The 121,896-nt window shown below is 34.1% G+C and overlaps 4 protein-coding genes across 6 annotated transcripts in view; 3 read left to right on the forward strand and 1 right to left on the reverse strand.

Moving 5' to 3' along the window:
* LOC149794824 (exocyst complex component 4-like) overlaps positions 1-15,529 on the forward strand; it is a 76,810-nt gene extending 61,281 nt beyond the window's left edge. The window contains exons 12-15 of the mRNA XM_089964481.1: positions 3,208-3,326; positions 7,505-7,600; positions 10,907-11,018; positions 12,908-15,529. Coding sequence (XP_089820607.1) covers positions 3,208-3,326; positions 7,505-7,600; positions 10,907-11,018; positions 12,908-13,075 — 495 coding nt within the window. The 3' untranslated portion in view covers positions 13,076-15,529. The remainder of the gene's footprint in view (positions 1-3,207; positions 3,327-7,504; positions 7,601-10,906; positions 11,019-12,907) is intronic.
* Positions 15,530-36,657: 21,128 nt separating this feature from the next.
* On the reverse strand, positions 36,658-92,025 carry LOC149794825 (LRP2-binding protein-like). Of its 2 annotated transcripts, none has more exons than XM_089964482.1 (8): positions 91,884-92,025; positions 81,372-81,589; positions 71,146-71,259; positions 54,314-54,459; positions 51,682-51,839; positions 49,064-49,235; positions 46,816-46,981; positions 36,658-43,377 (listed from the first exon to the last, which is right to left on the reverse strand). In XM_089964482.1, the coding sequence occupies exons 2-8, from the start codon at positions 81,585-81,587 to the stop codon at positions 43,312-43,314; spliced, it is 1,038 nt and encodes a 345-aa protein (XP_089820608.1). In that variant the 5' UTR covers positions 81,588-81,589; positions 91,884-92,025; the 3' UTR covers positions 36,658-43,311. The 2 variants fall into 2 exon arrangements, with proteins under 2 accessions (XP_089820608.1, XP_089820609.1); XM_089964483.1 differs by having other exon boundaries at positions 91,898-92,017.
* LOC149794826 (uncharacterized) lies at positions 89,587-89,919 on the forward strand. The gene has a single exon (XM_089963717.1). The coding sequence runs from the start codon at positions 89,587-89,589 to the stop codon at positions 89,917-89,919; it is 333 nt and encodes a 110-aa protein (XP_089819843.1).
* A 108-nt stretch (positions 92,026-92,133) lies between the features above and the next one.
* Positions 92,134-117,844, forward strand: LOC149794827 (uncharacterized). Of its 2 annotated transcripts, none has more exons than XM_089964484.1 (6): positions 92,134-92,257; positions 99,226-99,971; positions 100,420-100,593; positions 103,437-103,622; positions 108,738-108,792; positions 115,414-117,844. In XM_089964484.1, exons 2-6 carry the CDS (start codon positions 99,279-99,281, stop codon positions 115,554-115,556), a joined length of 1,251 nt encoding a protein of 416 aa, XP_089820610.1. In that variant the 5' UTR covers positions 92,134-92,257; positions 99,226-99,278; the 3' UTR covers positions 115,557-117,844. The 2 variants fall into 2 exon arrangements, with proteins under 2 accessions (XP_089820610.1, XP_089820611.1); XM_089964485.1 differs by lacking the exon at positions 92,134-92,257 and adding an exon at positions 98,276-98,368.
* Positions 117,845-121,896: the final 4,052 nt, after the last annotated feature.

Below are 121,896 nucleotides of genomic sequence, written 5' to 3' on the forward strand. Positions count from 1 at the left end.
AATGTCAACATGGGATATCGCCACCTGAAATGTTGAAAACAAAAGTTATACATTTGCTCAATTACAGCATAAATGTCTTTGTTTCTCTTATAAAAAAAATAAAACATGAAACTGGTGAACTGCAGATTATACACCAGCACTGTAGTTCAAAGTCCTACTTGTTAACACTAATTGGGCATACATGAATCTGGATATGACTGAGCAACAGGTCTGAATAATCTGGACTTTTTGTCTGAATAATCTGGGCTTTTGGTCTGAATGATCTGGACCTTTGGTCTGAATAATCTGGACCTTTGGTCTGAATAATCTGGACTTTTGGTCTGAATGATCTGGACCTTTGGTCTGAATAATCTGGACCTTTTGTTTGAAAAATCTGGACTTTTGGTCTGAATGATCTTGACCATTGGTATAAATAATCTGGCCATTTAGTGTACATGTGTGATTTGAATTTTAATGTAGCGTTAACAATTTTTCAGTCATACTGCTACAATATCTGCAGATTGGCACTTTTTAGGGATGTCTAGCACTGAGGCATTATGCTGCAGACATGTAATAATAATAATAATAATGATAATAATAATACTTTATTTAAAGAGGGTAACACAATTAGCTAAGAACATGTAGCATCATGTCCCACCCAGTCACATTTTCCTGACACCAGGCCGACCAGTCTTAATACTAACCTCATAATGCTGAGCACCTAGCAAGGCAGCTGTTAGTACCATTTTTATAAGTCTATGGTATGGCTTGGCCAGGGTTCAAACCTGTGACCTCCTGCATCCGAGGCAGACTCTAATCACCAGGCCACCAGAGCAGTCTAGGTCATTTAGTCTGAATAATCTGGACCTTTGGTTTAAATGATCTGGTCCTTTGGTTTGAATAAATCTGGACCATTGGTCTGAATAATCTGGGCCTTTGGTCTGAATAATCTGGCCATTTAGTGTACATGTGTGATTTGAATTTTTAATGTAGCTTTAACAATTTTTCAGTCATACTGCTACAATATCTGCAGTATGGCAGTTTATAGTGAGGCTAGCACTGAGGCATCATACTGCAGACATGTAGTAATAATAATAATAATAATTGTTGTTGTTGTTGTTGTAGGGTTTAATGCCATTTTCCAGCACACGATAGGCTATACATGGCAGCCAGTATTAATGGTGGAGGAAGAACCCAGGAATACCCTGGAAAGAACCACCAACCCACAAGAAGCTACTGGCAAGCTTTCTCACATACCCACATTAGCCAAATCCGAGACTTGGACCCACGCAGACAGAGGTGAGATGGCAGTGATCCATAACGGAGAGCGCTTTAGACCACTCAGTCACTCGGGGCCCCAATAATAATAATAATAATGACTTTAATTAAAGAGTGTAACACAGTTAGCTAAGAACATGTAGCATCATGTCCCACCCAGTCATATTATCCTGACACCAGTAAGTCCAGTCCTTACACTAACCTCTTAATGCTGAGTGCCAAGCAAGGCACCTGCTAGTACCAGTTTTATAAGTGTTTGGTATGACTCTGCCAGGTTTTGAACCATGACCTCCTGCATCTGAGGCAGACACTTTAACCAATTAGGCCACCAGAGTATTCACTAAGAAGGGTGTAAAGCAGAGGCAAGGACATTGGATGCCATGTAAATAAGATATGGTGTATAAAGCAGAGACAAGGATATTGGATGCCTTGTAAATAAGATATGGTGTATAAAGCAGAGACAAGGATATTGGATGCCATGTAAATAAGATATTGTGTACAAAACAGAGACAAGGATATTGGATGCCTTGTAAATAAGATGTTGTGTATAAAGCAGAGACAAGGATATTGGATGCCTTGTAAATAAGATATTGTGTGTAAAGCAGAGACAAGGATATTGGATGCCTTGTAAATAAGATATTGTGTATAAAGCAGAGACAAGGACATTGGATGCCTTGTAAATAAGATAATATGTATAAAGCAGAGGAAAGGACATTAGATGCCATGTACATAAGGTATTGTGTATTTTGGATGCCTTGTAAATAAGATATTGTGTAAAAAGCAGTCAAGGACACTGGAGGTCATGTAAATAAGATATTGTGTATTTTGTATGCCATGTAAATAAGATATTGTGTATTTTGGATATTGTGTATAAAGCAGAGGCAAAGACACTGGAAGGCATGTAAATAAGATATTGTGTATAAAGCAGAGGCAAGGACACTGGATGGCATGTAAATAAGATATTATGTATTTGGGATATTGTGTATAAAGCAGAGGCAAGGACACTGGATGGCATGTAAATAAGATATTATGTATTTTGGATATTGTGTATAAAGCAGAGGCAAGGACACTGGAAGGCATGTAAATAAGATATTATGTATTTTGGATGCCATGTAAATAAGATATTGTGTATAAAGCAGAGGCATTGACACTGGAAGGCATGTAAAAAAGATATTGTGTATTTTGGATATTGTGTATAAAGCAGAGGCAAGGACACTGGATAGCATCTAAATAAGATATTGTGTATTTTGGATGCCATGTAAATAAGATATTGTGTATAAAGCAGAGGCAAGGACACTGGATGGCATGTAAATAAGATATTGTGTATTTTGGATATTGTGTATAAAGCAGAGGCAAGGACACTGGATGGCATGTAAATAAGATATGTATTTTGGATGCCATGCAAATAAGATATTGTGTATAAAGCAGAGGCATGGACACTGGATGGCATGTAAATAAGATATTGTGTATAAAGCAAAGTCATGGACACTGGATGGCATGTAAATAAGATATTATGTATTTTGGATGCCATGTAAATAAGATATTGTGTGTAAAGCAGAGGCAAGGACACTGGATGGCATATAAAAAAGATATTGTGTATTTTGGATGCCATATAAATAAGATATTTTGTATAAAGCAGAGACATGGACACTGGATGGCATGTAAATAAGATATTATGTATTTTGGATGCCATGTAAATAAGATATTGTGTATAAAGCAGAGTCAAGGACACTGGATGGCATGTAAATAAGATATTGTTCTTATTGGATGCCATGTAAGTAAGATTTGTGTAAAAGCAGAGGCAAAGACACTGGGTACCAAGTAAAAAAGATATTGTTTATAAAGTGGAGGAGAGAAGATTGGGTAAATAATATATCATATAATTGTATATATGTATTTATTGTAATGAAGTTGATGAATTTCCTATAAGATTATCTTCCTTTTATTTAGGCCAACTTTGCAGGACCAATCGATGACCTTGATCCCGATTCCAATGTTCTGAAGTTGAACAAAGATCTAAGCAGCATGGAGGAAGTTTTGTCACAAAGCTTACAACCCAAGAGATTCAAGTAATTATTTCCTTTATTCTTTGAAACACTTCTGCAATATTCAGTCAAGGGACAAAATCATTTTGTTACTTAGACACACACACACTTATACACACACACACAAAACCAGGAGGGTTTTCCTCCCAAGATGATGGGTGTCTCCCATCCCCCTCATCAGTCTTTAAGTCTCACGCCTTGCTTTCAGTGTAGTATATTTACAGTCATACTACCTCACAAAAGGATTAAAGACAATAATGGAATATAGTTGGATTACTAAAGAGCTCAGATAGCATTAGATTACATGATTAACATTACATTGATTCTCTCTGCAGGGTAGGTTCTGCTCAATGCTTAAAGTTGTCGAGATGGATGAGAGTATATACTATATGTGATAAAGTAGTTTGGACAGGATTAAAGATGTTAATTGATTATGGTTGGATTACTAAGGAGTTTAATTGGTACTGAAAAAGGGGTCAGTTTAACTCTGATGTTTAAAATTTTGTTGAGAGGTCTAAGGATGCGTTATCTTCCAATGTTAAAATGCCAAAATCTAAGCAACTGAAATATCATGTGAAACTAACTGATGGATGGAAATGGGATTTTCAATACGTCAAAAAGTACATGAACATTCATCCTGCTCATGCCGTAATTATGTCATGTTGTCTGCTTCTCTTTTTTTCTTTTTTCCTGACCTGACTGGTGGCACCAGTCTTGTTAGGAATAGAAAAAGGATAAAAAGGTGGAAAACAACTTTTTGGTCTAGCAGAAACCCCATCTCATGTTTGCAAATTAAATGTGACAAGAAATATACTATCCCTGAAATCGATGTTTGTGGAATCAGCATGAAATGTATAATAATATGATAGAAATACATGCTGAGACACTGTCTGAAACATTATAGCTGAACATAATATTCCATTTATGGTAATATATCATTTTTCAGATCAAGTGTAAATAATATTTCCCACAAAAATTCTCAAACAAATGGACAACTCAATTAGTGACCCAAACTTTGGGTCCTCATTTGGATAAGAATGTCAAATGATTTGCCATTGTCATTGAAAATCATTTCTCTTTTGAAATCAAAACTCCTTCATTTTTCAAAGTCCTAGGCTGACTACTTGTTCTGTCAGTGTACCATATATACCTTCTTGTAAGTCAAGTTCAAATGGAAACTGCACAATCTCAGATCTGATGTCATAAAATGCACCAGCAGGTCTGGGTCTGTGCAGTTTCTTGGGAGTAATCAGTAGAACAAACAAAATATATCCTGGTCTGCAGGACTGGTGTATTATGCTCTGGCAGATCAGAATCATTGATGTTTGCAGTTTGACTTGACTTATAAGTGAGTATGATTGCAAAAAAAACTTGTAACAAACAAAATCATTCTTTATGTAGAAAAAAAACCTTGTATATTGATATTTGCATACGTGCTTTGCATATGTGCAGTAATGTACCTTGTATATTGATATTTGCATATATGTGCAATAATGTACCTTGTATATTGATATTTGCATATGTGCAGTAATGTACCTTGTATATTGATATTTGCATATGTGCAGTAATGTACCTTGTATATTGATATTTGCATATGTGCAATAATGTACCTTGTATATTGATATTTGCATATGTGCAGTAATGTACCTTGTATATTGATATTTGCATATGTGCAATAATGTACCTTGTATATTGATATTTGCATATGTGCAATAATGTACCTTGTATATTGATATTTGCATATATGTGCAATAATGTACCTTGTATATTGATATTTGCATATGTGCAGTAATGTACCTTGTATATTGATATTTGCATATATGTGCAATAATGTACCTTGTATATTGATATTTGCATATATGTGCAATAATGTACCTTGTATATTGATATTTGCATATGTGCAGTAATGTACCTTGTATATTGATATTTGCATATGTGCAGTAATGTACCTTGTATATTGATATTTGCATATGTGCAATAATGTACCTTGTATATTGATATTTGCATATGTGCAATAATGTACCTTGTATATTGATATTTGCATATATGTGCAATAATGTACCTTGTATATTGATATTTGCATATGTGCAGTAATGTACCTTGTATATTGATATTTGCATATATGTGCAATAATGTACCTTGTATATTGATATTTGCATATATGTGCAATAATGTACCTTGTATATTGATATTTGCATATATGTGCAATAATGTACATCAATATGATAGACTCATAAGGATTGATGTGAATCCTGAATGGAGCCATACAGATGTGGATACTTGTGATGGCATCCATCTTCTTCTTTTTCTTCAGAAATAACAAAAACATTATTTTAAGATTTTAAAGTACATACAAATTCCCGTTCATAGTTTTTGTATGCCTTTAGAAATTATGAAGCCTGGATATTAAGTACTTCCCACCATGATCTTGGTGCTTTCCAGTAAGTCCATATAATCACAAAAATGAAGTCCTGCTACAGTGAGCTTGGTACACTCCAAAAAGTCCAAACAGCCATCCAAAGTCCATTTGCTGTCCTTTATTTCCCAATTACATATTAGCTCTGGCTTATATTGGTAATTGATTTTTGAAAGTTTTTTTTTTTTTAAACCCATGTTTTAAATTTTACTGCCTATATTTCCCCTTCTGTTTGTTATTTTTTTTTTTTTAACAAAGAGGGTCTCATCAGAGAAATGTTAATGTACTATGTATAAATAAGGCATTATTATTATTCCAGTTAGTCTGTGTATCTGACATCAATACTTACATAAGGATTTATGCTTAGCTCAGGATATTGTATACTTTTGCCAGCCGGGTTATGTAAATTAAAAAGTAGCCACCATGAATAGTAACCTCAGGATATTGTATAATTTTGCCAGCTGGTATATATCAATTTAAAAGCAGCTGTCATGAGAAGTAACCTTTTGAGGACTTTATATGTGTTATCTTTATTTGATACCTTTAACAGAGTTTTAACTTCTTTAATTTTTAAATTTCACCATGTTGTCGTTCATGTACCACATGCTAACATTTCTCAGAAAGGGTTTATCTTCCTAAAGTTTTCACAAAGGGTTTGTCTTCCTAAAGTTTTCACAAAGGGTTTATCTTCCTAAAGTTTTCACAAAGGGTTTATCTTCCTAAAGTTTTCACAAAGGGTTTATCTTCCTAAAGTTTTCACAAAGGGTTTATCTTCCTAAAGTTTTCACAAAGGGTTTGTCTTCCTAAAGTTTTCACAAAGGGTTTATCTTCCTAAAGTTTTCACAAAGGGTTTATCTTCCTAAAGTTTTCACAAAGGGTTTGTCTTCCTAAAGTTTTCACAAAGGGTTTATCTTCCAAAAGTTTTCACAAAGAGTTTATCTTCCAAAAGTTTTCACAAAGGGTTTATATTCCTAAAGTTTTCAGTAATTCTTAATTTTACATGTATCCATTTAATTGGCACCTTACACTCATTTTTGTGCCATGGTGTCGTTAAATGCTAATACATAAGTACTGGTGCATGAGAAGTAATGTGTTATGACTCGATGGTCATAAACTAAGTAACAGAAGAAGCAAAACCAACAAGATTTGTAAAATTGAACAGATAATTTAATTATCAAAGTTAACGTGGAAGGAACAAATAATTTAATTATCAAAGTTAATGTGGGAGGAACATACGGTATTATGAAGTGAATCCAAAAGTTATCCTGAAAAAAAGTTCTGTTAAAGTTCAAAACTGTCAACACATACATAAGCACCTATTTATAGATCCTATGCAATTTTACATTCTTTAATATCTTAAAATAGACCCTTTGCACTTATGAAGTCCAGCTGTTGATAATCACTTCAATTTACAACCATAAATAAAAATTAGAAAAATCAGACAAAAATCATGTAATAGTTGCAAAAATGTAGATATATTTAATGATTGAACTAACTATTCAAAGTTAGATCTTTGTGAGGTATTTTGTACATTCATGTTGATTTGTTTTAAGTTTTGCATTTAGCTCATTGTCTAAAAGTATTGACTACAGGCTATGTTACTTGATATGTTGATACATTATGAGAAGTACTATACCATTCAAGTAAAATTAGGTCACTTTCACCTATATTTCATGCTGCATTGATTTGTGTAACGTGTTGTAACTAGCCCAGTTGATCTACTTAATTTCCAGAGTCCAGCAATACAGCCATTGTTGGTTTTTAACATTGCATTGTATATTTACAGGTATATATTTGAAAGCCTTGGTTTCCTGGTTTCTTCCATTTTAGTGAACAGTATGCAGTATATAAAAAAGATAAATGAAAATGGAATCAAAAAGATGTAAGTACAAAGATTAGGTACATGCTGTAAATACTTATTAGTTGGGTCCAACTGCAGACAAAATAGACCCTGATTTGTTTTCAGATTATGCACTGGCAGGTCAGGATCTGTGTTGTTTTGTTCTACAGATTACTGCAAACTACATAGACCCAGACCTATTGGTATGGCCTGCACTGGCAGATCTGGGTCTATAAAGTTTGTAGTTAGACCCATCTTATGGGCAAGTATATATGGAATAGTAATTTTCATCAGTTCTCTAGTCATCGTCTTTAGTTCATTGTACAGTAATTGTTGAATCTGTTGATGTTTTATTTTTCAAAATAGTTCTATATCTACTTATTACTATGAATTAGGGAAATTTATTAAGAAGTATCAGGGTTGGGCCTGAGTTTGAAAACAAACAAAAAATTGCATCTGATTTTTGGCAGAATTATGAGCCACTTGACATTGTATTGTTTTTGTATATATTTTTTTTGTGCCATAGTCATATCAGCTTTGTTTTCACAAAGAATTGGCTTAAGATTAAATAGCACCACTCTCCATTTTTACAGAGGTCAGTGACTTTAATATAAAAGAATATATGGTTTAAAAAAATTAATACAGGTATGTTTGTACATTTATATGTGTAGATATAATCACAAAGGGCGTTATTTTATGTGAGTATGTATGGTCTTGCACTTGCTCAGCTGTTAATTCGTAAATAAATGATTTTGACATTTTTTGTAGACACTTGGTACACAGGCAGATTTTTAAGGTGGCGATCAATAGGCCAACATGGGGCATGAAAGTTTTGGAGTTCAGCATCATTAGAGATTATGTTGATTCAAAACAAAGGGGGTCTTATTCTTATGGGCATTGTCATGGTGTTGAAAGTTAATGTCATTTTCCTTTTCTCTGTGTAATTTTGACAAAATGAAATTTGGTCACATACCTTATCAGGGGTCTTACTTTCAAGGTCTAAGGTGATAGGTCATTAGTTTATCTGTCACTTTTTTCCACCTACTTTAACTCGATCTGTTTAAGATAAATGGTTGAAGCTTGGTATACTTATGAATTGTCAGCTTTTTAGGTGTCTTACCAGCAGGAACAAGGTCACAAGTCATTACTTGTTTGGTGTTGTTGTTTTCTTTCTGCTTTATATCATAAAAGCTTTTTGGTGTACAGCAATGTAAATTTAAGCATCATAGTTAGATGATGTCTCTTGTCTCAGAGTCAAGATTTTTATATTCAAAATCAAGGTAACTGATAGATTTTGTTCACATTTTTTTTTCTAAATGCCTTTAGACAGGATCATGAAACTTGGTTACTTTACATATCTGCCCAGTCCTTTACAGTTCTCTCTTAAAGGTCATTGTCAGATTTCATTATTGTGAATTTTTATGACCTCAACATGGTAGCCTCGGGACAAAGAATTCATTAAATTCAGCATACTTAGACAACATCCTTCAGAAATACTTGGTTAGTTCAGTTTGTTTAATGATATGCTCAACCTTTGTCTCATTCAGAATTTTAGGTGCACAGTAAATGTGGACAAGTAAATTCTTGTTTCTTCCCAACATTTCATGCATTTGGATATAAAGGTCTTCACCTCTATGAACCTAATCTGTCATCCTATATGAACCTAGTCTGTCATCCTGTATGAACCTAGTCATCCTATATGAACCTTGTCTGTCATCCTGTATGAACCTAGTCATCCTATATGAACCTAGTCTGTCATCCTGTATGAACCTAGTCATCCTATATGAACCTAGTCTGTCATCCTGTATGAACCTAGTCTGTCATCCTGTATGAACCTAGTCATCCTATATGAACCTAGTCTGTCATCCTATATGAACCTAGTCTGTCATCCTGTATGAACCTAGTCATCCTATATGAACCAAGTCTGTCATCCTGTATGAACCTAGTCATCCTATATGAACCTAGTCTGTCATCCTGTATGAACCTAGTCATCCTATATGAACCTAGTTTGTCATCCTGTATGAACCTAGTCATCTTATGTGTACCAAGTCTGTCATCCTTCCAAACACATAGACTGCATTGTCCAGCATCATTGAAATAAGGTGGAATGAAGTAAACATGACTATGCCTATTGTTATGGGACGACCTTCTTTGGTGTTCTGAACATGACATAAGCATTCAATTACGACATTCTGGACAGGCTGAATGTTTTGGTCAATTCTTTGGCAAGGAGGGGATAGCTACTGCACAGAGTGGTCCCTTCATGTCATCTTCCATCACTGTGCAACCTGTGTAGTCAACTGATGGTCAGTGGTCGACCTGTTTGTGTTAAGGTGGAACAACAAGCTGCCCACCTTTGTCTCCCCATTTCTATATTTAAATGTGGAGCTGTCTACTCCCTTTGAATCAACTGGGAGGGACTTTGGGCCTATGCCTTCCCTCCATCAGTTCTGATTCTGAAGTTAATCCATAAAATGAGTGGTACAGATTGCAAAATAAACCTGTCTTCTGTCCTGCTGAATCATCTATCCTACAAGACATGCAGCTATCATACAAGACATGCTTCCTGATTCAAGAAGAGCAAGTAAGCTTCATGCTGTGTCCACAGATCCTAACTACCAACTGTTTTGTTCTGATGGTTTAGTTGTTTTAATGGCCCAATCAGGTTTCATGGCTAATTACAGGCCTCCATCTACTGGCAACCAGAAAATAAATTTATGGCTGTTTTTACTTGATCGATACTTACAGAGATGCAATGCTACAGGACCTTGTTGAGGTTGTCCAAATTTATCTTAAGTGAAAATAGTTTCTTCACCAGCATTCCACATTTATTGAGTTATATCCAAGTGCTTTTTTTGTCTTTGGTTTCAATGGCATTGCTTTACCAAGGATTATTTTAACCAAGTTAGGCATCCAGATTTGTAATGATGAAACATTGAAGTAGTTTAATTTCTAGCTATCCACAATATCATTTAGAAGAATTATGTTCCCTGATAACATGTCCTCTTTATGTTTGTGTCTGCAGCATTACTTTATGATGGGCCCTGTGTTCATTGGAATTATATTTCCAGTTTTCCAATCCTTATCAAGAGGAGTTATGTCCCCTTAATTACTTTTTCCACCCAGGTTTCACCAGCACAAATTCCTGTTACAAGCCCAGCCAAGAAAATGACAGTTTGACTCGGTTACTGATAGTTCTAGTTATCATAAATGTTGCCATTTCATTCTTCTTCCCAGGAAAGCATGTTTTAATGTATACAGGCTTAGATAAAGTGATTTACAAGACATTTTTACAGACTTATCGATCTGAAAATGCATCTCAAAATATGTAATTAAATAATTTTTTAGGTGCCGAAACATTTTTGCCATTCAGCAGAATTTGACAAACATTACAATGTCAAGAGAGTCAGATCTGGACCATGCTAGACAGTATTACGAACTTCTGTACATAAATCCTGATGTAAGTAACAGTGTAGTATTTCTCAGTTAATAAGGAACCCGGAAACTTTGTAAAGAGTTTATGTACACACACACGCACGCACGCACGCATGCACGCACACACACACACACACACACACACACACACACAAAAAAACATGCAAAAAAAGAACATTGCAGAACAAGAACAGATTTTAGCTTGCAACGCTAGTTACAAATTTGTTTTCCACTGTTTGTGGTCAGTGTTAGCCAAATATATTAATTAAACCCTGACAAACGTAATTCCTTGCTGGATCCCGTGCAGACATAACATGATCCCAGAATTTAATAGCTCTTGCTGGATATTTTTTCATGAATCTTTGCAATTTAAGCTTTTCTGTTCCACTCACATGACAGCCATTGTTTTTATTCTTGTTATCAATGATTGTGCAGACCAGCAACAAGCTTATTGGCATGAATCTATTAGATTTGTTCATTTTTAATTCCCACCATGCTTGAAGTAGAGTACACCTAGATCTAGTTTCACATAGTACTATTTGCAGTGTTTGCTTTTAAAGTACAAGTCACACAGGTCATGAAGGCATTCAGCACCAACTATTTCAGTAATGGGTGTCATTCTTTTACATTTACCCAGTTTAATAGGATCCTTGACAAGAACCACATTATGAAATGGATAGTGGTATACTGAAGGACTTATTAGAAGGGAATTGGTATATTGAGGGGCTTTAGAAGAGGGACTGGTATATTGACTCGCTTTATAAGAGGGACTGGTGTATTGACTGACTTTATAAAAGGGACTGGTATATTGAGGGGCTTTATAAGAGGGACTGATATATTGAGGGGCTTTATAAGAGGGACTGTTATATTGACTGGCTTTATAAGAGGGACTGGTAAATTGACTGGCTTTATAAGAAGGACTGGTATATTGAGGGACTTTATAAGAGGGACTGCTATATTGATGGGCTTTATAAGAGGGACTGGTATACAGACAAGGTTTATAAGAGGGACTGATATATTAAAGGGGCTTTGTAAAAGGGACTGGTATATTGAGGGGCTTTATAAAAGGGACTGGTATATTGAGAGGCTTTATAAGAGGGACTGCTATATTGATGGGCTTTATAAGAGGGACTGGTATACAGACAAGGTTTATAAGAGGGACTGATATATTAAAGGGGCTTTGTAAAAGGGACTGGTATATTGAGGAGCTTTATAAAAGGGACTGGTATACTGAGATGCTTTATAAGAGGGACTGGTATATTGTGGAGCTTTATAAGAGGGACTTGTATATTGGCTGGCTTTATTAGAAGAACTGGTATATTGAGGGGCTTTATAAGAGAGGCTGGTATACTGAGGGACTTTTTGAGAGGGACTGGTATATTGAGGGACTTTATAAGAGGGACTGCTATATTGATGGGCTTTATAAGAGTGACTGGTATATGGACAAGGTTTATAAGAGGGTCTGATATATTAAGGGGCTTTGTAAATATTTAGTGGCTGTATAATAGGGACTGGTATATTGAGGGGCTTTTTAAGAGGGACTGGTAAATTGAGGGGAATTTTAGGAGAGACTGGTATATTGATGGACTTTTTAAGAAAGACTGGTATAATGAGGGGCTTTATAATGGGGAAGTGGTATATTGAGGAGCTTTATAAGAGGGACTGGTATATTGAGGGGCTTTATGGTGATAGATTAGTGTACATGGTTAGATTCAGTATGCAGTCAAAATTGTTTCAAACCACCTAGTATGTGAACACAGTCTTTTTTATAAAACAGATATTATATTAGATTGACATTACTGATATATCTTAAAACATGTCTAACAATTTGGTCTTCCTGTCTCTCACCTCTTTTAGCAGCATGTAATATTGATAAATATATTTTTTTGTGAAAAATTGTTTGTATAATTTCAGGATATTCTCACATCAATTGCTGAGAAGGGACCACAGTTTACAGAGAATGAGTATGCACAACTTCTGCTGCTACATCATCGTAGTCATGGCGACTCGACCCAGTTAGACCAAAGAATGCAGAGGCTGAATGAGGTCATTGATAAATGGCAGGATGAGGCTAGGAGTTAAATGAGCATAATTACCTGGCATTTCTCTTGTCTTCAAGGAACTAGTTGAGCTGATATATTTATATGCTAAGAGATGATTTAGCTATACTGACCTTAAGTGTGACCAAGTCTCCCAGAAAAAAGTCTGCTACCTAAATTACCATATTTATTTTAGTTTAGGTCCCTTTTCAGCCAGTTTCTACTTTGAGAGTGCCTGTATTAAGTTCATTTTTCAAAGGTTCAGTTCACCAACCTTAGAGGGTTTCAGCTTTAAGTGTTCAGTGCTGTCACATTAGGAATGTTATTTGGTATTCAGTGCTGTCACATTAAGAATGTCATTTGATATTACTGTCACATTAAGAATGTCAGTTGGTATCGCTGTCACATTAAGAATGTCATTTGATATTCAGAGATGTCACATAAGACTACGGTATTCAGTATTGTCACATTAAGAATACCATTTGGTATTGATGTCACATTAAGAATGTCATTTGATATTCAGAGATGTCGCATAAGACTCATACAGTATTCAGTATTGTCACATTAAGAATGTCATTTGGTATTGCTGTCACATTAAGAATGTCATTTGATATTCAGAGATATTGATATTCTGTGCTGTCACATTATGATTATCTTTGATGATTAAATTTTATTCAAATGGTTACAGCACAAGTGCTTAGTAAGGAATGTTGATGTCAAAAGTATAGTTCATAAGTAATTTTTCAGAAATTACTATAATATATTGTCACATCTGGATTTCTCTGTTAGAGTATCCATCATTTTTTGACAACGGATACACTTCCTTAAACTATACACTGTTTATGAAGTTAACAGTAATTTCAGTGACTGTGTAATGGAATTTGCTTGTAAAAATACTTTTGAAGACTTGATTTAGTCTTTTATTACATATAGTATGATGTTCTGTAATTATATGATTCTTGGATTACTCATTTCTTGCATTTTCTATATAAAATCTCTCCAGTTTACATTATAAGTTCTATCTCTCTTTATTTTATGGAGTTTACTGAGTTTGTATTTTGTTGTTTATGCATAACTTTCATGGTATAAGTGTTTAAATACAAAAAGGTTTGTTACAGTGATATACATTGATGCTATCTCTTGCAATTACTAGTACATTGCTAATATATTTCTGTCAGTATTTGATAAAAATTATTCCTGTATACTTTTTTTCTTGTTTGCTAGCAATTAGTATTATTCACACTCAACATAATGTCGTTGTTTGATTTCAGTGGGTTCATTCATTGAGCAATTTCAGATTTTATTTGGGGCCCCCAGTGGCCGAGTGGTCTAAAGCCCTCACCATTCTGGATCACTGCCATCTCACCTCTGTCTGCGTGGGTTCGAGTCCAAGGCTTGGCTAGTGTGGGTATGTGGGAAAGCCTGCCAGTAGCTTCTCATGGGTTGGTGGTTCTTCCCTGGGTTTTCCAGGGTTCTTTCTCTACCAGTTATACTGGCCACCATGTATAGCCTATCTTGTGCTGAAAAATGGCGTTAAACCCTAGAACAACAACAACAACAGATTTTATTGAAGTTCTATATTGCCCACCTGAAATTTTTTTTCATATTTTGTAACATGTATATTATCTTTATGATATAGATTCCTTGTGGAGGCAAGGAGCTGTGCTTCTGAGCGCTTTCATTAGAAATACTGGTGGTAACGATACTAAACTGTGTTTTCTGTTGATGGCTGTGTTCAGTGGCAGTTCTTGTCCAGGGAGAGTCACACTATGTTCAGGCAATAGATCCCTCCTGTTTTATTTAAAAATGAGTAAGTGCCTGAGGACATCATGGAGGATCTCACTGGATCCTGAAGTGTGCATAACTGCACCTGCCCATAATACTTGATATAGAAGGGTGTGGCAGTAATTGGAAGAAAGAATGAAAAGCATATTAGAAAATGAGAAATTTGGTTATAAGTAGGAAGTGGTCACATTTTGAGGGTTAACTGCTGTAAAGGTGTTTCCAAACAGTGCCATTAACAATATTGACAGTTACAATGCCAAACAGTGTGCCTTCCATCGAATGGGGATGTTAAATGGCAGTCCCCTGAAAAACTATCCAACTGATGAACACTTTAGCATCGTACCCGCCAATAATGCTAATGGGAGTATATTGGGAAATAAAGGTTCTTGCTCCCACAGGGATTCAGGTAATAAAATGAGCCAGGATGCCTGGGTAGATTTTGTTTTGTAACTCTTGCCATTATCTTAAATATTGGTCACAGATTTTCTTTTAAGGTCTAACTATTAAGGATTCTTTAAGTTTGTATGAAAACAGCAGAGCACAAATATCGCTTTTTTGAATAATCAGAACTCATCTGTTGATGTTGATGTATTTTTATTCATGTGCAATACATGAATGATCATTGTTAGGTTTATTCTTGTAACACGCTTTCATTATAATGGAATTGTTTACAAATTATTATTTATGAACAAAAATAAAGAAAAGTAATTAGTGATGTCTTATTTTCTTTCAGTTTAAATTTATTGTTTTCAAACTATTAATAATTATGATGAAATATATACTAAACTTCACCAGCTGTTTTTTCTTGACTGTTTATTGATGATTTCCAGACTGTTATGACACTGTGGTCACAAACTTAGTAACAGAAAGAAGCAAAACCAAAAAGTTTTGTTAACTAAACAAATAATTTAATTATCAAAATTATATGTGAAAATGTGAGCAACTTATAGAATTATGAAGTGAATCCAAAATAATCCTCACAAAGTTCTTTGAAAGCCCAAATAAATGAAAAGTTCTGTATGAATTTAAAACTGGAAATGTGCGGGTACTCCATTAATCATAACATTGTTAAGATTCAGGGAGTACAGACCTCCTTTGACTTGTTCAAGACAGTTCCAGAATAAAATTATAGTCCAAATAATGAGCACTTTCTACTTCCATGGTACAGTCCAAACAAATGATTTTGCTCTTGAATAATATCAGTAAGTACAACATAAAATATATCTGCAGACTTAAAACAGGAACACAAGAAATGAGAATGACTCCAAAATCAGAATGAATCTGATTGCTCATTTCTCATATACACCTTCTATTGCTCCTAAATTTCACAATATACCCCACAATATACTCCATGTGACAGATCTTGCTACTCATTTTGCCTCGAATGTACTATTCGTGTGACCCAGTACAACCAATGGAAAGTTAATGAAATCTTCTAGAAACATTGAACTCCTATCAGTCAATGAAAAATTAATAGTTGTTAAAACACAAAAGTAAATATCTGTTTATAGATGCTGTGTAATTTTTGCACTCAACAGTCTCGGGTCACATAGACAAAATCTAAAAAAAGATATTCTGTACAATTTCCAACCATGAATACAAATTTCAAGTGGAATCTGTCAGAATCTTTTTAATAGGTCTAGCTTGGTGACATATTTTGCATTTCCAGTTCTGTCAATACAGTCATTAATTCTTGGAATTGGAAATGAGTATGTTTTGATGACACAGATTGCTTTTCTGTAGTCGGTGCACATACAGAAAGAATTATCTGGTTTCAGCAAGAAAATGCACAGCGAACACTAGTTACTTTTGCTTGGTTGAAAAAAGTCATTCTCCAGTAAAATATTCAACTTTATTTTTCAAACATTCCTGCTTCAGAGGACTTGTCCTGTATGGATGCTGTTTTACAGTCTTGGAATCTACTATTTCAACATTATGGTGGACTTTTTGTTCAAGTTGGAACATCTGGGAACAAGTGCTCATATTCACATATTGACTGCTGTAACTCTTTCTTTAATATTTCAGAATTTTGAAGACTGGTTGAATCAAAATCACCACAATCTGGTTGTACGTCATCATTTAAATTTTCACTGTGTGGGACAGGAACAGCTAAATTTATTGAATTATTTACAGAGCTATCTCAATCAACCTGCTCCTTTAACATATTGATATGGCAGAATTGTTTCTGTTTCCACCTTCCAGGAGTGTTAAGTTATTTACATTCTTTTTAGCAGTATAGGGACCATAACACCATGCCTGAAGAGGACTTTGAGGTATGGGCAAGAGAGCTAGAACTTTATCACTAGGTTGAAAAGTTCTTTTCTTTGTAGTACTGCCATACCTTAATTTCATTTGTGATTGGGTAGACTGAAGATTATTTCTTGCCATTTCACAAGCTTTAGATGGGACATAATCAAGCAAATTAATCTCGGATTCTTCTGTTGAAAGTTTTTCTGTCAACAACTGCAATGGTCCACGAACATTGTGTCCAAATATTAGTTTAAAAGAATTAAATCTAAGAGAGTCTTGAACCAGCTCCCTAACAGGGAACAACAATAAATGAACACCTTCATCTGAATCTTTTCTGGTGTCAGAGCAATATGACCTTATATTCTTTAAAGTCAGATGAAATCTTTTCAAAGCCCCCATGCATTCAGGGTGATATGCAGAGGATTTGAACTGTTGAACACCTAATTCATACATTGTTGGAAGATCCCTGATATGAAATTAGAACCTTGTTCAGATCGGACAGACTTAGGAAGGCCAAAAAAGTGTTAAGAACTTTATTAGGGCTTTGACTATAGTTTTGGTCTTAATAGTCCATAAAAGAATTGGCTTTGAAAATCTTGTTGACATACACATTATCATTAACAAATATTGTTTGCCTGACTTGGAACCTCAACAACCTACCTTCATTCTACTAAATGGTTCATGAATTGCTGGAATGAGTTGTAAATGAACTTTAGGTATCTTTTGTTTAGGTTTTACTACCATTTGACAAGCGTGATATCATTCTTAATTTTTGGCCAATAAAAATTATGTAAGATTTTGTGGTTGATTTTATTGACTCCTAAATGACCAACAAAGGGTGTTTCTTGGGCTTGATTAACAATTTACTATCGAAATGACTTGGGCACCACACTTTTAAATTGATAGCTCACTAAGCATTTGTCACTTCATGTAGTCTCCATTTTGTCATTTAAAAAAAATAGCAAGCTGATACCGTAACAGAATCAGCTTCACTAATAGCCCACTGAAATGGGAAATCTCAGGCTCTTTTTCCTGTTTGATGACAAGTGATTATTGTTTGTCACCCTGATTAGAAATAGGAGAATGAGTACTTGAAAGGGGATCACAAAGATCAATATCTTTTGACTATAAGTAACTGGAGCAAAAGTGACATCGTCAAAAACCAAACCAACATGTTTGTCAGCCAAAGGAATTATTTCCTGATAATATTCATTTTCAAGAGCTCTTTTTGCCATGCCTCTAGTAACTGCACAATCGGGGTAAAAATCAGGGATTTCATTTTCAAAAGGATCAAGTTTTTTTCATCCAAACAAGACTTGTCAGTTACAAGTTGATTAACAATGACCTGATCTCCAACTAAGTCACTGCCTTGCAATAAACACCCACAATGGGCAAAGAATTCACAACACCAATAGTTACTGGTCCTGAAACTAAGTCTGATGTTAAATTAACATTATGAAGAGTAATTTGGATAAAACCACACTCTACTCCCTGAAAAAGATCACTATCAGAAGAAGACTTCTCAGACAAAGGCAAATTACCTGATACTAAAAGACTCTGAGAAGATTTTGTGTCCATTAATAGTTTAATAGGGTTAGGATTGGTCAAATCACCAATAAGTGATATAAAAGTCTTCAACATGAATGGTTCATAATTCTCCATAATAGAGTCAGAGTGGGGTTTGTTTGACTATACAAATTTATTGTTTATAATACATGACCATGACCATAACCTATGAGCATTTGGAACTGCTCTGTCCTTAATATGTTGCTATTTTTTAAAAACTTAAAGCACTCAGAAAAAATGTGCCCTATTTTCTTGCAATAAGTGCACATAGGAAGAGATAAGGATTTCTGATCAGTCTTATCAGACATTGGAGTCTTATTACTTATACCAGACTGAAATTTTTAAATACTCACTTGAGACTGGTTCCCAACCAACCATCTGCTGAGAGGAAAACTTATTGACAAATGAAACTTTGTGAACCAAAGAATATTCATCAAATGTAACAGCAACACTTTCTAAAGTATCTATCATGTGTTCAAGATAAATTCTGACATCACTATGGATGCATTTCTTGAATTCTCCAGCCAATATGAGTTGTCATTTTGTTATAATCTTTATTAATCTGTTTATAATAGTTGTTCTTTTTCCCATGCAAACACAACATGGGTTTGGTAATTTTTTTTTGGCAATTCTGAAACCTCTGTTGATATGTGTCAGGTACCAACACTTCAAGATACATTCCTTGGCCAAACCATAATCAGCACTTCATGAGCTTTGCCAATAAGTACACACTGTAATAACAAAGTCCAGTGCTCTCTTGGCCATTTTAAATTCTCTGCTATATTTTGAAATGTGAAAAATATTGATCTATGTCTTACTAATTTAATATGTTTTGTAACATTAAAAGGCTTACTAATTTAATATGTTTTGTAACATTAAAAGGCTTACTAATTTAATATGTTTTGTAACATTAAAAGGCTTACTAATTTAACATGTTTTGTAACATTAAAAGCTGAACTTTCATGAGTGGAGTGCTTTCTGCTTGCCAGTACTATTTCTTTATCTTTTAATTGCATCTGCATCTCTCTTTCTTCTCTTGTACTTGCAATATCATTTGCCTTTCTTTTTCTTCTCTTTGCTGCATTTTCCTCTCTTTGTCTCTTTTCTTCCTTTTACATTTGCATCTCTTTTTTTCCCCTGGATGTGCACGTTCATTTCTATTTCTTGTTCTTCTTTTTTGATTTTTCTTTCTTCATTTTGAATCTCTCTCCCTCTCTCATCCTTTTGAATTTGTAAGCTCCATCTCATTATTGTATTTTAATTTAAATTCTGTAACTTGCATGTTAGAGCCAGATGAAGACTTACTCATCAAACCCAAATCACTGTTATCCAAACTATTCTTTTCTACCAAATATTTGAACAAAAATATTTGTTATATCTTGTTTTAACAAAGATGGTCTTGCCTCAGAAAGATCATACTGGAACAATTCATTCTCAAACTATTCCTGGGTAGGATTTGAAATAAAGTTCTCCACTTTAGATGACATTCTGAAAGCTTGTTGGTTTCACTAAGTAAAATCAAAAATTCATGGACTAATAAAATTTCAAAATAAAATAAATTTCAATTTTGATAAAGAACACTTCAATTTATTTTAGATATTCTGAAATTTGTATCCCAGATGAACCCCAAATTTTTGTAAGCAAAACCAACAAGATTTGTGTGTGTGTGTGTGTGTGTGTGATTAGGATTTTTAACATAGCTGTAACAATTGCTTAGTCATATCGCAATGATGTCTGCAGTGTGCCAGTTTATAGTGATGTCTAGCACTGGGACATCATGCCACAGACATGTAGTATGATATCCCACCCAGTCACATTATCCTGACACCAGGCTGACCAGTCCTAACACTGACCTCTTATCGATGAGCGCCTAGCAAGGCAGCTGTTAGTACCATTTTTGTAACTCTTTGGTATGACTTGGCCGGGGATTGAACCCACGACCTCCCGCTTCCAAGGCGGACGCTCTAACCACTAGGCCACCGGAGCAGTCCGAACAAGTTTTATAAAACTTAAATAATTTGATTATCAAAGTTATAAATGTAAATGTGAGAGGAACTTACAGTATTATGAAGTGATTCTAAAATAATCCTGACATTGTTCTATGAAAGCCCAAATAAATAAAAAGTTCTGTATAAATTTCAAAACCAAAAATGTGCTGGCCCATTTAGAATTGTGACATCCAGATGGTGACGTCCAGAACTCCTTCAAATAATTTGCAACAGTTCCAGAATAATATTATAGTCCAAATAATGACCACTCTCTACTCTTGCTGAACAGTCCAAACAAATGTTTTCCCTCCTGAATAATATCTAAGTACAACATAAAATATATCTGCAGACTTACAATAGAACACAAGAAAAGAAGATGACTCCAAAATTGGAATGAGTCTGATTGTTTTTTGTCATTTAAAAAAAATAGCAAGCTGATACCGTAACAGAATCAGCTTCACTAATAGCCCACTGAAATGGGAAATCTCAGGCTCTTTTTCCTGTTTGATGACAAGTGATTATTGTTTGTCACCCTGATTAGAAATAGGAGAATGAGTACTTGAAAGGGGATCACAAAGATCAATATCTTTTGACTATAAGTAACTGGAGCAAAAGTGACATCGTCAAAAACCAAACCAACATGTTTGTCAGCCAAAGGAATTATTTCCTGATAATATTCATTTTCAAGAGCTCTTTTTGCCATGCCTCTAGTAACTGCACAATCGGGGTAAAAATCAGGGATTTCATTTTCAATAGGATCAAGTTTTTTTCATCCAAACAAGACTTGTCAGTTACAAGTTGATTAACAATGACCTGATCTCCAACTAAGTCACTGCCTTGCAATAAACACCCACAATGGGCAAAGAATTCACAACACCAATAGTTACTGGTCCTGAAACTAAGTCTGATGTTAAATTAACATTATGAAGAGTAATTTGGATAAAACCACACTCTACTCCCTGAAAAAGATCACTATCAGAAGAAGACTTCTCAGACAAAGGCAAATTACCTGATACTAAAAGACTCTGAGAAGATTTTGTGTCCATTAATAGTTTAATAGGGTTAGGATTGGTCAAATCACCAATAAGTGATATAAAAGTCTTCAACATGAATGGTTCATAATTCTCCATAATAGAGTCAGAGTGGGGTTTGTTTGACTATACAAATTTATTGTTTATAATACATGACCATGACCATAACCTATGAGCATTTGGAACTGCTCTGTCCTTAATATGTTGCTATTTTTTAAAAACTTAAAGCACTCAGAAAAAATGTGCCCTATTTTCTTGCAATAAGTGCACATAGGAAGAGATAAGGATTTCTGATCAGTCTTATCAGACATTGGAGTCTTATTACTTATACCAGACTGAAATTTTTAAATACTCACTTGAGACTGGTTCCCAACCAACCATCTGCTGAGAGGAAAACTTATTGACAAATGAAACTTTGTGAACCAAAGAATATTCATCAAATGTAACAGCAACACTTTCTAAAGTATCTATCATGTGTTCAAGATAAATTCTGACATCACTATGGATGCATTTCTTGAATTCTCCAGCCAATATGAGTTGTCATTTTGTTATAATCTTTATTAATCTGTTTATAATAGTTGTTCTTTTTCCCATGCAAACACAACATGGGTTTGGTTATTTTTTTTGGCAATTCTGAAACCTCTGTTGATATGTGTCAGGTACCAACGCTTCAAGATACATTCCTTGGCCAAACCATAATCAGCACTTCATGAGCTTTGCCAATAAGTACACACTGTAATAACAAAGTCCAGTGCTCTCTTGGCCATTTTAAATTCTCTGCTATATTTTGAAATGTGAAAAATATTGATCTATGTCTTACTAATTTAATATGTTTTGTAACATTAAAAGGCTTACTAATTTAATATGTTTTGTAACATTAAAAGGCTTACTAATTTAATATGTTTTGTAACATTAAAAGGCTTACTAATTTAACATGTTTTGTAACATTAAAAGCTGAACTTTCATGAGTGGAGTGCTTTCTGCTTGCCAGTACTATTTCTTTATCTTTTAATTGCATCTGCATCTCTCTTTCTTCTCTTGTACTTGCAATATCATTTGCCTTTCTTTTTCTTCTCTTTGCTGCATTTTCCTCTCTTTGTCTCTTTTCTTCCTTTTACATTTGCATCTCTTTTTTTCCCCTGGATGTGCACGTTCATTTCTATTTCTTGTTCTTCTTTTTTGATTTTTCTTTCTTCATTTTGAATCTCTCTCCCTCTCTCATCCTTTTGAATTTGTAAGCTCCATCTCATTATTGTATTTTAATTTAAATTCTGTAACTTGCATGTTAGAGCCAGATGAAGACTTACTCATCAAACCCAAATCACTGTTATCCAAACTATTCTTTTCTACCAAATATTTGAACAAAAATATTTGTTATATCTTGTTTTAACAAAGATGGTCTTGCCTCAGAAAGATCATACTGGAACAATTCATTCTCAAACTATTCCTGGGTAGGATTTGAAATAAAGTTCTCCACTTTAGATGACATTCTGAAAGCTTGTTGGTTTCACTAAGTAAAATCAAAAATTCATGGACTAATAAAATTTCAAAATAAAATAAATTTCAATTTTGATAAAGAACACTTCAATTTATTTTAGATATTCTGAAATTTGTATCCCAGATGAACCCCAAATTTTTGTAAGCAAAACCAACAAGATTTGTGTGTGTGTGTGTGTGTGTGTGATTAGGATTTTTAACATAGCTGTAACAATTGCTTAGTCATATCGCAATGATGTCTGCAGTGTGCCAGTTTATAGTGATGTCTAGCACTGGGACATCATGCCACAGACATGTAGTATGATATCCCACCCAGTCACATTATCCTGACACCAGGCTGACCAGTCCTAACACTGACCTCTTATCGATGAGCGCCTAGCAAGGCAGCTGTTAGTACCATTTTTGTAACTCTTTGGTATGACTTGGCCGGGGATTGAACCCACGACCTCCCGCTTCCAAGGCGGACGCTCTAACCACTAGGCCACCGGAGCAGTCCGAACAAGTTTTATAAAACTTAAATAATTTGATTATCAAAGTTATAAATGTAAATGTGAGAGGAACTTACAGTATTATGAAGTGATTCTAAAATAATCCTGACATTGTTCTATGAAAGCCCAAATAAATAAAAAGTTCTGTATAAATTTCAAAACCAAAAATGTGCTGGCCCATTTAGAATTGTGACATCCAGATGGTGACGTCCAGAACTCCTTCAAATAATTTGCAACAGTTCCAGAATAATATTATAGTCCAAATAATGACCACTCTCTACTCTTGCTGAACAGTCCAAACAAATGTTTTCCCTCCTGAATAATATCTAAGTACAACATAAAATATATCTGCAGACTTACAATAGAACACAAGAAAAGAAGATGACTCCAAAATTGGAATGAGTCTGATTGTTTTTTGTCATTTAAAAAAAATAGCAAGCTGATACCGTAACAGAATCAGCTTCACTAATAGCCCACTGAAATGGGAAATCTCAGGCTCTTTTTCCTGTTTGATGACAAGTGATTATTGTTTGTCACCCTGATTAGAAATAGGAGAATGAGTACTTGAAAGGGGATCACAAAGATCAATATCTTTTGACTATAAGTAACTGGAGCAAAAGTGACATCGTCAAAAACCAAACCAACATGTTTGTCAGCCAAAGGAATTATTTCCTGATAATATTCATTTTCAAGAGCTCTTTTTGCCATGCCTCTAGTAACTGCACAATCGGGGTAAAAATCAGGGATTTCATTTTCAATAGGATCAAGTTTTTTTCATCCAAACAAGACTTGTCAGTTACAAGTTGATTAACAATGACCTGATCTCCAACTAAGTCACTGCCTTGCAATAAACACCCACAATGGGCAAAGAATTCACAACACCAATAGTTACTGGTCCTGAAACTAAGTCTGATGTTAAATTAACATTATGAAGAGTAATTTGGATAAAACCACACTCTACTCCCTGAAAAAGATCACTATCAGAAGAAGACTTCTCAGACAAAGGCAAATTACCTGATACTAAAAGACTCTGAGAAGATTTTGTGTCCATTAATAGTTTAATAGGGTTAGGATTGGTCAAATCACCAATAAGTGATATAAAAGTCTTCAACATGAATGGTTCATAATTCTCCATAATAGAGTCAGAGTGGGGTTTGTTTGACTATACAAATTTATTGTTTATAATACATGACCATGACCATAACCTATGAGCATTTGGAACTGCTCTGTCCTTAATATGTTGCTATTTTTTAAAAACTTAAAGCACTCAGAAAAAATGTGCCCTATTTTCTTGCAATAAGTGCACATAGGAAGAGATAAGGATTTCTGATCAGTCTTATCAGACATTGGAGTCTTATTACTTATACCAGACTGAAATTTTTAAATACTCACTTGAGACTGGTTCCCAACCAACCATCTGCTGAGAGGAAAACTTATTGACAAATGAAACTTTGTGAACCAAAGAATATTCATCAAATGTAACAGCAACACTTTCTAAAGTATCTATCATGTGTTCAAGATAAATTCTGACATCACTATGGATGCATTTCTTGAATTCTCCAGCCAATATGAGTTGTCATTTTGTTATAATCTTTATTAATCTGTTTATAATAGTTGTTCTTTTTCCCATGCAAACACAACATGGGTTTGGTTATTTTTTTTGGCAATTCTGAAACCTCTGTTGATATGTGTCAGGTACCAACGCTTCAAGATACATTCCTTGGCCAAACCATAATCAGCACTTCATGAGCTTTGCCAATAAGTACACACTGTAATAACAAAGTCCAGTGCTCTCTTGGCCATTTTAAATTCTCTGCTATATTTTGAAATGTGAAAAATATTGATCTATGTCTTACTAATTTAATATGTTTTGTAACATTAAAAGGCTTACTAATTTAATATGTTTTGTAACATTAAAAGGCTTACTAATTTAATATGTTTTGTAACATTAAAAGGCTTACTAATTTAACATGTTTTGTAACATTAAAAGCTGAACTTTCATGAGTGGAGTGCTTTCTGCTTGCCAGTACTATTTCTTTATCTTTTAATTGCATCTGCATCTCTCTTTCTTCTCTTGTACTTGCAATATCATTTGCCTTTCTTTTTCTTCTCTTTGCTGCATTTTCCTCTCTTTGTCTCTTTTCTTCCTTTTACATTTGCATCTCTTTTTTTCCCCTGGATGTGCACGTTCATTTCTATTTCTTGTTCTTCTTTTTTGATTTTTCTTTCTTCATTTTGAATCTCTCTCCCTCTCTCATCCTTTTGAATTTGTAAGCTCCATCTCATTATTGTATTTTAATTTAAATTCTGTAACTTGCATGTTAGAGCCAGATGAAGACTTACTCATCAAACCCAAATCACTGTTATCCAAACTATTCTTTTCTACCAAATATTTGAACAAAAATATTTGTTATATCTTGTTTTAACAAAGATGGTCTTGCCTCAGAAAGATCATACTGGAACAATTCATTCTCAAACTATTCCTGGGTAGGATTTGAAATAAAGTTCTCCACTTTAGATGACATTCTGAAAGCTTGTTGGTTTCACTAAGTAAAATCAAAAATTCATGGACTAATAAAATTTCAAAATAAAATAAATTTCAATTTTGATAAAGAACACTTCAATTTATTTTAGATATTCTGAAATTTGTATCCCAGATGAACCCCAAATTTTTGTAAGCAAAACCAACAAGATTTGTGTGTGTGTGTGTGTGTGTGTGATTAGGATTTTTAACATAGCTGTAACAATTGCTTAGTCATATCGCAATGATGTCTGCAGTGTGCCAGTTTATAGTGATGTCTAGCACTGGGACATCATGCCACAGACATGTAGTATGATATCCCACCCAGTCACATTATCCTGACACCAGGCTGACCAGTCCTAACACTGACCTCTTATCGATGAGCGCCTAGCAAGGCAGCTGTTAGTACCATTTTTGTAACTCTTTGGTATGACTTGGCCGGGGATTGAACCCACGACCTCCCGCTTCCAAGGCGGACGCTCTAACCACTAGGCCACCGGAGCAGTCCGAACAAGTTTTATAAAACTTAAATAATTTGATTATCAAAGTTATAAATGTAAATGTGAGAGGAACTTACAGTATTATGAAGTGATTCTAAAATAATCCTGACATTGTTCTATGAAAGCCCAAATAAATAAAAAGTTCTGTATAAATTTCAAAACCAAAAATGTGCTGGCCCATTTAGAATTGTGACATCCAGATGGTGACGTCCAGAACTCCTTCAAATAATTTGCAACAGTTCCAGAATAATATTATAGTCCAAATAATGACCACTCTCTACTCTTGCTGAACAGTCCAAACAAATGTTTTCCCTCCTGAATAATATCTAAGTACAACATAAAATATATCTGCAGACTTACAATAGAACACAAGAAAAGAAGATGACTCCAAAATTGGAATGAGTCTGATTGTTTTTTGTCATTTAAAAAAAATAGCAAGCTGATACCGTAACAGAATCAGCTTCACTAATAGCCCACTGAAATGGGAAATCTCAGGCTCTTTTTCCTGTTTGATGACAAGTGATTATTGTTTGTCACCCTGATTAGAAATAGGAGAATGAGTACTTGAAAGGGGATCACAAAGATCAATATCTTTTGACTATAAGTAACTGGAGCAAAAGTGACATCGTCAAAAACCAAACCAACATGTTTGTCAGCCAAAGGAATTATTTCCTGATAATATTCATTTTCAAGAGCTCTTTTTGCCATGCCTCTAGTAACTGCACAATCGGGGTAAAAATCAGGGATTTCATTTTCAATAGGATCAAGTTTTTTTCATCCAAACAAGACTTGTCAGTTACAAGTTGATTAACAATGACCTGATCTCCAACTAAGTCACTGCCTTGCAATAAACACCCACAATGGGCAAAGAATTCACAACACCAATAGTTACTGGTCCTGAAACTAAGTCTGATGTTAAATTAACATTATGAAGAGTAATTTGGATAAAACCACACTCTACTCCCTGAAAAAGATCACTATCAGAAGAAGACTTCTCAGACAAAGGCAAATTACCTGATAATAAAAGACTCTGAGAAGATTTTGTGTCCATTAATAGTTTAATAGGGTTAGGATTGGTCAAATCACCAATAAGTGATATAAAAGTCTTCAACATGAATGGTTCATAATTCTCCATAATAGAGTCAGAGTGGGGTTTGTTTGACTATACAAATTTATTGTTTATAATACATGACCATGACCATAACCTATGAGCATTTGGAACTGCTCTGTCCTTAATATGTTGCTATTTTTTAAAAACTTAAAGCACTCAGAAAAAATGTGCCCTATTTTCTTGCAATAAGTGCACATAGGAAGAGATAAGGATTTCTGATCAGTCTTATCAGACATTGGAGTCTTATTACTTATACCAGACTGAAATTTTTAAATACTCACTTGAGACTGGTTCCCAACCAACCATCTGCTGAGAGGAAAACTTATTGACAAATGAAACTTTGTGAACCAAAGAATATTCATCAAATGTAACAGCAACACTTTCTAAAGTATCTATCATGTGTTCAAGATAAATTCTGACATCACTATGGATGCATTTCTTGAATTCTCCAGCCAATATGAGTTGTCAGTTTGTTATAATCTTTATTAATCTGTTTATAATAGTTGTTCTTTTTCCCATGCAAACACAACATGGGTTTGGTTATTTTTTTTGGCAATTCTGAAACCTCTGTTGATATGTGTCAGGTACCAACGCTTCAAGATACATTCCTTGGCCAAACCATAATCAGCACTTCATGAGCTTTGCCAATAAGTACACACTGTAATAACAAAGTCCAGTGCTCTCTTGGCCATTTTAAATTCTCTGCTATATTTTGAAATGTGAAAAATATTGATCTATGTCTTACTAATTTAATATGTTTTGTAACATTAAAAGGCTTACTAATTTAATATGTTTTGTAACATTAAAAGGCTTACTAATTTAATATGTTTTGTAACATTAAAAGGCTTACTAATTTAACATGTTTTGTAACATTAAAAGCTGAACTTTCATGAGTGGAGTGCTTTCTGCTTGCCAGTACTATTTCTTTATCTTTTAATTGCATCTGCATCTCTCTTTCTTCTCTTGTACTTGCAATATCATTTGCCTTTCTTTTTCTTCTCTTTGCTGCATTTTCCTCTCTTTGTCTCTTTTCTTCCTTTTACATTTGCATCTCTTTTTTTCCCCTGGATGTGCACGTTCATTTCTATTTCTTGTTCTTCTTTTTTGATTTTTCTTTCTTCATTTTGAATCTCTCTCCCTCTCTCATCCTTTTGAATTTGTAAGCTCCATCTCATTATTGTATTTTAATTTAAATTCTGTAACTTGCATGTTAGAGCCAGATGAAGACTTACTCATCAAACCCAAATCACTGTTATCCAAACTATTCTTTTCTACCAAATATTTGAACAAAAATATTTGTTATATCTTGTTTTAACAAAGATGGTCTTGCCTCAGAAAGATCATACTGGAACAATTCATTCTCAAACTATTCCTGGGTAGGATTTGAAATAAAGTTCTCCACTTTAGATGACATTCTGAAAGCTTGTTGGTTTCACTAAGTAAAATCAAAAATTCATGGACTAATAAAATTTCAAAATAAAATAAATTTCAATTTTGATAAAGAACACTTCAATTTATTTTAGATATTCTGAAATTTGTATCCCAGATGAACCCCAAATTTTTGTAAGCAAAACCAACAAGATTTGTGTGTGTGTGTGTGTGTGTGTGATTAGGATTTTTAACATAGCTGTAACAATTGCTTAGTCATATCGCAATGATGTCTGCAGTGTGCCAGTTTATAGTGATGTCTAGCACTGGGACATCATGCCACAGACATGTAGTATGATATCCCACCCAGTCACATTATCCTGACACCAGGCTGACCAGTCCTAACACTGACCTCTTATCGATGAGCGCCTAGCAAGGCAGCTGTTAGTACCATTTTTGTAACTCTTTGGTATGACTTGGCCGGGGATTGAACCCACGACCTCCCGCTTCCAAGGCGGACGCTCTAACCACTAGGCCACCGGAGCAGTCCGAACAAGTTTTATAAAACTTAAATAATTTGATTATCAAAGTTATAAATGTAAATGTGAGAGGAACTTACAGTATTATGAAGTGATTCTAAAATAATCCTGACATTGTTCTATGAAAGCCCAAATAAATAAAAAGTTCTGTATAAATTTCAAAACCAAAAATGTGCTGGCCCATTTAGAATTGTGACATCCAGATGGTGACGTCCAGAACTCCTTCAAATAATTTGCAACAGTTCCAGAATAATATTATAGTCCAAATAATGACCACTCTCTACTCTTGCTGAACAGTCCAAACAAATGTTTTCCCTCCTGAATAATATCTAAGTACAACATAAAATATATCTGCAGACTTACAATAGAACACAAGAAAAGAAGATGACTCCAAAATTGGAATGAGTCTGATTGTTTTTTGTCATTTAAAAAAAATAGCAAGCTGATACCGTAACAGAATCAGCTTCACTAATAGCCCACTGAAATGGGAAATCTCAGGCTCTTTTTCCTGTTTGATGACAAGTGATTATTGTTTGTCACCCTGATTAGAAATAGGAGAATGAGTACTTGAAAGGGGATCACAAAGATCAATATCTTTTGACTATAAGTAACTGGAGCAAAAGTGACATCGTCAAAAACCAAACCAACATGTTTGTCAGCCAAAGGAATTATTTCCTGATAATATTCATTTTCAAGAGCTCTTTTTGCCATGCCTCTAGTAACTGCACAATCGGGGTAAAAATCAGGGATTTCATTTTCAATAGGATCAAGTTTTTTTCATCCAAACAAGACTTGTCAGTTACAAGTTGATTAACAATGACCTGATCTCCAACTAAGTCACTGCCTTGCAATAAACACCCACAATGGGCAAAGAATTCACAACACCAATAGTTACTGGTCCTGAAACTAAGTCTGATGTTAAATTAACATTATGAAGAGTAATTTGGATAAAACCACACTCTACTCCCTGAAAAAGATCACTATCAGAAGAAGACTTCTCAGACAAAGGCAAATTACCTGATAATAAAAGACTCTGAGAAGATTTTGTGTCCATTAATAGTTTAATAGGGTTAGGATTGGTCAAATCACCAATAAGTGATATAAAAGTCTTCAACATGAATGGTTCATAATTCTCCATAATAGAGTCAGAGTGGGGTTTGTTTGACTATACAAATTTATTGTTTATAATACATGACCATGACCATAACCTATGAGCATTTGGAACTGCTCTGTCCTTAATATGTTGCTATTTTTTAAAAACTTAAAGCACTCAGAAAAAATGTGCCCTATTTTCTTGCAATAAGTGCACATAGGAAGAGATAAGGATTTCTGATCAGTCTTATCAGACATTGGAGTCTTATTACTTATACCAGACTGAAATTTTTAAATACTCACTTGAGACTGGTTCCCAACCAACCATCTGCTGAGAGGAAAACTTATTGACAAATGAAACTTTGTGAACCAAAGAATATTCATCAAATGTAACAGCAACACTTTCTAAAGTATCTATCATGTGTTCAAGATAAATTCTGACATCACTATGGATGCATTTCTTGAATTCTCCAGCCAATATGAGTTGTCAGTTTGTTATAATCTTTATTAATCTGTTTATAATAGTTGTTCTTTTTCCCATGCAAACACAACATGGGTTTGGTTATTTTTTTTGGCAATTCTGAAACCTCTGTTGATATGTGTCAGGTACCAACGCTTCAAGATACATTCCTTGGCCAAACCATAATCAGCACTTCATGAGCTTTGCCAATAAGTACACACTGTAATAACAAAGTCCAGTGCTCTCTTGGCCATTTTAAATTCTCTGCTATATTTTGAAATGTGAAAAATATTGATCTATGTCTTACTAATTTAATATGTTTTGTAACATTAAAAGGCTTACTAATTTAATATGTTTTGTAACATTAAAAGGCTTACTAATTTAATATGTTTTGTAACATTAAAAGGCTTACTAATTTAACATGTTTTGTAACATTAAAAGCTGAACTTTCATGAGTGGAGTGCTTTCTGCTTGCCAGTACTATTTCTTTATCTTTTAATTGCATCTGCATCTCTCTTTCTTCTCTTGTACTTGCAATATCATTTGCCTTTCTTTTTCTTCTCTTTGCTGCATTTTCCTCTCTTTGTCTCTTTTCTTCCTTTTACATTTGCATCTCTTTTTTTCCCCTGGATGTGCACGTTCATTTCTATTTCTTGTTCTTCTTTTTTGATTTTTCTTTCTTCATTTTGAATCTCTCTCCCTCTCTCATCCTTTTGAATTTGTAAGCTCCATCTCATTATTGTATTTTAATTTAAATTCTGTAACTTGCATGTTAGAGCCAGATGAAGACTTACTCATCAAACCCAAATCACTGTTATCCAAACTATTCTTTTCTACCAAATATTTGAACAAAAATATTTGTTATATCTTGTTTTAACAAAGATGGTCTTGCCTCAGAAAGATCATACTGGAACAATTCATTCTCAAACTATTCCTGGGTAGGATTTGAAATAAAGTTCTCCACTTTAGATGACATTCTGAAAGCTTGTTGGTTTCACTAAGTAAAATCAAAAATTCATGGACTAATAAAATTTCAAAATAAAATAAATTTCAATTTTGATAAAGAACACTTCAATTTATTTTAGATATTCTGAAATTTGTATCCCAGATGAACCCCAAATTTTTGTAAGCAAAACCAACAAGATTTGTGTGTGTGTGTGTGTGTGTGTGATTAGGATTTTTAACATAGCTGTAACAATTGCTTAGTCATATCGCAATGATGTCTGCAGTGTGCCAGTTTATAGTGATGTCTAGCACTGGGACATCATGCCACAGACATGTAGTATGATATCCCACCCAGTCACATTATCCTGACACCAGGCTGACCAGTCCTAACACTGACCTCTTATCGATGAGCGCCTAGCAAGGCAGCTGTTAGTACCATTTTTGTAACTCTTTGGTATGACTTGGCCGGGGATTGAACCCACGACCTCCCGCTTCCAAGGCGGACGCTCTAACCACTAGGCCACCGGAGCAGTCCGAACAAGTTTTATAAAACTTAAATAATTTGATTATCAAAGTTATAAATGTAAATGTGAGAGGAACTTACAGTATTATGAAGTGATTCTAAAATAATCCTGACATTGTTCTATGAAAGCCCAAATAAATAAAAAGTTCTGTATAAATTTCAAAACCAAAAATGTGCTGGCCCATTTAGAATTGTGACATCCAGATGGTGACGTCCAGAACTCCTTCAAATAATTTGCAACAGTTCCAGAATAATATTATAGTCCAAATAATGACCACTCTCTACTCTTGCTGAACAGTCCAAACAAATGTTTTCCCTCCTGAATAATATCTAAGTACAACATAAAATATATCTGCAGACTTACAATAGAACACAAGAAAAGAAGATGACTCCAAAATTGGAATGAGTCTGATTGTTTTTTGTCATTTAAAAAAAATAGCAAGCTGATACCGTAACAGAATCAGCTTCACTAATAGCCCACTGAAATGGGAAATCTCAGGCTCTTTTTCCTGTTTGATGACAAGTGATTATTGTTTGTCACCCTGATTAGAAATAGGAGAATGAGTACTTGAAAGGGGATCACAAAGATCAATATCTTTTGACTATAAGTAACTGGAGCAAAAGTGACATCGTCAAAAACCAAACCAACATGTTTGTCAGCCAAAGGAATTATTTCCTGATAATATTCATTTTCAAGAGCTCTTTTTGCCATGCCTCTAGTAACTGCACAATCGGGGTAAAAATCAGGGATTTCATTTTCAATAGGATCAAGTTTTTTTCATCCAAACAAGACTTGTCAGTTACAAGTTGATTAACAATGACCTGATCTCCAACTAAGTCACTGCCTTGCAATAAACACCCACAATGGGCAAAGAATTCACAACACCAATAGTTACTGGTCCTGAAACTAAGTCTGATGTTAAATTAACATTATGAAGAGTAATTTGGATAAAACCACACTCTACTCCCTGAAAAAGATCACTATCAGAAGAAGACTTCTCAGACAAAGGCAAATTACCTGATACTAAAAGACTCTGAGAAGATTTTGTGTCCATTAATAGTTTAATAGGGTTAGGATTGGTCAAATCACCAATAAGTGATATAAAAGTCTTCAACATGAATGGTTCATAATTCTCCATAATAGAGTCAGAGTGGGGTTTGTTTGACTATACAAATTTATTGTTTATAATACATGACCATGACCATAACCTATGAGCATTTGGAACTGCTCTGTCCTTAATATGTTGCTATTTTTTAAAAACTTAAAGCACTCAGAAAAAATGTGCCCTATTTTCTTGCAATAAGTGCACATAGGAAGAGATAAGGATTTCTGATCAGTCTTATCAGACATTGGAGTCTTATTACTTATACCAGACTGAAATTTTTAAATACTCACTTGAGACTGGTTCCCAACCAACCATCTGCTGAGAGGAAAACTTATTGACAAATGAAACTTTGTGAACCAAAGAATATTCATCAAATGTAACAGCAACACTTTCTAAAGTATCTATCATGTGTTCAAGATAAATTCTGACATCACTATGGATGCATTTCTTGAATTCTCCAGCCAATATGAGTTGTCAGTTTGTTATAATCTTTATTAATCTGTTTATAATAGTTGTTCTTTTTCCCATGCAAACACAACATGGGTTTGGTTATTTTTTTTGGCAATTCTGAAACCTCTGTTGATATGTGTCAGGTACCAACGCTTCAAGATACATTCCTTGGCCAAACCATAATCAGCACTTCATGAGCTTTGCCAATAAGTACACACTGTAATAACAAAGTCCAGTGCTCTCTTGGCCATTTTAAATTCTCTGCTATATTTTGAAATGTGAAAAATATTGATCTATGTCTTACTAATTTAATATGTTTTGTAACATTAAAAGGCTTACTAATTTAATATGTTTTGTAACATTAAAAGGCTTACTAATTTAATATGTTTTGTAACATTAAAAGGCTTACTAATTTAACATGTTTTGTAACATTAAAAGCTGAACTTTCATGAGTGGAGTGCTTTCTGCTTGCCAGTACTATTTCTTTATCTTTTAATTGCATCTGCATCTCTCTTTCTTCTCTTGTACTTGCAATATCATTTGCCTTTCTTTTTCTTCTCTTTGCTGCATTTTCCTCTCTTTGTCTCTTTTCTTCCTTTTACATTTGCATCTCTTTTTTTCCCCTGGATGTGCACGTTCATTTCTATTTCTTGTTCTTCTTTTTTGATTTTTCTTTCTTCATTTTGAATCTCTCTCCCTCTCTCATCCTTTTGAATTTGTAAGCTCCATCTCATTATTGTATTTTAATTTAAATTCTGTAACTTGCATGTTAGAGCCAGATGAAGACTTACTCATCAAACCCAAATCACTGTTATCCAAACTATTCTTTTCTACCAAATATTTGAACAAAAATATTTGTTATATCTTGTTTTAACAAAGATGGTCTTGCCTCAGAAAGATCATACTGGAACAATTCATTCTCAAACTATTCCTGGGTAGGATTTGAAATAAAGTTCTCCACTTTAGATGACATTCTGAAAGCTTGTTGGTTTCACTAAGTAAAATCAAAAATTCATGGACTAATAAAATTTCAAAATAAAATAAATTTCAATTTTGATAAAGAACACTTCAATTTATTTTAGATATTCTGAAATTTGTATCCCAGATGAACCCCAAATTTTTGTAAGCAAAACCAACAAGATTTGTGTGTGTGTGTGTGTGTGTGTGATTAGGATTTTTAACATAGCTGTAACAATTGCTTAGTCATATCGCAATGATGTCTGCAGTGTGCCAGTTTATAGTGATGTCTAGCACTGGGACATCATGCCACAGACATGTAGTATGATATCCCACCCAGTCACATTATCCTGACACCAGGCTGACCAGTCCTAACACTGACCTCTTATCGATGAGCGCCTAGCAAGGCAGCTGTTAGTACCATTTTTGTAACTCTTTGGTATGACTTGGCCGGGGATTGAACCCACGACCTCCCGCTTCCAAGGCGGACGCTCTAACCACTAGGCCACTGGAGCAGTCCGAACAAGTTTTATAAAACTTAAATAATTTGATTATCAAAGTTATAAATGTAAATGTGAGAGGAACTTACAGTATTATGAAGTGATTCTAAAATAATCCTGACATTGTTCTATGAAAGCCCAAATAAATAAAAAGTTCTGTATAAATTTCAAAACCAAAAATGTGCTGGCCCATTTAGAATTGTGACATCCAGATGGTGACGTCCAGAACTCCTTCGAATAATTTGCAACAGTTCCAGAATAATATTATAGTCCAAATAATGACCACTCTCTACTCTTGCTGAACAGTCCAAACAAATGTTTTCCCTCCTGAATAATATCTAAGTACAACATAAAATATATCTGCAGACTTACAAAAGAACACAAGAAAAGAAGATGACTCCAAAATTGGAATGAGTCTGATTGTTCAGTTCTTTCCTAATATACACCTATTGCGACTAAATTTCACGACACACCCCACTTAATGGATTTTACTACTCGATTTATCTCAAACTTACCTAATCATGTGACCCAGACCAACAAATGGGAAGATGCTGAATTATAGAAATGTCAAAGCCCCATCAGCCACGATGAATTAATCCAAAGGCACCATTAAGTCTTATTATTAAGAATATTAATAATTGTCAACACATACTAAACATGTATTTATAGATCCTATGTCAATTTTACTCGAGTCGCATAGGCAACATCTAACTCGAGATGTTCTGTACAATTTACAACCATGAATAAAAATTACAAAAATTAAATAAAACCATGTACTGAGTTATATAAAATATGCATGACACAGACAATTTAAAATATTACTAACAGTAATGTTCTCTTGTGTGTGTATATATATATATATATATATATATATATATATATATATATATATATATTAAGGTCCCCTTGGTAGATCATTAGACTTTTAATCAAATAAATTATGACAAATCAATTTTCCCAAACCATTTTATTTGTTCTCATTCTTACCTCATTAATGTCTTATATAATAAACATGCATGTACATTAATAATCAGTCATGTCAGTATATATGAATAATTATGATTTTACCTTATCACAAGTAAATTCTTTTTACTGAAATTACTTTATCACAGCCATTAAATACTTCAAAATAAATTACAGCAAAGTAAATACATAATCAAACAGTTACCAAGCATCCTTTTGAATTCAGCTAGTTAAATATTTTTGGCATGGACAGGGATATTTCAATGAAATAAGTATCCTTACTTTACAGAAAATGCAAACCCTTATTTATTCAGTTTATCATAACAGCAAAAATAAAAATATTTTAAACTGCACTGAGTGCTTTTTTAAATGTTCTACTTTGAACTAATTTGCTGAGTTTGAAAGACCCCAGGACTTTTCAAATTCACAAATTTTGCATGATTTGTGTACTGGCACAATTCTGCCAGCTTCTTTGATTTAGGGTGTGGATTCATGTAGGGTTAACAAAGTAATGACAGAATGATAGCTTTCCTGAATTTCTGCCATAGTGGAATTGACAATAAAGAACACCATAAGCTGATCTGCCATAATAGAATTGACAATAAAGAACACCATAGACTGATCTGTCATGGTGGGATTGACAATAATGAATATCATAAGCTGATCTGCCATGGTGGGATTGACAATAATAAAATACCATAAGCTGATCTGCCATGGTGGGATTGACAATAATAAATACCTTAAGCTGATCTGCCATGGTGGGATTGACAATAATGAACACCATAGGCTGATCTGCCATGGTGGGATTGACAATAATAAATACCATAAACTGATCTGCCATGGTGGGATTGACAATAATAAATACCTTAAGCTGATCTGCCATGGTGGGATTGACAATAATGAACACCATAGGCTGATCTGCCATGGTGGGATTGACAATAATAAATACCATAAGCTGATCTGCCATGGTGGGATTGACAATAATAAATACCATAAGCTGATCTGCCATGGTGGGATTGATAAGAATGAATACCATAAGCTTATCTGCCATGGTGGGATTGACAATAATGAACACCATAGGCTGATCTATAAGACCACAAAAAACTGACCTGAAGACTTAATGTTTACTTCCTTAATTATTGCTAGCACATTTTTGTTTTGTAATTTCAATGTGTTTGTTTTTTTAAATCTTGTCACTGAATATGATTTTATGTATTACCTAATAATGCACTTAAAACTTCTAAAGATTAGCTGCTGTACTAATCCACATTATTATTATTATTATTATTATTATTTATTATTTATTATTATTATTATCATCATCATCATGGCAGGATTGAAAATAATGAACACTGTAGATTAATCTGACATGGTGGGATTGACAATAATAAACACCATAAGCTGATCTGATATGCAGGATTTAAAACCATGAACACCATAGGCTGATCTGCCATGGTGTTATCCAGCAAATGATCTGGGTCTATCTACAACTGAATCTGTGTTCTGACCAAAAGATGTCAACCATGATGATTTAACCAACTTATACTTGCCAAAGTTTGGTGCTCCTTGATGTGCAGGTAAAAAAATGAGATCTGATCTAAATATGACCTAAAAACTTTATTTGGTTTTCAGACTGGAAAGATTCAGTTATTTGTACAAGTTATCTGGCAATGGTACACTTGTGGAGAATCACATTTAAATTCATACACAGAATGGTGCAGTTTATCATATGATCAGTTTTGGTGTTCAATCCTACAATCTATGGATTTTAAGAGAAATGATATCAAAATTAATTATGATTGCCATGTAGATAAAAAAAGTCACTGACTGCAGATTTCACAAAATGAAAGCAAATAGATTTATATGGTAGTGTCTCAGATGGTAATGACCAAAGTTTTAGTAAAATAGAATCATAATAGCCCTGCCAAAATATACTGAAAAGTGGTCAGTTTCAATTATGTTACTGTTAAATATTTAATTCCTATTGTGTGCTTGACTTTTGTCCATGATTGAGGGCAAAGCTTTGCCTACCCAAATTTTATCAGAATTTTGTAAAAAACTTTTACTAACAAAATCAAGACCTAACTTTGTTTATTAGCTTAGGAGGTTCTGGAAGTGAACTTGTTTACAATTAAGTGTCATTTTCCATTAGGATGATTGGATTTTCCAGAACATTCTATTTTGACACAGGTCAAGTGAAATGTATATATAAAGGATTGGTGAACAATTATTTATTCCTGTTTCATATTAGTCTTTCAGAATCTATTATTTGAGTTTGCAGTTGTGTTCAGATACAATTTAAGAATATTATTTATTTAAATTATTCATTGGAATTCTAGGGTGCTCATTGACTTTTTGGACTAAAACACTATTAGGGACTATTGGGAATTCATTTAAAGACATTCTGGATTATATCACGGTGGCACATAAGGATACTCAAGATTTGGTACACCAGGACAGTCAAGATTCTTGGTACATCAGGGCATTCAAGATTACTTGACTTGATTCAGAACAATCTATAATTTTGGACTTGTGATAGAAAAGTTAAGATTATTTGGAATTTAATTCACACTGGTGCGTCTTGTACTCATATAACTTTTTTAATATGGGGCCTGGTCTTGTGCTAAGACAGCTTTGTAACTATGGGGCCTGCCCTTTGTGCTTAGACAGCTTTGTGGCAATGGGCCTGCCCTTATGTTCAGACAGCTTTGCAACTATGGGTCCTGCCTTGTACTCAAACAGCTTTGTTATTATGGGACCTGCTCTTGTGCTAAGCCAACTTTGTGACTATGGAGCCTGCCTTTGTGTTCATACAGCTTTGCGACTATGAGGCCTGCCCTTCTGTTCAGACAGCTTTGTGACTATGGAACCTGGACTGATTTGCTAACTCCTATGCATATAATTTGAATGCTGCTACCATGGAAAAGTACTATAATGTTTCACCATTTGTTGAACAAAATCCATCAACATTTGTATAAACCAGCTCCACATTTAATATTTCACAGACAACAAAACTACATTTCTGGGAGGAAAACAAAACAAAAATAAAGTTTCCCAAAAACTATTTTAAATTTTCAGGTTTGTCCAGATGAAATTACTGGTCACCAGTATAAAAATATCACATAATGTACATGTTACAATATAATCTTACTATATATATATATGGCTGATCATAATTAAATAAACTTAACCAAATATTCATAAATGATTCTGTACATGAGTTCTGCTATGTCATGTATGAAACAATTTAATCTATAGTGATACAAATATGTCCTTGGAACAGATTACAAGAAAAATTTACTCAGATGAGACTGGTACACAGTAAAAGACAAATCTACTCAGATGAGACTGGTACACAGTAAAAGACGAGACAAAAATAAATTCATTATCAAGGACGCTCTTACCTCATAATAGTTATGGATATAGGTCCAAAACAAAGTTTTGTTGTGTTTTTGGTTTTCCCTCTTAATATTAATATTATTAGCCACTGTGTTTTGACTAGTCTTTTTGAATGGCTCTTTGGTTAGCTTGAGGGGAATAACTTATTTATTCTAAAGAATACAATGTTAGAATCTCTTGCAGAAATATTTCATTTTCATTGTGTTATGCATATCTAACTGCAAACAGTACAGACCCAGACCTGCTGCAGCTTAATGCACTGACAGATTAGGGTCAAAGAGTACAGACCCACACCCATTGTGCTGGCTGATCATGATCAACTCTGTTGGAAATCAACAAGCAGCACATTTACATATTTTATACAAATGACTAAAAATGCCAAAACAAATTTGTTCCTTCGTTAAAATCACGCAAAACAATTTCATCTGAAGCATTTAGTCCCAAGATGTAAACTTAGTGCAGTAAGGAAATACCATGCTGTATAATGGCAACATGAAATCAATATGATTGGGTCAAGCTCCAGATATTCTATGTTTCCAATGACAACCATGAAAACATTCAAATAGAAGCATATAATAAAATGCATTTTAAATTGGTCTTGGTTACTGACCCCGTTTTAGGCGTTCTAAATTGGTCTTGGTTACTAAGCTTATTTTAGGCATTCTAAATTAGCCTTGGTTACCAAGTTTATTTTAGGCATTCTAAATTAGCCTTGGTTACTAAGCCTGTTTAAGGCATTCTAAATTAGCCTTGGTTACTAACCTTATTTTAGGCATTCTAAATTAGCCTTGGTTACTAAGGTTATTTTAGGCATTCTAAATTAGCCTTGGTTACTAAGCTTATTTTAGGCATTCTAAATTAGCCTTGGTTACTAAGCCTGTTTAAGGCATTCTATATTAGGCTTGGTTACTAATCCCATTTTAGGTATTTTAAATTAGTCTTGGTTACTAAGCCTATTTTAGGCATTCTAAATTAGTCTTAGTTACTGAGTCTGTCTTAGGCATTTAAAAGGCCTGATTAAAGTTTGCATGATTAAGACTCTGTCAAGTAGTGTAGTAGTGTATGTTGTATTTTGCATTGTTCATAATATACCTGATCAAATTTTTAAAAATGCAATTAGTTCCACAACTGGATGAAAAACATTAAATTATTAGGTTCTAATATTGAGCTCTTAATAAACCTAGACCAGATACCTTAAGAGTAGCAGATTTTTTTGTGACTGATGTCTACCTTTAATACATACTTAACCAAAGGCTGCATACATTGACAAAAAAATTGTCAAGGACTAGAAATTAAGTGTTTTGGTATGGGCAGTATAATACAGGTTAAGGCCATAATAAAAATGAACCCTGTACAAATTTTCTGAACCATTAATGAAAACTTTTATAAACCAAACAAGGCAGCATAGAGATTGACCAAAATGATCTACCATTTTAAATTCAATGGGACTAGCCTTTAACAAGATACTGGTGTACATGCATGGCATGGATAAATGAACAGTTTATAATCATGCATCTACACCATTTACCTTTTTCATGGTTGGCTGTTGCCCTTGTAAGTATTCTGATTAAAGGACTACCTGGTCATTTTGTCTGAACTATTCCAATACATATTTGCCTCCCCTTAACCAGTTTTCATGTAAACACATAAAACTTCAGAGCAATCAATGGACAATTAAAATTTAACATTAATCACTGATGAAAAAAGAAACTTTATATGATTATGTAAAAAACTTAAATAGGTATTCAAAACAACCTTAATTCATAATCTGGAAAAATCTCAGATACTACAATTACAGACACCAAATAACAATTCATACAATTACAGACACCAAATAACAATTCATTACACAAAATGAAATAATAACATAGCAGCTGTAATGCATCAACAATATTTTTTGAAGCAAAACATTTGAAAATACAGGAAAGTGAAAAATCAATATGACATCAATATATGATTAAACAACCCAAAAATGTTAATAAAATCAATTCAAACACGCTTGTGTAAGTTTCAGGTCAAAATCAAACTTAATATAATAAAATATGATGTGATACTTTCCAGTGCAATATGTATGCAAAAAGTGTATACGCTTTCTTGACAAATATTCTTCTTAAGTGAGACACGGTCCTCAAACATGGAAAACATTCGTAATTAGAGACTATAGTATTTACCTATATGCCCTGCAGGTGATTTGAAACAAAAACAACAAGGCTGTAAGAAGTGCACAAAATTTTATCATTTCACTCATCAATTCATAATTTCTAATCTGACTGTTGCCAGGTGGCCCCGAACATTGTCATCCTGATTGTTTTACTGTGTTAGTAAAGAAACTGCTGTTTGGTTTTAAATGTGAACAACATAATAGTGTTAGAGGGGGTTACAAACTGCCTGGGGAATAGGTGAATATTATAATGTCTAAATGGGATCTTAGCCTTGTACAAAAAAATGTCTTCGTAATCTTCTCTGGTCAAAAATGATGTCTACAAAATGTAAATTATAAAATTATAAGTTATCTCTATGCTTTCTAATTCTTATATATATATATATATATATATATATATATATATATATATATATATATGCACACACACACACACACACATACATACACAAATACATTACATACATACACTAATACATTACATACATACATACATACATACATACATGCATACATGCATACATACATACATACATACACAGATTAAGATAGATATTAACACCAAAAAATTACAATAAATAGTAATCATAATTTTCCTCCATGGACATTGAAAATCTATGTTACTGTGTATGCCATTTATCTTTTTTGAAAATTGTAATACCAACAATATCTCATTGATACATATATCATAATTATTTTCTATGTACATCTTTCATCTTTACTGCTCGTGACAATAAAGCTTCATTAACAATATCAGATTCATACATGACACCACATGACACTGGGACATATCTATATGAATAAGAAAAACAATCTTTCAGAACCATCTTTATGTTGATGACCCCAGACTAAAGCATAGAATTACATAGTGATAATGCTGACTCAGCAAAAGAACTATGCACCTCTATTTCAATAATCTGATTCAGCAAAAAATATTGTCTCTTTTCTTGTTCTTTAAAGCAATGCCTACTCTGTATGTTTCTAACTCAAGCAACTTGGCCAAAAAAGACTTTAAGCTGTTCAAGACTTGCATTACTTGGCAGTAGGATTGATCTGGCAAGAGAATCAGAGCAGATTTTCTAAATCTGACCATGCTGTGTTATGTTTTGAAGATGGGCGCATACATCTGGATCCAGCTGATAGGACTGAAATAAAAACAAATAATAACAAGATGATTTCTATATAATCAATTTCAAACTTTACCAGCAAAGTCATCAACATTTCTTTATGGTATCATTTATAGAATTGTCATACAAAAAACAAACAAAGCCATTAGTGAATTTCCTATCATGAGTCTATAGATGTCTATGAAAGTACTCATTTATATATATATATATATATAAACACATTTGACAGTACTCTTACATTGCACCAACATGTCATGAACATATGCAAGGCTGCATATCTTGAGCTGAGACGCAGCAGCTCAATTCGCAAATATCTTACAGCTGATGCCACTAAAACACATGCGTGTTCATTAGTACTTTCAAGACTGGACTATTGTAACTCAATTCTGTCTGGTTCATCTCAATATCTGCTCCAGAAACTTCAAAAAGTTCAAAACACAGCTGCTCGGATCATACTTAGAGTACCACGATCACAGTACACCTCCCTGCTGCTCTGTACCCTACACTGGCTATCCATTCGATCCAGAATCAAACACAAAATTTGTTCTCTGTGCTATGTTTCACTGACGGACTCCAGCCCAACATACCTATCTGACCTCACCCATGTGTACACACCAGCAAGATACTTACGCTCCGCTTCTGACAATCGTATACTCATTATTCCTACTATGAAAATGAAGTCATATGGACAACGTTCTTTTGCATACCAGGGCCCAGCAACGTGGAATGAATTGCCCACTGAACTTAGACACAAAGACACAGTGATCCCATTCAAAAGTGCTCTTAAAACTCACTTATTTCGACGGCAAGAACAAACTTAAAGACCTAATAATGTTTCCTACCTTCAATATTTTCAGCATCTTTTTTTTATGTTTTTTTAATTCATGGTGTTTGTTTTTGGTAATCATATCATTATATATGTTTTTTATGTTATAGGTGTTGTCTAATGTTGTAAAGTGCTTAGAGCTTCTACAGATTAGGCACTATACAAAGTCCTCATTATTATTATTATTATTTTAGTATATATATATATATATATATATATATATATATATATGTCTGTTTCTGTGTGTTTTGTAGTTTTGTAACTCCTGGTACATCATTTTATATTATTTTAGAATTTATACTTATGGTTGCAATGTGTACTGAATACATGTATCTTTCTTTTAGTTTCCCTACATGACTCGAATCTGTTAAGATCACAATATTTCATAGGATCTATAAATAGATGTCTATGTATGTGTTGAAAATTATTAATAATAAGCCTAATAATAAGAATGCAATGGTGCTTATGGTTTGATTTCTCAGTGAATTATGGGGTTCAACATTTCTAGAATAATTCTCTAACTTCCCATTGGCTGGGCAAGGTCACATGAATAGGCCAAAGTGACACAAAATAAGTAGTCATGTAGGGTCTATTGCAAAATACAGTTGCAATATATGGTGTATATAAGGAGAGAATTAAGCAATAAAGTTTCATTCCAATTTCAGGAGTCATTCACACTTACTGTGTTCCTGTTGTAAGTCTGCAGACATGTTTTATGTTATACTTATATATCATTTGAGAGGAAAAACATTTGTTTGGACTGTTCAATGGAAATACAAAGTGCTCTAGCTAAACATCAGTATCTCAAAGTCCAACTAAACATCAGTATTTCAAAGTCCAGCTAAACAACAGTATCTCTAAGTCCAGCTAAACACTGGTATCTCTAAGTCCAGCTAAAGATCAGTATCTCAAAGTCCAACTAAACATCAGTATCTCAAAGTCCAGTTAAATATCAGTATCTTTAATTCTAGCTAAACATCAGTATTTTAAAGTCCAGCTAAACATCGGTATCTCTAAGTCCAGCTAAACATCAGTATCTCAAAGTCCAGCTAAACATCAGTATCTCAAAGTCCAACTAAACATAAGTATCTCAAAGTCCAGCTAAATATCAGTATCTTTAATTCTAGCAAAACATTAGTATCTCCAAGTCCAGCTTAACATCATGTTTAGCTAGAATTAGAGATACCGATGTTTAGCTGGACTTGTGATGCTGCCTAATGCCAGTAAATTTGTACGATAATCCTTTCACACCATATGCAAATGTGATGTTAACTTGCAAGGTGATTTCCTAACATGCTGATAACTTTTCCATGGAAAATTGAGCATACATACATATATATATATATATATATATATATATATATATATATATATATATATATATATATATATAGTATGTATGCTGCATCAGTCATATACCCCTTGTTGTATACATTTTACATTACAAGGAAACGAGGCTTTCTGAGTTTCCTTTTAATGAAAAATTTATATGTGGTATATCATTGATACAGTGTACATGCTGTACATATATTTTATTTATATCACATACAAATACATACATTTGCCCTTTGAATGAAGTTAAGATTTACTATAGGCAGCTGTGTATTTTGACTGAGTGAATTAACTCCTCACATTCCCAAATGTGTCCGCTACAAAATGTAGTTTTATGTCTTTTGTGGCTATTCACAATCACCTTTGCATACTGATAAGTTGATTGTTTTCTTTTTTAGTTCCTATTGTTCTTCAAATTGATTAAATCAATATAATACGCATTTATGATTTAAACATGAAAGATTGTTTTAATGATAAAAGTAGAATAACTACAAACACTTGGTTAACTATGCCATTTACATGAACGCTTAGTCATTCATGTACCGGCATATGGAAATTAATGTGAAAAAGAAACTAAGTGAAATAACAAACCAACAGGAGGTAATTAAAATATTTTATATATTTATAGTTGATTTAAGTCATTATTCTGCTTTAGTAACAATACCACTGACCATAAATTCTCTATCTGGTCAGTTTGACTTTAAAACTCTGTCTCTCTCTCTCTCATCCTTTTGTTGGTTTGACTTAATGTTTACCATCATTCGTAAGTCCAGAGACATCATGGGATGACACAAATGAAAATCCTCAACACTCGTCATTTATAACTTATATCTTGCTATGATGGTCCAGAGAGAGAGGCCTTTCGACATTTTCATATTTAATTAATAATAACCAATTTTTAGAACATTATAATATGTTTAAGAAACAACAACAACAAAATATTAAATACATCACAGTATGTGTACCACGTAACTGAGAAATTTACAATATAATCTCGAAATGGTTTGCAATTTTGTATCATTGATAAACACTGTAGATAAATCCCAAGGAAAGTGCACACATATCGTTAATCAAGTAAAATCGTCATAATTTAGGTGAGAAACAAGTAAATTATGAATTGTCTTATAATTAAGCTCATATCATGAGAAGTGATTCCTGTACTAGTACATTACAGTCTATTTTGAATTATTTTTGATCAAATGGAAACTAACTGATGGATGTTCAATTAAATCAGTGCCTCCTGTTTGCAGTAAGCCACCTACACCCCCACCCCCAAAAAAGATTAGTAATGCACTTACCAAAGAGTAACATTTTTTGGCTTCTACAGGATCTTTCTTGACCCCCAATCCCTCATGTAAACACCTGGCATGATAGAATGCTGCCATGGAAATGCCCTTTTTGATGTATGATGCTACACAGCCTGTTTCCTTGGCAATTAAATCAACATCTTTCAACTGTGCCACTCTAAAATCCAACAATTTAAACATAAATTAATATTCATGATTCATATAAAGTATAACAGTTAAGTTTTGTTTTGGTACAGCTAATATCAACACTATAAGACCTGGTCCTCCATGTCAGGCCCATGATTGAAGCACCAAGTAGAAATGTGACCTTGACAACAAGGTCAAAAGGTTGAGCATATATGTCACAGAATGCATTGTTTTAGCTTCATAATGATTCACACCATGTATAACAAGAATCTATGATAGGGTTTAGGAATTATAAGCAAATTAAATAATTTAACCAAGACCTTAGCTTCATTACGAATCCTCCCAAGTGTGAACAAAATCCATCAACAAGATTAGGAAATACAAAGGAAATGAAAAGCTTTTATCAAAATCTTAATGCAAATTTCCATGAAAATGACCTTGACCCCATGATCAACTGGGAGAACAAGTGTGTTACAAAATGAATTGACTTAACTTTATCATTTGTGATAAGTATGATAAGAATCTGTCAATAGGTTTATGAAATGTATGTAAATCTATCAAGAGGTTTAGGAAATTATGTAAATCTGTCCATGGATTTAGCAAAGTATGTAAATTTGTCAATATGTGAAGAAATACATGTAAATCTATCAATGGGTTTAGTAAATACATGTACATGTAAATCTGTTGATAGGTTTAGTAAATGTAAGTAAATCTGTCAATGGGCTTAGAAAATGTATGTAAATATATCAATACATTTAGGAAGTATATGTAAATAAATAAACCTGAACCAAAACTTTAACTTTGACATAACTGCAGGTGTCAGCAAAAAAAGTAACTGTTAAAGTAACTGTTATGTCTTTCTGTATCAATAATGTGCGCTGGATCAAATTTATGTGCATGTCCACTGCACTTTATATCTAACATTTGGTCTATTTAAATCCCCTAAGAAGACACAATCTGAGATACAACTGCTACAGTAATAGTGGTGATTTATATTTGAATTATACCTCAATAGTAATTATATCTGAATCATACCTCAATAGTAATTATATCTCAATCATACCTCAATAGTAATTATATCTGAATCATACCTCAATAGTAATTTCATCTCAATCATACCTAAGTAGTAATTACATCTCAATTATACCTCAATAGTAATTACATCTCAATTATACCTCCATAGTAATTACATCTCAATGATACCTAAACTGTAATTATATCGGTCATACCTAAATAGTAACTACATCTCAATCATACCCAAGTAGTAATTACATCTGAATCATATATCAATAGTACTTACATCTTAATCATACCTCAATAGTAATTATATCTCAATTACACCTCAATAGTAATTACATCTCAAGCATATCTCTACAGCAATTACATCTCAATCATACCTAAACAGTAATTACATCTCCATGATATCTAAACATTATTTATATCAGTCATACCAAAATAGTAATTACATCTCAATCATACCTAAATATTAATTACATCTCAATTATACCTAAACAGTAATCACATAACATGCAGAATATGTGCTTACTGAAAAATTAAACCAGTGTAACAAAATGTTTACAAAAATCTCAAATTTTAGTCCCATCTTTAATTTAATTTTACCTTAGGATTAGTTTAGAAGTTTCTGTTTTATGCCAAGTCAAAACATCTGCTTCTGTCAAGCTGGAGTTTGAAAATTAAAACTGTTGCAGTCCAAACAGGTCTTTTCATGTCTTCAGTTGTTTTCTACTTGGAATGGTGCAGCAAGTGATTAATAGTAGCCAGTCCTTAACAACTGACTGATTCTGGGTGTTCCAAGACTGAACAAGTCATTTGACTGATACTGGGTGTTCCATGACTGTACAAGTCATTTGACTGATACTGTGTGTTCCAAGACTGAAAATGTCATTTGACTGATACTGGGTGTTCCAGCAATTATGTCTGTGCATGTTTCCAAATGTTTATGAGCAAAAATAAATTTATTTAATTTACTATACATGTGCATGATTTAATTTTCATTTCACTATTTTTTTTATGTGCTAGAAAACATGCCATTTTACATAGTGATTGTTGCTTCACGCCTAAACACTAACAAGTAATTCAAACTAATTCAAACCTGGATGCAAGATCTGCAGCTTTAGTGTATAACTTCCTACGGTAATAGTGAGCTACTAGAGCCCCCATGGCATACACATTTCCCTCATCAGCTGATCCCTTCAGGCAGATGTAGGCAGAGTCTGTGTCCCTTCTCACTCCAACTCCATACTCATACATTACACCCAGGGCTCCTGTTGATATGCAAGGTCATAATGTAAGTGTGAAGAAAGGTTATGAACTTAATTTACATTAGTCAAAACTCAGATTTAAACAACTATCAGACATGTTTAAAACATTATAAGCCTGTCCCATGTTTAAAACATTATAACATGTCTCATGTTTAAAACATTATAAAGCCTGTCCCATGTTAAACCATTATAAGCCTGTCCCATGTTAAAATATTATAAGCCTGTCCCAGGTTTCAAACATTATAAGCCCATCTTATGTTAAAACATTATAAGCTTGTCCCATATTTAAAACATTATAGGCCTGTCCCATATTTAAAACATTATAAGCCTGTCCCATGTTTAATACTTCTATATGTAGGCACTAGCTGAACATGGCTAATTCTACTCAGAACTGGCAAATGGGCCACAGTGACACTAACCATGACCCTTAAACCCTGCAGGCAATAGGTTCCTTCCCTGCCCAAAAGACAACTACTTTGTTAATTTAGTCTGAAGATGATGTAGAAAACTAACTGTATTTATTAGGATCACTGTGACCTTGACCTTTAAGCTGTCAACCTCAATATCCAATATCTGTCCTTATCAGCTTAGCCCTCATCAAGTCAGTACTTGTTTGTGGTGGGCCCTTTTCAACATCACTGTCATCAGTTCTGTATTTATAACCACTTGTTTGTGGTGGGCCCTTTTCAACATCACTGTCATCAGTTCTGTATTTATGACCACTTGTTCGTGGTGGGCCCTTTTCAACGTCACTGTCATCAGTTCTGTATTTATAACCACTTGTTCATGGTGGGCCCAATTCAACATCACTGTCATCAGTTCTGTATTTATGACCACTTGTTTGTGGTGGGCCCTTTTCAACGTCACTGTCATCAGTTCTGTATTTATAACCACTTGTTCATGGTGGGCCCAATTCAACATCACTGTCATCAGTTCTGTATTTATAACCACTTGTTTGTGGTGGGCCCTTTTCAACGTCACTGTCATCAGTTCTGTATTTATAACCACTTGTTCATGGTGGGCCCAATTCAACATCACTGTTATCAGTTCTGTATTTATGACCACTTGTTTAGCTAGTGGAAAAAAGGGTACTGAAAGACAGATGTTACCAACTGATTCTTTCTTTTCTTTCTTATCATTTGTGAATGTTTATTCCAAAGGTTTTGCCTAGAAGATGTCTTCTAACTGATATAATGTGTCAAAAATAATAAACTCTGGTATGCCTCTTCTCTGTAAGTAAATCTGTTTCTAATATAATGTTGTATTACTAAACAGGTAAACTGGACCATTAGTTCCACTGTCCCATACCTTGTTGTATTAATAAACAAGGCAAAAAGACCTTTGGTTCCACCTCCAGTACCTTGTTGTAATAATATACAAGACAACAGGACCTTTGGTTCCACCTCCAGTACCTTGCTGTAATAATAAACAAGACAACAGGACCTTTAGTTCCACCTTCCAGTACCTTGTTGTAATAATAAACAAAACAGGACCTTTAGTTCCACCTCCAGTACCTTGTTGTAATAATAAACAAGAAATCTGGACCTTTAGTTCCACCTTCCAGTACTTTGATGTAATAATTTGATGTAGTAATAAACAAGACAACAGGACCTTTAGTTCCACCTCCAGTACCTTGCTGTATCAATAAACAAGAAATCTGGACCTTTAGTTCCACCTTCCAGTACCTTGATGTAATAATAAACAAGACAACAGGACCTTTAGTTCCACCTTCCAGTACCTTGTTGTAATAATAAACAAAACAGGACCTTTAGTTCCACCTCCAGTACCTTGTTGTAATAATAAACAAGAAATCTGGACCTTTAGTTCCACCTTCCAGTACTTTGATGTAATAATTTGATGTAGTAATAAACAAGACAACAGGACCTTTAGTTCCACCTCCAGTACCTTGTTGTATCAATAAACAAGAAATCTGGACCTTTAGTTCCACCTTCCAGTACCTTGATGTAATAATAAACAAGACAACAGGACCTTTAGTTCCACCATCCAGTACCTTGTTCTATTAATAAACAAGACAACTGGACCTTTAGTTCCACCTAAGGTCCACCTTTCAGTTCCTGATCAGACAAAAACTGTTTTCCAAAACTGAAGAGTAACATCCACAAAGATATTGCTTGTATCAAACCAGCTGGAACCAACTAATCATGTAAGAGTTAATTACTGAACAAATTCAAATGAATTAATGAATTAATTAAATAAATAAAATTAAGATTAGCGATAAAGACAAATATCTGGTGGAGCATTAAATTTAAGATTCATATTGCTAGTTGTCTTTGCAAATGACATATATTGTCTAATTATGTGAAAATATATAAGAAAAGTTTTTTTAATATCCATATCAGTTCTTTAAAGGTATCTAAAGTGACAGGCAATGGTCTCTGTTAGGTCTGTAAACAGATTCAAAAATGGAAACCATATCTGGAATGTTGACCTTGAGATTCTATGCTACCATTTCCACAGGCCTCTGAATGCCAGAAGAAGGCCTTCTTCAGATCTTTGGTTTCGTCCCGAGAGTAAAACATGCCGAGTGTGGTTTGAGCCTTAACGCTGGCTTTGGGGTTTCCATCATCTGCTGCCAACAACCACCATCTATAAAACATCAAAATACAAAACATACTGTAAACAGTGAAACTTCACTAAACTAAACAACCACATCCCTTTTATAGAGGTAACCAGTATGAAAAGATTTGATTTGTATAAGAACTGCCTAAGACAAATATATGGGACCATTCTACTGAGGAAGCCTAGGCTAAAAACAGGGTTGTTTTAAAATACTAGAAAAATTTAAAATGAGATTGATACTATGGTGTTAGGTATCTTAAAATATGGATGCAACGATAACTATTACCAATATACAAACATATTCAATTGTATTAAGAATGCAATAATAATAATTATCCTTATTTAACAAGGGTATCTCAGTTAGAATATAGATGTATCTAGTTTCTCTTGAGGCCCTCAGCTACTTTCAAATAGTCTACATACATTCATCTTACTAACAAAACCCCCTGGGCCCCAGGAGGCCGAGTGGTCTAAGGTGTTTGCCTTTACAGATCATCGACATTTTAGCTCTATCCATGTGGATTCATGTCTCATGCTTGGCCAGTATGGGTATGGGAGAAAGCTTGCCCGTAGCTTCCCATGGATTGTTGGTTCTTATGGGTATTTTTCAAGGTTCTTCCTCCACCACATATATTGATACTGGCTGCCATGTACAGCCTATCACATGTTAAAAAATGGTGTTAATCCCCCACAAAACCAAACAAATGAAACGTGTTGGAAAAAAGTAACACTATTTAACAAGGAAGACTCATGTGTAAGTTACTCTAAATATGATGAATTATATTGAAACAAAAGATGGATTAACATGCAAAAACAATTATGTTAAAACAAAAGATGGATTAACATGCAAAAACACAATTATATTGAAACAAAAGATGGATTAACATGCAAAAACACAATTATATTGAAACAAAAGATGGATTAACATGCAAAAACACAATTATATTGAAACAAAAGATGGATTAACATGCAAAAACACAATTATATTGAAATAAAAGATGGATTAATATGCAAAAACACAATTATATTGAAACAAAAGATGGATTAACATGCAAAAACACAATTATATTGAAACAAAAGATGGATTAACATGCAAAAACACAATTATATTGAAACAAAAGATGGATTAATATGCAAAAACACAATTATATTGAAACAAAAGATGGATTAACATGCAAAAACACAATTATATTGAAACAAAAGATGGATTAACATGCAAAAACACAATTATATTGAAACAAAAGATGGATTAATATGCAAAAACACAATTATATTGAAACAAAAGATGGATTAACATGCAAAAACACAATTATGTCAAAACAAAAGATGGATTAACATGCAAAAACAATTATATTGAAACAAAAGATGGATTAACATGCAAAAACACAATTATATTGAAACAAAAGATGGATTAACATGCAAAAACACAATTATATTGAAACAAAAGATGGATTAACATGCAAAAACACAATTATATTGAAACAAAAGATGGATTAACATGCAAAAACACAATTATATTGAAACAAAAGATGGATTAATATGCAAAAACACAATTATGTTAAAACAAAAGATGGATTAACATGCAAAAACACAATTATATTGAAACAAAAGATGGATTAACATGCAAAAACACAATTATATTGAAACAAAAGATGGATTAACATGCAAAAACACAATTATATTGAAACAAAAGATGGATTAACATGCAAAAACACAATTATATTGAAACAAAAGATGGATTAATATGCAAAAACACAATTATGTTAAAACAAAAGATGGATTAACATGCAAAAACACAATTATGTTGAAACAAAAGATGGATTAACATGCAAATACACAATTATATTGAAACAAAAGATGGATTAATATACAAAAACACAACTATGTTAAAACAAAAGATGGATTAACATGCAAAAACACAATTATGTTAAAACAAAAGATGGATTAACATGCAAAAACACAATTATGTTAAAACAAAATATTGATTAACAGGCAAAACCACAATTATGTTAAAACAAAAGATGGATTAGCATGCAAAAACAATTATGTTGAAACAAAAGATGTATTAGCATACACAAACACAAAACTGTTGTCGTGGAAACAGGAGTTTCACAAAAATATATTGATATGAAGAAATCAATTAAAATCAAGCTTACAAAATTTGAGATGTTCTTTTTAAAAACATTCAACAGAAATGGCTGATCTAACTGAGGTGAGCAAAAGAATTCCATATCTTTGTTCCAGAATATTTAAAACTTGTTCAGCAATGTCTTTTTGGAAAATTTCAATTGGGCACAAAAAGTTAACCATGAAGCATGTGGCTCATGATTTTCATTAAATAGTATCATATATTCAGGCATATTACAATTCATACATTTATAGACAAGTACTGCCTTTTGAAAGTTTATTCTGCCATTTATTTGAAGTCATTTCAGTTCACGTAAAGGAATACTTGATGGTGTGCCTTACAAGAAGCAATTTAATGCATGTTTCTGTCTTACCTTTCAGCCTCTTCATCTGACTGCCTGTGAACACCATAACCCTCAAAGTATGCCCGCCCTAGGTTGTATTGGGCAGCATGTACTAAATGTTTGGCCTGGCGGGCATCAGAAGTGGCTATCTTTATTAGATAATCCACTGCCTGTTTCTGAAAAGAAATAGGATAACAATAGAGTAATAGCACAGTAATAAATACAGACTGCAATCAATGTAAACAATTGTGGGATATAATTTAATGGGATTCATTTAAGTGTCAACATGGTGGGATATAATTTAATGTGGGATTCATTTAAGTGTCAACACATGCTAAACTGACAATGCTAATCAAACCTGTCCAAAAAGTGACCTGAGTTTAGTGGTCACCTAGTCACAATTGCCTTTTGAATCCCCCTGACACTTTTTCTTTATAAATGTCATGTTATCAGCAGTCATCTGTTTTCAACAGTTAGCAGCCAGGTGTATCTTAACCAAGCAGTGGTTTTACCCTGCTTTATACAATCACTGGATTGTATCAGCATTGACCGCTCCAGGTATGCAAAGTAAACTAAGCAATGGTGTATATATAAAAGTATGTGCATATATAAAGTTATGTGTATATATATATATATATAAAGGTATGTGTATATATAAAGGTATGTGTATATATAAAGGTATAGTATGTGATTTGATGTTTAAACATTTCATATTTCAAATGTACTTCAAAATCAACTGAAACTCAAAGGTGTCAAAGTTGGCTTAAAAAGCAAAGCAGTTTTTATCCTTACAGAAGGTACACTGCACTAATTTATGGTTCAGTAATCTGAGTTTCCTCTAACCCTTCCCGCCCCATTTTTGATATTTGGACATTTATGCTGGGGTGTAGGGTCAGAGTCAGTTGCCTCAGGGAGCTTCTTTTCATGCCCTAATCAATGGTCACAAACAAAAGCCAACTGGTTTTCGATCTCAGTGAGTCTGAGCAACAGCTTAATCCATCAATTGTTTAAAGTGTGAAGACCTGTTTTCATGCCTCAGTATACCAACTGAACAAATAAAATGTCAATCATGTGCTTCACAATTACAGGTAAGCTGTCAATTAGTCCTTTTATTTAGGAGCTGATGAGATAATAGTGCATGAGAGAGAGAGAGAGAGAGAGAGAGAGAGAGAGAGAGAGAGAGAGAGATAGAAAGAAATGATTGCATGTACACAGATGTAATTTTCTTGAACTTTGCTAAATAGCTAAACTAAATACATGTATCTTGGTAGCATACTAATAATGCTAATAATAATGATAATTAACTGATTAATGTTTTCTGATACACAAGGATAGATCACATTTATACTCTACTAAAATTATTTAAATAAATAACTATTAATGAACTAAATCAAATTATAAATAAATTACACATGTAGTCAGTTGTCTCAACATTTTAAAGCTGAAAAAACTTCAGTTCCCAATTTCCAGTGATAAATATTTTATACATATTGTGTTCCACTACATGTACATTACAAGGTTGGTAACAAAATTGGCAAATTAGACGAGAATGTTATTAATCTATTTATAATATCCACTAATATATTTCACAGGCAGTGGAAGCCCAGCTACAATGTTCTTGCCAAGATTTTGTAAAACAATCCCCTGTAGATGAGATCTAACTGATTATAGTTACCTTACAGTTACTGGAATCAATACATGCTTTGTGCTATGTCACCATATACTTTACATTCACACCTGAATCACCTGGATACACAATCACGCAATTACTTTGCATAAATAGATGCTGCCATATGCTATATAAAAACACTTTACACCTGGTTCTAGGCTGTGACACATACAAACTTTAATTTATTGTATTTCAGTATATAAACAGTTGCATGACACCCATCAGTGCTAAAACTAACAGAAAACACCCGTCAATGTTAAAACTAACATTGAAAATTCCCATCATTGTTAAACCTAACACTTAAAACTTGTTAGTCCAAATTTTAATTCATTATGTCAGAGAACAATCTCAGATCACAGGTGAGATAATATGTAGGCAGGCATGGTAGATAGCGCTAAATATTCTAGACTGACACAATGTTTAACAATGTCACCTTTGTAAAAGAATGTGTCAAGCACTGTTCTAAAGTCATTATACCGTAATGGATCAAATTAATCTCCAGCACTCAACACAGAAATGTGTTATGTCAGTGTTATAAAAACTTTTGGGGTTCCCAACTATTGAATAAGTAGGTAAAACCATGCCCATTAAAGAAATGTTGATTTTGTTGATTTTAACAGCAATTTACACACTCTTGGCTTTATTTTGTATACCCTTAAGCAAATGTGTCCTATTTCAAAATTCAAAAACCAAATGATTATCTGGTACAAAAAAGAACCAGACATACATATGCTGCATCAAAGAATAAAGACATATGTTAACACAAAGTATACATAATAAAGACATATGTTAACACAAAGTATACATAATAAAGACATATTGTAACACAATGTATACATAATAAAGACATATGTTAACACAAAGTATACATATGTATAACAAAATACAAAAAAAACAAAAAAACTTTAACTGACATGTGAGCATATAAATTAGAGATATAATTCTTTTAGGTGGATAAATATTAAAAACCAAAAAGAATCTGACTGAACAAAAGGCCAACACAAAAATCCTATAGCAGACATAACATTATAGCATACACACAACATACTATGCAATGGTAGCTATCCATGGACGAATATGTTAATGGCTGGAAATACGGTGCATATAATGGATTATCAAGAATTGGAATAGAGAAAGAAATAAGGTCCTGAATATTCAGGAACCCTGAAGTATGACTCGCCAGAGAAAGATTTTTAAAGCATTAAATAAAGAGAAAACCCCTCAACAAAAACAATCATATATATAAATTTTCTTCTCAAAATTCTATTTTATTTTTTCATGAAAGAAACAACACACAACATAGAAGGGTGGTAACATGAACACATAAAAACCTTTAAATGTTTCGGATAAAAGCCATGGGGGTGGGTCAAACTCTAGGACAATAGCTTAAAATTGCTGAAGGTCAAAAGGTGTGCCCACAAATAAAATGGCTATATAATTCAGATGAAATGGGAGCTAAGTGCCTTTCCCAAGGACACACTAAGATGGCTGACCCTGGCTGACATAGGTGTTTACGAAACCATTGATTGTTTAATTCAGATTATGAGTCCAACACTCCAGTTCAGGTAAGCTACCAGATCTCCTCCACTGTAGAGAACCACAGTGAATACAGAAAATCCTAACTAAAGACACTTTCAAAACATAAGTTAACTCTAACAGCAGATGTGTTTTCTTAAAAATAAACCTTTGGCTGGTGCATGCACGCTCCAAAATTCATGCAGGTAATAGAGTTGAAGACCACCTCCTGTGTGTAGATCCTGATCTCAGTTGGCTTGAGGAATTGCTCACTAACATCAAATTATACATCTGCCACATGTAGTGTCTAAAATCATATATGTACTAATGACAGGTAACTAATTGCTAAGCAGCAAGTTATGAACTGGCCTTAACTATGTTAATGTTTTATATCCAACTACATTCCAAATTTAACTAAACATTAGCATGTTTCAGACTCATCATGCTATTAAATGCTACCATTGCATTAAGGCCATACGCTGTAGTATGTTTCACATGCATCATGCTATTAAATGCTACCATTACTTTAAGGCTGTAAACAATAGTTTCACATGCACCATGCTAGTATGTGCTACCATTGCATTAAGGCTTTAAACAATAGTATGTTTCACATACATGTACACCATGCTATTACATGCTACCATTGCATTAAGGCTGTAAACAATAGTATGTTTCACATGCACCATGCTATTAAATGCTACCATTTCATTAAGGCTGTAAACAATAGTATGTTTCACATGCACCATGCTATTATGTTCTACCATTGCATTAAGGCTTTAAACAATAGTATGTTTCACATACATGTACACCATGCTATTACATGCTACCATTGCATTAAGGCTGTAAACAATAATATGTTTCACATGCACCATGCTATTAAATGCTACCATTTCATTAAGGCTGTAAATAATAGTATGTTTCACATAATAATAATAACGAGGACTTTGTATAGCGCCTAATCTTTAGAAGCTCTAAGCGCTTTACAACATTAGACAACACTTATAAGATAAAAAACATATAATAATATTATTAAAAAAACAAACACCATGAAATTAGAAAAACATTAAAAAATAAAAAACATGCTCAGAATATTTCAGGTAGGAAACATTATTAGGTCTTTAAGTTTGTTCTTGCAGTCAAAATAAGTGAGTTTTGAGAGCCCTCTTGAATGTGATCACTGTGTCTTTGTGTCTAAGTTCAGTGGGCAATTCATTCCACGTTGCTGGGCCTTGGTATGCAAAAGAACGCTGTCCATATGACTTTGTTTTCATACTTGGAATAATGAGTATACGATTGTCAGAAGAGGAGCGTAAGTATCTTGCTGGTGTGTACACATGGGTGAGATCGGATAGGTATGTCTGACAGTGAAACGTAGCACAGAGAACAAATTTTGTGCTTGATTCTGGATCGAATGGATAGCCAGTGTAGGGTACAGAGCAGCGGGGATGTGTGCTCTGATCGTGGTACTCTAAATATGATCCGAACAGCTGTGTTTTGATCTTTCTGAAGTTTCTGGAGTAGATATTGAGATGAACCAGACAGAATTGAGTTACAATAGTCCAGTCTTGAAAGTATTAATGAACACACAAGTGTTTTAGTGGCACCAACTGAAAGATATTTGCGAATTGAGCTGATGCGTCTCAGCTCAAGATATGCAGCCTTGCATATGTTCATGACATGTTGGTGCAATGTGAGAGTACTGTCCAGAGTAACACCTAGGTTTCGTACTGATTGTGTGAATTTAATGTTGGTGTTGCTGATATTTATTGTTTGAGGTAAAGGATGTGAATGAGAAAGCCTTTGTGTTGTGATCAGAATGGCCTCAGTTTTATCATCATTCCTCTGCAGCTTGTTCCATGTCATCCATGATTTCACATCAGAGATGCACCTCTCTACACCTTGGATGGTAGCATCAACTTCAGTTGGGTGGCTAGATTTGTATATTTGGGTGTCATCAGCGTACAATTAGTGAGACACTGGATGATGATCTATGACACTTGAGAGTGGCTGAGTGTACATAATGAAGAGAACAGGTCCAAGAACAGACCCCTGTGGAACACAACAACATAGATCAACTGGGCTGGAGTGTATTCCATTTGCAGATACAATTTGTGTCCTGTTGACCAAGTAGGACTTGAACCACATTAAGGCCGTATCATGAATGCCAAATACATGCTGGAGACGGTGAAGTAATACATCATGGTCTATTGTGTCAAATGCTGCAGACAAATCAGGGAGGGTGAGGACTGTAATCTTTCCGCTATCCAACGCTGAGAGAATGTCATTAACTACTTTTAGAATGGTAGTTTCAGTACTATGGCAAGGGCGATATGCAGATTGTACACTGCTAAAAAGACTGTTTGAATTTAGATGAGATACAAGCTGGGATAGAACAACCTTTTCTAAGGCTTTAAACAATAGTATGTTTCACATGCACCATGCTATTACATGCTACCATTGCATTAAGGCTGTAAACAATAATGTATTTCACATGCACAATGCAATTAAATGATACCACTGTGTTAAAGCTACAATGTTTATCAAAACACTGAAATATTTACATGGTCAACAATGATTGAAACAAAGCCACCTAACTGAAACAATTTGAAACTGGACTCTTGCTTCTAACTGACCATGAGACTTACTGAACAGCTGGCAACTTTTACAATGCACATTTCATATCTACCTTAATCTGCCAATTGTTTCATTTGCTGGAGACATTTGACTTCATATGACAGGATTCGATAAGCAAGACATTTTTTTGCTGGCTATATTTGAAAAGTTGTAAAATATTCCAAGGATCGAAGTGATGATGTTTCCCATGCTTGCTTCTGTGCATCTACATTAACTAAGAAACCATGCAGTGTTTCATAAACTTGAAACAGTCTTTCTTTAAAACAAAATGTGTGATTAACCATTCTGTTAACAAACAAGTGTTTCAAAGATAAATTATAAAAGCTGAATAGGATTAAAGAAATGCTGTTTATTTTGGGGCAAAACTGTACCTTTCTTTAATTTTTTTTACTTGTCTTGAGAATTTTTAATTTTTAAAATTATTTTTTTGTTGAAATTTCACCATTTTTTGCTCCAAATTTCAAGATGTTTTTCTTGAATTCTGAGCATTTATTATTTCTTTTACATAATCTTAATGGCAAAAACATTCTAGTTTTCTCAAAATTGTTAGTTTTCATTATTTGTTGTTTTTGGTAACCTTAATAGGCTTTGATAGAAAATAATGTAGCATTGCTTCATTTTCAGTTGGTACGTGAGAAAGCCTGCCAGTAGCTTCTCGTGGGTCGGTGGTTCTTCCCGGGGTTTTCCAGGGTTCTTCCTCCACCAATTATACTGGCCGCCATGTATAGCCTATCTTGTGCTGAAAAATGGCGTTAAACCCTACAACAACAACAACAACATTTCAGCAACTTTAAGAGTAAATTAACCCAATATGTAATATGTACCACAACCAATTTGGGTCAACATTTGCTTTTGGAAAAGAACTTACACAGCTCTTGTAGGCAGAGATGTGGAAATATACTGGTAGGCTAGTCCCTGCATTACTGTCAACCACATGCATGTTTGTTGGCACATTTACTGATTTTGCAAATGTTCACAGGCAATAAACTAATCTAAGTCACTGACATGTATAAATGTTTCCAGGCAGTAAACTAATCAAAGCAATTTACATGTATAAATGTTTACAGGCAGTAAACTAATCAAAGCAATTTACATGTGTAAATGTTTCCAGGCAGTAAACTAATCAAAGCAATTTACATGTATAAATGTTTCCAGGCAGTAAACTAATCAAAGCAATTTACATGTATAAATGTTTACAGGTAGCAAACTAATCAAAGCAATTTACATGTATAAATGTTTCCAGGCAGTAAACTAATCAAAGCAATTTACATGTATAAATGTTTCCAGGCAGTAAACTAATCAAAGCAATTTACATGTATAAATGTTTCCAGGCAGTAAACTAATCAAAGCAATTTACATGTATAAATGTTTACAGGTAGCAAACTAATCTAAGCCATTTACATGTATAAATGTTTACAGGTAGCAAACTAATCTAAGCCATTTACACATGTAAGTGTTTCCAGGCAGTAAACTAATCAAAGCAATTTTGCACGTGTAAATATTTACTGCCAGTAAACCAATCAAAGCAATTTACATGTGTAAATGTTTACAGGCAGTGAACCAATCAAAGCAATTTACATGTGTAAATGTTTACTGGCAGTAAACTAATCAAAGCAATTTACATGTATAAATGTTTCCAGGCAGTAAACTAATCAAAGCAATTTACATGTATAAATGCTTACAGGTAGCAAACTAATCTAAGCCATTTACACATGTAAATGTTTCCAGGCAGTAAACTAATCAAAGCAATTTTGCACGTGTAAATATTTACTGCCAGTAAACCAATCAAAGCAATTTACATGTGTAAATGTTTACAGGCAGTGAACCAATCAAAGCAATTTACATGTGTAAATGTTTACTGGCAGTAAACTAATCGAAGCCATTTTGATGTGTAAATGTTTACAAGCAGTAAACTAATCGAAGCCATTTTGATGTGTAAATGTTGTAACCTAACTCTGTCCCAAGCAACTGCCATCATAATGGATGAAATTCTTTGGTCATAATCATACTGAGATCTTGTGAATTTATGAAACAAAAAAATAAAAATGTATGCTTGCAATAGAAAAATGAGTTAGTTATAAAAGTTATAATGAGAAATTGTTTTGTTTTTTTATTATGTTAGTACACAAGATACAACACCACTTAGGTACATGAAATAATTTAATTTAGAATTACTGTCAAAACAACATTAAATAGTGTAAATCAGAAACAGTCAATTAAATATAATCAGCTAAAATACTGCTGTACACTGCTGAAATCCCACTATTTTTCTCTACTGAAATCCTTCTGTATACTTGAATCCTAATATTTGTTCTACTGAAATCCTGCTGTAAACTGCTGAAACCCTGATATACTGAGCAAAAAGTAATATGAAATGCTGAAATCCAGCTGAAAACCCTACTACTGATCCAGTTCTGCATTTACCCCAAAACCCTGCTGCCGATCCAGTCTGCATTTACCCTAAAATCCTGCTGTTGATCAAGTCTGCATTTACCCTAAAATTAAGCTGCTGATCCAGTCTGCATTAACCCTAAAATCCTGCTGCTGATCCAGTCTGCATTTACCCTAAAATCCTGCTGCTCTGATCCAGTCTGCATTTACCCTAAAATCCTGCTGCTGATCCAGTCTGCATTTACCCTAAAATCCTGCTGCTGATCCAGTAAAACTCTGTTACTGAATATTCAGGGTTGTTGCTTTATGTCTCATTGCATATGTGTGTGTGGTGGGGGGGGGGAGGGAAAGCTGCTAAAATTATTCTGTAACTGCTACACAGTACAATTTACAATTTGCAGAAAATAAGCATATTTAATTGAATAGCTGAGACAGTTACTACTCAAACATTTGGTACAGATTATATTTTACAAGGAAGAAAGAGTATATCATACAAAAAATATAACCTTTACCATATGCATCACAAATTTACAGTATAGAGTCATTGTTCTTGGAATGAAATTTGAAAGAGATTAATATTCAAATGATTGCATCAAAATCTACAGTATGATATTTGAATTTATCAGCAGATACTTAAATTAATATTATGCACATGTGAACCCATGCAAAACAAAACTGTAATTAATGAAATATAGTACAATTACTCTATACTGTATATACTAACTACTCAATAATTTGTACTGCCATGTGTATCAAGTCTAATATTTGTAAAGAATAAGTATTTTATTCAGTTGAAAGCTGTCTCAATCCATCAATAGTCTTGAATGAGTCCAAATAAAAAGACTGAAACACATTTTAAATATCACCCCAAACTATTAGTCTGCAGTCAAACATACAAGCAGACAGACAGACTGATACAGAGATTGACAGACAGAACTATGTATCACCATATCATCCCTGAAGCTTTAAACAGAGGATTGAAAGTATATAAACAAAGCAACATGTATCTGAATGGTCTTGATGACTGAAATTATGCAAGCAAAGCAACATGTATCTAAATGGTCTTGATGACTGAAAGTATGCAAACAATGTATCATGTGCATTTAAATAATCTTGATGACTGAAATTATGCAAACAATGTATCATGTACAGTTAAATAATCTTGATGACTGAAAGTATGCAAGCAAAGCAACTTGTATATAAATAGTCTTCATGACTGAAAGTATGCAAGCAAAGCAACATGTATATAAACAGTCTTGAGGACTGAAAGTATGCAAGCAAAGCAACTTGTATATAAATATTAAATAGTCTTGATGACTGAATGTATTCAAGCAAAGCAACTTGTATATAAATAGTCTTGACAACTGAAAGTATGCAAGCATAGCAACTTGTATATAAATGGTTTTGATGACTGAAAGTATGCAAGCGTAGCAACATCTATATAAACAGTCTTGATGACTGAAAGTATGCAAGCAAAGCAATATGTATATAAATGGTCTTGACGACTGAAAGTATGCAAGCGTAGCAACTTGTATATAAATGGTCTTGATGACTGAAAGTATGGGAGCAAAGCAATATGTATTCAAAAGGTCTTGATGACTGAAAGTATGCAAGCAAAGCAACATGTATATAAATGGTCTTGATGACTGAAAGTATGCAAGTGTAGCAACTTGTATATAAATAGTCTTGATGACTGAAAGTATGCAAGCGTAGCAACTTGTATATAAATGGTCTTGATGACTGAAAGTATGGGAGCAAAGCAATATGCATTCAAAAGGTCTTGATGACTGAAAGTATGCAAGCATAGCAACATGTAAATGGTCTTTAAAACTGAAGGTACGCAAACAAAGCAACATGTATATAAATGGCCTTGATGACTTAAAATAGGCAAATAAAGCAACATGTATTCAAAAGGTCTTGATGGCTGGAAGTATGGGAGCAAAGCAACATGTATTCAAAAGGTCCTCATGACTGAAAATATGCAATCAAAACAACCAGTATTCAAATGGTCCTGATGTCAGAAAGTATCCAAAGAAAACCAACATGTATTCCAATGGTCTTGATGTCTAAAAGTATGCTAGCATAGGAACAAGTAAATAGCCTTGATGACTAAAGTATGCAAGCAAAGCAAAAAGTATTCCAATGGACTTGATGACTGAAAGCAATTCAAGCAAAGCAACAAGTATTCAATTGGTTTTGATGTTTGAAAGTACACAAGGACAGCAACATGTATTCAAATGGTCTTGATGACTGAAAATATTCAAGCAAAGCATCAAGTATTGAAATGGTCTGATGACTCAAAGCATGCAAGCAAAGCAACAAGTATTGAAATGGTCTTGAAGACTGAAAGTATGCAAGCAAAGCAAAAAGTATTCAAATGGTCTTGATGATAGGAATTTTGAACAATATGATATACTGCAGTTTCAAAAGCAAGTAGTAAAATACATGAAAACCCAAAGGATGCAAAACTTACAAGCAATCAGGAACTAAATTAAAAACTGCTTAAAACTTTATAGTGTTTCATATCCATATAGACAAAAGGTTCCTAATTCAAACTTGATAGTGTTTCATATCCATATAGACAAAAGGTTCCAAATTCAAACATGATAGTGTTTCATATCCAAATAGACAAAAGGTTCCTAATTCAAACATGATAGTGTTTCATATCCAAATAAACATAAGGTTCCTAATTCAAACTTGATAGTGTTTCATATCCATATAGACAAAAGGTTCCTAATTTAAACTTGATAGTGTTTCACATCCAAATAGACAAAAGGTTCCTAATTCAAACCTAATAGTGTTTCATATCCATAGAGACAAAATGTTCCTAATTCAAACTTGATAGTGTTTCATATCCAAACAGACAAAAGGTTCCTAATTCAAACATGATAGTGTTTCACATCCAAATAGACAAAAGGTTCCTAATTCAAACTTGATAGTGTTTCACATCCATATAGACAAAAGGTTCCAAATTCAGACTTGATAGTGTTTCATATCCATATAGACATGAGGTTCCTCATTCAAACTTGATAGTGTTTCACATCCAAGCAGACAAAAGGTTCCTAATTCAAACATGATAGTGTTTCATATCCATATAGACAAAAGGTTCCTAATTCAAACCTGATTGTGTTTCATATCCAAATAGACAAAAGGTTCCTAATTCAAACCTAATTGTGTTTCATATCCATATAGACAAAAGGTTCCTAATTCAAACCTGATAGTGTTTCATATCCATACAGACAAAAGGTTCCTAATTCAAACATGATAGTGTTTCACATCCAAATAGACAAAAGGTTCCTAATTCAAACTTGATAGTGTTTCACATCCATATAGACAAAAGGTTCCAAATTCAGACTTGATAGTGTTTCATATCCATATAGACATGAGGTTCCTCATTCAAACTTGATAGTGTTTCACATCCAAGCAGACAAAAGGTTCCTAATTCAAACATGATAGTGTTTCATATCCATATAGACAAAAGGTTCCTAATTCAAACCTGATTGTGTTTCATATCCAAATAGACAAAAGGTTCCTAATTCAAACCTAATTGTGTTTCATATCCATATAGACAAAAGGTTCCTAATTCAAACCTGATAGTGTTTCATATCCATACAGACAATAGGTTCCTAATTCAAACATGATAGTGTTTCACATCCAAATAGACAAAAAGTTCCTGATTCAAACTTGATAGTGTTTCACATCCAAATAGACAAAAGGTTTCTAATTCAAACATGATAGTGTTTCATATCCAAATAGACAAAAGGTTCCTAATTCAAACATGATAGTGTTTCATATCCATATAGACAAAAGGTTCCTAATTCGAACATGATAGTGTTTCATATCCATATAGACAAAAGGTTTCTAATTCAAACATGATAGTGTTTCATATTCATATAGACAAAAGGTTCCTAATTCAAACATGATAGTGTTTCACATCCAAGTAGACAAAAGGTTCCTAATTCAAACATGAGAGTGTTTCATATCCATATAGACAAAAGGTTCCTAATTCAAACTTGATTGTGTTTCATATCCAAATAGACAAAAGGTTCCTAATTCAAACCTAATAGTGTTTCATATCCATATAGACAAAAGGTTCCTAATTCAAACTTAATAGTGTTTCATATCCAAATAGACAAAAGGTTCATAATTCAAACTTGATAGTGTTTCACATCCATATAGACAAAATGTTCATAATTCAAACTTGATTGTGTTTCATATCCAAATAGACAAAAGGTTCCAAATTCAACCCTAACAGTGTTTCATATCCAAATAGACAAAAGGTTCCTAATTCCAACTTGACAGTGTTTCACATCCATATAGATAAAAGGTTCATAATTCAAACTTGATAGTGTTTCACATCCAAATAGACAAAAGGTTCCTGATTCAAACTTGATAGTGTTTCATATCCAAATAGACATGAGGTTCCTGATTCAAAAACTTGATAGTGTTTCATATCCATATAGACAAAAGGTTCCTAATTCAAACTTGATAGTGTTTCATATCCATATAGACGTGAGGTTCCTGATTCAAACATGATAGTCTTTCATATCCAAGTAGACATGAGGTTCCTGATTCAAACTTGACAGTGTTTCATATCCAAATAGACATGAGGTTCCTAATTCAAAAACTTGATAGTGTTTCATATCCATATAGACAAAAGGTTCCTGATTCAAACTTGATAGTGTTTCATATCCAAATAGACATGAGGTTCCTAATTCAAAAACTTGATAGTGTTACATATCCATATAGACAAAAGGTTCCTAATTCAAACTTGACAGTGTTTCATATCCAAATAGACATGAGGTTCCTAATTCAAAAACTTGATAGTGTTTCATATCCATATAGACAAAAGGTTCCTGATTCAAACTTGATAGTGTTTCATATCCAAATAGACATGAGGTTCCTACTTCAAAAACTCGATAGTGTTTCATATCCATATAGACAAAAGGTTCCTAATTCAAACTTGATAGTGTTTCAAATCCATATAGACGTGAGGTTCCTGATTCAAACTTGATAGTCTTTCATATCCAAGTAGACATGAGGTTCCTGATTCAAACTTGATAGTCTTTCATATCCAAGTAGACATGAGGTTCCTGATTCAAACTCAATAGAATTTCATATCCAAGTAGACATGAGGTTCCTGATTCAAACTTGATAGTGTTTCATATCCATATAGACATGAGGTTCCTGATTCAAACTTGATAGTGTTTCATATCCATATAGACATGAGGTTCCTGATTCAAACTTGATGGTGTTTCATATCCAAATAAACATGAGGTTCCTAATTCAAAAACTTGATAGTGTTTCATATCCAAATAGACAAAAGGTTCCTAATTCAAACTTGATAGTGTTTCATATCCATATAGACATGAGGTTCCTGATTCAAACTTGATAGTGTTTCATATCCAAATAGACATGAGGTTCCTAATTCAAAAACTTGATAGTGTTTCATATCCATATAGACAAAAGGTTCCTAATTCAAACTTGATAGTGTTTCATATCCAAATATACAAAAGGTTCCTAATTCAAACTCAATAGTGTTTCATATCCATATAGACATGAGGTTCCTGATTCAAACTTGGTAGTCTTTTGTATCCAAGTAGACATGAGGTTCCTGATTCAAACTTGATAGTGTTTCATATCCATATAGACATAAGGTTCCTGATTCAAACTTGATAGTGTTTCATATCCATATAGACATAAGGTTCCTGATTCAAACTTGATAGTGTTTCATATCCAAGTAGACAAAAGGTTCCCAATTCAAACTTGATAGTGTTTCATATCCAAGTAGACAAAAGGTTCCCAATTCAAACTTGATAGTGTTTCATATCCAAGTAGACATGAGGTTCCTGATTCAAACTTGATAGTGTTTCATATCCATATAGACATAAGGTTCCTGATTCAAACTTGATAGTGTTTCATATCCAAGTAGACAAAATGTTCCCAATTCAGACTTGCTTTTTATTCATATAACAAATCTGAGTTCAATCATAAAAAGTATGGTCAAACTGATAACAAAGTGGCCTGTACCAAGTGAAGACAAACATAAATTGACATAAATTTATTAATTCACTTCAAAAGTATAAGAAACACAACATCTTTAAGGTGCATTGTGAACTGTTCATTGATATATGTAAAGTGGAACATAGAGGTCTGGTTATGAGGCAACTGGTCCTTTGTAAGTTGAATCCATGAATCCAATGCTGATTCCATGCTTTCAATACATTTAATTTGTGAAAGACAAAGATGTCCTAGCAAGGTCAATTTGATCCCAGGGACCATATAGTCTACTGCCCATGATTGCAATTCTCACTTTGATCTTAGTGTCAGGAACCCTAATAGTCTACCGTCCATGATTGTAATTCTCACTTTGACCTTAGTGTCTGGGACCCATATAGTCTACCCTCCATGACTGCAACAGTCACTTTGATCTTAGTGTCTGGGACCCATATAGTCTGCCCTCCATGACTGCAATAGTCACTTTGACCTTAGTGTCTGGGACCCATATAGTCTGCCCTCCGTGACTGCAATAGTCACTTTGACCTTAGTGTCTGGGACCCATATAGTCTACCCTCCATGACTGCAATAGTCACTTTGATCTTAGTGTCTGGGACCCATATAATCTACCCTCCATGACTGCAATAGTCACTTTGATCTTAGTGTCTGGGACCCATATAGTCTACCCTCCATGACTGCAATAGTCACTTTGATCTTAGTGTCTGGGACCCATATAATCTACCCTCCATGACTGCAATAGTCACTTTGATCTTAGTGTCTGGGACCCATATAGTCTACCCTCCGTGACTGCAATAGTCACTTTGATCTTAGTGTCTGGGACCCATATAATCTACCCTCCGTGACTGCAATAGTCACTTTGATCTTAGTGTCTGGGACCCATATAGTCTACCCTCCGTGACTGCAATAGTCACTTTGATCTTAGTGTCTGGGACCCATATAATCTACCCTCCATGACTGCAATAGTCACTTTGATCTTAGTGTCTGGGACCCATATAGCCTACCCTCCATGACTGCAATATTCACTTTGATCTTAGTGTCTGGGACCCATATAGTCTACCCTCCATGACTGCAATATTCACTTTGATCTTAGTGTCTGGGACCCATATAATCTACCCTCCATGACTGCAATACTCACTCAGGGACCCATCAAGCCTAACCCTCATGATTTCAATGCTTATTTTGGCATTACTAGCAAATATTATATCAATGAATTCACTATTAAAGATGGTGCCATGGCTTAAATTGAAATCACCATAAAAGATGATGCAATAGCTCATACTGAAAACAGTGTCAAAGATGGTACTATAGCTTATGCGGTACATTTAAATCACTATCAAAGATGATGTCATAGCACTGAAATCACTGTCAAAGATGGTGTCATAGCTTTTACTAAAATAAATCAACATAAAAGATGCCACAGCTTATATTGAAATCACCGTCAATGATGGTGCCACAGTTTACATTGAAATCATTTTAAAAGAGAGTGCCATATTATATACTGAAAAAACATCAAAGATGATGAAATACTTTACTCTGAAAAAGATGGGCCATAGCTTACACATAAATCACTGTCAAAGATGGGGTGACAGCTTACATTGAAATCACTGTCAAAGATGGGGTGACAGCTTACATTGAAATCACTGTCAAAGATGGGGTGACAGCTTTTATTGAAGTCACTGTCAAAGATGGGGTGACAGCTTATATTGAAATTACTGTCAAAGAAGGGGGGACAGCTTATATTGAAATCACTGTCAAAGACAGGGTGACAGCTTATATTAAAATCACTGTCGAAGATGGGGTGAGAGCTTATATTGAAATCACTGTCAAAGTTGGTGCCATAACTTCCATTGAAATCACTGTCAAAGATGGTGCCATAGGTTACACTGAAATTACTGTCAAAGATCAGGTGACAGCTTATATTGAAATCACTGTCAAAGATGGGGTGACAGCTTATATTGAAATCACTGTCAAAAGATGGGGTGACAGCTTATATTAAAATCACTGTCAAAGATGGGGTGACAGCTTATATTGAAATCACTGTCAAAGTTGGTGCAATAGCTTACACTGAAATCATTGTCAAAGATTGTGCAAGTGCCTACTTATGAAATTACTGTCAGAAGTGAAGCCATAGCTAACTATGAAATTACTGTCAAACATTATTATATGGCTTACATAAAAAAAAAAGAACTAATGCTAAACACTACCATAAATCTAGTCTTACAACTATAATATCCCATGGTCTACTGTACAATTTTTGTCATCTTGACTTGACATCACTTGTCAATCAATATCGTGTGGTCTACTGTACAATGTTAGTCATCATGACTTGATATCACTTGTCAATCAATATCGCATGACCTACTGTACAATGTTAGTCATCATGACTTGATATCACTCAACAAACAATATTCTGACCCATGCTTTTGAAATAATCATCAACATTTCAAATACTATGACAATATTTCAGACTTATTAGAGTAATGACAGTATTCAAAAATCTTGACTGGCCAAGACAATAAATACAATGACTGACACAATGACCATCACAGAATTATGTTTGACTGTTCATATAAGGAATCATCATTTTCAATTACAAAACTGTATAAAGGTGTATTTTCAATATTTGTTGACTTACTGTGTTTGCTTTACAGCCGATGCCATCATACAGCATTACTGCCAGCATGTACAGTGACTGATAATCAAAATCTTTAGATCGTTCAAAATATCCCAATGACTTCTCTGGTAAGTTCTGTGAAAAAAAAAAGAATTGTAATAGTAACTAGAGAAGAAAAAGCACTGAATAATTATAATAATAATGAAATTGAAAATTATACTAATAGCAATAATAATAATAATAATAATAGAAAAAGAAGCAATTGAAAAAGAATTATCTTGAGGTAGCAGAAAAACACAAGTCCCTTAAATAGACTGATGGATGAAAAGAATTTCAAATACTTTAAGATGAGACCACTTGTTCCATTTCACAGCTGAGTGTAGAAACCACCTGTGATTTCTTTAACAATAACAAGATTTTCAAATTAGCTGCTGTGGTTTTAGTACTGAATGTCAGACTGGCACCATTTTTATCTGCAATAAACAAGATATCATAAGAATTCTGGTTGAAACCCTCATGAAGATATGAATTTCTGTATTGGATGAGTAACTATCACAAGATTTACAAGATGGCTACCATTATATCCATATTAGATATCAGACTGGCACCATTCCATTTCAGACCAACCAGATATCAAAAGAAAGCTTCTGATGAAAGTATAATATCAAAATGACCTGCAATCTAGGAGAAGTACAAGATTTTCATGACGGCCATTGTTGTGGCCATATTGGAAGTCAGATCAGCACCCCTTTCATATATAACCAACTAAGGTGGTGCCCTACAGTTTCGTATTTTGCATAGGGTTAGAATTTTAAAGAAAAAGAATTTCCCTGTCTTTCCTCACTGGTTATACTGGCTATTTAAAAAAGACCTTGTATCCTTGTATATCTTAGGTATAATTCAAAGAACCTTTAATTCCCTTTATTTTGGTGTGTGATTGATGGGTGTAATATGGGTTATAGAGTATACAGCTTGGCCTTACTCCAGATGTGCACCTTTCAAAAAAGTACTAGCTCCACTTGGTCATTTTCACTTCCTGAACTTCAGAGGTAAATTGTATAAAAAAGAGCAAATAACTTTTTTTACATTTTATTTATTTGGTAATTCATTCATTGCACTTTCAGAAGCTGGTATTGTCTACTCTGGCAAAATTCATTTTCCCTATTTTAATAGCTGCTATGGATAGTGTATTTTAGACTAATTCAGGCTGATTTTTTTAGCACAAGGGAGCAGTCATTTTAGTTAGCAGTGTGCTTAAATCATGTACAATTTCCAAAAGTACAATATCCAAAGAAATATCATCCACATTAAATTAATGCAGCATAGCGGTATGCCAACATTCTCTCCAGTGTGCATGTTTTAAATGCAAACAACTTCACCTTACATACGTCATTCTCTCAAAAGTACATAATAACTGGTGAGCGCCCCCTAAACAAAATAAGACGTCTTTCTGTGAAAACCTCAAGCTCATGTGACCATTCTTTCAAAAGAATTAGTGATAAAAAAAGATTTTCAAGCTGGCCACTATGATGGCCATCATAGATGTCTGAGCAGTACCATTTTCATTTAGGACCAACTAGACATCATAAAAAGGTATTTTTTTATATAGTAAAAACGCAAAGCTGAAACAGCCATTCATTCTGGAGTAGAGATAACAAGACTTTCAAGATGGTGGCCATGACAGATATGCAAGTGGTGCCATCTTCACTGTAATGGCAAGATTCCTTTCATTCAGGAGGAGTAGTGATATCAAGACTTTAAAGATGGCCACTGTGGCAGTCATATTCAACATTAGATCAGCACTGTTTTCATTTATGATGAACTATACATCAAAAGAGATCTTTTAAAGAAAACTCCATGATGATAAAACAATCCACTTAGCAGGCATAACAGCAACAATATTTTCAACATGGCCACAGTGGTGACTTAACTGGACATAAGATTTGCACCATTTTCAAGTAGGACAAACTAGATATCATAAGAAGTTTTTAAGTGAAAACCCCGTCAATAAGCCTTACATTCTGAGCCATAAGATTTTCAATATGATTTATAGTGGCAATATTCTATATCAGATCAGCACCATTATCATGAGGACCAACCTGGCATATTAAGACGTATTTTAGTGAAAGCCATATGTTAATATGTCCATCCAATCAGAAGGAGCTGCTATATCCAGATTTTCAAGATGGCCACTGTGGTGTCATACTATGTCAGAGCAGCAGTAAGGACGAACTTGAGCATGCGATGAATGTGTGTTTAAAGCATTATGGCAATCCATCAAGAAATATACAAATCTGTACTAACAGCTCCATGACCACTATGAATGGAACTAAAAATATGGTCTGATTGAAAATGCCATCCCAGTCCCACCCCCACAGACACCCAAAACTGAATGGCTGGTCTCTTGACTGCTATAATGTAAGATTTCATTTTTCTCTAGGTTGGAAACTATTAATAAGTATTATGCAAACAATCTTCTCTTCTGTGAACTAAATTATCATCACTAAATTTAAAACAGGTATCTTTTTTTCTATTCCAAATTGAAGTAATAATAAGTATATAAATAAAACCTTAATGTATCCCAGTTTTTCAGAACAGAAAAGGTAAGGACTACAGAATCTGTCTTGTTACATTTTGCATCCAATTAAGAACAGCATCTTCATCCATTCCATACAGACTGGTTGATTATTGGTTCAGCAGAACTGAGAACAATTGCTTGATGCATGATCTCAGCCTGAATAAGAACCATAAGTATTTATCTTCTTTCCTTTCAGCTACAGTCAAATATGGTGATTATGTGATAATACTGATATGTGAAAGGCACATCCTTGATGTGTGCCTGTGTAAAAATCCAGAGTTGTTTTGTAATAATTTATCAGAGTTCTGTAAATTATGCTGTATGAAGAAGGAAGGTATGAATCAGCAAAATGGGTGCTTACTGACAATATACCCATATGAATCAACATGTCAGACATTTTACTTACATTCTGACCTTTATACAAAAGATAAAAACACATTACGCACATCATTTACCATATGAATATAAGACACTTATTGTAACAAATATTCTATATTTATTAAAAGTCTACATCCATATTTTCTTTTCAAAACAATTTTGTAATTTGTTTATAATTTTAAACATCTTCAGCATATATACAATATTGTAAAGTAGGCCTACATAATCTTCTACCAAGACTTTGCCTACACCACAATACATCATCTTCTTAAGCTGGATATTTTTTATATTGATTTTAGTTTGTGTATTAATATAAAAACATTAGAGGCTTCTTACATACCCATAATGCAACCCATCCACCAAATTTGGTCCAGATCTGTCATGTAAAAACTAATGTTACTATGTGGAAACTAACTTTCTTCTTTCAATTAACAAGGCCTTGACCTTTGAACCATACATTTGATGGATTCTTCCTCGTTGCAAGTTTAGGCTATACACAAAGTATAGTCCAAATATGTGATGAAAAACTAAAAATGTTATTCTGCAGAAACCAACTTTCTGCTATCAGTCAAAGTGACTTTTACATCTGACAGCTTCTTCCTTACTGAAATGCAAGCTATTAACAAGGCTTGGACCACAGTGTATTATGTAGATCTAATGCTTTTCTGCTGAAACCATTTTCTTCTTTAAATCATATTAACTCTGGCCTTGGACCTTTAAACTTAAAATTGATTGGCTTGTGCCTTACCCCTTGTGCATGTCCTCCAAAAACTTAGGTCACGGTATGTGGTCAAGAACTGAAGATATTATGCAAAAGCCAATTTTCTTATTTCAGTCACAGTGACCTAATTAAATTTGCTTCTTTTTTTAACATACATCCAAATCATCCACAAACTTTCATGAAGGTCAATGGTCAAGAACATGAACTTTCATACCAATTTTTTTTCTTCTCCTGTTTGTCAAACAGACCTTAACTTTCAACCTTTTGACCCCAAAATCAATAAGCTTCTTCCTTTCCCCAATGTAATTTATCTACAGAGTTTGTTTCATGTATGTGACCTTTGGACCCCAAATCTGTATGCCTCTTCTCTAATTTAACAGCAAGATATGCACAAAGGATGTCCATGTATGTGACCTTTTGACCAAGAAGTATGTCCATGTATGTGACCTTTTGACCCAGAAGTATGAACATGTATGTGACCTTTTGACCCAGAAGTATGACCATGTATGTGACTTTTTGACCCAGAAGTATGTCCATGTATGTGGCCTTTTGACCAAGAAGTATGTCAATGTATGTGACCTTCTGACCAAGAAGTATGTCAATGTATGTGACATTTTGACTCAGAAGTTTGACCATGTATGTAATGTACTAAAATATTTTTTCTTCTTTCAGTCTTATAAACTTGACCTTTAATATTTTACCCCCAAATCAAAAGATTTGTTCTTTACCTCTTGAGTACCAAAGTACATAGCCAGAATAAATGTCATTACACAAAGACCAGTTTCCTTGCTTCAGTCATAGTGACCTTCGTATTTGACCTTTTGACCCCAAAATGAAGAGGGAACTTCCTTGACAAAAATGCAAGCCACCCACAAAGTTTTATAACTGTAGATAGTGGAGAATTACTGTGAAGAAAAAAAAATTGGAAACAGACAGATGGATGAACAGAGATCATAACATGAAATGTTCTGCTATATGTACCTCAGTTCATGAACTTTTTAAGATGTTTTTGAATATATACTTTTGCAGAACTGCTGTTAAGTCATGAACATGCAACATCATTTTTAAAAAAGGTCTTGACATGTTTAAAGCTTAACCTGTAAATATAATTAATTTATAAAGATTGACCTGTAAATATAATTAATTTATAAAGACTGACCTGTAAATATAATTAATTTATAAAGCTTGAACTGTAAATATAATTAATTTATAAAGATTGACCTGTAAATATAATTAATTTATAAAGCTTAACCTGTAAATATAATTTATAAAGATTGAACTGTAAATATAATTAATTTATAAAGCTTGAACTGTAAATATAATTAATTTATAAAGCTTGAACTGTAAATATAATTAATTTATAAATCTTAACCTGTACATATAATTAATTTATAAAGCTTGAACTGTAAATATAATTAATTTATAAAGACTGACCTGTAAATATAATTAATTTATAAAGATTGACCTGTAAATATAATTAATTTATAAAGCTTGAACTGTAAATATAATTAATTTATAAAGACTGACCTGTAAATATAACTAATTTATAAAGATTGACCTGTAAATATAATTAATTTATAAAGCTTGAACTGTAAATATAATTAATTTATAAAGCTTGAACTGTAAATATAATTAATTTATAAAGCTTGAACTGTAAATATAATTAATTTATAAAGACTGACCTGTAAATATAATTAATTTATAAAGATTGACCTGTAAATATAATTAATTTATAAAGCTTGAACTGTAAATATAATTAATTTATAAAGCTTGAACTGTAAATATAATTAATTTATAAAGCTTGAACTGTAAATATAATTAATTTATAAAGACTGACCTGTAAATATAATTAATTTATAAAGATTGACCTGTAAATATAATTAATTTATAAAGCTTGAACTGTAAATATAATTAATTTATAAAGCTTGAACTGTAAATATAATTAATTTATAAAGCTTGAACTGTAAATATAATTAATTTATAAAGACAGACCTTTAAATATAATTAATTTATATAGATTGACCTGTAAATATAATTAATTTATAAAGCTTAACCTGTAAATATAATTAATTTATAAAGCTTGAACTGTAAATATAATTAATTTATAAAGCTTGAACTGTAAATATAATTAATTTATAAATCTTAACCTGTAAATATAACTAATTTATCAAGCCTGACCTGTAAATATAATTAATTTATAAAGACTGACCTGTAAATATAATTAATTTATAAAGATTGACCTGTAAATATAATTAATTTATAAAGCTTGAACTGTAAATATAATTAATTTATAAAGCTTGAACTGTAAATATAATTAATTTATAAAGCTTGAGCTGTAAATATAATTAATATATAAATCTTAACCTGTACATATAATTAATTTATAAAGCTTGAACTGTAAATATAATTAATTTATAAATCTTAACCTGTACATATAATTAATTTATAAAGCTTGAACTGTAAATATAATTAATTTATAAAGCTTGAACTGTAAATATAATTAATTTATAAAGCTTGAACTGTAAATATAATTAATTTATAAAGCTTGAGCTGTAAATATAATTAATATATAAATCTTAACATGTAAATATAATTAATTTATAAAGATTGACCTGTAAATATAATTAATTTATAAAGCTTAACCTGTAAATATAATTTATAAAGATTGACCTGTAAATATAATCAATTTATAAAGCTTGAACTGTAAATATAATTAATTTATAAATCTTAACCTGTACATATAATCAATTTATAAAGCTTGAACTGTAAATATAATTAATTTATAAATCTTAACCTGTACATATAATTAATTTATAAAGCTTGAACTGTAAATATAATTAATTTATAAAGCTTAAACTGTAAATATAATTAATTTATAAAGATTGACCTGTAAATATAATTAATTTATAAAGCTTGAACTGTAAATATAATTAATTTGTAAAGCTTGAACTGTAAATATAATTAATTTATAAAGCTTGAACTGTAAATATAATTAATTTATAAAGCTTGAGCTGTAAATATAATTAATATATAAATCTTAACATGTAAATATAATTAATCTATAAAGATTGACCTGTAAATATAATTAATTTATAAAGCTTAACCTGTAAATATAATTTATAAAGATTGACCTGTAAATATAATCAATTTATAAAGCTTGAACTGTAAATATAATTAATTTATAAAGCTTAACCTGTAAATATAATTTATAAAGATTGACCTGTAAATATAATCAATTTATAAAGCTTGAACTGTAAATATAATTAATTTATAAATCTTAACCTGTACATATAATTAATTTATAAAGCTTGAACTGTAAATATAATTAATTTATAAATCTTAACCTGTTCATATAATTAATTTATAAAGCTTGAACTGTAAACATAATTAATTTATCAAGCTTTACCTGTAAATATAATTAATTTATAAAGCTTGAACTGTAAATATAATTAATTTATAAAGATTGACCTGTAAAAAAAATTAATTTATAAAGATTGACCTGTAAATATAATTAATTTATAAAGCTTGACCTGTAAATATAATTAATTTATAAAGATTGACCTGTAAATATAATTAATTTATAAAGATTTACCTGTAAATATAATTAATTTATAAAGCTCGAACTGTAAATATAATTAATTTATCAAGCTTTACCTGTAAATATAATTAATTTATAAAGCTTGAACTGTAAATATAATTAATTTATAAAGATTGACCTGTAAAAAAAAATTAATTTATAAAGATTGACCTGTAAATATAATTAATTTATAAAGATTGACCTGTAAATATAATTAATTTATAAAGATTTACCTGTAAATATAATTAATTTATAAAGCTCGAACTGTAAATATAATTAATTTATAAAGCTTGAACTGTAAATATAATTAATTTATAAATCTTAACCTGTTCATATAATTAATTTATAAAGCTTGAACTGTAAACATAATTAATTTATCAAGCTTTACCTGTAAATATAATTAATTTATAAAGCTTGAACTGTAAATATAATTAATTTATAAAGATTTACCTGTAAATATAATTAATTTATAAAGATTGACCTGTAAATATAATTAATTTATAAAGATTTACCTGTAAATATAATTAATTTATAAAGATTTACCTGTAAATATAATTAATTTATAAAGATTGACCTGTAAATATAATTAATTTATAAAGATTTACCTGTAAATATAATTAATTTATAAAGCTTGAACTGTAAATATAATTAATTTATAAAGCAGAAGGACAAATCAGTGTCGTGAGTTACTTTTGTAAATTTATGACAAAGTTGATATTACTCATATACAATCTATTAAAAGTTTTTTAAAATAACAATTTGTAATTTTCATAACTTTTAATTAGATTCACCAAATCTAAAAAATCTATCATCATCTATCATCTAGTTATCTTCCTCATCAAGGATAATCTAATCTTTTTCATCATGTATCATCTAGTTATCTTCCTCATCAAGGATAATCTAATCTTTTTCATCATGTATCATTTACTTATCTTCCTCATCAAGGATAATCTAATCTTTTTCATCATGTATCATCTAGTTATCTTCCTCATCAAGGATAATCTAATCTTTTTCATCATGTATCATCTAGTTATCTTCCTCATCAAGTTCATGCTACATGTCTGCGGCATGATGCCCCAGTGCTAGACATCACTATAAGCTGCCACATTGCAGACATCGTAGCGATACGACTAAAATTTTTTAAAGCTAAGTTAAAAACCCAAATCACATCACAACACACATCAAGCATAATCTAATCTTTTTTATCATGTATCACTTAGTTATCTTTCTCATTATGTATCATCTAATTTTCATTATGTATCATTGAGTTATTTTCTCATCAAGTGTCACTGAGTTATCTTTCTCATCATGTATCACCTAGTTATTTTTTTTCTCATGTAGCATCAAGTTCTCTTTGAAAACCAGGGAGTTTCCCTTAATGTATTCTTTCTGCATTGCTGTGAATGGATTTTTTAATAAAAAAAATTGTACAAATATATCCATTCCAAACTGAAGCAAGTCAGCAAACTGCAGCAAGTCATATATAGCGAAAACAGAGAATGTTTCTTCAAATGTTTTGCTGCTGTATGTTTAAAGTTATACTAATAATAAGAAAAATTAAGAATGCAGAAGAATATATATGTGGGAAGTGCTATGTTGTTGAGCAAATTTATGAATAATAATACTGACTTTACTTCCTTAAAAGGTAAACATTACAAAAATTAACTAATTTGCCTTTTTGTTACACAGTAAATTAGATTTAATGACATTTTGTGGTTGTTATACACTGATGTTAATGCTAAAGTATACATTCAGGATGATTCTGTACTTTTACTCCTATCTCTGTTGCTACTGATTAGATATTTGTAACTTTCAATTTTTTTAAAAATATCTTCAAGGCAAGTCTGAGCAGTACACACACTGGCCAAGTATTAAATAAAAGACCTGGAGATGTTTTAAGTGTGACATCAAGAATGATTTAGAAAACTGGAATATTGATCTCAGGTTTGTACTAATTTAAAAAGAATCTATATTGAAGAATAATGTTTATGTTACTTATTGAAAAGTCACTACAATATTTATAATCAGAATTCCATCTTGACATCAAAATAAAATGCATAAAAATAAAAGGTAATTTCCACATGGGAGAGGAAAAAGCAAGGAGATTGTCCAATATTAACAAGGAGCAATACCTAGCAAGTAGTCTGCCCAGTCCTGACAGGAGATTGACTGGCACTAACATTCAGGAAGACTATCGATTCCTGACAGGAGATAGGCCTACTTGTACACTCTGCCAATTCCTGACTGAAGATAGAATGGCATTTACACTCAAGTAGACTATCCATTCCCAACAGGAAATGGAATGACATTTACACTCAGGTAGACTATTGAGTCCCAACAGGAAATGGAATGACATTTACACTCAGGTAGACTATTGAGTCCCAACAGGAAATGGAATGACATTTACACTCAGGTAGACTATTGAGTCCCAACAGGAAATGGAATGACATTTGCACTCAGGTAGACTATCCATTCCCAACAGGAAATGGAATGGCATTTACACTCTGCCCATTCCAGATAGAAGATGGACTGTTATTTATACTCAGGTAGTCTGTCCTTTCTAGACAGGAGATGGACTGGCATGTACATTAAGGTGTGAAAATTTGCCCACTGCCTGGGACAGACATGTTTCTTCTGATCTCAGGTTGTTTAACTTTCCTGTGTTATTTAGCTTCCTGGTTTGCATCCATTGATGCTGTGGATGTGAACATACTTGATGTTTATGTAATACTGAATTACTCCCCCCTACATCATTAAAAAATTGGAGATATTAAACCTTGGAATATAAATGTAAAGTTAATGTAAAGAGATAATCTCATTCTACCTTTCAATTTGATGCCAGACAAAGAAAGAGTTTGATTCTACCTTTCAGTTGGATGCCAGACAAAGAAAAGAGTTGGATTATACCCTTCAATTGGATGCCAGACAAAAAAAGAGAGTATGAGGTGTGTGTGAGAGGATTATGTGAGATGGTGACTGATGGAACAACCTACCTGTTCATAGTAAAATAATCCAAGTTGAAAGTAGGCAGTTTTATCACCAGCTTGAATTTTCTCCAGTAAAATATTTTCCACTTTTTCCATCAACTGTTCCTCAGTGAGTGAGGAGTAGCCTGGGGTGTCCTTAGTCTCCTGGGCAATATCATTCAGGATGTTCTTTTCTTTTGAGAACCAGACATTTTCAGAGGAAAGGTCCTTTGTAAGTTCCATGGCTGTAACACAAGAAATGAAAATGTAACAGTTAGATATTACTGATGGATACAGATATATACATGTACACTTAAAGAATTTCACATGAATTTCTTTGCATGCAGAAGAACTGGTAGACTGAGAAATTGACCAATCCTACTAAACTTTACTACCCAACAGTCTACTGAAATTATTAAATGTACTAGCCAAGCAGAAAATTAAACAGCCTAGCAGACTACCAATACTTTAATGCTATCATAAAGTTGCACATATACAGGCTAATGTACAATCATCAGAAATTATATGTATATTACAGTAACATAAATTATATATTTATATATATTGTGTGCTAAGCTTATTGTGTGCTTAGCTTGTTTCCATGATTGTCTTAATTCCTATTTTAACATCAGTCCTTAACAGAATCAATCTGAGTTGTATTCAGTTTTAATTTGAGGTTTTATTTATTTATATTATTTATTGTAATGAAAAACACCTCAACATTAATTTCAGGGTAAATCACTATTTTGGGATTATTGTGAATTCATTCAAGGACATTTTGGATTATATCATTGTGATACATCAAGACTGTTAGCACACTGTCACATTCTAGGCTATTGGTACATCAGCACTTTCAAGATTGGAATTCATTCAGAAAACCATATGAATTTATTTGGAGCTTTATACATTTAGATTTGTGATAGAACTTTAAGGAATTTTTGGGATTTAATTAACAATACTGTAAGTTCTTTTCAAATTTTCAATAAACCTGCTGGTTTTTGCTCTTTACTGTTACTTAGTTTAAGACCCACTGAGTCTTAACAATTTGGACAACAGAAAAACAGAATGATTTTTTTTCTTCAAAAGTTCTAAATTGGTCTTAGCAAATTAGTTAATCCCTCAAGCTTAAACTGTACCTAGAGTTATACCTAGGTTATGCTAAAGACTGCATACAGTATGGAACTGCAACACTTGGTATATATGGATACAAGTGTGATATTTAATTCTATATTAAAAAGTAAGTTGTCACATTCTTTAAAAAGATCTTGATGCTATTTTAAAAAGACTTATTTAATCCTATAGTCAATGCCTGTTTTGGCATCTTTGTTACATAATGTGCTTGTTCCTTTAGGAAATGTCCCCAAAAGAGCACACCTGAATCAAGTATGTGAGTAATACAAACATGTTGGACATGATATTTGTTAAATAAGACTCCAACATTTACCAAAAGTTCTAAATATGTATACAGTACCAAAAAGATGATATTTAATCAAACTGATTCAAAACTGAACCTTTCCCTTGATCTGAGAGCTATTTCTCTGTATGATGCTGGCAATATTCATGTAGTACTTTGACCACTTATGATGGTTTCATTTACCTTTTCCATTTCGTTATGACAAGAGTCAGTTGTAAAACATGATTTTCTTGAATACAACTTAGGTAAACTCATTCAATCATATGGTTTTGTAGTGCCATATATATCTACCTGATGAAGAAAAAACAACAATAATGCAACCTGAGGCACTGCAAGGACATGCCCGAAGGATGTTTTTGTAGGCTCTACAATAACCAAGCAAATTCTTCTCCGTGACCAGCAAATTTGTAACTGTGCCTCATGAAAATATTATGTAAGTTTTCAAAGGTTCTGCCAAATGAAAATATTGGATAAATAATGTAGTTTACAAACTTTTGTCAGCATTATCAATATCCCAATTTGGAATATAAGACTGTTCTTCTAATCAGCTTAGTCTTTTTCTTACAGATCCCTTCATTAATATAAAAGGTATCCATCCTTTAAGAAATGAATGAACAGAAAATTCCAGCTACAGCAGTGGTGTGGAAATATGTACTCTGTGTGTATGAGATTTGGTTTTTAACTTAATTTTAACAATTTTTCTATCATATCGCTATGATGTCTGCAGTGTGACAGTCTATAGTTATGTCTAGCACTGGGGCATCATGCCACAAACATGTAGCATGATGTCCCACCCAATCACATTATCCTGACACCAAACCAACCAGTCCTAACACTAACCTCTTAATGCTAAGTGCCAAGTGAGGCAGCTGTTAGTGCCATTTTTATAAGTCTTTGGTATGAATCTGCCAGGGTTCGAACCCATGATCTTTCACATCCGAGACAGACACTCTAACTACCAGGCCACCAGAGCGGTTAAAATATGCATTGAATTATATGGAGTGGCTCATACATTTCACTAACTGCATGTCCATTATGCACAGTTACCAATTGTGTAACCATTTAAAGGCATTAAACTAATCTAAGCCATTTATACACGTAAATCTTGCAGCCCTATTGTTATACCTTCTTTGTAAAGCATTCACAATGGTTTGAACACTGTACAGATTTGTTTAGCCATGTTCTATGATTCAGCCACATATACACCAAAAGCTTTCTATAATTTCACAGCATTTCCATGTGGTTATTGAAGAAAAGATTTTGATGGTTCTAGCTTGTTTACTGCTAAGTCATATGCATTATTTTATGCTTTTAATTGCCATGCTGTTGTTTTGGCACCACTTTTCTAATCCATTTGACACCACTGTATTAATCCATTTGACACCACTTTACTAATCTATCTGACACAACTTTACTAATCCAAGTATATCTTCCTGCAAATACAATGTTATTTATGCAAGTGTATTTCCATTTAAATACACTGTAATGTCAGCATATTATTTATATATAGTGGATTGTCAAGAGGATATTAGGTGGAACCCTGTAGCAGTTAACTGTTGTGTTGTAAGACGGACTGACTGCTTGACAAAAGTCTAGTAAAGTGTGACAGAAATTTTGATATACAGAACCAGCCCAAATATTGAAGCCTGTGTCATATATGTGACATTTTGTTTTATCTGGCATGCTTAATTATAAAATATACATGTTTTAAAAATGGAAGTAATCCATCTTGTGTTGATCTCATTCTTACAGAAAAACAAAGCCAATTTATCAATACCTTAAATGTGACTGCTGGAATGAGTAAATTTCCTAATAATGACTTTATTCAGTTAAGAGATACTATCCATTCTGCAGCAAGGGAAAAACAACATGATATAGAAATATAAAAGATTTTGATGTGACTGACTTTGTAAACAATTTACAAAATGCTCAATTTACTGCCCTATCTTCCAGTATTGACTCCAAATCTGTCAACTCTGAGTACACTGAAAAAGTTTTGTAATTGTTATTGACAAACATGCTTACAAAACCCATACACACCCACATAAAAAACTATTACCCATTGGAAGAGATGACTGTGAAAAGCTATATATGCTAAACAAATGCTGTTTACAAAATACACTTGGTATCGATCATGCAAAATCTAAGAAAAAGAAAGAAAGAAATGTATTCAACAAATTAAAGAATAATTATCTGAGAGCATTAGGGGGTGGAGGCACTGAGCAGATTTGTACTATAAACTTCTGAGAAAGTGAGAGGTGTAAGGTGAAGTGGTGTGCATTTGCAACTTGCATGATGGAGAATGTTGACATACATGTAAGTTACTTGCATGTGTTGTGTCTCAAAATATTTTGGAGATTGTACTTATGGAAAATGTGGAACTAAGCACACAGTTAACTAATATGACTGTTCCCATGTGCTCAAAAATCAGCCTGAATTAGCCTAAATGACACTATCTTTAGCAGTTATTAAAATCTGGAAACAAATTTTGCTAGATTAGTCAATCCCAGCTTCTGAAAATGCAAAGAATGAATTACAAACTATATATAAAATGTTTTAAAAAATGTTATTGGCTCCTTTTTTTAAAAACAATTTACCTCTGAAGTCCAGAAGTGAAAATGACAAAAAGAAGCTAGCAGCTTTATGACAGACGAACACCTGATGCAAGGCCAAGCTGTATAATGTATAACCCATATTACATCCATCAATCATCTACCAAAATAAGGGATTTAATAGTTCTTTTGCCAATACCTAAGATATACAAAGCCTCTTTTCAAATAGCTAGTATAACCAGTGAGGAAAACCTGGGAAATTATTATTCTTTAAAAATCTAAGCCAACACAAAATACAAAACTGCAGAGTGCAAGGGGCATTAAATCTAGGAACTTCTGCTCAACTATAAAGGTGGCCCTCTACGGTTTCATATTTTGCATAGGGTTAGAATTTTAAAGAAATAGAATTTCCCCGGCTTTCCTCACTGGTTATATTAGCTATTTAAAAAAGACCTCGCATATCTTAGGTATTGTTCAAAGAGCCTTTAATCCCTTTATTTTGGTGCATGATTGATGTGGGTAATATGGGTTACAGAGTATACAGCTGGGCCTTACACCAGATGTGCACCTTTCAAAAACTGCTAGATCCACTTGGTCATTTTCACCTCCTGGACTTAAGTGATAAATTGTATTAAAAAAAGAGCAGATAACTTGTTTTACATTTTATATATATAGTAATTCATCCATTACACTTTCAGAAGCTGGTATTGTCTAGTTGGACAAAATTTATTTTCCCTATTTTTAGTAGGTGCTGAAGATGGTGTACTTAAAACTAATTCAGGCTGATTTTTTTAGCATAAGGGAGCAGTCATTTTAGTTAGCTGTGTGCTTAAATCATGTACAATTTCAATAAGTACAAAATATCCAAAGAAATGTCAGCCACATTACATCAAAGTAGCATAAGAGGTATGTCAACATTCTCTACACTATTCATGTTTCAAATGCAAACAACTTCAACTTATATAAGTCACTCTCTCAAAAGTACCTAATAACTGGTGAGTGCCTCATAAGCCATATTTTTCTAATAAATCTTTAGATGGTCAAGATAAGATCATTCTTTCTGAAGGTATAGTTGACATATTCTCATGGGTTCCATAATCTTGTGGTATTGACTACATTCTAAATAGATACTTGCATTATCTGCTGGTCATTTATAGCAGTAGTTTTTATTTTTAATAAATTGAAGCATTTATTCATAACTAATAACAAACTGTTTGTTATTTTGGGTTTTAAAAAAAAATTATTTCATTATATGCTATTGTAATGAATATTGGACTAAACCTTGTCCCAAATCAAGTTTATTGTCTACTTGACCTGAATTATTGATTTTTTAAAAAAAATCTGTAAACAACTAATGCATAGCTAAAATATTATATATGTGTATGGGTTTAATATTAGGATTATTAATAGAATAAAAAAAATTATTTGGGTCTAGGTCTAGGTTATTGGGATTCCCCTGCTATATAACTGCTATACCTGACATAGTCCAAGTTCTATATTATAATTTTAGTGTGTGTGTGTGTGTGTGACTTGGAATTTTAATGTAGCTATAACAATTTTTCAGTCATATTGCTATGATGTCTGCAGTGTGGCAGTTAAATGATATTTAGCACTGGGGCATCATACCGCAGACATGTAGCATGACATCCCACCCAGTCACATTATCCTGACACCAGGCCAACCAGTTCTAACACTAACCTCTTAATGCTGAGCACCAAGTGAGGCAGCTGTAAGTTCCATTTTTGTAAGTCTTTGGTATGACTCAGCCAGGGATCGAACCCACGACCTCCTGCATCTGAGGCAGATGCTCTAACCTCTAGGCCACCGAAGCGGTTATATATAATTTTAGTAATAAATTTCTAACTATATAACAATGATTTTATCTTGTAAACATTATGAACCTTTTAGAAAACTATTTTCTGTTTGATAATGGGTTTTTTTAAAACAAAATGTTAATTGTGACCTGAGGTCATGGGAAAGACTATATAGTCTTGTTACTGGAAAGATTATTCCTTCATGCTTTAAGATCTAACAGAATCAACTTTGTATTATTGTTACGTCCAGAAGTTGATTTTGGCAGGAATTTATTTCTTCAAATTATTTAATTCAGTGATTATTTTCTCTGGAAAGACAGAGTAGAGTACTCAGTAAAAAATAATATTCTTGGACAGAGACATTCACAGGGATTTATGCTGAATTCAAGCCTGGAATTATATTGCTGTGTTTCAACAAAAGACTGTTGGTACAGCAAGACAATACAGGCTGCCACAGGCACATCAACACCTTCAGCACTGAACTTAATTTGGATTTCCATTCATGTTTATTCAGAACTTTCATTATTAGGATGTGTGTCCCTAATTCTAAGATTATTTTGGGATTTGCAATAGCCTAGTTGTCACCATCCTGGCTTCCTGGGCCATGGCAAATGAACCCCAGGTTCAAAGGGTGGGGCCAGTTTCTAGAGACTGCACGCCACCTAAAAGCTCCATTGCACAGGCATGAAGGAACAGTCTGTCTACTGTTTACGTTTGACTCTATCAAGCCCTGAAGTAACGGGAAATGGGCAAAAATGGCTGGATTCACTGGAAGCCACAGTCCCAATCCTGCATGCAGGTGACTCAGGCCTTTGGTCATCTGGTGTTGATCTGGAGATGACACCATCACCAGGCAGCAGCCTGAGTGACCAAGCAGCCTTTTCTAGGGACAGCACTGCTTGCTCTGCATGGTGAGGGGCCTAGAAAAGGTGGCCTAACCAAAGCTTGTTTCCTTACCCCCCACCCCCCAGTTGGCCTGCCACAGCCAACAGGCATCTTCCAACATGGTCAAAACATAACAGAAAAAACAAGGCATGCCACACCTGCCTCACGTTGTGGGAAAAGACTAAAACTGGTTTGTTGGAACATCAGAACAATGCTAGACTCAACCAACAGCAACAGACCAGAACAAAGCTCTGTCTTAATCACACATGAACTCTCTTGTCTTGGTGTTGACATTGCTGCACTTAGTGAAGTCCACCTTTCTGAGGAGGGAAGTCTGAGAGAACTCAGTGCTGGATACACCCTGTACTGGTCAGGAAACCAAAGACTGAAAAACGACTTTCAGCAGTCGGTTTCATGGTCAAGGACTCAATCACCACTAAGTTAACAAACCTTCCCATTGGCCACACCAACTGCATCATGTCCATGGGTCTCCCATTAGGGAACCAGCAACATGCCACACTTTTCAGTGTATATGCTCCAAAACTCCAGGCAGATTGGGAAAAGGATAAGTTCTATACTGACCTGCACAGACTTCTTAAGAGCATTCCAGAGGGCAACAAAATAATCATCCTTGGAGATTTCAATGCCAGAGTGGGCTGAGACTCAGAAGCCTGGAAAGCAATTACAGGGAAACATGGAACGGGTGGCTGAAATGACAAGGGGCACTGCTTCTTGAATTTTGCACAGAATTACAGCTCGCCATCACAAACACTGTATTACAGCAGAAAGACAGCCTGAAAGCGACCTGGATGCATCCTAGATCAAAACGCTGGCATCTAATCAATTACATCACAGTACACCAGAGGGACATAAAAGATGTCCTTCATACCAGAGTGATGCCCAGATCGTCTTCTCTGATGAAAGCTCAACTTCCAATTCAAGCCTCAGACAACAAGGAGGTACCCCGAAAAGGAAGCTTCAGATCAAAATCCTGTTGTCTGAAGATGTCAAGTCAGATTTTCAAGACAGCATGCAGCCTAGACTTGGAAAACCTAACTTTCCACCAGATCTACCCCTGGAAGACATGCAGAACCACATCAAGGCTGCCATTCTGAAAACCTCAGAAGAAATCCTTGGATTCACCGCTAACAAAAACAAAGACTGGTTTGATGTTAACAACCAAGAAATCCAAGAACTGCTTGCCAAAACTAGATCAGCATACCAAACCCACCTCACACAACCATCCTGTCCACAGACGAAAGTAGCCTTCTGCCTTATCTGCAGTTCCCTCTGAGACATACAAAATGAACAGTGGACAAAGCTTGCAGAAAGAACCCAGCTGTAATCTGACACTGCTGACTACAAGGGGTTCTATGAAGCGCTGAGATCAGTGTATGGTCCTTCTTTCCAAACACAGAGCCCCCTACGGAGTGCAGATGGCCAAGAGCTACTCACTGACAGGGAATCTATCCTGAACCGATGGCCAGAGTACTTCCACACCCTCTTCAGCACTGGCCATACAGTCCAGGAGTCAGCCATTAATCGCATCCCACAAAAGCCACCAAAGATGGAACTCAATGAGGCACATCCACTGGATTGACTTTGTCACCAACACTGAAGTCCTCAAACAAGCAGGGATCACCAGCATTGAGGTCAAGCTCATGAAGATACAGCTATGCTGGGCATGGCATGTGTCCAGGATGGAGGATCACTGCCTACCAAAGATCACATTGTATGGTGAGCTGTCCATTGGTCACCATGATAGAGGGGCACCTCAAAAGAGATATAAAGACCCTCACCACCTATGGCATCAATCACAAGCTGCTGACCATGAAAGCTGGCAACAAATAGTTCACCGGGCCACTGCCACTTTTGAACAAAACAGATGGGCCATCTTGAAGGAAAAATGATGGTGAAGAAAAAAACCGAGAACCATCAGCAGCACCCATGACAATTCCAGACATACCCCTGCAGCCTCTGTGGACAGATGTATCTGTCACATATTGGGCTCATCAGCCACTAGTCCTACGATGTAAGACATAGCACATGTTTTTATTTTAGTGCTATGTCTTACTACCCAAAAAATGCCCTTGCCAAAGTATGTTTAAGTAGGTTAATGTGATGGATATTTCTTACAGTTCCAATAGGCATAATATATTTTTATTCATTTCATTAAAGAATAATATTTCAACTTAACCGGATTTCAGCATTTCCGGCTTTCATCGCTTTCCAGCCAACTGAAATGTAAGCCAACAAAACTTGAAAATAGGTCCATTTCTTCTGTGAGAATTTGAATTTATTAGAGAAAAGACATCAGAGTAAGTAAAGTCTGACTAAAACATTATGACTTTACTTTGTAGAAAAGCATTGTTATTTTAGTTGACAGTTGTGTGAAGACCTCTCCGGTGGCCTAGTGGTTAGAGCATCTGCCTCGGATGCAAGAGGTTGTGGGTTTGATCCCTGGCCAAGTCATACCAAAGACTTACAAAAGTGGTACTAAACAGCTGCCTCTCTTGGCGCTCAGCATTAAAAGGTTAGTGGTCAGCCTGGTGTCAGAATAATGTGACTGGGTAGGACATCATGCTACATGTCTGCGACATGATGCCCCAGCACTAGATATCACTATAAACTGTCACACGGTAGACATCACAGTGACATGACTGAAAATTATTAAAGCTACATTAAAAATCCAAATCACAAACACAAAAAAAACAAACAGTTGTGTAAAATATTCCTGAAAATTTGACTTTCGTAATGATGTTAGTCGAGATAAAAACACACTACACAGCGTCGTTAGTTAGGCTGTAAGACCTTGACACCCACAACATAAATGTCAGCATCAAGGTCTTACATGTAGGACTATAGTTTGACTATACATCCCGTTTGTTTGTACCCCCCTACCGATTTCAATTAATGTGATAAAAAGTGCAAGGAACTTAGTCAGTTCATTCATTGATTTACAATTTCTAACCTTACTGGGAGTAGATTGTCCCTAACACCATGATCGTCTGCGTGTTTCATGCTTAACGGAAGTTTTCAATATAATAGATGGACATGCCCATGATCGATTTCTAGTTCCTGGACAAGTCCATTTCCAGCAAAGGGGTATGTGAACGATTACAGATGTACATTCATATGTTGTCTGCTTCCGATATGGACAGTGTCGAATCAAGCACAGGAAAAAAATGACAACAAAAAATTTGCTTTTCACACGGATTTAACAAGCGGTTTAATTTCTAAGTTCATGTATGCAAAGGATATAATTCCAAACTCTCAACGTAATGGTAAATTACGGAATTATCTGGCAGTTACTGAATTGGATGAACTATGTCATTATGTTGTCTGATGGAAATAAACTAGTCCATAGTGTACGCAATATGGCGCCGTGTTAGTATGAACAGTCCGTTAAGCATGAAAGGTTCAGGGGATGCCAGTATTAGTGCCATTGTGGTCAGTCAGGTTAGAAATTATAAATCAATGATTCAGTTTACTTATTTATGTGCACTTTTTATCACATTTAACGTTTTTGTTATTGAAATCGATAGGGGGGTACAAACAAACGGGGATCTATACAGTAGTCAGACTATAGTTGTAGGACTAGTCAGCCACCAGCGCGCATGCAATAGGTATGGACATCCCCTTCGTAAATCTACGCAAAGGAAGTCAAGCTAACAACAACTTTGATTTTAGAAAACACCAATATACAAAACTTATAAACAATGACAGTAGTTTGTTTTTTATGTAAATGTGGCATTAGACATTGGAAAGGATGTTCATTTTAATACCCTTTTCTAAATTTATTTTCTTTCCTAAATTTTCTAAAAAGTTTAAGGTGAATGACTTCGTTCGAAACCAACTTTTTAATTACACTTGCCTTAATAATATCACCTCTGACGCCTAATCCACAGAGTGTATCTTTTCACCAACAAAAACATCCCAGCTCTCCCTCTCTCTCCAACCCAAGTTCCAATTACACACAGTGTGCCATGACGACAATGGTCCAATCGGAATGTGTTCGGTCTTTTCCATAACACTATAGTCCACTATCCTAGCCTGGTTCCCGGCCTATATATTAATAACAGCCTTAAGGTATAACCCACTTGGAACCAGTCTAGCACTGTGTGGATGATTAGATTGGTCCTCTGTCGCACGTTTACAGCTGTCTCGTAGCTAAACAATACCGGGAATCAGTCTATTGTATCATGCTTTACGTGTACCAGTCCATGACTAAACGAAACTGGGTGTTTGGTGAGTTGACTAATCGTATTCGACGCAATAAGCTATTCCTTTAATTTAATATACATTGCAAAAGCGATCTGTTGAAATTTCTATCTGCATTATAGCATGTATTAAATTTCAGCAGTTAAGAACAGAGTATGGACTGGCTGGTCTTGAGTTAAACTGTTAAAATCAAGGTGACATGCATTTCCGAGGTTTGGTCTTGATGATTCATTGACTGAGGTTTCTTGTGGTATTTTTCTTCAATCAGTTATAAATTAATGGATTTTGAAAATATATTGTAGGAACATAGCTATTATCGTCTATTCAATAAAAACTCTTTAACTGTGTTAGCAGTGACAACCTCTTAGGGATATAGTTGGTGAATTAGTGGTTACTAGAAACACCGAAATCAGTCATACAATGTAAGACATAGCACATGTGGTTTTTGTTTTGGTGCTGTGTCTTAGTCCCCCCAAAACGGCCTTGTATAGCCTATTCCAGTGTCGGTTGATATTGGAATGAGTAGTCAAAGTTTCAGGAATATCTGACACACTTGGCCTCCTATATTGACACTCTTCCTCTAATTTATGTGTAATTAATATACTTACTGTGCTGTCTTTATCCTGGCGGAATGAAAATGTGACACTAGCAAAGGGACGTATTTTCATGTTCTGTTGACATGCATTTGAATTTGTTTCAATGCGACGGTAGTCAAGGTATGTCGAAGTATGTTTAAGTTGGTACATGTGGGGGATTTGTTTCTTGAACAAAATGTTGCTTACAGTTCCAATAGGCATAATATATTTATTCATTTTATTGAAGAATAATATTTCAACTTAACCCAATTTTGCCATTCCCGGCTTTCATCCCCTTCCAGCCAACTGAAAGGTAGGCCACCAAATCTTGAAAACAGGTCCATTTCTTTTGTGAGAATTTGAATTTATTAGAGAAAAGACATCAGGGTAAGTAAAATCTGGCAAAAACATTATAACTTTACTCTGTAGAAAAGTGTCGTTATTGGTTGCCAGTTGTGTGTGATATTCCTGAAAATTTGACTTTCATTACACTGTTACTTGACATCAAAACATGCTACACAGCACCATTAGTTAAGCAGTAAGACCCATCACCTGCCCCCCCCAAACAAAAATATCGGGTGATGTGTCTTAAGTTGTAATCTACACCAGAGTATGCTTAAAAAAAACAATATACACAATTATTTACATCTTTTGGGGTATTAATTGGTGTACACACCGATATTATGATTTGTAATTGTTTTAATGATGATGATAATAATAAGCAAAACAAACTTTGATTTAAGCGATTTTGATTGAATTATTTCGTTTCTACAGTCTCAAGCACAGTTGTAGTCATACTTTTTATGACCTCAGCCCAAATATTTATGTTTTATGAGCATCAAGGTCTTACTGCCCAAATAGCAGTGCTGTGTAAGCAAGTTCTGATGTTGATAAATGATGAGTCAAATTTTCAAAATTATCTCACATTCTTGGCAGCCCATATCAGCGCATTTCTACAAATTAAAGTTATAATGTTTTAGTCAAGCTTTACTTACTCTGATGTCATTTTCCTAATAAATTCAAATTCTCACACAAGCAAATGGACATGTTTTCAAGTTCAGTTGGCCTACATTAAATTTTGCTTTAATTTGATGGAAGCCAGGAATACCAAGATCGGTTAAAAGAATGATAAGAATCTTGAATGAAATGAAGCTATCTAAACACTTTCTTCAGTAGGTGTGGACCCCATTTTTTAAAGTAGAAAATACCCTAAAAAATATCAGCCCTATTTGTTGAACTTGGACAAAATTGCGATCAAAATTGGTAATTGAAACATTGATGTATCGCTTGTTTTATTGTTGAGTATGGTACATTGGACCTACAAATTTTAATCAGCATTAAAAATTATCAGCTGTTAATAATATGACATATTTTTTTACAGGGTCTTTCCAAACAACCTTCTTTGTACGCCGTAAATAATGGTATTCAGTGAAATTTTGATCAATGAAAATGTCACGCCGGCTGGAGGCATTACTTTAACTCATTCAGCCCCAGCACTGTTATCAGTATCTCTGCTGCTATGCCCCAGAAGCACTGAGCTGTGGCTAGCTGCTTTTGCCCCAGAGTTTTTGTTTTTAAAAATTTGAAAACATCGTGCACATGCATTCACTCTTACCTTAATTTCTCTTCTTATATCCAATTAAAATCCACGAAATTTTCACCAATTATTTCAAATGAATTTGTCTACATAGTGATTTATTATTTTCCTTTTTGTCCAAGTCTTTCACAACTTATTTATACACTATTTACAAAATTATGTGCAACGTTTATCAGCAAGAACTCTATCATCATCGCTGTCAGCATCCTCATCTTCTGATGATTCAATCTCAGAAACTTCTACGTCTTAATCTAAATCTTGCAAAATATCCAACTGCCAAACGGATCTTCCCTCAGCTTGCTCAATATTTTTTAGATGAGATCAAACCCGAGAAATTCCTCATTTTTGTTGCTCTTATCAAAAATCACTTTTATGTCCACCATGATTTACGATTTTTCATAAACAGAAAATGTGTAGTGAAACTGCTCTTAAACAGTAACCCTTGGCTTATGAACAATTCAAATTTCCACAAATGAAAGAAAAATCATTTCTGATTGGTTTAATAGTTGTTTAGTTCTTGAAAAAAAAAAACATTTGTAACCAATAAGAGACATTGTATCCAACACACATTCATCTCGACTGGAGATGGGATCGGCCATCGAATGCAGTAAACAAACCAAGACTACAGACGGGATTGGCCAGTGAATGCAGAAACCAAGATCATGCCTACAGACGGGATCAGGGCAGAATGAGTGAATAAATAAATATCAATAAAATATTTGTTTATCCAGTGTAATTTGTGCTTTAGTTCTATCTTTTAGTTTGGTTTAATTGTAATCATCATGAATGCAATGTGCCTTCTTGTATTCAAACATAAAATGAATCAATCAACTGTAACAAGTACATCCCTGAGCATTTTGTTCTGTGCCAACCGTGTTTTGATATCGTGGAGTATTTGTGGTGTGGTTTCATTGAATTAAAAGCTGGCCTCCATTGTATTATCATTTTAATTGTGTCATTTGTATCAAAGGAGGTATATCTAAGAAACGTAAAAGGTATGCAAATCCTACATGCAGAAGATCTAGCGACCCTGATCATAAATCAGTTGAACACATTCCAATTGATCAGTCAAACACAGTTATAACTATTTTTATGCATGTAATTTAATTAAATTACATTAAATTAACCTACTCATTGATAAATATGATCAATGATAGCAGTGAATTTTTTGTCAAATAAAGAGCTTTGTTTCTGATAGGATTATTTTGGAAAAAGTGAATTTCAGAGAATTTCTGAATTGGCACTTTGAGATATCTTCATGGGTGAGGAGAAGTATTACTAATATTTGCAATGAATCATAGCCACATTATGTTACTAATTAAGCAATACAAAAATTTAGTTTTGACTTAGACGGTTATTCACAAAAGTCGCTGGTGTTTGGAAAAGGGTCTTGTTTCGGGGTGTATAAACAGTTAGTCATGTCTTTGTTTTGGAGATTCACTGTTTCAAACTTTCTAGCCCGTAATGAAGCAGGAAACCAGACTAATCAACAACAACATAAAGCAATGACATAATACACAGATGTTCTCACATACAAGTGAATATTGTATGAAAAGGGTTGGAATAATGTTAACAATCTTTCAGATGTTGGGCATCTTGAAAATAAATTTATACAGAATAAAAAACAACTTCATTTGAAGAAAGCTTTATTGACAAGTTTTCTCAGCATGAATATTAAATGAGTTATCATACATTAAATAGTACATTTAACCCAGGGGCCCTGAGTTTCCAAGTGGTCTAAAGCGCTCTCCATTACGGATCACTGCCATCTCACCTCTGTCTGTGCCGGTTCGAGTCTTGGATTCAACCAATATAGGTATGTGAGAAAGCTTGCCAGTACCTTCTCGTGGGTCGGTGGTTCTTTCTGGGGGTTTTCCAGGTTCTTCCTCGACCATTCTTACTGGCCGCCATATATAGCCTGTCGTGTGCTGAAAAATGGCATTAAACCCCACAACAACAACAACAACATTTAACCCAACCCACTTCCAGTTATGCAGTTTACTCAGTGTCAAGCGGGGATGGATCACTTATTTTTTGGAGGTCCCTCTGTAACTCACGCCCTCATTTATAGTGTGGTCTATATTTTTGGGCCCCAATATGCATGAGTTAATGAGAGAGAGATGTATTAGGATACAAAAAATCTGTGTATTTTGGTGTAATTCAGTTTTTGAGAGTATTTCGATGTTTCTAGTAACCCCAGAATTGGAGTTGGACATTAGAACTTTACAAGAATTATTGTACTATTTTGGTGTTTTATATTATAAAAGGAAAGGTTCTGAGCATGTTCTTTAGGCACACCGGGATTTGCAAATACATACACGCACATAATGTTTTCTAGATGCATTAAAAGTACAGTGCAGTAATCCAGTGAACATGTACAGTATCAGTTCATTATCTGATCAATTTCAGTCACATCACTGGTAGTGAATATTTGCACATAACTGAGTGAACCCTCTAAGTCTGTATGCAAAATTTAAAATAATTTGTACATTTTGTGCATATTAGTAGGGCTTAGAATATGGCAGGTGCCCATATGTGCGGCCATGCAACAATACAGGGCTCAAAATTAGCGTAGTCCGCTAGCCCAAAGCTAGTAGATTTCCTGTTGGACTAGTAACTTTCATAAAATTAATAGTCCAATGGGTTAATAAGTTTCGGTTATCAATAGTCGGCGTTTGTTTATGCCATTCCCTAATAAAGACTTGACTTCAGCAGATGTTTTGTAGAATCAAAGCAGTGACCATTGTAAACACAGTCATAAAATATTAGCGTGAGAAGATGAAATCAATTTCTGACTCAAGAAATTGTTCTTTCTATAACAAGAAGCCATCCGATTTTGTGCATTTTGCTTTAACAGTGCAAATTTATGGTCCCGTCATTAACAGTAGAAGTTTGGTAATTGATCCTAATAAATCTGATAATGAACTAAATGAAAAAATGATGTGGAATCACTTTATTCACTCAACCACAGTAACAAACTACAAAACGGTATACCACATAAAAGAACACAGCAAAACTATTAAAAGAAATTAGTTTCCATGTTTTTTTGTTTATGATTGTTTTTGTTTTTTTTGCTCACTAGCCAAATGCTCCAACATTCACAAACAGGAAACTGCATATTTTACATTTGCATCAAAATAATTATAAGAATTAGATCAGTTTATTATGAATATGTTATTGACACATCCTTTCCATACAACTACTTTTTCTATGATGATAAAAAAAGTTTATATATTTTTTCCCTTATAAAAATGAACAAATAATTTAATGTACATGGAGATGTCCAAGCAGAATGCCGTACATTTCTTGGGAATTAAAATCTCTGAGCAAGGGCATCTAAGATTTGAAAATTTTCTGCCTTATTATTAATATTTTGATAAAATACTTGTCTGGTGGCTAAGGCGAGTCCTGAATCTCATCAGATGGAGCAGCCTTAAATGACCTAATTTTTTTAATAAAAATCGCTGACAACTAACATCTGTTTTAAAGCATTTTTGTTATCTTGTCATGGATGAAAATGGCATGTAAATAGGTGCTAAGTATATGTCTGTCTGTAGTCTAGATATACAACCAGTAAATCACATAAAAGGGCATGACCTTCAATTGACAGCCCTGTTAAGGATGGAAAGATCATCAAGTTAATATGTATATTGATAATGTATCATATCATAGGCTGTGTATCATGAACCATACCAGTACACATCATAGATGTATCATTTCTCCCCTAGTTATTTTTTGGTGAAAAGACCTCCATTAGAAAAGAACTCAGTATTTAAGTGTGAAAATGAATCCTTGTAAACTATACCTTTTTTCTTAATTTATCCAATTATTTAATGCTATTTTACTTCAGTATGATGCTGACATTTGATTGATGCAAAATAAACAAAAGATGGGAAAGAGTAAAAGTCAAATGAGAATCAGAAGTGGAACGGACTATTGCAGGGTCAGCTAAAACTTTAATACCAGGTAGCCACTTTAAAAAAAAAATATGTAAAAACTTTTTAAATAAATTTTATTTCTTTTCTGGTGATAAATATTGGATCTCTTACATTGGCTTGTTTATTCTTTTATTTTTTTTCCAACAAAAGTTTTTATTTTTTTAAATTGTTGGATCCCACAATGTATCTGCAGCCAACTGTCTGAATAAAGTTCATATTAGTGTTGGGTGATTTGTTATAGGTAAGGAGCCATACTTGTGCACATGATGTTGGCTGTTCATTATCAAGATCAATCAACACTACCAGTCACTTAGAGTGAATTCTTAAATAAATAAGACTTGAGAACCTTCACCTGTTGTCAGCACACAAACAAATGGTAGAATTGTTGTTGTTTTTTTTTAATCTCAACACATGGATTGCCTTAGATCTAATATTACACTTATTGGGATGCTGTGAGAACACATGGTTATTTCTTACACATGTCAATTGCAATTTCTTGGCAGGTACAGGACTCCGTTAACAATAAACAGGTCAATTACCCATGAAAGCCATTGTTACAACAAGAAACAGATCAATTACCCATGAAAGGAATTGTTACAGCAATAAACAGATCAGTTACCCATAAAAGAAATTGTTGTAGCAATAAACAGGTCAATTACCCATGAAAGGCATTGTTACAACAAGAAACGGATCAATTACCCATGAAAGGAATTGTTGCAGCAATAAACGGACCAATTACCCATGAAAGGAATTGTTAAAACAGTAAATTTCAGCAATTCTTTTACTAATTTTCCATACATAATACAATTTATTTACAGCATATTGAAATATACAATGAAGTTACTAAAGATGATATTGTGACCATTTCTGTTCTCTTTTATCCAGGGTCAAACATTCGTGATGATATAAATCAAAGTCAACATTGTAGATGATTATTGATGGAACAAAACTTGGGTAAACATAGAGATTTCACAGGAACAGAAGAGGGTTTAGATAAATCTATGGAGAGTTTGTCAGTACAAGAAAAATCTTCCAAAGAAGAAACTGTCAGAGATAGTCAAGATGATGCTGTTCATGTTGATAAGGTGACTTTTGGAAATGGGGAACTCGCAAGTGAGCATCCAGCCAAGAACCTTGATATCGCATGTGAGAAGGGAGATAATTCAAAACAAGAGTTGGAATTGGAGACGAATGATAAGACTAAATGTTATTATCATGTGGACAAAAAGCTTTGTGGCTTAACTAGTGAGCATGAATCTGATAATGAAATGAATGTACAAGAGGCTCAAACTATAGTACCTGCCTTTACAAGTAATATTTCTCCCAAAAGTGGAAATGATGGTGACAACTCAGATGAGAACAGCAATGAAAGTGAATGTTACTCAAGTGAGGAAGATGAGGAACGATGTTCCTCAGAATGTGAATGTGAAACTGATCGTGATAAGAATGTATCAAAAATGAACAATGATGAATGTAATAATAAAAATGAAAGCATTAGGGGAGATAATCCAACTCACTCTTCAGACACAGAGGAGGAATATGAATCTGCTGAGGAGGGGGATGAACAGATTGAGGTTGAAGAGGAAAATAGGAATGCTCTTGAGGCAACCCTTTCAGAAGAAGAGAAAGAGGTAGATTTTGCCTAAATCGCTACTGTTGGTGTGCTGTGTTTTGCACATTTTGTAGTCATATTCACCCTTGCAGTCTTGGAATGAAATCTAGTTAAAACAATGCAAGGGTAAATGTTCATACAGCCAGGGTTTATAATTTTCTCAAAGTTAAATGAATCATGTTTTTTCCACTCTGAAGGACTATGCTAACGTAATACGTGAAGTTTTAATTCCATTAATGTAAAATGACGGGAGTGTAATGATACGATGATCAGCTTATTCTGGAAGTATTACCCATCAGTAAATTCTTAATCTAACAGCAACAGATTTATTTCACTGAGATATAAGAATAAGCTGTATAATTTTGACAGTTCTTAGAATAATCACTTGTTTGATCAGTGATTGTTTTGATAGTTTTGTCAAACATCTATCTCATGTGAGACTATATTTGCTTGCCATTCTTTTTCAGGAAAGAAGGACAAAAGCCCAGGCACTCAAAGATGAAGGGAATGCCCTGTTTAAAAGTGGAAGTTATAAAAGTGCAATACGATGTTACACACAGGCCCTTTGTATCTGTCCCATGAAGTTTGTCAAGGATCGTGCTATAATGTATTCTAACAGGGCTGCCTGCAAACTACGGCGGGTAATTCTTTCTTTCCAAAATCAGTGTTTACACAAGGATATCTCATCAAACATACTAATTCCCAGTTTAAAATGTTTTGTCAAAGGAAAGGTAAAGGAGCCTGTGTTGAAAGAACAAGTTTTTTAGACACATGCCTGGTGCCGGTCAAATCACAAGCCCTGACTCCAATTTCTACATGCCCAAAATTGCAGTATTTGTGTTTTAATATTATTTGCAATTGCTGTGCTTCAAATATGCATATATAAAAACAAAATCATGTTAAATTGACCTGTGTGTTTAGTCAGCACTGAAAATTTATTACATGATGCAATGTTTTCAAGGTCCTGAGGTCATCTAATTGCTCTCTCAATGTCCTCCGTCTCATTTGATCAGCAGTGTTTGTGTAGCTTGTTTTGATTTATACGGTTTCTCTTGACACTTTTTATGTTGTTCATAAGTGTTGCTTGTTATATTTAACAAGTGTTGCATTACAGTAGTGTTAAGTGTGAACAAGGGGCAGTTCAAGGCTAAATAAAAATATGTTTCCAGTCAGCCAACCATTCCTGTTTTTAATTGCCAACCCTAGTACTTGTTAACCCATATTTAAAAAAATATCACATTAAGATCACATTAAATATATCTAATGTTTAAAAAAAGTTACCTACCTATCCAAATTTTAAAATGAGTGCGGTGGGAATAATTCAGATTTTTTTTCTTCCCCTTATTATTTATGAAAACTTGAACCTGAAACATCTTGAACAACTGTTATGACTCTAGGCCTTGAACTATGTAACAGAAAGAAGCAAAGCCAACAAGTTTGCTAAAATCAACAAATAATTTATTACTCTAAGTTGCAGAGTGAAAATTTAACAAAGTAATCATAACTGTCTTATCGCATGTCCAAAAGTAGAGAATGTTCCAAATGAATTTCAGTAGTCTTGAATGTCCAGATGTACCACAGTGGCACAGTATAGAATGTCTTTGAATGGGTTCTCAGTAATTCTAAAATAACATGTTAATGCAAAATGTAAATGACCACTTAGTAATTTCATTGAATAATTTAAAAAAATAATTCCTCTCGAACACAACTGCAAAACTAAGAGCATGAATTCCCACAGACTGATATAAAACAGGAATGAATTATTTGTTTACCAAGTCTCTTCATATCCCCACTTGACCAACAATGCATTAAGATGCTCTGGAGAACTAACTCTAACAGAAAATTCCACCTGATCTTGATCTCAAATTCTACTCATCTCAAATTCTGCTCATTCTTGTTTACAACTTACAATCATGGGCAAAACCTCCATCCAGAACCCACAATCATGGATAAAAGTCAGGCACACAGTATAAAGTAAATATACATAATGCAATAGCAGTTAAACAAGGCCATAAAAAGATCAAGATAAGTGTTCCAGCCAAAGTCATTTTTTGGTTGGTCTTTCCTTTTTATCTCACCTCTGCCAAGGTACGGACAATTTTTAATCAATGACTCAAAAGCCATTTCTTGACGGGCCTGATTTGATCCATACAGTACTTATGATACCTTAAAAACATTACACATTTGGGCTCAACTCTCCAGATTACATCAGTAAAGTATCATTTAGTAGTTTTTTGTGTATACATGCTAGCCTTAATCCAGTTACTTGGCCACGTCCATCATCATTTCAGTTGCAGCAGCTCTGATACCCTTTAGACTTGTTCTGGCTGGTTTCTGTAATATACATAAATATCCAAAACGGTGTTTTGTCCTACCTCCAGTAGAATTACATGTATGTAAAATCCAAGTGAGCACTAATTATAGGTAACCCAGGCGTCACAGGTCACATGCTACACATTGTACACAAAGTTTACAACTTTTGATAGAAATAGTAGATGATCTTCATATGGTTAAGGGGCATACATGGGGATAGAAATTAGTAATTTAATAGTCTTTCAATATCATGAAATTACATTTCCACATTTCATTATTAAGTTTATGAGACAAGTTAGATTTTAAGAAGCCCAATGGGTACCTCATTTAGAACTCAGGATGGGCCCATCTGAAATTAGAGGGGCTCCAGGCATCTGGATATCAGATTTTTTTTTAGCACTGGGGAGCTCTTCCTCTGTTCAGGCTAAATTTGCAGAAAATAGACCTAAAAATTAATTGATCTAATTTTAACCAAATTTGAAGGGTATGATTCATCTGTCTCTATCGACCAAAAGGCTGAAAAGACATACTGCCTTATTACTGTTACATCTGTCTGAGGCCATTGTAATAAAGTGACAGATCTTGAAAATAGATATCTTTTTTTATCTGTCCAGGTGGTAAAACTGTGTGAGCTTAATGCAGTGCTTGCCAAAATGATGAAAGACAATCAAAATGTTCAGAGGGCAATTCATTTCAGTTAAATTAAATTTTGAAGACTTTTCCCATTTTCATTTTTGCAGTCACTGTCAGCTGTGTGTGTAACATATTTATTAGGTTTTACAAATGTTTGATAATAAAAAATTTCATGTGAAAAACGTTAAAAAGGGCATAATTTAACATCAGTTCAAAATATTTTTATTGGTTTTAAAAGAAATGTTCAGTGAAATACAGGCAATAGTGGCCATTTATGAGGGAGTATCTCAGTCAGTTGATATTTGGTTTGTAAGGCTTTTGATTAGACAAACTTAGATGATACTTATTTTATAAAATCAGGCCAGAATTTCACAAGATTTCACAGAATTTCAGATTGAGTGAAATTTAAATCTGCCTTAAAATTGACCAGTCATTTGACTCAAGATGGTGAAATTCAGGCCAATTGCTCAAGGCTCAGCTTAAGTTAGTTCCAGATTCAAGTTCCATTTTTCCTTGAAAAAGTCTGATCTGCTTACAGGACAACAAAGAGGAAGCTATCCGTGACTGTACAAAGGCACTGAATCTTCACCCACACTACGTGAAGGCATTGCTGAGGCGTGCAGAACTTTATGAAGCATCAGAAAAGCTGGATGAAGCATTGGCGGATTACCAAAAGGTGGTGGAGCTGGACCCCAGTCAGAATGTGGCCAGACTGGCCTGCATGGTATTGGGACTACTTTTGCTTACCCACTCATTACACCTTCCACCACAACCCTACAGTGAAACCTGCTTTACCATACATATCTGTATAAATGACACTTATTGCTTTACCATACATGTATTTATAAAGGGCACCTGCTAATACAGAAACAACATTTAAATAAATTTGTATACCTATTAATTTCGCCTATATGAAGCATGTGCTTCACAAATGAAAACATTGCACAATCTTTTGAGTGGCTTTTATAGGCCAGTTTTACAGATTAGTACACCACAGTATAACAAACACATTCTGTCTCCATCTCTCTCTATAGTACACCACAGTATAACAAACACATTCTGTCTCCATCTCTGTCTATAGTACACCACAATATAACAAACACATTCTGTCTCCATCTCTCTCTATAGTACACCACAGTATAACAAACACATTCTGTCTCCATCTCTGTCTTTATAGTACACCACAATATAACAAACACATTCTGTCTCCATCTCTGTCTATAGTACACCACAATATAACAAACACATTCTGTCTCCATCTCTCTCTATAGTACACCACAGTATAACAAACACATTCTGTCTCCATCTCTCTCTATAGTACACCACAGTATAACAAACACATTCTGTCTCCATCTCTCTCTATAGTACACCACAGTATAACAAACACATTCTGTCTCCATCTCTCTCTATAGTACACCACAGTATAACAAACACATTCTGTCTCCATCTCTCTCTATAGTACACCACAGTATAACAAACACATTCTGTCTCCATCTCTGTCTATAGTACACCACAATATAACAAACACATTCTGTCTCCATCTCTCTCTATAGTACACCACAGTATAACAAACACATTCTGTCTCCATCTCTGTCTATAGTACACCACAGTATAACAAACACATTCTGTCTCCATCTCTCTCTATAGTACACCACAGTATAACAAACACATTCTGTCTCCATCTCTGTCTATAGTACACCACAGTATAACAAACACATTCTGTCTCCATCTCTCTCTATAGCACACCACAGTATAACAAACACATTCTGTCTCCATCTCTCTGTCTATAGTACACCACAATATAACAAACACATTCTGTCTCCATCTCTCTCTCTATAGTACACCACAATATAACAAACACATTCTGTCTCCATCTCTCTCTATAGTACACCACAGTATAACAAACACGTTCTGTCTCCATCTCTCTCTCTCTATAGTACACCACAATATAACAAACGCATTCTGTCTCCATCTCTCTCTATAGTAAACCACAGTATAACAAACACATTCTGTCTCCATCTCTCTCTATAGTACACCACAGTATAACAAACACATTCTGTCTCCATCTCTCTCTATAGTACACCACAGTATAACAAACACATTCTGTCTCCATCTCTGTCTATAGTACACCACAGTATAACAAACACATTCTGTCTCCATCTCTCTCTATAGCACACCACAGTATAACAAACACATTCTGTCTCCATCTCTCTGTCTATAGTACACCACAATATAACAAACACATTCTGTCTCCATCTCTCTCTCTATAGTACACCACAATATAACAAACACATTCTGTCTCCATCTCTCTCTATAGTACACCACAGTATAACAAACACGTTCTGTCTCCATCTCTCTCTCTCTATAGTACACCATAATATAACAAACGCATTCTGTCTCCATCTCTCTCTATAGTAAACCACAGTATAACAAACACATTCTGTCTCCATCTCTCTCTATAGTACACCACAGTATAACAAACACATTCTGTCTCCATCTCTCTCTATAGTACACCACAGTATAACAAACACATTCTGTCTCCATCTCTGTCTATAGTACACCACAGTATAACAAACACATTCTGTCTCCGTCTCTCTCTATAGCACACCACAGTATAACAAACACATTCTGTCTCCATCTCTCTGTCTATAGTACACCACAATATAACAAACACATTCTGTCTCCATCTCTCTGTCTATAGTACACCACAATATAACAAACACATTCTGTCTCCATCTCTCTCTATAGTACACCACAGTATAACAAACACGTTCTGTCTCCATCTCTCTCTCTCTATAGTACACCACAATATAACAAACGCATTCTGTCTCCATCTCTCTCTATAGTAAACCACAGTATAACAAACACATTCTTTCTCCATCTCTCTCTATAGTGCACTCAGAATTCATCCATTTGATGTTGTTATTACTCTGGTCTTAAACTAACTCACAGAAAAGAGCAAAAACCAACATGTATTGTAAAATTCAACATATAATTTATTTCCCTAGAATATAAAATATAAATTTTAAAAGAACTTTAAAATCAGCAATACATTACCTGTAGCTAGTATTTAGCTTACCTTTTTCTAGATATAATTGCCCTCATCCATGTAATAAGAACTTATCTTTCCATAGTTGAAATTTCCAGGCAGTCCTTGAGGTTTAGACAATTAACTCATACCAGCCTGCACCCCCCCATGTCACTAGCCCAGTGCAGTATTAGTAATAACAATAATAATAATAACTCTCATTTCATTCCTGGAATTGATTCTGACCTCCATTTCAGTTGTTTTCACTTTAAATTTTAAAAAATCTGAGGTAAAAATAATGATTCCTTGATCGTGTGGCAGGGCTTGTGTTTGTAAAGTGCTGGAGAGCTGCAAACTGCTCTCCTAGTATTGTTGAGGAGAGTTATTCATGCTCCTCAAATATTTAAGACATTGTTTATGGCACATCATCTTTTATGGCAAATGTTTTCATATATTAAAATGGTGGAACCTGTAAATATATCAGTATTTGTGAAAGGCAACTGCCATGAAATCTGGTACAAAGATTAAGAAGTTCACTCAGAAAAAATCTGGAAATCTTAGCTGTGAACACTAAGATTGGGAAGAATGTTGGATCGCTTTTCTGGAAGCAATCTCAGGAGTGCAACATCATGCAAGTGTGAGCACGCTGCTCAAAACACATGGTCTGATGTTTGCTAAGTTCTAGACTCAGGTAAGTTGCTGCACACTAATTTTTCTCGCTTTACTAATTTTTTTCTTTTTGAGTGTTCAGGTATTCATATACTTTAGATTGTCCCAATGGCAATTCATTCAAATTCAGTCATTATTATGTAGGCATGGTGGCTCAGTAGTTAGCTTGCTGGACTCACAACCAAAAGGGTGCAGGTTCAAATCCTACCATCAGGTCAGCTAGCGTTGCCTACTATGGTACATCCTTAGGCAGGGTACTTTACTACAATTGCCTTGAAACTAAATAACCTACCTGTATTGATGTGCTGTAAAGTACCAAATGAACAAGTCCTTTATTATTATATTACATTTTGCTGCCAGTATTCAGGTAAATAAGTATTGCTGTGTTAGGCTTGACCACAGCACATATCTCCATCATCATAGCTAGATCATTCTTTTGTTTGGGAATTTTAGATAGTATTTTATTATAGTCTGTGGGCATTGTAAAAATGGTCTTATGAAATACTTGAAAGGTTAATTAATATAAGGAGCTCTTACACTGGTTAATTCATTTTGCTTATTGTGGCCAGTGACTGTTTTTTTTTGCAAGAGAGCACTTGTTCGAAACAATTCGTCAACTAGCTAAAGTATTGATTAGAAATGGAATGGCTTGATAATTATTGGTTGGTAAAGATGAGCTCCATATCTCTTTCAAGTCCATTTTATTCAAAGGAAGCAACTCAAACTTGTTTAATAATTAGAGCTGATTGTAGTTATTGCCCTTGACTATTCTTTGTAATACTTGAAACGATATAGAAAATGCCTTTTGATGGAAATCACAACAGTAGTTCCTCTGATAAAGTGTCAGGTGTTAATTTTGATTCTCAGTTAACATAGTATAAGATAAATTAGAGCAGTATTTGCAATACCTTCAGTTATGTTTTTCCATCAGATCTGCAGATCAGTATCACTTGAATAATAGAAGCTTGAGACTTTACCATGCTATATATTTAGCATGGTACTTAGAGACTTTTCCACAATATCAAATTATTAAGGTACTTTGAGACTTTTCCATGATATCAAGTTATTAAGGTTCTTTGAGACTTTTCCATGATATCAAGTTATTAAGGTACTTTGAAACTTTTCCATGATATCAAATTATTAAGGTTTGAGACTTTTCCATGATATCAAATTATTAAGGTACTTTGAGACTTTTCCATCATATCAAATTATTAAGGTACTTTGAGACTTTTCCATGACATCATATTATTAAAATGCTTACCATGATATCTAGTTATTAACTCATTAACCCCTGGCGCCACATTTACATGGCATGAGGTACTAGCCTACTACCAAGCTCTGTAGCATCAAAGTCATGTATGATACACTAAAGTGGGTGGTATTATAGAAAGGTAGATAGATGTATCTTTACAATGAAACCAAATAATCTGGAAGTTCTAGTTGCACTACAAAATACAGAGGGAAAAACCTAAATTTTTTAACCCGATTTTTTCCCACTTAAAAATCGCCAGTGGTTGGAATCCAACTTTGTGTACTGATTTTAGACTTTTTGGTCTCAGATTTAAGGCAGACCAGTCTGAACTGCACACAGACAGATAAACCTTTGCGAAAAGTAGGATAAGATGGGCATTTGGAATAAAGAGTGGTCTGGATATGAAAATAATGGGTCTGTTAAGCACCAAAAAAAACCTCCAACTTTTACCCTTCTGCTTATGTGCGAGTGAAAAAGCCAATGAAAAACGATGTTTCAACACAACTAGGAATTAGATTAATGGAAAATCACTTGGAATTCAATGTATTAGGATGTATTCAGAAATATCCCACAAAATGTGTTTCCCACTCACATTTCAGGTGAAAAACGGCAAAAACCTCCAGGGGTTAATGAGTTAAGATGATTAACACTAAAACTTGTCTTGTAGGACCATTGCAGTGATAGACCACCTGTCTTGACATACCACATTCTTAATTGACCAATCAGTCAAGTTTATAGAGTCTGCCTGCCTAATGAAACCAGTTTTTGTTGGCTGAAGGGGTGGTTTTACAAGACAGGTTTTATTGTATAGTGATGCCTAGAGACTTTAAAATGTAACTAGATGAAATTCAGACTAGTAGGGTATCATTTTCTCTGCTCTTTATTTTCAGAAACTTCCAGATCAAATCAAAGAAAGAAATGAGAAATTAAAAGAGGAAATGATGGGTAAATTGTGATTTTAGCATTAATGATATTGAAAGTTCCATGCAGCATCTCTAATGTAATATGGCTGTTGGGATTTGTACTTTATCTTTTTCTGTATGGAAGTTTTTAATATATTCTTAGAGAACATGCACACGGTAAGCCTCAATGTCAGCTGTCCAGATTACATATATTGCTCTTTTGGCATTGTTACCATTAGTTGTAGGGGCCCAGAGTGGCCAAGTGGTCTAAATCGCTCTCCATTAGGGATCACTGCCATCTCACCTCTGTCTGTGTGGGTTCGAGTCTCAGATTCGGCCAATGTGGTATGTGAGAAAGCTTGCCAGTAGCTTCTCATGGGTCGGTGGTTCTTTCTGGGGGTTTTCAGAGTTCTTCCTCCACCATTAGTACTGGCCGCCATGTATAGCCTATCATGTGCTGAAAAATGGCGTTAAACCCCACAACAACAACAACAACCATTAGTTGTTCCTAGCCATTGTTATTTTGGTATGCTGCATATCGAAGGGGGTCTTCCATTTAGTATGTACACTTAAAATCAACCATTCCCCCACCTTGTTGTGTGGTGTACTTTTTTTCTACACCCTTTCCCTGTGTGCACTTATGTTTTTGCTTAGTTATTCATGCCTTTGTATGCATTCAGATTTCACTGCTTGATTATGGCTGATTGTACCATGCATTTGATTTTTACTGCTTGATTATGGAAGACACAAGTGAACAATGTATTCAGTTTTCACTGCTTGATTATGGAAGATGCAAATGAACAATGCATTCAGTTTTCAGTGCTTGATTATGGAAGACATAGGTGAACAATCAGTTTTCACTGCTTGATTATGAAAGATGCAAATGAATAATGCATTCAGTTTTCAGTGCTTGATTATGGAGGACACAAGTGAACAATCAGTTTTCACTGCTTGATTATAGAAGACACAAGTGAACAATCAGTTTTCACTGCTTGATTGTGGAGGACACAAGTGAACAATCAGTTTTCAGTGCTTGATTATGGAGGACACAAGTGAACAATCAGTTTTCACTGCTTGATTATGGAAGACACAAGTGAGCTGTACATAAAGTTTTCACTGCTTGATTATGAACTATACATTCAGTGCTTGCTTATGCTTGATAATGAACTCTGCATTTTAATTTCACTGCTGTGTACTCAGTAGCTTATGACTGGTTTTATTTAGTATGTTTTTAATCTCATTTTGTTGATTTTGCACAATTTATTGGCAAAAAGGTTAAAGTTTAATTTAAGCTTTGTTTAGGGCTTGCATAAATTTAGTTTTGCATTTGAATTTCAGTTTTGTGTCTTAAATACTTGATTCAGTACTTCATTTATCCAGTTTATAAGAAATTGTGCATTTAAATATTCTCTGTGTTAAAAACTAAATTCAGTACTTTTACCCAGTTTAGAAGGAACTGTGCATTTAAATATTCTCAGTATTGAATATGTGACTTCATTCGGTACATATTTATTTTAATAACATACAGCAAGGTGTATTATATTATGATTGCCATCAATCTGACTGTAATCAATTTTGTTTTCACTTAATAGTTTGGGTTCTCAGTTACCAAGCTTTGTGTATTTCTTGCACTTTGAGCAACTTATGAAGTCAAATAGGTCAGTTCTCCGTAACTGAAAGAACAAAAATTATTTCTGCACAATGACATTAGTTCTGCATCATATAATTAAGCCAGAGTCTGTAGATGGCTTGTACTTGGAGCAGTGAAGAAGCCTGTTGATTTGGAGGTCAAAAGGTCAAAGTCAAGGTCACTTTGACTGAAAGAAGAAACATAGTTTCTGCATCACAATTTCAGTTCTTAGCCATTTACTTTCACCAAAAATTCTAAATGACTTACATGTTGGAGAAGAAAAAAGACTGTTGATTTGGGCTTTAAAAACGGTCATGGCCACTGATTGAAAGGAAAAAAAGCTGTTTTTGAATAATAACTTTGGTTCTAGATTGTGCACCTTTTCCAGGGTTTATGGAGAGCTTGCATTTAATGTATGGGAGATCTTTCTTGATTTTGTGGTCAAAAGGTCAGTGGCAATTGTGTCTCAAAGAAAAATGGGTTTTGCAGAATAATTTTTGTTTTAGATTAAATTCATTGACCAAACTTTGTCAGTGGTTTGCATTTATGATAATAAAGAACCTATTAATTCTGAGGTCTAAAGATGTATGGTCAGGATCATGGAAAATCTGTTTCAAAAATAGTACTTTCTGCACATTAAGTTCAAGACCATATACTATGACCAAAGGGTCAAGGTCAATGAGACCCACTGGTTAATAATCTCCTGCATCAACCATACCATACTACAGTCTACACAGAGGAATAGCACATGGTGGTATGTATATAGTGTGTGATATGTGGTACCATTTTCCAGATATTTTTTTAATTTGTTTGCAATTTATGGGAAAAGTTTGCACTTAAGGTTCACTTTTAAGGTTAAGGATTCCAGCAGGAAAGAGCTAGAAGGGATCACAAGCCTGCCAATCAGAATGCTCTTCCCTTGTCCCATCTCTGTGTCTACTGGCCCTTTAACTGCACCCCCTGCCCCAACTCTGCACCCTACTGGCACTTTAACTGCACCCCCTGCCCCAACTCTGCACCATACTGGCCCTTTAACTGAATCCTATGTCCCAACTCTGCACCATACTGGCACTTTAACTGCATCCCATGTCCCAACTCTGCACCGTACTGACCCTTTAACTGCATCCCATGCTCCAAACTCTGCACCATACTGGTCTTTAACTGTACCCCACTGCCTTCTTAAACTGCAAAATGTATTTGTTCTTTCTACCACATGAAATAATAAGTGTCAGTCACCAAATATTCCAGGCATTTGTTTATTTTTTTTAAACAAAACAGTGCAGCTATTAGCAGTATATCACAATTGTTCTAGAGATTTACACCAGTTGTACAACCATGCAGAGTGAGAAGGTTGACTTTTCCAACACCGTCAGTCATTTGATCGACTTGGCTAATGATCACTAGGAAGGCCTATTTCTGATTAGATTTTGTTACATTTAGAATGTAAGCTCATTTGATCAACATTTTGGATGAGTTCAGTTATGTTTTGGTGTTCAGTATCTGTAGTACCTGAGAGCTATGGATGCATTGCTCTTCTTTCCAAGCTAAATATTCCTTCCTTTAATTGGACCACTCTGGTGGCCTAAGTAGTTAGAGTGTCCTGCTTGGATGTGGGAGATCCAGGGTTCAAACCACAGCTGAGTCATACCAAAGACTTAAAAAAATGATACTGTCTGCCGCCTAGCTTGTCGCTCAGCGTTAAGAGGTTAGTGTTAGGACTGGTTGGCCTGGTGTCAGGATAATATGAATGTGTGGGACGTAACTGCCAAACTGCAGACATCATAGTGACATGACTGAAATTTTTGTAAAAGCTATGATAAAATCCAGTTAACACACACACACACACACACATTCCTGCAATTATTAATTGGAAGGCCCAAATTGAAAACCAGATGGTCCAAATCTGATTCCATAGCTATATAAGGCTATTCATGCTGAGATGACATGGACCATGTCTACAGGAAGTTATGGCAGGGAGGGAGGAGGGAATTTTTGCAGTAGTCGTAGAGAAGTATTCAATAACTAAAATTAGTTTCACCCCCTCCCCACCAATAAAAGTACATTTCGATATGAATAAGACTTTGCCTAACACTGTTAAAGCTGATGGCCTTGAACAAAACCTGATATAAGATAAGCAGATGGAGTTACCTTTATCGGAGGAGTGTTCACTACTGTAAGCTGGTACACGGCTTGGCTATGTGTTTTGCTGTCATGATTAAACTTAATGTTATGGTAGGAGCGTTCACTGCTGTAAGTTAGACAGCTTGGTTTCATGTTGTGCTGTCATGGTTGGACTTAACCTTATGGTAGGAGTGTTCACTGCTGTAAGCTGTTAGACAGCTTGGTTTCATGTTGTGCTGTCGTGGTTGGACTTAAACCTATGGTAGGAGTGTTCACTGCTGTAAGTTGTTAGACGACTTAGTTTAATATTGTACAGTCATGATTAGGCTTAACTTTATGTTAGGAATGTTCACAGCTGTAAGCTGTTAGTTAGCTTGGTTTCAAGTTGTGCTGGCCTGATTGCAAAGCAATGTGATATTGTCGGTTAGATAGCATGGACTAGGTACGCTCCTCCTGAATTGATGGTCATATCAAAATGGGATTTTCACAGCAATGCTTCTTATGATGTCTCGTGGCCATCTTGAAAATGGGTTTCACCTTTTCTGACTGAAAAGTAATATTGCCTTGGTGTTTTCACCAGAAGACTTCCTATAATGTTTAATTGGTCCGCAATGAAAATGGTACAGCTTGCATATCCAGAATGGCTGTCACAGTGGCTATCTTGAAAATCTTGTTATTGCTACTCCTGAATCAAAGGTTATATTAGCATGGTGTTTTATTGTGTGACTTTTTATGAGGTCTGTTTGGTCATAAATGAAATCGGTGCTGATCTGACTTTCACTATGACTGCTACAATGTCGATCTTGGCTACATCCTAAATGGATGGTCATATCATTATTGTGCTTTACCAAAAGACTTCTTATGATGGTCCTAATTGTAAATGGTGCCAATCTGATATCCAATATGGACACCATGGCAACCTTCTTGAAAATATTGTTATTGTTGCTTCTCCAAAACAGAAAGTCTTATCAATATGGGATTTTTACTAGAAGACTTTGTATGAGGTAGTATTGGTCCTAAATGAAATCAGTACCAATCTGACGTCTTCTTGGTCCTAAATGAAATCAGTACTAATCTGACGTCTTCTTGGTCCTAAATGAAATCATTACCAATTTGACGTCTTCTTGGTCCTAAATGAAATCAGTACCAATCTGATGTCTTCTTGGTCCTAAATGAAATCAGTACCAATCTGATGTCTTCTTGGTCCAAAATGAAATCAGTACCAATCTGATGTCTTCTTGGTCCTAAATGAAATCAGCATCAATATGACGTCTTCTTAGTCCTAAATGAAATCAGTACCAATCTGACATCTTCTTGGTCCTAAATGAAATCAGTACCAATCTGATGTCTTCTTGGTCCAAAATGAAATCAGTATCAATCTGACGTCTTCTTGGTCCTAAATGAAATCAGTACTAATCTGACGTCTTCTTGGTCCTAAATGAAATCATTACCAATTTGACGTCTTCTTGGTCCTAAATGAAATCAGTACCAATCTGATGTCTTCTTGGTCCTAAATGAAATCAGTACCAATCTGATGTCTTCTTGGTCCTAAATGAAATCAGCATCAATATGACGTCTTCTTAGTCCTAAATGAAATCAGTACCAATCTGACATCTTCTTGGTCCTAAATGAAATCAGTACCAATCTGATGTCTTCTTGGTCCTAAATGAAATCAGTACCAATCTGATGTCTTCTTGGTCCAAAATGAAATCAGTACCAATCTGACGTCTTCTTGGTCCTAAATGAAATCAGCATCAATATGACGTCTTCTTAGTCCTAAATGAAATCAGTACCAATCTGATGTCTTCTTGGTCCAAAATGAAATCAGTACCAATCTGATGTCTTCTTGATCCTAAATGAAATCAGTATCAATCTCACATCTTCTTGATCCTAAATGAAATCAGTACCAATCTTACATCTTCTTGATCCTAAATGAAAAAAGTACCAATCTGATGTCTTCTTGGTCCTAAATGAAATAAGTACCAATCTGACGTCTTCTTGGTCCTAAATAAAATCAGTACCAATCAGATGTCTTCTTGGTCCTAAATGAAATCAGTACCAATCTGACGTCTTCTTGGACCTAAACGAAATCATAATCAATCTGACGTCTTCTTGGTCCTAAATGAAATCATTACCAATCTGATGTCTTCTTGGTCTTAATCAAATCAGTACTAATCTGACATTCATAGCAGATAATTTAAAAATCTTGCTATTGCTGAAGAATATGACATGGTTTCAACACTCATCAGTTAAAAGGAAGAAATTGTTTTATCTTGAATTCATGGAAATTGTTTTGGGACAGTACCACATCAGTCACTTCAAGGGACTCTTGTTCTGTCTTGGAGAAAATCAGTCCTTCCATTCATATGGCATAGTGTCCATTCTCTTTTATCAAATATGACTTATATTACTTATAATACTAACAAACTTTATTTTTAAGAATTAATGCTAAAGGATAGATTCATGGACTTCTCATGCAAGGTTTTTATGTCAAGGGAGGCAGCTCAAAATTTTGGTGCATGATTATCTCTGATAAAAGTTATCTTTCTTGGATATTGTTCCACTGACAGTAGTTACTTGAAACAATGTTTTTATAGGGAAATCACAATAATTTCTCAGTGTTTCAGATATTGATATAAAATTGTCTAGTGATATATAAATAAACGAAATTTAGAAAAATATATGAAGATTATTTTCAGCAATACCATGAGTAGCACACAGTATCTCTGGATTTATGTTATTTTTATGACTTAAAAACTTTTTAGGTCACCAGTATTCTCAATACTTTGATTGACAGTTGCAACAGTGATTATGACAGTCATTATTAGAGTCAAGTTTAATTCATATTTTTAACAAATCTGAAACCTCAAAGCATTTACAGTATTTGACAAATATATTCCTTTTTTCTTTCAGGAAAATTGAAGGACCTTGGAAATATGATCTTAAAACCGTTTGGGCTTTCCACAGAGAATTTCAAAATGACTCAGGACCCAAACACAGGTGGCTACTCTGTGTCCTTCCAACAAAATTCTCAGGAGAAGAAGCAGCCAGAATGAACATTTCCACACATGTCACTACAGAGGACAACTACTCCAGAAGGATGGTTTCTGGAATCCCAAATTTTCCCCAAAATAGAACAGATAAATGAAACTATCATTGTAATCCTTCTGCAGTGTCTGCTATTATTATTTTCATTTCAATTTTAGATGACTTATGCGTGTATTAGCTATCCTTTTTTTGACCATGCATTACTTGTTTTTGTTGTTGAGACTTTGATGAAACATGTTATCTTACAAATGAATATAATCAAGAAAAAAAAACTCTGTACCTAATAGTCAGTCCTTTTGATATCAGATTTAGGTTATGTTTGGATTTTAATTCGGAATAAACTCTCTTTTTCCATCAAAAGTCAATATAGGACAAATTCACACTGACTTTTATCTACTTTTGATGTGGCCATCTATGGTACACAAAACACCATTTAGTGATTTTAATGATTGTCATGGAACAATGAAACAGTGTATTGCATAAACAATGATGGTCCCCTGCCTCATGGGAAAATGTGACTTGTATCTTTATCTGGGGTATAACTATCGAACCATAGTAGATATTATAAAGACACCTTGCCCAAGCATATAGCATGACCAGATAGGATATTTTATAGCCACATTCTTGCCTGAAGGTCAAGGACACAGTGATGGAAAATGTAATTATGTCATTTCTATCCTCATCTAGAATATAAACTTTTGAACCTCTGAGATGTTTTCATTTGGCCAAGTTTATGCCAGATTTTATTCTCAGCAGTGTTTAAATACACTAGATGGTGTTTCATTTATTAGCCATGCCCAATGGTTCAAGATGAGGTTGTTGTTGTTGTAGGGTTTAACACCATTTTTCAGCACAAGATAAACTATGCATGGCAACCAGTATAAATGGTGGAGGAGAAACCTGGATAAACCCTGGAAAGAACCACTGACAAACAAGAAGCAACTGGCAAGCTTTCTCTCATACCCGCATCGGCTGAACCTGAGACTCAAACCTACACAGACGGAGGTGAGATGGCAATTATTCGTAACAGTGAGCACTTTAGACCACTCTGCCACTTGGGACCCCTCAAGTTGAGGTAATGGATAGGGAAGAGATATATATATATATATATATATATATATATATATATATATATATATATATATATATATATTGGTGACGTCTGGCTATATATGTGTAGAACTTTTGAAACTATGAAAATATTAGAATGAACTTTAACTTTTTATATATCTTGACTTCATCTGTCATTCAGTCACACTCCCTGTTCAAGGTCAAGGTCACCACAAGTGATAATGTGGGTGAATGGCTTTTTTCCCTCTTATAAATGCTGTCAGTTTCTAATCCTGCACTTTATCATACATTAGTCAAGTTCCCAACTCATAGGTTAATGTTATTAGTATTGAAAAGTTCTGAAAATTAGCACATCATCTTGTTTTCTCGATATCACACAGGATTTTTAAAGCAAAGGTCAAGGAAGCCATGGTGGCTGTGTGGTTAGATTGCGGGACCTGTGACTTGAAAGGTTTAGGTTCAAATTCTGGCCATGATTTATGCTTCTGGATAAAATATTTTTAAACCAGGCTGGGTTGGCCATGAATATGTGTTTTTGGGTAAGAATGTTTCCAACCAGGCTGTGTTGGCCATGAATATATGTTTTGGGGGAAGACAGTTTCAAATCAGGCTGGTTTGGCCATGGTTATGTGTGTTTGAATAAGACATTTTTAAACTAGGCTGGGTTGGCCATGAATATCTGTTTTGATGTGTTTTTGGGTAAGATATTTTGCCTCAGATGCCTCAAGATAATATAACTACTAATGTATTGATTAGAAAATTCCATAAGAACTGAAGTAGAATGGAGGGGGTCCCAGCTACCAAAAATGGTTATAAACATTTCAGAGAGGTTTCATTGATCTCTCATGAGCAGAAAAAATTGTAATATTTATTCAGTCAGCTTGAAATATCTTTTTATGAAGTTATTGATTTTAGGGGAAAAAATTATATTAGTATTGAAAACAAATGTTAAAAGCAACAACTAAATTCAGTCCTTTGTGTCATATTCCAAAAATGGCAAAGACAGGTCTGTACTTGAGAGAAAAAGGACAGGTCTATACTTCAGAGAAAGGTAACCCCTATAGACTTACACCCAGTCTCACAGCATCACCCACCCCCCACATCAAAGACTTGGACAAGAAACAAAAGAGCAAGCTTAGACCAATTGCTTTTGTCCTAAAAAAAATATTTTGTTTGCCCTGATGTCAGTTAGATTTTCATTGCCACAATAAAATATCTTACTGTATTGGATTCCTTAATTGTCATTTCTTAGAAAAAATTACTTGTTTATTACAACTTTAGCATATCTCATCATACTGTTTGCAATTGTCCAAAGTTTATTAAATGGTCAAACCTCATGACTATTTATAAATGCCATTGGGGCATAAACTCACCTGTTTCCAAATAGGCCAGTCTGGCAAAGTGAGTTGTCTCTTGCTTGGGTCCATTTTTGCCTCAGTTGTTGTGGTGCTTAAATCAGGCCCATTTAACCTGTACATGTTTGATAGTCTTGCTTATTGTGACCTATTTGCAGTTGGGTTGTTAAGGGAGGTAACAGTGCAGTTGTTCAGCCCTCTGATGCTGCCAAGTGACTTGCAATATGATGTTTATTTTGTTGATGACAACTTGAAGCAGCTGTGATATTTAACTACTTTATTTTTAACTTATAAGTACAGAATGACTACTGTGTAATTTTATTGCATTTGTAATAAAAAAGAAACCAGGACCAATTTAGTTATGTGGAAATTCTTTACGGCTTTATAGAAATGCACTGGATAAATGTTATGATAAACAGCAGTCATTCATTGGACTGAACTGAGCTAATTGCTGTAAATTAAGCTTATAAATGTGACTTGTCCGTGGGCTGCACTAACCACTATAACATAAATTCCTAAACATGTAACTTGTCATGATTAAGTAATTTTGTTGTGTTGAAAAAAATCCAAATGTATTTTTTTTTTTTTTGCAGTGAAGATTCAAATGTGTTTGTAATACTTATTTCTCAACAGTGAAGATACAGATGTGTTTGCAATACTTATTTCTCAACAGTGAAGATACAAATGTGTTTGTAATACTTATTTCTCAACAGTGATGATACAAATGTGTTTGTAATACTTATTTCTCAACAGTGAAGATACAAATGTGTTTGTAATACTTATTTCTCAGCAGATGGAAGTTTCATTCACATTCATAAGGTGGGTGAATTATGTGATAGCATAACTCTGTACATGGTTTCCTTGTACAGGCTGTAGATTTTCAACCACTGAAGATATTTACATAAAACATTTACCCAGATAAAAATCGTGACTAGACCATATGTCCAGTACCACATTCTTACTCTTTGCTATAAGATCAAGTTTATGGCAGTTGCAAATACAACTTTTTAACCTGTTTCCCTTCCAAAAGATATTTTCTAATTACAAACCTGTTTATTTATTGAGAAACCTATTAATGAACCACCTGGCTTAAAAATACACCCAACTTGGCAGAACATCCTTAGATTCCAGTGTATCCTGACTACTGACTATGCAAAAACCTTTTAGAAAAATCTCTAACCCATAACATTTGTTTCATGTAGGATTTAAATCGATCTGATTAAATCAGATCTCCATTGAAGATCTGACAGTGACCACTTAGGGGTCATGTTCTGGCAAGCTATGTTATTACCATGATTGCTGATTTTATCAGCCAATCAGATGAGTCTTATATCTTCATGTTTGGAGACTGAGTAGTGTGGATGAAGAGCATGAATGTGTACTGAACGATTTGATTCACTTTTAGAGTTTTGAAAGTTGTATTTCCATTGGCTCTTTCAAAGGTCACCAGACCATGACCCCTAAATGGTCATCATCTAGGACAGTGGAGATCTGATTTTAATCAGATTGGGTTTAAAATTATCCTGAATAAATATGTTGATATTTACATATATTGTTTAATGCAGGGTTTCAGCATATTTCTTATACCATTTACTTTTCAGATCTAAAACATGTTTTCTCCATGTGTCAAGGCCATACAGAAATTTTCTTATTTGTCTTTTTTTTGTAAACCAAACAACTCTGAAATGGTTTTAATTAAGGACCAGTGTATTGGCTTTATTTTCTTTAGCTGTATCCATGCATAAAGACTACCAACAGAATTATTGACTATTTCATCACCAGATTTTTGCAGGTTTTTTTCTCCTTCCAGTTGTTTCCTAATTACTTGTGCCAGAATATGTGGTCATTCATGACTCTGGAATTCTCGTTTAGTAATCAGTCCTGTGACATTCTACACTTTTAGTAATCAGTGTGTGACATGCTACACTTTTAGTAAATCAGTCCTGTGACATGCTACACTTTTAGTAATCAGACCTGTGACATGCTACACTTTTAGTAATCAGTCCTGTGACAGGCTACACTTTTAGTAATCAGTCCTGTGACATGCTACACTTTTAGTAATAAGTCCTGTGACATGCTACACTTTTAGTAATCAGTGTGTGACATGCTACACTTTTAGTAATCAGTCCTGTGACATGCTACACTTTTAGTAATCAGCCCTGTGACATTCTACACTTTTAGTAATCAGTGTGTGACATGCTACACTTTTAGTAATCAGTCCTGTGACATGCTACACTTTTAGTAATCAGACCTGTGACATGCTACACTTTTAGTAATCAGTCCTGTGACAGGCTACACTTTTAGTAATCAGTCCTGTGACATGCTACACTTTTAGTAATCAGTCCTGTGACATGCTACACTTTTAGTAATCAGTCCGTGACATGCTGCACTTCTAGTAATAAGTCCTGTGACATGCTACACTTAGTAATCAGATCTGTGACATGCTACACTTTTAGTAATCAGTCCTGTGACATGCTACACTTTTAGTAATAAGTCCTGTGACATGCTACACTTAAATCCAGTTAATCCATGTGATATACATTGACCCTGAATCTTTTCACGATGTTTTAGTATGTAAAATATACTGAATGGCTTTTAAAGTAGTTTCATGTGTCAGGATTTGAAAACAAACATGAGAATAAATCTTGTGTGCATATTAGATACATGTGAATTATTATCATGTATAATATCCTGGAAAAATATATAAGATAAGGAGTCAGTTAGCAATGGCAAACAAATCAAGCTAGCTTTTATTTCAATACCAGTCCTGGAGATCAAAGAAAAGCTAAAATTTATAATTGAGTTGACAATCATAACAAAGAAGGAAGTTTTCAAAAGTAAAATAATTTGTGTTTGGCTATTAGTATAATCACAATCTCAGAGACTGTACAATATCCAAACAAAAATACACACCATGACACCTACAGTGTTACCCATAATATTTTATTACTCACCGCCACTTCATTTGTATGTGCATATAGTGTTACCCACAAGCATATAGTGTTACCCACAGCCACTTCATATAGTGTTATCCACAAGGATATAGTGTTACAAACAGCCTCTTCATTTATAATAGCATATGGTGTTAGCCACTACCATTACATTAGTTAGAACATGAAGTGTTATAACCATCACTACATTAGTAGGGGCATTTAGTGTTACCCACCATCATTACATTGGTAAGGGCATAGCATGTTTTCCACCATCACTATATTGGTAGTGTTACCCACCATTACTATGTTGGTTGGAACATATAATGTTAGCACACCACCCTATTGGTTGGGATATAAATGTTAGCACACCACTATATTGGTAGGGGTATATAGCGTTACTTTCCACAATGACATTTATTGAGACAGTTTGCTACTACAATGACATTGGTATGGGCATATGGTGTTACCCACTACAATGATAGTGGTAAAGGCATGTGGTGTTACCCACCATGATAACCAGGGTAGGGGCATATGATGTTACCCATGGCCATGACATTGCTAGGGACATATTGTGTTACCCATGTCTTTCCATCCCACCTTACGTTCTATATTTAGATCTGTGACCCAGGTTCGTGTTTGTCACCAGTGGTTGGTATTATATTAATATTAGATTAACATTCAAACTTACATAAAAGGTCATTGGAATGCATCCTGTATATATCTGTGGTTCATCTTTAGTAATGTTTAGCAAAGGAGCATTAGTCTGTTTACAAGTAACCTTAGTGATTTGTTAAAGCATAGACCTTGCATTGTATCAGAAGTTGTATAATCGAATGTTTGGTGACCAAGCTAAGGCACTCGCCTTTACAGATCACAGACATCAGGCCTCTGTTTTCATGGCTAGATCGCATGCAGTAGCTTCCCATGGGCAACTTTTTTTTCCAGGTTCTTCCTCCACCAGATATTTTGGCCATCAGGTAAAGCCTATC

The sequence above is a fragment of the Sinohyriopsis cumingii genome, chromosome 7 (genome assembly GCF_028554795.1).
Source record: "Sinohyriopsis cumingii isolate HCF-2022 chromosome 7, ASM2855479v2, whole genome shotgun sequence".
Classification (NCBI taxonomy): Eukaryota; Metazoa; Mollusca; class Bivalvia; order Unionida; family Unionidae; genus Sinohyriopsis; species Sinohyriopsis cumingii.

Bases quoted from the DNA above. Each gene is read 5' to 3' on its own strand.
- LOC149794825 (XM_089964482.1), bottom strand. From the start codon at position 81,587: ATGGAACTTACAAAGGACCTTTCCTCTGAAAATGTCTGGTTCTCAAAA. The intron at 46,982-49,063 runs GTTTGAATTAGT...GTTGGATTTTAG, and splicing joins GCTGCAGATCTTGCATCCAG to AGTGGCACAGTTGAAAGATG. The intron at 43,378-46,815 runs GTAAGTGCATTA...TTTTTATTTCAG, and splicing joins CCAAAAAATGTTACTCTTTG to TCCTATCAGCTGGATCCAGA.
- LOC149794826 (XM_089963717.1), top strand. From the start codon at position 89,587: ATGAGGCACATCCACTGGATTGACTTTGTCACCAACACTGAAGTCCTC.
- LOC149794827 (XM_089964484.1), top strand. From the start codon at position 99,279: ATGGAACAAAACTTGGGTAAACATAGAGATTTCACAGGAACAGAAGAG. The intron at 100,594-103,436 runs GTAATTCTTTCT...ATCTGCTTACAG, and splicing joins CTGCCTGCAAACTACGGCGG to GACAACAAAGAGGAAGCTAT. The intron at 108,793-115,413 runs GTAAATTGTGAT...TTTTTCTTTCAG, and splicing joins ATTAAAAGAGGAAATGATGG to GAAAATTGAAGGACCTTGGA.